Source organism: Drosophila takahashii, chromosome 2L (genome assembly GCF_030179915.1).
Source record: "Drosophila takahashii strain IR98-3 E-12201 chromosome 2L, DtakHiC1v2, whole genome shotgun sequence".
Lineage (NCBI taxonomy): Eukaryota > Metazoa > Arthropoda > Insecta > Diptera > Drosophilidae > Drosophila > Drosophila takahashii.
In genome coordinates this window covers 5,482,544-5,617,592 of record NC_091678.1, presented here as the reverse complement: position 1 = coordinate 5,617,592, position 135,049 = coordinate 5,482,544, and the positions used below count along the sequence as shown (strand labels likewise).

The following is a 135,049-nucleotide window of genomic DNA, read 5'->3' as shown; positions in this document are numbered from 1 at the left end:
GGAACAACAACTTCAGCTCGATTCCCGCATCGCACGTCTCAGTAATTAATTAAAGCATTAAGTGCTAATTTTACGACAACTCGATTTGTGCGTTGGCCCCCTTGCAATTCGCAATTTGCATGCTGCCATCTCACCATCGCCATCTCTCGACATCTCGCCATCGGAATTTGGCAGCCGCTAAAAAAAAAGAGGAGGGAAATTTGAAAAGGAAGCAAAAGTGTCGTCTGCCTGAAACTTGGGAATGGGAGCGTGAGTCACGCTAGAAATTGATTGACATATCGGAAGGATGAGGAAGACAGGTGATTAATGGGCTACCCGCAAAGCCATTTAGAGCTTATATATAGTGCGATGTGAAAACTAAAACATAGGATACCTTTTAGGTATTATATTTGTTTTTATCAAAGAAAAGTTAAATATTTTTAAACTATCCAAAGATTATTTTTAATCATGATTTCCAATTACCTATTTCCGTGATTAAAAAAGTGCTGATAATTATAGTGATTGCCTCTGATTCTGTCAGATATTTCTTAGTACTATTTATTTCAAATTAAAAAAAACTTTATTATGGAAATTTAATAAAGATTTTTATTTAAAGTTTTATTGGAAATCTGTACGAAAAGGTAATATTTAATCTCCTAATTCTTGAGGGACTATCTTAATACATTTTAAATTTCAAAACAATTATCTTTGAGTTTTTTCCATATATTTTCCATAATTTGAAAATCAATTTGGGTGTCACGTTTCCACCTCCAGAAAATCTCTGCACCTTGGCTCTTCCCCCTGAGATTTCCTGGACAGTGTCGACTGTCAAACGTGGAGTCGCCTGTCAGCCAGACAGTCGTCAGATGAAAATGAAGATGGAGACGAAGACGAGGACCAAGATGCGGCTGGAACAAGTTGGCCCATGCCAATGAGACGATCTCCCCAAAGGCAATAATAACAGAAACAACAACCAGGACAACTACAAAAACAACAACTGTTCAAGATTTCAACTGTCGCCAAGATTTTCATCAGAGTCTCTGGGTTTTCCACTCGCCACTTCCCAATTTTTGTTTTCCTCTTGCGGCTTGTGCATCCCCAAATCGCTTGCAGTTTGCAGTTCATATTTTCACTGGCCTTTGTTTGCTTTGATGATATTTTTAAATGGCCGGGGACGTCGAGGGGTTGAGCTAACATAAAAATGCTCATTTGTTGTTGCTGTCACAGGCAGAGACTCCCTTGTAATTAATCATATGCATTTGCTTTCATTAGCAAGTCAACAAGAAAAGATACTCTTCGGCGCATCTTACAGATGCGTTGATGGCTTATCGAAGAAAACAGCCACTTCGGATATGGGAAATGGGTTAAAGAATGCTTAGTAGACATGAGTGGGAACTCAAGATTGCTAAGGAAAAAGACTAACAATATTATATTATTAATTTTTATAATGAGAAATGATAGGCTGATATAAAAACCTATCTTATTTTAGAAGTGCTTTATTTATATCACGACTGTTAAAAGTTTCTTGGTTTTATCATCCCCGTTGTTGTGATATTTCCATACAATATTTACTCTTTGCTCTAAAGTTCATTTAGAGATATGAAGAAATCCCCTTGCATTTCAGCATAAAGCAGCGATTTATTTTCGTTCCTTATTTGGCTGCCACAACAAATGCGAGCTCTTAGTCATCGGAAAACACAATGGATTAAGAATAGAGAGGAAATAATGAGCGGAAATTTATCAGTTGGCCTCTAAGCTTTGTGCATTTATAGTGGGCCATTAAAGGATTACAAACGCTGAGCGTTTTTCTGGCCAAAGTTCTTCAATCTCCTCGTTTACTATGTGGTGCCCAAGTTGATCGGGGTATCAGGGGGATTACGATTGTTTGTCGGGGGAACGGAGGGTGGGAAAGATCGGAATCATTTGCTTGAATGATCACCGAAGTCGTCGGACAAAACCGCAAAAATCGGAAAAAGATTTCACAACCATAAATTTCGGTTTTTGCATACGCAATTCAGGTAGAGAAGCCATTAAATTTGTAGCAAAATTGCTGGCAAAAATGTCTGTAATTACGGCAATGGCCATGGAAACTGTGACAGAGGGTTGCACTCGCATTCTTGACTGCATTTCCGATTGTTCAGGATGTGCGAGGACACAAGAGTGTTGGTAAATAATTGGTTATGGCTCTCTGCCCGGCACAATATACTCTATATGCAGGCGATGCAGCCGGAAAAATTCGAAAAACAAATGAAATGAAACGAAATACCATCTATTATGGTTGGAGGGGGGTTTTCGGGAGTGGTTCGCTTTGATTTCTCAGTAGTTATCTACGCATTTCTCCATTCTGACGTCTGTCAGCCGCATTTTATATGGCCCGATGTGTGTGCGTGAGAGTTTTGTTCAATTAATGCTTGTAAATTTTGCCTAGAAATCACATAAATCCTGCCGTTGAAATAGAAACTCGCCTGAGTTATGAATTCAATAAATAATATGGGAGCTTCGTTTACTCAGAATAAATTTGTTGACAAAATTAAGGTGCAATAAATAATTATAACAATTTTTGGAGTTTTGAATAATTTTGTTGAGAGGAAATGTAGAAAAAATACATAAAGAGAATAATAATTTGTTAAAGAAAGCTGAATTTATTGATAGCTTTATTTACCGAGAAATTATTGGTTTTTGTTTCAACGTTTTAATGCACAATTTAGCTGTAATATTCCTATTCAAAAAGAAGTACAACATTTCGAATTTCCTAGAACTTAAGTATATTTACTATCCATCATCCGCTGAACTTTGTTCCTTTCCCCCATAACATCATCATCTCGACACTTCCTTCTTTTCAATTCGTCTCAATTGACGGTTATGCACTTCCTTATGCAAATGAACCTCAACTTCGGGTTGATTTTCGTGGCAGATCATTAATATTAATTCTGGATATGCCACACAAAGTCTTTGTATGTATAATTAACCGCCGATGCACTCAAAGCCAGCCAATCCCAAAAAACCATCAGCAAACACAAACTATTTGCAGTGACATCGACGAGCTACTTACTCGGATGAGTTCTACTTAAGCCGGTTTGCGCAATATATATACTTATGTGTTCTGTAAGACATTTTTGGCTGCAAAGGAATGTTAATGCTACAAATACAACAAAACATATTCCGAGTCATTAGGAGGAGTCCCCCGACTTTAAAGGAGGGTTGGCAAACATGGCAGAAGGTGAACATCAATTTTGAAACATTTTCCCCAACGCACGCAACAGTCCAAATCGATGTCGATGGGCACGCCCCCACAGGGAATATACACTGATAAAAAATGTAATTAATTTGTAATTTTTTAAATATTTAACCAGAGTTAATTAAAGTATTTTAATGCTTCTGTTTTTTGCAAGATGATAAATAGGTGTTTTCCCCATCAAAGCCTAAAAAAAATAAAATATCTGGAATTAATTTATTTCACAGTGTAGCAATCCAAATCTGAGGCCTTTGCTGATTTGTAGGTGTTGTCGTCTTCATCTCGCCCGTTTAGCTGGCCTCTCCGATTTACGCTGTGGCCACACAATTATGCTCATCAACATCCGTCAGTCGTAGTCGTCGACTTCTTCGTCGGTGGAAAAGTGTTAAGTAATGAGTTAATCTGCAACAAGACTCGCATGATTAAGTGCTCTGGGCCTGTTCGCACTCGGGAGGAGGTGGAGATTGTGGTGGGGGTTTCGCTTTGGGGTTGGGGTTGGGGTCGAGGTGGAAGTGGATGTGAATTCCGAATCGGAACGGCGGTGGGCGAGTCAAATGGGAGGTGGTTGCCGCCGAGAGTGGGTCTTTAAATAGATTCGTTCTGTCCAGGCTTTGAATTCACTGTGGTATGCACATTTATTCCGAAGAAATCCCTTTGGGAATTGTACTTTCTATACCTATTTTGGGTAATGATCCAAAAAAAGTAATATATCTTATTTAACCTTTTATGGGAATTTATTTGTATTTATTTTAATAAATATAATTTTTGTTTATTTATATTCAAAGTCTTTAAATCTTTACTTATTCATTTCTAAATAATATGATTTTTATTTTAATAATTCAAGCTGATTTTTATACCCTTGTAGAGGGTATTATAATTTCAGTCAGATGTTTGCAACGCAGTGAAGGAGACGTTTCCGACCACATAAAGTATATATATTCTTGATCAGCATCACTAGACGAGTCGATCTAGCCATGTCCGTCTGTCCGTCTGTCCGTCGGTCCGTCTGTCCGTCTGTCCGTCTGTCCGTTTCTATGCGAACTAGTCTCTCAGTTTTAAAGATATCGCGATGAAACTTTCCCGAAAGTCTTCTTTCTATTGCAGGTAGTACATATGTCGGAGCGAGCCGGATCGGACCACTATATCTCAAGGCTCCCATAGGAATATTGAAAGATATATAAGAAAATTCATTGTTACTTTGTAGGAAGTAGGCGTTTTAATTCTTGACTCTTTAAAAACAAAATTCAAAAATATAAACGCTAAATCTGGAATCCCTGGAACAGCACCGAGTGAGCATTACTTTATCTGCAAGGGTATATAAGCTTCGGCTGGCCGAAGGTAGCTTCCTTTCTTGTTTCAATTAAAATAAAATTTATTTTTATTTCATGCCGTTTTGTGCCCACTGTACGATGGGTAAAACTGATAAATTATGATTGTGGCTGTGCAGACGATTTGCTCGAATGCCGGGGCTCACATTTGCTGAGCTGCGCTTATTATTTATCACGCAAATTGAGTTAATGTGGCTGAGATTAAGGACTAGCAGCGATCATAGGGCAGCCATTGATCATTCCACCTCCAGACATCGCGTCTCGCGGACCTTATCAATTTGATAAATTACGATATAGATATAATGGTAGCCCCAGTATCTAAGTAGGTGAGTGCGAGGGGAAGGGGTTTCGCTGCGAGTGAAATGTGGTCAACGGAAAAAGTGTAGTAGCCCATAACTGTGATTGACATAATTGGGCGCACCATAAACGCACCAGTACAGTGGAACACATAGTTTATGATCGCCACAGACAATGATCAATTACAATGAGCAATCTGAATCATAAATATTGTCAGTTTGACGGCAGCAAAAAACCAAAAATAAAGAACAACAAAACCAAAATGCGTTGATTTTCCTTTATGCCGAAACTCCAATTAAAATTGTGATTATGATGAAGCACTGTAAAGCCGAAAGAGAAGCAACAAAACAAAATCAAATAAATAAGGAGAAGTAAATGAAGAAAAAAGTGAACTGCATCCAGACTTAGTTGGAGTATTTTTGAAGAAGGTGAACCCACAGCGAGCCATAAATTATAATTATCGACGAGATTAACTCTTTGCCGCGCCACTTAACTGCGATGACACACGCTCCCCAGACGTCGCAAAGGAGCGACAGAGAGGGGGCTACGGCGAGAAAAAGGGACGGGGAGCGAGGAAGACGGAAGACGCGTCTTCTGCTGGAAGAAAGCCACCGCAGATAAGCAACAAAGACGACACTAAATCGTATGTGATAGGAGCCAGAAAGATGGGGAAAATAAAAGGAGTCGACGGAAAAATACCTTAAAGTTAACCAAATAAATTATATAGTGAATAAAAAAAAATTATTATCCTGATAATATAATTTTGTATGCTGAAAAATATTAAACATAGAGTTATTTGGAAATTAATTATATATGGATGCATTTAATTTTATATTTATTTATTTTGATCTTATGATCTTACAAATTTTAATCAGAAAAATGTTGATTCTTTTTAAAATTTTAGTTAATCATGTAAATTTTAAATCAGCTTTTTTTTAAATAAATTTTCAATAATCTGGCCAATACCCTCATAATGTAAGGGCCCCAAAGCTTGCATATCTTATTTTAAGTCACTCTTGAGCTCAAGTTGTCATGTCATTACCCCCCTTCGGAAATACCCTTCACCGATAATTCCTCTCTTACATGACAAATACCAATATATAAAGAAAACCACGAGAGATCTGAAAAAAGGTTGCAGTGACCAAAAACAAAAAAATATAAAAGTTATATTGAAAGAAAGAACAGAACTTGTATCTCCCTGTGGAACATTCTTTATTTTTTGGCGATAACTTTAGCCGGACTGCCGGCGGCTACTTCAATTGATATTTTTCATGCAAACAAAACGCAAGAAGCTCGAAAAATTTATGACCCCCTGCGGTTTTATCGACGCCTCTGCGACAGAACCCTGCTCTTTCTCCTCCTCCGACGATTGAAATGCGAACGAAAGACACGGGAATCGAATCCGAAGATGTCACAGCTAAACAAAAACTATAATCATAATGGGGAGGAAGAAGAACATTGTTTTTTGTGTCTTTTGGCTCGAATTTGCCATGGCGATGAGTAGAGATCTGGGGGATTCTGATTCCCAGGCCAGACCCATTTCATTCAGTACGCATTTCATTCATGGCTGCGATTCGAGATGCCCTCAACCCTGCAGAAGAATCTGTATCTGTATCGGTGCATCTGTATCTGTATCTGTCGCTCTATCTCGTTGCGTTGGTAATTTTCAATTTTTATAGGCGTCTTGGGTCGCCAACGCTCTTGACCTCCAGATAACGATTCGTTCTCCGCTCTTCCTCGCCTCACTTCACTTTTTCTTTCCCGAGTTATGACACACCACAAAATGCTAATGCTTAATTATGGCAAATTGCAAATCGAGGCAGTAAAAAAATTAACACGAATTTCATTTGTGTGTGCATGCTCCGCCCAGTTCCGCTGCAACGTCTCCGGCTAAATATTTTAATTAGCTCCGACGATCATTAAAATGTGAACGTTTTACGATCTGCCAGAAGCAACAGCTCCACTCAGTAAGCTCAGTGTTCTCGCGTCGATAGAGTTTGCACAATGGCTGGGCCTTAAAACGAAAACGCATTAAAATTTAATCATGGAACTCGCTCGTCTAACTGGAACATAAACAGGGATCACGGATCAAGTTTGCCAATGAAATTCGAAACACATTCTTTCGGGCTACAAAGAGATTAGTCAACAAACTTTGAAGGTTTACAGCCTTTTGTAAGATATTTGCGCCCCGAGAGGATTATTATCCATGGAGGTATATAAAAGTCAGAAGAATCGAATGCAATGAAAGAGTCGTAACTTTTCTAGAGGTTTTTATAAGCATGCCGATCCTTAAGATTCTTCATTATGGGTATTTTCTATAATAACTGTAAAAATAATAAAATAAAACGGCGAATTAATTAATCCTCGTGATCTTTATGTTCCACTTTTTTTATTATTTTGCTTTGCGGATCGTGGGTGTCTTAAATGATAGATTATAAGCTTTATAACAGGCAACCCTTCCCTGAAGCCTTCCAAGAAAACATAGAGATCACCATCATTATCATCATCACCATCATCATTATCATCAAAATCAATGATGGTCGGAGCTTCCTGTCTGCGTTTGGGCTACTCAAGTCGATCAATCGCTCGAAACCCATAAGACCGCGATGTCTGCATCTTCCCTTTTTGTTTTATAAATTCTCAAATTATCAGTTTATGGCTGCTTTTAGTTTTATGAACCGATCACGTACTAACCATTCAGACGCGATCATTTCGCCAGCGCCTTTTGCCATTGCCAACGGCACTGCTCAAATCTGTCCCTCTTTCTCAGTTGGGTACGGTGTTCAATCGCTAAAAGAAACCTTATTTTTACTAAAAAAAATAAAACAATCTCCTATTATTAAATAACTTTTCTAAAAATTACACCTTAAATAAAAACGTTTAACTTTAAAGTTTTTTCTTGCTTGTATTTTTTTTTCCAGGTGATCACTGTATTTCTATTTCTGCTTTTTTTAGTACCCTGCACTCTCCTCTTTCTTCAACAACTCTGCGTGCGAATCTTTTGCAGGCTTAGTGATGTGATCTCCCCCCTCTCAATATCTATATCTATATATTGAACCCCCTTTCGCCGTCCCTGAACAGAGGCCTTTGTTATCGTTGTTAGCGGAGCCGATTCGCTTCATTTTCAGCGCATTTTTATCGACTGCAGAGCTAATTAAAAGTGAAAAAGAACGCCGGGAACGGCTAAACTGCGGTTCCCGAGGGTCTTCGTGGCGCTGTTAGTTTGGCAGAAATTTAACAAATTATTTAATGATAGATGGTTGTTAAATTGACTGGCCCGTCTGGATGCCTAACTATGGGTTATTGGCGGGTATTAAGTGATTAGAGGGATAGAGGGGATGGATCCAAGCGGCTTGTTATGGGATTAGCTACATCGAAGGCCCGATGAACTTTTCAATCGCAATTCAATGATTCAATGGTACTCGAAAAAGTCGAGAGATGTCAAACATACAGAAAAAAGGGCAAGCGAAAAAACAAGCAAACAAATGACAATTCGAACATTTCGTAATCCCCAGTGTCGCACAATTGAAATATGTAATTAATTATGCCCATAGGCGGTGGTCGCCTGCTGTTTATTTTCTGCTACCAGAAAACAACAAAAAACATTTTTTTCGATAGAAATCTACAAAACTATTTGCCACACACTGAAAATTCGGGGATGGGGATTCGATTGTTGTTGGCTTTTCGAGGGACCGCAAGCAGCTTCAAAAGCGTCGCTGGCTTTTTGTTTTTGTTGCTGCTCATATTTCGATTTTAATGAATCCACTCTATGATTATCTTGATTACGAAACGGTTCCCCAAACAAAATAGAAAAAAGCGCCACACAAATAAAGCATTCAAATGAAATACTCCCGCCCACTCAAACAAAAAGCTTGAATGCACGACCGAATGCATGAAGAGTTATCGCTATCGCTATCTCTGTCCCCCTATATTGCCGTCTCGCCTGGTGGTCTTTTTCGGCGGCGAACTACTGAAAATATTAATTAAAAGCCGTAAAAGCAACAAAATGTTAATAAGCAGTTATCATCCCGCACTCATCCAATTCAAAATTCGAATGAAAATTAAAGCAAATGCAAATTTTACGAAACATTTGCAAATAAATGTGCTCTAATTTTACAAAATACTGAGTAAATGGGGTCGTTACGTTGGCAGTTAATGTGGGAAATGTATAAATGAAATATTTAGTAAATAGGATCTAATTAATTTTTTTATGTATGCTGATCTATATTTAAATTCAAAGGTTTCCATCTTTATAAATTGTTGCGCTTTTCAAGTAACTAAATTACACCTATATCATTTTCAATACTTTCAATACCAAAGTAATTCCTGGTTCGAGGCCAACCTCGTTTAGCTTGTTTAATTTTGCAATTAAACGCAAAAACAATCATTATTTGTGTGCAATTATGCCGGCTTTATCCTTATAACTCATTCAATTGTTGCCATTTTAGAGATATTTTTGTTTTTTGTTACATGATTTATTTTATGACCATCGGAAGGCAGTCATTGATTTTTATTGTTCGAGTTAGTTAAACTTTTATTGACTTTTAATTTCATTTGTTGTATTTAGTTTATGCTAATGGGATTACCATTTTATGGGAAAGCTGCGGCTTTTTCATTTTGAGTGCCATCTGTGCATATTTTTAGGACCATCGGGATTAGAGTGTGTTTGTGATAGATGATGTGTGAAAGGGATGGACTTGCGTTTACACTTTCAACCCGACACCTTTAAAAGGCGTAATATTTTATCCACAAACTGGGGAAATTTTTTAATTACAATCATAAGTCATTGTGGAAATCATAGAACAGCACTCCTGCCCATAAATTTCACACTCAACTCATTTCCTGCTCATTATCATATATCCAGCAATTGTACAAAGCCTCAGACGCAATCTCAATGCGTTTTGGGTTGGGTTCTCGGTTTTCGGGGAGACTCAATCCTATCGATACACTCTGCAAAAGATAATAGTATATTTAAATAAACTATAATTTGTTAAAATTAAAATCTAAGTTCTGCTGAATTTAACAATTTATCAATTTCATTTCAACATTAAAATATTTTGTAAATTACACAATTTCTCATAAAATAGTGTGACTATTTTTGGGATTTTTGCCGAGTGTAGAGGATGGGAAATGGGAAGGCAGAAGCATCCACACTCGCGGCCTGTCCAAAAAACCCACTCAATAGGGGTTTGGCTCTTTGAGTGGGCGTTTGGAGTCTTCGGTGGTACGTGGTGCGTGTGTATCTGTATCTTTTGGCCGTACTCCCCGTATCTGTATCTCGCTTCCTCACCTCATATGTTTGTCCATGGGACTCGTGGTTTGGGCGGTTCCCTCGAGATGTTGGGGAAGGTAATCATGCTGTCACAGTCGCTAATTTCAATTATCTTGAGTGTGCACGTATACGTAATTTGTTTACTTTTGAGCGCACAAATGTCCCGAGAAACGGAAAAAAGAAGGCAGCGCATCCTTCCAATAAAGTTAAACACGTACATTAAAGTGCATTTATAAGTTTCGTGATTCCCTTTTTCCTCTCTTCTTTTTCGGCTTTGGCTTGACAATCAAAATGTCATTTCATTTCGTTTGGGAAGCTTGCAAATCCGCAATTGAGACGCAACTTACATGTCATTAACAAGGCTTAAAGCGGCCGACATGACAGACTGACAAACAGTCAGTCAGTAGATTGAGTGAGAGAGAGAGAGGGGTATAGGTGGTCGGAAAGAGAGGGCGAGATTGGGACAAACATGACAAAGGCAATGTCAACATTTCAGCCTAGATAATTCAGAATGCACTGCAATGTTGCCAAATTTCTTAAGCAGGCTGCTTGGTAAGGTCGTGGGTTCACCAGGTTTATTCAGGCCAGCTTAAGGTGTAAATATTTGGGGTGTGTTAGGTGCAGATCAGGAATCGGCAGTCGTGTTTCAATGAAAAACTAAGGCCTAACATTCAACTTTCATATTATTTAAGTAAATTAAGTGTCTTAGGAATCTTAAAAAAGTGTCAGAGGGGTCTATTATAACATACATACATTTTAAGTATTTTTAAGAACACATAAAACATGGTATACAATTACTAAGATTATTAATAGAAATCTAAAAATTATAAAATTAAATGTAGATCGGTTTAAATGTGTATTAAATTAAATAAAAACTCAGTTTCCTAGTTGCTTTCCACACTTGCTCTATATTAATTCCTAGATATTTATTTTGTAATACTATATATGACAAACACGAGCCTGCAGCGTTGCCCAACTTCACTGGAGTGCTAATGAAGCATGGCAACCGGGCACGGATATCTCGCCTTTCAAGCAGAGCAACTCGCCCTGGCTGTAAATTGGCCAATTATCAGCATTTGAAATATGGTTTACCTGCCACAAATTCTCTCTTTTCCTCTACCTGAATTCTTTGCCTCTATAAAAGGTGAGCGGCAATGGGAATCGGGATTCGAGAATCGGGACTCGAGACTCGAGAAGGCAACCTACAGACATACGCACTTTGACCTTTCTTTCTGGCAAAGACAATGCATATTGTGATGCATTTTGAGACGGGGAATGGAATGGGAATCCACACCTGCCCGCTCCTAAATGCACGCACAATTCCTTTATGGAAAAGATACACACCTTTATTTTACACTTCTTTCCTCGGCCAAAGGTATCTGTATCTTTTTTTTTTCCTCTGAGCACCGGCATTAATGAACCGACTTCACACTCAAAACTCTACCTGGGATGGAAAAGTTATTGATTATTTAACAAACGTTGGGAAATTAGGCAGCGATTTATAGAGGAAAGCCCTTTCGGATATGCACTTTGATAAATTAATACAATATCGCCTGGGCTGGCCATTCAATTGATTTCGAAATTCATTAGCACGCCGGTAACGGAGCAGAGGCGTCTATGATATAGGGACAGTGTCCAAGAACAAGAACAAGAACGGGTCTCCACTTTGATTTCCATTCTATTCTATTGCATTGTGAAACGACCAGATCGTCTGGCTTTATTGCAGTTTGGAAATAGATGAGCTAACAGCTGGAGAGTGAGTGCGGCACTCGAGCAGATTAGATAGCAAATGGTCGCCCCTTTGAAGGCGTTTTTCGACTGTCGCAGCCACTGGAGGGTTAAGCTGAGGGGGGAGGAGAGGGGCCGGACAATGGAGCCAAGGGGGCAATCAAATGCAACAAGTAGGGATTATCCAAGCTCGAAATGTTTTCGGATTTGGTTGGAAACTATCGAAGCTGAGCAGCACAAAGGTTGGCAATTTGTTGGCTTGACAACGTGAAAAAGAGTTTAAATGATCGAATGGGATGAAAAGAGTTTTTGGATAAACATTTCGAGACGAGAAATGGATGTGGCATCGTGTTAAAGTCCACTTGAATGTCGATAAGCTGCATTTTTGAATAAAGCTGAATATCTTGTGCATTTTTACTAATCCATTGAACTATGGGGACATTGTCAAAAAGTTGACAATAGGTAAAGTCACTTTTTATCTTTTCAACTATGGGGACATTGTCAAAAAGTTGACAATAGGTAAAGTCACTTTTTATCCTTTCAATTTATATGTGCTTACCAAAATGTGTTTACAAAAAATATTTAAGTTAAAAATTAAAATGCTGTTATTATTATGATTCTCTATAATTATAAGTACTTGACATATACCTTTCCGAATCGCAAATACCCCCACTATCCCTGCAAATAAACTCAAAGATACAATGAAATGTAAATGACTCGGCCTTATCAACATCATGATTCATCTTCAATCCAAACGTTCCCATCCAAAATGTTGCCCGACTAGCTCAACGTAGGAACGCTTCGAAACGAAACAAAACAAACCGAGTCTGCAGTCCAAGCAGTAAACAAAGATACAGATACAACGCGTTCCACAGCATGCAACAAGCGGCACAAAATGGCAAATGAAACGCCACACGAAGCTGCACACGAAGTGAGAGCCGAAGGGCACTTCGTGCCGCCATTCCGAGTACAAACGAGAAATGGCTCCGGTAGTCTAGTCGCATTTTGATTGTCGGACGGTTCGCATGTGCTGGGGGAAGTTTATCCGTATCCGTTCGATCCGTCGGGTTCCGCGCGTCGTTCCGGGAAACAACGGACTTAGTGGCGCCGCCATGGACTCAGAAGTCTAGTGAAGAACAGAACTCACAACGAACTCGAAATACAAAAATATATTGTGTGTGCCAAAAGAAAGCCAAGAAAAACCAAAAGAATATATCGAGAAATGAGTGCAAATCTATTTTAAATGGTGTGCAATTAAAGGAGCCGCAACGAGAATACTTGACAAAATGCATTTGTGCGAGATGCGTGGCATGCCGCGTCGGTTGCAGCCTCAGTGTTTAGCCAACGAGAGCGAGATTCAAATTAAAATTAAAATTGGGAATGAAAATGAAAATAAAAATAAAATCAGAAGTAGCAGCGAGATCAAACGCCGACACAGAAACAATCGAAATGCTCCCGAGGAGGACCGGCTAAAAATAATCAAAGTCGATCGGAGGCGACGGGTGATATTCCCACTGCTGCTGCTCCTCACGGGATTAAATGGATTAACTCAAGTTGGAGCGCTCAAGGGTAAGTGTCAACAGATGCAGATCCCGAGTTGCATTTGCGATCTATGTAGAAACACCATTTGAAGGGCAATATGACATAGTGTTACCTCTCCTTCAAAATCCAAAGCAAAATCCTTTGTGGCTTCATATGAGCTTCTCCCTCCTCTGACTTGCACTCCCCATTTATTTATTAGCGTCATTTGTTTCCATTTACGTTTTTTTTCGTCGACTCCATCTTTTTGGCTATTTTTGGTTGCAACACAGCACAACACACAGAGCAACAACAAAGTGAAATTAAGGCACTGCGGTTTATTTATGCCTGCAACGTTCGCTAATGGATTTTAAGGCCGCTTTATAGACAACGCGACATCGACTCTGCTCATAGACCCATTATTCATGCCTCTCTCCCTCTCGTTCTCATTAGAGATGCACATAATGGGAAGTCTTTTCGAATGGATATAGCTGAATGTTTGGTTTATCGTAATACCAAGGTGTTTCAGAAGTTCTACGCAGGTTAGGGAAGGTTAAGAAGTTGATATTGACGATAGCAATTGGTAAATGGGGTTGAATCATCAGGAGATATTTCCTAGTAACGTAATCTCATAGTCCAAAATCTCTTTCCTTTATCTTCACATTAACGAATAACCAAGAACCTAATGTTAACCCACTGAACCCACTTAGGGATCACATTTAGAAAAAACTAAATACAATTTCCCCAGAATACACAGATCATATTACAAACCAAAGTGAAGTGTAGAAAAAAAGGGAATAGATGAGGGTAAAACGAAACAAAAAATGTAAACCCCTAAGGGAGGATCACGGGAAAGATCACTCACCAGAGACCGAACTTTAGATAAATGAGTAATGAGTTCGAAAGACTAATCAACCGAGCGCAGTTTTCCCCGCACCAATACCAATCTTACAACTGATTACAGGAAAATCAAACAAAGAATCGAGTTTGTGGCTTTTGCGGTTGCGATGGCAAGTTCAAAAAGAAAACTAAAGCAAAATGCCTTTGAGGTTGGCGGGTTAAGTTGATTGGGGGTCTTTTGAATTAAGCCCTTTGGCGATTTCATGGCTCGGCAAATCCGCCGATAAAACATGTATCTAAATGAGCTTAGCCCGAGTCACACACCCCTTTTGAAAGAGCGCTGAGAATGTTGTAATCTAATGCTTATTAAACGCTTTTTAATGCCAAACCAACGACGCCCAGTCCACCGATATCGTCCATGGACACACGCAACTCGGATTGGGATTTTTGAATTCGGATCTCGCTAAACACTTGAACACGCAGCCTGAGGCTGCATAGAGTGCCATATAGCGAAGTATATGTATCTCAGCTCTTCCCATCCCAAAAATCCCGATGTGACGTGGCAAGTGTTGCACGCGACGTCGCTCGTTTGATATAATAAATTGTATAAAATTATCTGCACCGGCACACGACAGGATTTTCGTTCCATACTCACTTTATACCCGACTGGTGGTGTGTGACCATTCGGATTCAGCAGCTTTTGGGTGGTGGGTCAATCGCAGTCGGCTTGAGAATCTGTCGGGGTCATAAAAATTATCGCCCTCGACACAAAGTTGCAGGGTTGACAGACTTGGCAACCTTCTAATGCCACTCTGGGGAGCGTTTTTCCAGCTAACTGGACTCGCTGCATTTATTTCTCTGTTTTTTTTGTGACTCCGGGGGTGGCAGACTATACTATCCAATCCTTTGTCTTGGCCATTTCTGTTGGCATTTTTTTTTTGTGATCCGTGCCTTTCGGCTCTTGTGCAATTTTCTCATGTGCATTATGCGAAAATTGGGCTAAGTAGCGGTCTCTGGCTTACTTTCTTACTTTCCCGGGCGATGGAAATGGAGTCAAGTGCTGTGGCAGCTCCGTAGCATGTTATTTGTTCAATCACATGATTGCCCTACCAATCGCCCGGCACTCAACGAGATCTCCCATTTGCTCCCAGCTGCAGGCTAGATAATAAGGGGGTCTCTCCTAGGCAAGGTATCCATGGCCTGCACCAATATGTCGGCACAGAGTTTGGGGCAGGAATGTGATTGAAAGTCGGGCCAATGTGGGTGGAGGTGTTGCAAGTCGGCTGGCGAAAGGTCTTCTGGTATATAGATGTATGGCGAGAGATATTTGAAACTAGCTACTTACAATGCAATAAAGATCTTGGGTAGTTTATTTTTATTTTATGGTTGAATTAAATAAGATTTGGAAAGGGATTGAAATGTAAATTAGACTATCTTATATTAATAATTTAGTTACAGGTTCATATAAAGAACAAATTTTCAAATTCATCTGGTTTAAAATAAATAAAAAAAATAAAAAAATGCAAAAATATTTCAAGAAATAAAATCTTCTGAGTTTCACATGTTTGAATACTTTTCGTGGTGTATAGGAATATATTTAAAATACTACATTTAATAATAATACTAATATCTTTAAAATATGACAAACATAATTTGACAAAAAACAAAATATTAAAAAGAAAGAGCGTCACAATCATATTTAAAGAAGTAAGCAACATACATTTCCAAGATATATAATATAATATTATTAAGAAGAATGTTAAAAACCGTGATATATTTTTAATCGATCTAATCTTAAATACCTTTTATATAATCTTAAATACCTTTTACTGCAGTACAGAAATTACTGGGAATTTGCTTCACATTCTCCAGAAAATATATGGCCACTCCTTGGGGAAAAGCATTTTACGACTAATTGCAACTACCCATGGCTGTGGTTCTCCTCTCTAAGGCCGTTCGATCTTGAGTCGGCTATTTGCCAACCAAACAATAATTAATTATTTAAAACAACAGTCTTACAGGCAGAACCCAGAACTCGGGCCCAGTAATAGCGGCAGAAACATCGGGCTGAAAGGCGACTTGGACATGGTCAGCTGGGTAGTCGGAGCCAAGTTTTGCCTACGCAAAGATTTTTGTTATTTCTTGCTTCCTGGAGATCTGGGGGACCCAGCTTGACAGCCAGTCCAAATCGCCTCGGTGTACGAACGTATATATATATATATCTGTGTGTCGGCCTGGACGTACTTGATATAGCCGTGGGTTTTATGTACATTTTGTTGCCGTTGCTTTGGCTGTGATATTAAAAATAAAGGAAAATTAAGCCTGGCAGCCGCGTAAAATGCAAACTTGCATCCGAAATGTTGCAGTTATGCCAGTTGGCGTTTAAAGCCGTTGCTGTTGGCCACATTTTTGCATGCAATGCAATGCAATGCAGCGCCTGGAAAATGGTTATTTCGTTTTTTTGAGAAGGCGTTACTGCTGAATTTTCCGAAAAGTTTTTTCTGCCCGTTTATATTCGTTCGTGGTGGCTAGCTCGGAGCAAATCTGAGCTGAGCTGGAAAAGCTTGGTGAGAAAAAGGTTCGCAAATTGCATTGGAAATGCTATGTGTGAAGGAGTTGAAGAATCGGAGAGAAAGGCGGGAGAAAGGAGTGAAAAGGAGGGGTGTAACCGGAGGAGGATATGCAATTCTGGCGAGGTCAATCAACATGGAAATTTGATTCACAAGTTATGGGAAAAGGCAGTGAGCGAGGGAAAACAACTGAGTTTACGAGAGATTTATAAGATATCTTAATCGAAAAATGTAATAAAGTGGGGCATAACAATTTAAGATATTTATTAAAAAGTTTTTTATTGTAAAGAACATAGTAAATTTAACCACACAGTATTGTCCTTAATCTACAAAATATTTTTAAGAATTAAGGGCATCAAGATTTATTATATCGTTTTTAATTGTAAATACTAAATTAAACCATTAAACCAGGCAGTTAATTCTTTGTTTAAGAGCTAGAAAACTCCAACTATTTTCCTTAATCAGCAGGAAAAATAGTTTACAGTTAGGCTAAATGAGTTCACTGGGAGGATCAACAAGTTTCGCTCCGTTAATACGTATTTAATTACACAAATCTGAAATTTCCGGGTGCCCCCGAAAAGAGGTTTGTCTTTGTCTGAGTCTGTGTCGTTTATCCTTAAGCAAGTCGCCAGAGATTTGCATATTTGCACTTGATGATGTTGCTGCCGCAGTTGCAAGTTGGCGCTGTTGCAGACATGGCCCCCAGCAATAGCCATTTGGTTTGGCTTTGGCTTTGGGTTCGGGTTTGAGTTGGAGCTTAAGTTTCAGCTGCCTACGCGCGGCGAGGAAATTATGAAAAATTTTCAAAGAATCGCCTTGAGTCATCGTTTGCAGTCAGTTGCCAACAACGTTGGCGTTTTGGATTTTTCTCTCTTATTTTTCTATTTTTTTCTGTTTTGTTTTGAATGGGGCTAAAAAAGTTTTTATAATTTGTTAACAAGCCCAAAGAGATCGGCGCCGCAGAGTCCGCAGCTCGGAGTCTCCCGGCAATTATGACAAGTTGACAAACGGCTTAATCTCAATCGGCGACTTGCTGTGCGATCCTCGAATCACAGAAGATGCGCGGCATTTAAATCAATAAGAGTCTCGACTCGATTGTCCATCGTCGTCGATCGCTGGACGTTTATCGCATTGGGGATATCTAATATCTGAAAAGGGGACTACGGCTACAGTGACTCTCCTTCCAATGGGAACTCCAAGTCGCCGAGGCCCGTGTTTAAAGTCTTGCCAGCGAGTGCGACACATGCAAATTGGCCAATGTTGCTAAACAAGTTTCGCGGTTGTTGCATTTGTGGCTTGTACTCACCTGCGTACGACGACAACAACAGCAGAAACAACGACAACAAACATGCAAAAATTGGATTGCCGACTCTGCGTGCAAATAAGGCAACAGCAACAACAACCCAGGCCAAAAGCAAGTTGGCTATAAAAAGGCGCTGCCGTTGCAGACAATCAGCCATAAATCTAAATGACTGTCAACCCAGGCGAAACCTACAATGGAGTCTTGTTCTTGCAGCAGCAACATGTTGCCGATCCCCGCCGCTTACCTCACTGCACACTTCACCCCTTACTCGCACTCATTTGCCGCTGATAAGACACTAAAATATGCTAAAAAGCTAAAATAAACTTGATATTGATATTGCGGTGGCATTGCCAGTGCCATAAAGCAAAAAGCATTTAGTTAGGGATCATACTACTCGTAGGAATTCCGGCGAGGGGCCTACAAAGTGGGATGGAGGGGTCCTAACCATTAAAAAATGTCGTTGCTATAAAAACTGGGAAAATATGTAAGCAAGGCTTTAATGTTCATAAAAAGCCAATAGACAGAGACACCATATTTTACAAACTAATGGTAAAAGTAATGTAAAGATATATTTATTACTATTACTTACTTTAAGATAAAACACTAATGTTTCCCGTTTTAGATTTAAATACAAATTATTCCACTTAAAGCATCACTTAAATTAGATTAAACTATATAAGATATTCAACAACTTCATTTCACTCTGCACCCATAAGCCTCTCAAATAAATTACGCATAAATTTCCCATGAATTCTCTGGGGTAACCCAAGCCACTGGCCACTAAACTTAAACACTTTTAATTCAGGTATCGCCGCATCGGATTGTATTTTATAATTCCTTTTTTTTGTTCTCAGCAGTCAACTGAGGAGGAAGAAATCCAAAGAGTGGGCTGGCAACCTGCCCACGTCTGTCTGAAGATTTGGTAGCTTTTGCCATTCAACGAGTTTGTCATAAAATTAATTTGGTTTTTAGTTGGTTAGTTGATGATGAGGATGGTCCACAACCTGCTCTGTGGCTTAAGATTTTTACTGGTTTTTCCTTCTTCGTTCGCTTGAGGTTTTTCCTCTCTTTTTTACTCCGAGTTAATTTATTGCACTTTTGCGACGACGGCAAATGGGGAAATGCGATATGCCAATCACTCGAGAGTGCGGCGACACTTTTCCCGACCATTTCCCTACCCTTCCCATCTCCCCGCCATTTCTCTGCATGTGTCTCTGGCTTTCCGAGGGGCATGCGTTTAAGATAAGGCCTCACTTGTCGCCTCTCGGTATTTCGACTCGGTCCGATTCTTCTTTGTTTTTTATTTTAGCATTATTTACATTTTGAAGACTCTCGAAAGACATCATGCGGCGACCTGCATTCTGTCTCCTGGGATCTGGGATCGTTTCGAATTACAGAGCTCTTCCGACATTTGTGCCTGTGGAATTGTTTACGGGTTGGTAAATACCGAAGAGAACTTGGTAAACATTGCAATCAGAATTTAGAACTGGGTTAGACGGGTGTGTCCCTCTATTTTTCCGGGGGGCGTAAATATTTAATTAGCTGACGCACCTTGTGGGATATTGGATATTTGGTTTTGAATTTCTGGGAAGTGCTAAAAACAGACCTGGTGTATTTTTCCCTCAATTATTAACCCCTGAAGAAAGACCGGGAATGTGGCTGTAAAGGAAAAATTAATTAAAATTGCCGCAGCAATTAATCAAGCCAAGGAAGGGCAACTGAAAGATAAAGGAATTTGCATAGATCGACGATCGGCGAACGGCGATCTTAAAGACGATCGCCCGACAGCTGAGTGATCTTTCTTTATCTGAGATTGATGCGCATCGCGTGCAGGGCAGAAACATCCACATCCAGTCGCAGATCCACAGAGACTATATCTCGATCTCTGGGCAGCCGCAGCATGATCATTAATAAACCGCTGTGAGCTGTCAATGGGCATCAACGTCCAGCGATCTGCAATCTCTGGGAGATCTGGAGGATGGGGATCTCCGGGGAGAGACCTCTTGGAACTGAAACTGGCTGAAATCAACACGAGGATCAACTCAGCGAGGATTGACTGACAGTGTTTGGCACTCGGATTGGCTGTGATTCGGTTCCTGTGACAATTGCCAATTGCCTGGCCGGGTGATAACTTTATTTGATCGATCTCAACGGAAATCGTTGCGGGAGCCCCTCTTCCCCTCTCCGTTTGTAAACATTATTGCATTGCCTTTTCGTTTTGTAAACATTCTCAGGCTGAGCCAAAGTCATAATAATTGCCCGGCCGAGCAGACACCCAAACATGTCGTTGTCTTATAAACAAAAATTCAATAATGCATCAAAACCAACTTAAAAAAAAGGGAGAAGAATTGAAAAGAACATGGGAACGCAGGAGCCTTTGGGGCTGCCTTCTTCGCGATACTGCAACATAAAATAATGATGATGAAAATGTTGCACATGCCGGGGCTGCCAGGATGAGTCGGCTGACAATGATGAGGCATGATGACAGACCAACAAATCGAAGGTTTTGCAGGCTGCAGGCCAAAGTTGCCACCGTTGTTGGTTGTTGTTCTTGTTGTTTTGGTTGTTGCTGTTGCTCCTTGTCGGTTTCACAATCGACAGCAATCGTCATCGTTACCACAACACAGTGGAGCACATTGTAAAACATTCGCACAAAAGAGCAAGGGCACAGCAATTGCAACTAAGTGTGGGTAAAAAACGATGCCCATTTGGGAGATGGGAGAATTTGCGTTTGCGGAAAGTCTGAGAATCATGTTTATGCGTGTCAGGGAAATCAAGAAGAATTATCGCAGATTAACATATCGATATATAATTGATTTATCTTTATATAGCCATCGTTTAGATATTTTGTTAGTTAATAAATATATAATTAAACCGAATATTCATGATTTCGTGTTTATTTTTCAAATTCTATTTGAAGTAAAGAAGAGAAAATTCCACTCATAAAATAGGCAATCCAATCTGTTTCCCTATCACCAACAAATCCTACTCATCTCCTACTTTATCTCCATGCCATTCGTTTTTATTAGCAAATCCTTTATCAGCCAACGCATAACGCATAAACCCCATTGCAATATCCCTCCGAACCCCTCGAACCGGCATCAATTTTCTGTCTGTCTGCCCCCCACACACACACACACAGGACGGAAAAAAAAATCGCAATAAAAAACACGAAAAAAACGAAAATCTGCCGTCGGGCAGAAATTAATTTTTCATAATTTTTTTGCGCCCTTTTCTGCTGTTGTTATCGCAACTTGTTCGCCAAGCGACTTCTCTAACCCCCCTGAACCCGCCGCCACTGACTTTGGCCATGTTTTGTGAAAATATCTGCCGCTTTCGGGGGGTCAAGGTTGAGTAAGTAAAAGGGGGCATCGCATTTTGTGTTATTATTAAAGTTGATTGTCAAATGCGGCCCTTAAGTGATTTTTATAGGGCTTTAATTGGGCGAGGACCACGGCTCCGGCGGCTTGCCCTTTTTGAAGCTGGCCCAAAGGGACAAGGACTGGAAAAAGGCATGCGGCTTAATTACTCACAGTAGCCCGAAGGCAGGAAAATATCTTTTCTTTTTTTCCCCGCTTTTTTTCGCATCTCTCTTGCAAAGGAATTGCAGACTCCCCGTATCTCATTCAAGGTGCAAACTTGCGCGCGACATTTTCTGGTGCTGTTGCTGCTGTCGATGTTGCTGTTGCTGTTGGCTGACTGTTGACAGCATGACGTGACAACATGCAATGCAAATCGTGTGACACGATGCCCCAAAGGGTTAATGTATAAATTAAATTTCTGCGCTCGCAAGGCCGCACTTACGTATCTCTATTAGCTGCGGAGATACAGATACAGATGCAGCTACAAGACAGGTCAAGACCCGAAATGCGTAGGGGAGACCATAACAAGAATTGCCAATAAAGAAGTTGCCTTAACTTGGCTTAGCGAATTTTCACGCTCTCCCACACACTCACACGAAAGACTTGGAAAAGCAATAAGTAAGGAGGGAAAACAAAGACCAGACATAAAAGTTGTATAATTTCGCATTGGCAGGTCTAATCCCACCAGGTAGGAAAACCCACACACCTAAATCCCCCCGAAAAGTATTTATGATTATATATATTGTTTCTTCTTTTTTTGTTATTCCTTCGTCTTGGCCAAAACCAGCTGCTTTTGATGTTTGTTTTTTCTTTGGTTCTTTTTCAACAAATTAAATTTTTGGCTGGGCAAAAGTTTTGGCAATAAAATTTAACAATTCCCCGTCTACAATTTTTATGATTATCTCTCCTCTTCGGAGGATAGGACGATTGGAGGTCTGTGGCAACAATTTCCATTTACAATTTCGTTTAATGCGAGTCCAAGAAGTTGCCTAATTGTGGCGGGAAAATCTATTTCAATGTTCGACGGTCTGGAAAATGGCCGCAAAAGCAAAGGCAAGGTCAAAGGCAATTCGAGCCGCTCAAAAGGAGTGGAAAATCTGTTTTGTGGACTCAACTGCGTAGGTAGAGAATTCCAATGGTGCAGCGGCAGCAACAGCATCTCACAGCTCGGAGAAAAGAAAACCAAGTCAAACAATGGTGGAAAAACAAGAAACGCATTCCCCGCATGAGCAAGTCATAAATTTTCCCCGAAAAAAAAAGAATAAGAAAAACAATAAAAACGAAGCCAACACAAAAGGAGAACACGAATCGAAGCAGCATTGAAAAGCAAATAGTCCAAGAAAAGAGGCTGAAAAAAGGTTCTCCACAAAGTAGGTAGGCGACCCAGCCAGTCGATGGATAGATAACTGCACTCGTGGGCTGGCCAAGTATCTAAAGTATCTTAAGTAGGTTTCGGCTTAGGTAGATCTATGGATGCAGGTGTCATTTGGCCGCAGGGAAGCCTTAGATTGGCTCTTCTCTCTGGAGGCGAAAAGGAAATCTAAAGAAAACCATATGCCGAAGGAAATGGGAAAGGAAAACTGTATTAGGATAAGATATTTGAGGAGCTCATGCTGACAGGGTCTTAGATCTTTTGTAGAGATGCTAGAATGAAATGGTCTTCTCAAAAACCTGTCTGTTGAAAAAACAAAGCCATACACTTTGATACATTTTAGTAGATAGTTCATGGCTTCCTCGAGAGAACCCCATATTAACCCCAACCTCAGTGATCAACACATACTTCCTTCTTATAACTTTTGCCGTTCAGTCGGGACCGCTTGTATTCAGGCACTTAAGCGATCGCTAAACGAACGCATTCGACCAGCCCCGAATCGCATTAATTCGCCTGCTCTCAAAGAGATACTTCCTCTGCGAAATCGCCAAGTCGAAACTCCAAACTCCAGACTGCAGACTCCGCCACTTAGCCAAAGCGATCATTCAAATTTCAGTCTTTAGTCAAATTACAGACCGTTTGGGGTTCGTTCCTTGGCTCTCGTATCCGTATCTCTGCAATTTTGAGCTACAAATTTGGCGCCCACACAGATACACACACAAATAGCCGAAAATGGCAGCTAATTGGAAGTAAATCGAGTTAAACTTTCTTTCGCTTAGCTAAGCTAAGCTGAGCCGAAAAAAAAGAAAAGACCGCGAATTGCACGCATGAGCCCGAGGCATTTTTCGAGATACATGGTATCTCGTGTTGTGTATCTCATAGTTTGCATAGCTAATTAGCCAACTTTGGCTCCACAGTTCCCGTTGTCGGTCGCCGATCATTGATCAGCACCGGGGAGCCAAGGCTAACGAACCAAATGTATCTCATGGAACGTTCTCACATTAGTCACGCGTTTAACATATTTTCGTTTCGTTTCGAGGTCCGTTTTAAATTTAATATATTTCGTACCTGCGGAAAAAGAGAGAAAAAGAAGCGACTGCTGGAGAGTCAATGTATGCAAATATTTTAAGCTGCAAATCCAGCGTGCGTAACCGGGGAGAGACAACAAAATTATGCACTGAGCGGAAAGTGTAACTAGAATAAGGCATCGTTAAAAGAAATTGTATGTGAGGAATAACAGATTAATGTAGAATTTCTGTAAACTGAAATATCTTTACCAAAATCATGCAAACTATAAACTTATAATCCACTGATCATCTAGTTGATCATTCATTTGATTTTTATAACATTCTGGATAAGTGTAAGCTTTAATAAAATATTATAATAATTATTTTGATCTATTCATAATATTACCACAGATATTATTATATTTTTAATGATCATTTTTTTTAGAAATGTTTTGATAATTTGGAGCTTTTCTGGTTTTTATTAAACCCAGGGAATATTTTGTTCTCAGTGTTTAGATGGAGCTTGAAGCCCAGACCCGGACCCATCTGCATATGCTAAACACAGGGTCCAGCATTGTCTCTCCTGGTTCCCCGACTCCTCACTCCTCACCCCTTGGCGAGCACTTTTCTTGTATCTGATTTGCGACAGTCAAGTCAAGTCAAGTCGCGCTATCTGCTGCCTTAGCCTCCTTATCCCTTACTCCTCGCCCCTTTCCAGCTGAATATGGTAAAGAAGCTTTGGTAAAATGCTAGCGAATTAGGAACGCGGAATGCGATCGATACGTGCAACAGGGAGCAGGCAGCAACATGTTGCACATGCCGCAATGTTGCTGTTGCCGCTGCTGCTGCTGCGTTTTACCTGTGGTCAAGTCAAGAGCAACTCCAGCCCGATTCGTTTCCCATATTGCTAATGCGCGGAGTTCGGTCTGCAGAATCGTGCTCACGGCCACTTGGGCAGCTGGAGACTGGAACCCGGGCTTTTGGACTCCTTGGACTTCTTGGCCATGCCAAATGGAGTCTCCCAATGGCAATTAAGGAGCCCAAAACGTTCTGTGTTCTGCTGCCTGTCCGGGGCATGTCTCTTATTGTTGCTGCTGCTGCTGATGTTGCTCCTCGCAATTCTTAACGGTAATTATACCCGTTACTCGTAGAGTAAAAGGGTATATTAGATTCGTGCAAAAGTATGTAACAGGTAGAAGGAAGCGTTTCCGACCCTATAAACTATATATATTCTTGATCGGGATCACTAGCCGAGTCGATCTAGCCATGTCCGTCTGTCCGTCTGTCTGTCCGTCTGTCTGTCTGTCTGTCTGTCTGTCTGTCTGTCTGTCTGTCTGTCTGTCTGTCTGTATGAACGCTGAGATCTCGGAAACTATAAAAGCTAGAAGATTGACATTTTGCATGCAGATTCTAGGAGTTCCTACGCAGCGCAAGTTTGTTTCAAAAGGGTGCCACGCCCCCTCTAACGCCCACAATCGCTTATATACGATTTTAAAAACTTCAATATTTTGGAAAAGTAAAAATGCAGTTTTATTGTGTTTATCAATACCTATCGAAATGTAGAAGAAATTTTTTAAATCGGACCATTCGTTAAAAAGTTACGGCGGATCAAAGTTTTTCTCCATCTCTTTCGCACTCCCTTTAGCTGAGTAACGGGTATCTGATATTCGGGGCACCCGACTATAGCGTTCTCTCTTGTTATGTTGTTCGTTTTGGCAGGCCGCATTTTGCGTAGCCCTCTGAAATGGATTGAAATTCCCCCAGTGCCGCGGTTCTTGTGTTAAATTGGATTAATTTGACAGTAAAATGCAAATGAGCCAAATGCCAAATGCGAAATTAAACTTTTAGGCTGCCATTCGAGGGAAGTTTGGACATGTTGCTGGCAACAAATTATGTTGCTCCTCGCAAAGCCATTTTTCTTGTACTTCTCTCTGTGGCTGCCTTTTAAAATAATCAACATGCTTTTTGGGGAGGCGCACATGTTGCTGCCGTGCAACGAGCAACCAGCAACGTGCAACAAGCAACAGCCAACGAGCAACAAGCAAAGTGCAGCAATAATTTTTAAATTGAATTTTTTTCTTCCTACTGCCACTGCCGCCAAAGTAAAGCAAAAGCAAAAGCAAACAAATCTGCCGAAAGAGCAGACAAGTTTTCTTGGTCTCCCGGTTGTTCTGCCTTCTAGTTGCCGGGGGGCAAGTCTCGAAGTTGCTGCTGCCCTTTGGCAACATGCATCACCGGAGTCGGCGTCGTTTTTCATATTTCTGCACTCACATGAGTCGCAGTTTTACTGCCTTCTTTTTTGTGTAATTTTTAATTCATTTTCCTCTTTTTTTTGTTCCATAGCCGGAGATTGCTTAATCGATTTGCCATGACTCGGGCGCCAGCAGCAACTGATAAATTGTTTTGCCATGTGTTTATTAATTATAGCGAAAATGGAATGTCAGAAGTTGGTGGGGGGAGAGCAGGGGCAGGGGGAGTAGACCTCTAAGAACTCTATCAGTGGCTCCTCCAGGTGGTCCCAGCCAAGAGAACCTGACAACAAGACCAAACATTCGTTTGTTGCTGCTCATTTTGGTCATTTACAAATGGAAATTGCATTGATTTGATGTTGGTGCTGTTGTATCTTTTTTCCCTCTAGCTCGATGGCTCCTGATGATCCGTCGACTGGATATATCCACTTTGATGATATATTGCCGCCCAAGTAACATTCTTTTCCCCCTTTCGACTGGCCATATTTGATGCCCAGTTACAAGTTACAAGTTACATGACGTTGTCGTTGTCTCTGTGCCTCATGTTGCCGTTGTCTTTGGCGATGTTGCTGCTTTGTGTCTAGAGTGGCTGTTGCTGCTGCAAGTCGCTGAATTTTCTTTTTTTGTTTGCATTTATTAGCATTTTGCCCTTTGCTGCCGCTGTCGCCTGTCAGTGGTCGCTGTTGCTCCTGTGTGTGGCAACATTTTCATGTTCATGTTGCATCGATTTACATTATAATTTGTGTCTGTGGCGGAAGTCATTTGTGAGAGGGAAAAAACTGCCTCACAAACTGGCAATCAAAGAGCGACAGAGGCTAAAGATGCAGTTTAGATATGGGGGATATATACTACTCATTCCCTACCCAAATCATTCACGCTCCTTAGGCTTTATGGAGGCCCACATCTTAATCAAGCTCTCATTCTTCGAAGATTTTTCTAGCCCACTCATTAGACCCGATAGTTTTCTGTAGCAAATCGTCTCATAATTTTTTGATTAGTCAGGCAGGGAGCAGAATTTCCCCCTCATGCGCATTTCCCAGCCAATCCACAAGTGTCGCTTTTCATTAAGCGCATCGAATTTCCCGCGCGCGATGACAGCTGCTCAGAAAAATTAAACAAAAATATATCGAAAATGCTGGAAATATTTCAGCAAGTCAAATAAATATTTCATCTGTTTATTTAAAAGAAAAACGAAAACTTTCTTTGACACCTTTGACTCTGGCATATGGCCAGTCAATCACCCAATGCCCCGCATCAATCAATCAATTAGAGCAGTTTTCTTTTCTTTTTCGGGGGGAAAATCAAGTTAAAGTGCGTTAAAGTCTTGGCCGTCCAACGACGGACTCTTAATGTTTATCATAATAAGCTGAGCAAACAGTTGCTCCCGAGACTAATGAGGGACTAGAGTGGGAAAAATGGGCAGTTGTGGGCGGTGGTAGACCTTCATGATCTAATGTTATGACAGCTCATCAAGTGTCAGCGCAGAATGCTGCCAAGGGAGAAGGAAACGGAGAAGATGGCAACTCTGGCTGCTCTCTAATGACATTTACTTTTAACGCTTATTAAATGTTGTGTGTGCCAAAGAAGCTTAAATCAGTTTGCCCGAGGGCGAAAGGCAAAGGCTCTGGGGCTGGACATTAGTTGAGGATAATAAGGGTTCGTTTTAATGGCTTTTTGCGCCCCAAAAGCAGCTCGAAGGGTAGAAGAGTTTTCGGTTTCCCTTAACCAACTGGTTGGAAAGTTTTTAATATTTATTTTGGCTACTATATTCCATATTCAATCATTTTTAGTAATACCCTACCTACTATTTAATCTCTCTGAAATATATTCGCCCCCTGAAAGTATCTCATTTCATTTAAAAAGTATCTTCGCTTCTGCCCCACCACTTTGTATCTTCTTCCGCTCGCGCTTAATAACAGCAATTTGTATCATCATCAAGTCTGTTTTCTTGACTGCCATAATAACTCTTAGAATCTGTTGATTCGCTGGTGTTTTCTTCCCCGCTTGTTTTCTCTTTCGATGCGATTTCATGGCTCTTGATTAACGTTGTTTCGTTGTCGTTTTCGTTATTTTGTGTCGCTTAAGCTGCTGGTACTCGAGTTTTCGGACAATGGACCAGTGCCAAAAAGCCTATTAGCTTTTTGATTTCCTCTTTTCACGACCCTTGGGGCCTCCGTTTGAAAAGGAGGTTCAGTGAACGCTCCTCGGTTCGCCTTATAATTATGCGCTTTTGGCAATTAAACGACAGTTGCCCCGCCCCCTGCCCTTTTCGCCGGCGACTCCACCGGAATGACTGGCCTCCAAATATGGCTAGTGTCATAATTCTTGTCAAAAGCCAACCCCCAAGCGACTAAAGTCCACAGACGACAGTCCACGACAGAGAAAAAAGCGGCGAGGGGCTACAAAAAACTGCATAAACATTGCTGATTGAAATCAACTTTGGCATGAAATCAATCATCGCAAGAGACGGCAACCCTTCTTTCTTCTCCTGCTATATATATTTTTTTCTTCTCATTTTTTGGTTCAAGTCTCGCCGTTGTCCTGCCTTTGCTTATCCGAGTTGGAAATCTTTGCCCAGGGCCGATGAGGCTGTTTATTTTCTTTCTTTTTATTTCATCGCTAAATGGATACCCTAAATAAAGGGTATCGCATATTATACTATAGAATTTTAAAGAGGTCTTATATTAAATCCTGTAATTATTTTTATTTAACATTAATCGAGAACCATTTAAAGTCAATGGTGGAAAGTATGTTCATATATTTCATTGATCAAAACATTAGCTTATTGGTTCTGTAAATATTTGAAAGTGATTCCTTTTGTTCAGAAAGTATTACCAAAATCATTGAGTTGGAAATCACAATACACACTCCATTAGGAATTTCACTAACCTACCCATTTGAAGGGCATTTCCTCTTCGACTCCATTCAGTTTGTCATCCCTCCACCATCTTTTTCCAATCCAATCCCCTTGGTCAGTGTTGAGTTTCGCGCTTCGAGTGGCCCTGGATTGCCGACGATGGATTCCTTTCGACTGGCTGCAGGACATGCAACATGTGACATTGAGAGCTCCAGTCCGCTTTTATTAGTGGGCACTCAAGAAGGTCGGACCCTCGCCTCAGATCGCCGACTTTATTTATGATCATAGTCCGCCGGCTATTGCTGCTGCCGTTTTTCAGCTCATTTATTCATATTTACATTTAACATGCGTTTTTCTCTAACGAAGTCGGCGTAAATCGATATTCAATAAACGACATCTGTGAGCATTTTTTTCCTCTGTTTTTGTGCTGTCCCAAGTCGCGACCCTTACCCTGCTCGATAATGATCTCTTTGTTGGATTGGATGTGGATGGGATTGTATTGGATTGTGGAAGGCAGGCAGCTGGCCGTACGGATCCGGGGGTTATAACATAGATGCATATCTGTCAGGGATGTCAAAACGACAAAACATAATTTATGCTGCACATGCGACAGTCCGTCCCATAAACGGGGTTTATGTGCAATTGTTTTATGGCCCTGGTTTGAGTCTGGTTTTCAGTTTCGGTGGCTACTACTGGATTTTTTCCACGAAATCACTAGGGCTACCTCATTCTCCATGCTCCGCATGATTCACTAATAAATTTCCCTTCCTTTTTCTCTTTCTAGGTAAGCAAAAAGCGAGGAAACGAAATTCATAACGATCTGTTGGAGAGATCTACAAACGGAATTCCAATATTAAATGTGGAGCATTTCGGCTGCTGGAAACTGTGTCGCAGTCATAAATCAGACGAGCCATTGACACATTTCCTAGAGCTTTCGGGTTGTATTTTTAACCGTTCCAACATCTATCAAAAATAATTAATAGAAAACTTGTCGAAATGTCAATGGGCATGACAAATGTAATTAATTTGGAGCCACAAGAAAAATTGACAAATTATAAACTTTGGTGCTTTTACATCATCCGAGTGGATTTTAACTCGGTTTCGGGTTTCCTTTACCGCACAATGCGAACTGTGAAATTGTTCAAATCGGCTTATGAAATAAGCAAATTAAAATCTAAATAAAATACAATTAAGAGATTAGGCTGAATGATTAATTGGATTTCGGTTCAAAGCTCTTTTTTCCACGCAGCCATTTTTATACCCGTTACTCGTAGAGTAAAAGGGTATATTAGATTCGTGCAAAAGTATGTAACAGGTAGAAGGAAGCGTTTCCGACCCTATAAACTATATATATTCTTGATCGGGATCACTAGCCGAGTCGATCTAGCCATGTCCGTCTGTCCGTCTGTCTGTCCGTCTGTCTGTCTGTCTGTCTGTCTGTCTGTCTGTCTGTCTGTCTGTCTGTCTGTCTGTATGAACGCTGAGATCTCGGAAACTATAAAAGCTAGAAGATTGACATTTTGCATGCAGATTCTAGGAGTTCCTACGCAGCGCAAGTTTGTTTCAAAAGGGTGCCACGCCCCCTCTAACGCCCACAATCGCTTATATACGATTTTAAAAATTTCAATATTTTGGAAAAGTAAAAATGCAGTTTTATTGTGTTTATCAATACCTATCGAAATGTAGAAGAAATTTTTTAAATCGGACCATTCGTTAAAAAGTTACGAAGGATCAAAGTTTTTCTCCATCTCTTTCGCACTCCCTTTAGCTGAGTAACGGGTATCTGATAGTCGGGGCACCCGACTATAGCGTTCTCTCTTGTTTCATCTATTATTTAGTTGTCACAATACATATACTCTATTTTTGGGCGTTAAGCATATTGGTTTCGATATGAAATGAACTTTTGGCAGGTGATAATGACAGACTTGATGGGATTATTTTTCAATTTTTCGAGGGTGCGATGATTTGCAGTTTTCTTGGGGTTGGACTACACACTTTTGAGGGTAACAAACATGAAGGGAGTGGCAATTTATCCGCTTATCGATGTGTTATGAAAGTTTTTTTTGAAACAGATGTGGAAATAAAATACAGAAAGTAATTAAAACAAGACAAATATTTAATGTATATTCGGGATTATTTATTGTAATTAAAAAATAAATAATTCTCATATTCTATGATCTTCTCAACAAAATCAAAATGTCTTAACCATCCATAGAGTAACTTGAACTCCATCTCCTTCCATTCTCACCTTCATTATGCACAGTATTCACCGTACATCATCTTTATCACTTCATCTCTTGACAAATGATCTCACATTATAATGCAGATTTTGGATTAGCATAGCTCTTAGCTGACTTCATAAAAGATTTTATGTGTCGGATAAGCTCGAGTTAAATATTTTTCGGTTACATCACTAGTTGGCCGAACGTTCTCTTGGCCAATGCAATTTCTCAATAAAGCAAACGGTTGCCCACTCAGAAACAGAAACCCTTTTCCATTTTCGCACAAATGGAGCCGAAAAAGGAAGGCGAGATGGAAAACAAAGATATAAACTATAAAAGAGTTGATAAAAAAGCTGTGTAAAAAATATGACATTGATAGTCCCCTCTTTTTTCCCAGCAACACATGAGTCCCTTTTTTGCGTGCACCTCTCTCATATATATTTATGACTGGGGACTGGATTGTAAATATGCTGGTTGGAACCTTTAAAAGGATTTCAGTGTTTTTCATTTATGAAATTATTGATAAGAGCCGAGGCGAACTGGCGACGTTTTTGTGGCGGTTTCTTCTTTTTAGCAGAAATGCATATTTTGCTGATAAGCGAAGTGAGTGAGAGGAAACTTGGATCCCAAATTCCCTTTGGCGGAAAGTGGTTTCCCTCCCCCTTCCCATCGACCCACTCACATGAGACTTGAATGTCGAATTTAATTAACAGCGCAAAAGTCGCACAAAAATGGAGCAGAGAGGAAAAAACCCCCTGAAAACCCCTTCAGACAATGGAAAAGTTGTTCTAGCGAAAACGGGGAAAAGGGGTCGGTGGTCTGGGAATTTTGTACCCTGTGGCGCCAAATTAACAATATGCGTACAATGTGCGAAAAAAAATCTGCAGAGCCAAGACCAAAACCAAGATGGAACAGACAGAAAGACCGACTGTCTGGGTCTGGAGCATTTTCCCTGGCACCTTCGGGCGATTTGGCTCATTAGCGACTCCGCCAGACTCGAGTTGGCGTGCTCTGGCATAAATTTGACATTGAAAATGCGAGATGAAAATGCTCCAGACTAGACAAATGGCTGTAGAAAACAGTGGTTATAGTGGAAGTTTCAAGAAAAAGTTATTGAAAATATTATCTCCTCATACTTTGAATGAAAAACTGAAAATATATACTGTTTTCTAAAATAAGTTTATTTATTAATTTTTTAATACATTTTAAATACCATGTATTAAATCAAATTAAATTTTTATAATTCATTTAATTTTATTTTTTTAATGCAATATTATTAAAATATATTTTTCAAATATTTTTTCCGAAACTTTACAAATATTTACAATTTTTTCGACCCACTGTGGCCTTCTTATTTCTATAGCTCTCAGCAGGGGAGGCGCCTGCGGTTTCTCGTTTCTTGTTTTGCCTAATCAAATGCTGCGCCCAACGGGATTGACTCCAGATGGCAAGGGACGCAAAGGATCTGGAGGGTTCATCTGGGGCTAAGGATAAAGCAATATGTTCCTCTTCTATTAATATGCGTGTTTGGCCCAAACAACATTTTGAATAATTTATTTGATTTTTTGATTTCTTGTGCATTTTCTGTTTTTTTCTTGCTGTCGTTGTAATAACGAAAACAATAAAAGCCAAAGTCATCGAAGGGGCGAAGAGTAGGGAGAAAAGGATATCGTACCGTATGAGTTTCCCGAAGCTTGTTGAAAATCCTCACATTATGGTCCATAATCCCTGTTGGTTTATTGCGGTTTTTATTGCTGCCCTCGGGTTCCATTTTGGGCAAATATTTGGCTGCTCTCCTGCCTGTCGGTGCTGGATTTCTTCCCCAATCTCGTTCCTCCGAATGTTCTTGGCCCGTTGTGCATATTACATAAATGTGATAATGATTTATGCTGCCAGCAGTCAGAAGTCGGCTTTCCCACCCCGCCGCACTCTCTCACTTTTATTTCCCTCTGAGTTGGCCCACATCCGCCGTGTTGGTAGGTAAATACCAGCATTTAAATAATTGGCAACCGGGCAGCTTCCGCTCGAGGATGTTGTTGTTCCTCTGAATCCCCTTCGTCTTATTTTCCCCTACTGTTTTCCCTCCCGACCGTCTATGCAAACAAAAAACAACAATAACCAGGAGGCGAAGACGCAGAAAAGCAAACGCAAGGCGCGCAAATACAAAGGCAAACAAATAAAAACAAAAAACAATGCGTTTAAAATTTTCCTGAAACACATTGACTTTTGGAAGCAACACAAAATATCTGACTTAAAAATTCTCTAATTTTGAAGGTTCAGATTGAATCATTTTTAAATATATGTAAAAAATAGACATATAAAATCATTTTGATAAAGAAATAATCTCTGAGGTAAAACTTTGTTGTTAAACTTTTCAATTAAATACTTTTTTAGAAAAGATAGGGCAAAATTATAAGCGCATTTCATCTTTTCAAAATACCAGTCAGTAAACACAAATCTGAAATACCCATATACGGAAATACACAAACACCCACTCTTATTCCCCATTTACTTGTACAAAAGCTTAAGTGGCAAAAGTTGTGCAAAAGGCTTACGAACTACTCAAGCTCTCAGAAAACCCCAGCGCAAAGGATACCCCATTCCGAGTTTGTTGCCTGGGCGAGTTGCATGCCCATTAAAAATTAAACATTTCAGCATAAATAAATAAATGGTAGCAGAAAGTTGAAATAGCAACAACACAGCACAGCAACCTCCATCAGCTGGCGGCAAATCAAAAACTTTGCTGCTGCTCTCTTCATGTTGTTGTTGTCTGAGAAGTCGCGTTGCACTAAAAGCTTATAAATTATTGTTCAGTTTGTTGTTGAGCCAATGCAAAAACAATAACAAAAACGGAGTCAGTATTGGGGAAAGAAAAGCAGAGAGAAAAATATTGTATTGAAAAGGTAGATAAAATTTATACAAAATGCTAATACACAAAACTCTTGATTTTTCTGCTCCAATTTACATAATTTAAGTTATTAAAATGATTTAAATTTTTAAATATTTAGATAAGTATTTAATATGGAATTTATTTTCGGTGTTCAAATAAAAGGGAACAACGAAAATCAAAATGGCACTAAAACAGGAACAGGACTAGCTGGAGCTCAGTTAATTTTTTAACAGACCCTCCTCGCCTGACGTCACAGTTCACATCAAGGACTTTCCAACCTGTCGCTTTCCCCCATTTTTTAAAAATGGGGGGAAAAATAGAAGAGGCAAGCGCAAAAAAGGAAAATGGTTGCAGCAGTACTCAAGCTGCCACAGTTTGACATTCTGTGATTTGTGAGGCCAGCAGCGAAAAAAACTTTTACTTTCTGACGAGGGATGAAGAAAGTTAAGCTGTAGTAAACGCAAAAAATTAAATAATTTCAATAATGGACTTTTAAACATAACATCAATTTTTGGGATATGAATATTTATGAAGCAGTCTGAAAACTTATTTGTAGCATTTAAGTGGCAGCTTTTAATTAAGAAAATAATTATTAATAATATTTAGAAAATACAATGCCCAGGAAATATTTTTCTTGGATAACCCTAGCTAATTACTAAGACATTAATCACATGCATGATCACATATTCTGATATTGTAGCCTTGTCAAGAGCAGATTTAGTCAGAAAGCTCCTTTAAGTTAAGGCACATTAAATGCAGGCACTTTCAAAAATATATATGTACAAATATGTGCATCTTCAATTACCCGAACATATGTAGCTTTGATGATGGTTTTCCGGCAGGCTGCTCCCAACAACTTCACCTGTTTGCCGGCCACCTCGGCTCCCTTAAATTGCGGCTATTCGTTGTTTGATTACAAGTCTGTCTTGTGGGTGAAGATGGGGAGCCGGCCAACTTATTTGCATATGCATTTTGAGCAGCTGCTTGTATACACGTTTAATGTTGCCGTCAGTTGGGAAAGTTGTGATTTTTGTTGTCACCGTGTGTATCGTGTGTGTATGTGCTGTGTTGTTGACATGCTAATAATGATGCATATTGGCATGATGCTTGAGAACCCCCGGAGACTGGAGACTGAAGACTGGAGTCTCTTTTAGCACCTACTGGCCCAAAGTCAAACAACGGGGCAACAGCAAATTAGCAGAAATGCAACAGCATCAAGTTGTAGTTGCAGTTGTGAATGCTTCTTGTCTTTGGTACCCTGTCTCAGGGGATATTGTTTTTGGAAACTTCTTGATTTAATCATCATTTTTTCAGATACAACACACTCTAGAAGTCATAAAATATGGAATAATATATGTATTTTTAAAGATAAGGTCATGATTTTTGGTATGCAGTCTCATAAGATCATACTCTAATGGTATATTAAATTTCCCAACGATTCATAAGAACAGTCTTGGGAAATCAACAGCTATGCACAAGGTAAATCTCAGTCGAGTGATACCCACTTAATGTTCTCATGTTGCTCCCGGGCTACACAATTTCTTTTATGCTTATATTGGGCAAACAGACAAAAACGGCAGCAAACAAAAACAACAACGGGGAGAACAACAACGTAAGCTAAGATAACAGACAGCAGCCAGGCGATTTCTTAACAGCGACTATACGAAATGCATTTCCTGTTATTATTGTTGGTGTTTGCTGCTGCTGCAACCCGCAAAACTCCCCAACACGTTAGTGGCGCATTATGAGTTCTGCCGTCTCTTTCCCAGCTCCCTCTTTCCGTCTCTTTCGCCACCAAAGCGACTGTCTCTTTCTGGCCCCCGAAATGTGAACGCGATTGTTTGCTTAGGTGCATGCTTGCATGATTTCATCGCCGGCAGCACTTTTTGCCTCTGTTCCTGTTACTGTTTATTTACTCAAAACTTCTTTTACATTTCTCTGCGGAGTTCTTTGCTCACGGTGTATGCATGCATAAATTTCCATACCACCCACACACGCACAGTTACATACACTTTCACCCACATACACCGACACACTTGCACAACAAATGAAGAGCATATATGCCAAATGAGCGTAATTAAGTGCTGAGGAGAAATGGGTAATTGTGTGGTACAAACGGAGAAATTTCAGGAAATTTGGTTGCACAGATTTTCCAAATTGTATTAAGTTGAAAAGATAAAGAAAGGATTTAAATGTAACAAAGAAACTTAAATTTATAAACCAAAGCATGCTTGTAGCATGCTTTTCAGATTGAATTACCGATTTAAGTGCCTAAAATATTTATAAAAAATTTTTAATTTTTTTCAAATGAATTTCTCTTATATCTTTATGTTTTTAAAAGCAAATATTTTTTGGTATTATTTAACTCATATATTCACAGTGCATCTACGTTTTATTGTTCTCCACTGCTGTCAAAGTTTTTTGCTGCCATTTTCTCTCAGTTCTGCATTTTTACATATTATTATGAAAAACTTCAACTCTTTATTTAACAACTGCCACAGAGTTGGTGCGTGTGGAAAATTCTTGCAGGAAAGTTTACACATTTTACCTGATTTCCTTTCTTTTTAGCTTTTCCTCTGGCTAGCTTATCGAAGTCCTGTCTCCCTTTCGTTTTGCTTTTCTGTGTGGTTTCGTTTGCTTTCGGTGGGATAACAAAAAAAATGCTGAAATATTTATTCAGCACACCCAGAAAACAAAATGGACTAAAAAGGGGCCTAATTACCTAAAATTTTAGGAAACATGGCCAGAAAAATGCGCCAAGGCCATGCATTACCTTAAATGTTGTCCATGTGGACTATATTTTTTACGCAGTTTTGAATTTATTTCTGGTAATCGTTACCTAAAAAAATGGCTAGTGGACTAGATTTTTAGGTCAAAATTACCTAAATATTAGGTATTTTCAAAAAAAATTAACATTTTTACTATTGATAGTAACATATTTGTTTATTTTAATTGCTTATATTGTTTTATTCGGATAAGTAAATATTTTATCTTTCTGAAAAAATAATCATTTTATTTTGTCCTCGGTGGGAATCGATCCCCGGTCTTCTGCGCCAGAGTCCAATATGCTAGCCTCTGGTCTACGGAACTACTTAAAGGCCCTGCGGCAAAACCAAAGCCTGCTTCTAGGGGCACAGGCGAATTCTATTTTTAGAATAGGGCACTATTACCTTAAAAGTAGGAAAATAGTCCACGTTGGTATTGAGTTTATATATTGAAACTTTTATATCACTAGCTTTAAGATAAGTCTAATAAAAATTTTTAATAATAAACTTAAAAAACCGAATAAATTGTTTATTAATATTAAGGACCAATATTTTTATTAAATTGTGTGTAATAATCGACTTCAAACTATTCCTAAATTTTAGGTCTTATGGACCAATTTTAAGGTTACGATGGCCTATAAAAATCTCTTTAGCTTTACCTAAAAAGTAGGAACATAGTCCACATGCTAATATTTTAAGGTAACCCATTACCTAAATCTGAAATTTTAGTCTATGAAAATTTTTTAGGTCATACATTACCTAAAAAATAGTCCCACATTTCTCTGGGTGCAGCAGCAGATTTTTGCTTAATTAAATATTTTGTTTGTCGGCAAAGAAAGTTGTGGCAGGTGTTGGTTGCAAGAACTGAAAAAATATGTAGACTTTGTGGTGCTTTTTAATAAGGTGGCGCCTCGTTGGCATGACAGAACTATTTGAGTATATTTCATCATTTAAATTAGCACACAGACGTGTAGCCATGACGATGAGAGTTCAGGCAAACAAAAGGGGCAGGCACAATGCCTTTTGGACATGGCCAAAATCAGACAATGGCTCAAAGCTCACCACCCTTTATCCCTCCCCTTTGGAAAATACAACAAAAGGCTGCTGTCCGGGTGCCAATCACAACAACAGCAGCAACATCAAAAGCCAAGTACAACGGCAATTGACAAATGTCCAAGGTGCAGTCCTTCCATTTCCCCCAAAGTCTCTTTCCCCCTTTTTTTGCTGAAACACATTTGACAAATGTCATCGTTCATCTGCTGCTGGGCTGAAATAGAAATCACTGGATGCTGATTCAGTGATTTCTCATGGTGATAACAGTGTCACGATGCCATTCGATTTGCATATTGGCATTGCCAGGGGTTCAAAGGTCACGCCTTGGGTGTCGAATGGCGAGCAGATCTTGTTACTTCTCGAGGGGCTTAATGAAAGAGGAGAAGGGTTGGGATTAGAATAGAAATTAGTTGGCAAAGCTGAGGTCTTGAAAAATATTTTAAAAATATTTCTCCGGGTGCCATGATATATTTTATTAAATTTATTTCGTTGTAACTAATCTACCCACACATTACCTTGAAAAATCCCTGACCTCCGACATCCCGTGATTTATTTCCCATTTTCAAACAGTGATACTAGCCCATCTCCATTCCTGTTTGCTCTGGTTTTTCCGTACCTCTGCAGCGCTGCAAGCTCTCATTACTATCCGCTTTCAATAAATCTGGAAAACTTAATTTCCGGCTGAATGATGTTACTAACCAAAGGCATTCCACCTCAGTCCGGGGATTTCCATCGCTCTTTTCTGTCCCCATTCCCTGCGTTTGGCAAACATACACATTTTTCACCTTTAAGCGCTTTTCGTAATTACATTTCTGTTTCCCAACAGTTCGTTCGTTCTGCGTTCGGTTCCAACTGCTCTCGCTGGCCATCGTTACTTTCTGCTGCTTTTAATAAAGTTTATCTAGCGATGTCCTTTGTTTCATCCTCATCGACATGCACAAATTTATGTTTAGTCGTTCGGGCTCCCTGGGTCCTTTGTGCGCGAAGCCGTGGGCGGGCAAATATTTTCATGAAGTTAATTGAATTTGAGAGGAGCGGCAGCCTCAAGTGAAATTTCGTTGCTGCTTAACATAATTTCAGGCGGGATTTCTCAGTCTGCAGTCTCCTTAATGGCCTCTTAATTGCCGCTGCATTAAGTGACAAAACTTGTTTAGCCGTCAAAGATGGAAATTCGTCTAAGGGAAGGGGAAGTCCCCAGAGATGATCTCCCACATGTGAGATCCTTTTCCGCTCCTTTTCGAAATGAAATACAACACGCCACTTGAGTGGCCTACTCGGCGTAGGGTTACTTTGCACACAAGAGGAATATTATTAAAAAAAACGTTTCATTCTCCTTCCATTCCAGGTGAAAATCCACGCATCATCGAGCATCCCATGGACACGACGGTGCCAAAAAATGATCCATTTACGTTTAATTGCCAGGCCGAGGGCAATCCAACACCCAGCATTCAATGGTTTAAGGACGGTCGCGAACTGAAGTCGGATACGGGCTCGCATCGCATGATTCTGCCCGCCGGCGGATTATTCTTTCTCAAGGTACACATCATAACCAATCAACTCATTCCGAATCGGCTCTATCATTATGGGTTTTACAGCTGTCGAAGGGGGCGTGGAGTTCCTTTATTTGGGTTCCCAGGCCGTGCAGTTCTACGCCATCAGTCTCATGTGAAACGCAACATTTGTGCATAAGCAGTTCGTCTTTCCTTTTTTTCGGCCTGCCCATATTATTTTATGGGCTTCCGTCTGGTTGCATTTTAGTTGATAGGGAAAACAACCTGATGAACAAACAAAAGATGTTGTTTCGTTGGGGCTTGCGACCCCCAAGCAACCCCTATATCATTTCGTGCGTGCACATTGCGCAATTTCAGCTAACGAGACTCCTCGAAAGCCCCAAACTCTGAATAAAGAAAGGGTGTCGTCTGTCTGTCTCTGCCATCAGACATTGCAATTTCCTCGGACTCTGTTTATATTAAATTCCTACTCGTTTTTTCCTTCTTGCTCCTGTTATTTTCATTAAATGCAACAAATTTCACCGCTTTTGTTATTATTTTTCCGCAAATTATTAATGGCTCAGTGAGTCTTGAATTTGTGTTAAATTTTAAATTTAAATATTAAAAAAACAAATGCATTAAAAACTAAAAGGGAGACTAGGGATGCTCTCGTATGATTTCGCATAATATTTCAAGTTGAACCTCGGGGCAGAGCTCAAGTTCAGCAATTTACTTTTATTATTGTCCATAACAATTTGTTATTCTTTATTTTGGGGGTAAGTCAACCCCATCCAAGAGCGAGATTCGGTTTGTTGCCAATTAAAATTGAAGTGGCCAAGTGATTAAGGCCCAACAGACTCAGATGCTCATGGGGAGGATGCTACCCCTTGGGCTTCAATGTATTTTTTAATTAAATTAAATTGCGTATACGCAGACTGGACAACAACGAGCAGAAAGAGAAAGAGAGTGCGAGGCACAATGGGGCATGGCACGTTTCACTTTTATTTGATTTCGGATGAGCGATTTTGAGACTTTTTGATCTGACACGTGACCCGGCCTAAGCCGACCCGAGAAACTACTTAAATCTCTTAACTCGTGTATCTAATAATCTCTTTTTCCCCCGCAGGTTATCCACTCACGTCGAGAGAGCGATGCGGGCACTTATTGGTGCGAGGCCAAAAACGAGTTTGGCGTGGCCCGTTCCAGGAATGCAACGTTGCAAGTGGCATGTAAGTAAATATGTTGCTTTTTTGGCAACACTAATTGGTTCGGTGTTTTAAAGGCTATTAACCATGCATAATAATACATCAGTTTTTAGTTTTTTATGCAAATTTATAGAGGTTTTATGGTTGTAGTTCCATATGTTTGGCATTAACAAGCCAATTTTATATTTTACTAAGCTATTTCAACAGTCTGCATACAATTTTTTGACAACTTCCTTAGAGCATACCAAATACAATTCAGCTTTAAAAATTCTAAACCAGCTCAAAGGCAGCTATGCCAGTCAAACAATGCATCCAAACACGACACTGATTGATTGGACTTTAGAACAAGCCAACATTTTCAGCTAATTGGAGGGTTGCATTTCATGAAATTTACCCCAAATCGGGGCAGCTGCATTTCAGTTCTCGACTCTGCTTTCTAATTAATAAAATAAAATGAAGTGAAATAAAATAAAACAAGAGAGAACGCTATAGTCGGGTTGGTGTCCCGACTATCTAATACCCGTCACTCCGCTAAAGGGAGTGCGAACGCTGTGTCAGGTTGGTGTCCCGACTAATAATCGTAACTCAGCTAAAGGGAGTGCGAGGGAGATAGATATATGTTGACAATTTATAAATCGTATAACTTTTTAATGAATGGTCCGATTTGAAAAATGTCTTCTACATTTCGATAGGTATAAATATACACAACAAAATTGCATTTATACTTCTCGGAAATCTTTAAAGATGTGGGCGCAGGACCCATTTTAAAATCGTTAGTGGGCGATTGTGGGCGTTAGAGGGGGCGTGGCGCTCGGCTAAAATAAACTTGCGCTGCGTAGGAAGCCAAAGAATATGTGTGGGAAATCTCAACCTTCTAGCTTTTGTAGTTTCTGAGATCTCAGCGTTCATACAGACAGACAGACGGACAGACGGACAGACGGACAGACGGACATGGCTAGATCGACTCGGCTAGTGACCCTGATCAAGAATATATATACTTTATGGGGTCGGAAACGCTTCCTTCAAGCTGTTACATACTTTTGCACGAATCTAGTATACCCTTTTACTCTACGAGTAACGGGTATAATAAAATGAAATGGGGAAAATGGCCAACATCTTTTGGCCGCGTAATCGATAGCCAGCTCATGCGAACTGCAGAGATTTCAGGTAGATGGGGGGAAGTCGAGATTAATTAATCCGGTAAACCATAAAGGATTCCGATTTCAGCCGGGCTTAAAGCCATAAAAACTTGACCATCCGCCGGCATGCTATCGCTATCCTACTTATGTTGTCCGATAACCGAGTTGGCAAAGAGAAGCCATCACTGGTGTGCTTTTATTCCAGTGCCTTTGGCGTTCAGCGGAGCGCATTATGCGTTTATTGAAGTGCATTTTGCATTTCGCATTTTACATTTTGTACACTTCAACTCCGACCATTTTGCATTTTCGCTCAATAAAAATGCGAGCGCAGAAGATGCGAGAGGCAAGCGAATAAATAAAAATAAGCATTGCAAATGCCAAAGCTTATTAATATTTCCGTTGGCTGTTTGCTAGCGAGAGCGAGTTGTGTCCGTTCAAAGCCGTAAACCTGAAGTCCGGGCATCATTACCAAGCTTTTATTGGCATATTGAGGCGGGAGAAGGAGGGTCTGGCTTATAAAATATGGAGGAGTGTAGCTTAAGCCGGGCAAAGTGGACGTTGCCAGTACACCTGACAGTTATTAATATTGAATCAATCAAAGCTCTTACTCCGGGCCATTTTCCTCTCCCACCCCTTTTACATCCCAATCTCACTGGCATTTTCCCCATCTTTATCACCCTCACCCCCAGTTCTCCGCGACGAATTCCGTTTGGAGCCAGCAAATACCCGCGTGGCCCAGGGCGAAGTGGCCCTGATGGAATGCGGTGCCCCCCGAGGATCTCCGGAGCCGCAAATCTCGTGGCGCAAGAATGGCCAGACCCTGAATCTCGTCGGGAACAAGCGGATTCGCATTGTGGATGGCGGCAACCTGGCCATCCAGGAGGCACGGCAATCGGACGACGGACGGTATCAGTGTGTGGTCAAGAATGTGGTTGGCACCCGTGAGTCCGCCACCGCCTTCCTAAAAGTCCATGGTGAGTAAAAATAAATTTATTTATTTAAAAAAATTCAACTTAATATTTGTAAAAATGTTAAAATGGAAATCACGCGAATTCTTGAGGTACCAGATTTTGTACTTAGTTAAAGACTTTATAAATAATCTGATAAATCATATGATTTTTCATGACTGCTAAGTAATAGCATTTATCTTGTTTAGAAGCCTTCTGCTTCCTACTAATGACAACATTAAAAGTGAACTTTCAAAAGGAATTTCAAATCTGTCAAAGATATGCAATTAAAAAACCTTTTTATTTTTCTTAGGTTTTTAATTTCCTCTCTCAATATTTTCCCCGCTTAAACTACATATTATATTTTCTGTACTTTGCAGTTCGCCCGTTCCTCATCCGTGGACCCCAGAATCAGACGGCTGTGGTGGGCAGCTCGGTGGTCTTCCAGTGCCGCATTGGAGGCGATCCCCTGCCCGATGTTCTGTGGCGACGCACTGCCTCCGGCGGCAATATGCCACTGCGTAAGTTTCCTCTTTTTCGGCTTCGACTTTGGCTTCATTCAGCTTCAATTAACCGGAAATGCCTGGGCAGCCATGTTGCCGATGTTAGTGGCTCTCTCACTGGGGCAGTTATTCACACATGCACAGGCCGCAATTTCAAATGAAATTAAAGCTTTTTTGTTTACCCATGGCTCAAGTAGAGTCGAGGGTTCGTTACACACCCACACCCACACACACACACGCAACACTGTGGACAAAAAAAATAGAAAACAAAACAAAAAGTTAGTTTATGCGGTTGCTTTGGCCTGTGGCTTTTCGTGTTGCCAATTGGCTGTGTTTACGGAATGCACTGGGAATTATTTTAGGAGGCTCTACTTTTATTTGAAAAGTATTTAACTGTATTAAAAAAATGTTAATTAGTTAAAATATTTTAGCTTCCTAATGATAGCTTTCATTAACCAAGAAAAATATTTTTGAAAAATTTTCAACACCAAACTAAAATTATTTCAATAATCCTGCTTTTAAAAATCAGTTTAGAAGTTTATTTTTTAAATGTTTCAATTTCCACAGTGCAGAAAACACCTCTATAAAAACACTACTCCCCCGCACAATTCCGTTTGCTGTTGTTAGTTTGGGTTCACGGTTTGGGTGGTGGTGCGGTTTTGGCCACCAGGGTAGCCACCCCTTCGCAGCCCCCTTGCAACCCCCAGCCACGCCCCCTTTTTCGCCCTAGCTGGGCAAACACAACTGTAACTTTTAATTCCGTTAATTGCCAATCTCTGTTGGCAGCAATCAACAATTTTGCTTGCACAACACTCGACTGTTGCAATGTTGTCCTTCAGACGGAGTCAGTTGCCAACCCGAAGGGCAGTGCAACTAACCCCTCATTGGGGGGAGAGTATCCGCCCATTTGCCCGGCACTTTTCTCCAGCTAGTTTACGCTTCTTTAAAGACCTCAAAGAAAATAGTAGCAGAAGAGATTCCATATAGAGGGGGCTCTTCTCCTGGCTGCCTCGGTTGTTGTCCTAAACTTTTGTTAAGCAAACAATTGGCACAGGGGCCAGGATGAGGATGAGAATGGAGAAGGTGAGCCGGCAGCACCCACATTTAAAACCTATTTCGCAGTCAACCAACCAAAAAGAAAGCAGAGTCAGCTTTGCCTCCCCCCCGAGAAACCTTTGTCTTTTCTTTCTGTTTATTGTACGGGGGAAAAAACCACAAAAGGTGCTCCTCCTGGGAGAAAGAGGGCGGTCGTTGTCTATGTCGTATCTTGTCTTGGCTTACTTTGCTGCGGTTATTTGGCTCTCCGGCTGCGGAGAATACGACTTGGCCATTTTTCCGCCACTTGAACTACTAACGAAGTAGAAGTAGAAGCAGAGACAGACAGCCAGAAAGTTTGTTTTTCTTTCGAATGCTTCTGGACTGGACCCATTTCCACACCCCCTATCCCCACCCACATCCGCACACATGAGATTCATTTCCCCGATTTTCTCCATTCTTTCGACAGGTCGTGTGCACGTACTTGAGGACCGCAGTCTGAAGCTGGACGACGTCACGCTGGAGGACATGGGCGAGTACAGTTGCGAGGCGGACAATGCGGTGGGCGGCATCACGGCCACGGGCATCCTCACCGTTCACGGTAAGTTAATTGCCTGAAAGCAGCGGCAAATGCTCAAGGAGTGCACTGTGCGAAAAGCGTTGGGTGCCAAATTCCATTCAAATGTATAAAATCTCTTTTCAAGGTGTCTAAAAGTATGCTACAATACCTAACTAAAACATACCAATTTTACTTCATACTTTTCGACACCTTTTTAAGTGATTTGCTGCGTTTTTCCACAAACCGAATAAATTTTTACAGGATTTTCTCTTCTTCGACATTAGAACACAACAAATAAATTGATGAACGGTTTTAAAATTATTTTACAGGTGTCTAAAAGTATGCTACACTATATATTTACAACGAAGTACATCTTTCATTTTTTGCTGAATACTTTTCGACACCTTTTTAAAACCCAACCGAACTTTACAGGATTTTGTCGCTGTGTACTAACATTCCCCTTCTTCTCCCTTTTAGCACCCCCCAAATTCGTGATACGCCCCAAGAATCAGCTGGTGGAGATCGGTGATGAAGTGCTGTTCGAGTGCCAGGCGAATGGCCACCCCCGACCAACCCTCTACTGGTCGGTGGAGGGCAACAGCTCCCTCCTGCTGCCCGGTTACCGGGATGGTCGCATGGAGGTGACCCTGACGCCCGAGGGGCGCTCCGTGCTGTCGATAGCTCGATTTGCCCGCGAGGACTCCGGCAAGGTGGTCACCTGCAATGCCCTGAATGCCGTGGGCAGCGTCAGCAGCCGAACGGTGGTCAGTGTGGATACGCAATTCGAATTGCCGCCGCCGATTATCGAACAGGGTCCGGTGAATCAGACGCTGCCCGTGAAATCCATTGTGGTGCTGCCCTGTCGAACGCTGGGCACTCCGGTGCCGCAGGTCTCGTGGTATCTGGACGGGATACCCATCGATGTGCAGGAGCACGAGCGCAGGAATCTCTCCGAGGGAGGAGCTCTGACCATTTCGGATCTGCAGCGTCACGAGGATGAGGGCCTGTACACCTGCGTGGCCAGCAATCGCAATGGCAAATCCTCCTGGAGTGGCTACTTGCGTTTAGACACCCCCACCAATCCGAATATCAAGTTCTTCCGTGCGGCAGAACTCTCCACCTACCCGGGGCCACCGGGCAAACCGCAAATGGTGGAGAAGGGCGAGAGCTCGGTGACTTTGAGCTGGACGAGGAGCAACAAGGTGGGCGGCTCCAGCCTGGTGGGCTATGTAATCGAGATGTTTGGCAAAAACGAAACCGATGGCTGGGTGGCTGTGGCCAGCCGCCTCCAGAATACGACTTTTACCCAAACGGGTCTGCTGCCGGGTGTGAATTACTTCTTCCTAATTCGAGCGGAGAACTCTCATGGCCTATCACTGCCCAGTCCGATGTCGGAACCCATTACGGTGGGAACGGTGAGTTTTTCATCCTTGTATTTTCTTTATTAATACTTAATTTGGGTTTTCATTTCCTTCTTCCAGCGTTACTTCAATAGTGGTCTGGATCTGAGCGAGGCTCGTGCCAGTCTGCTGTCCGGAGATGTTGTGGAGCTGAGCAACGCCAGTGTGGTGGACTCCACCAGCATGAAGCTCACCTGGCAGGTATGTAGTCTACATTACAGAGGTCTCCCATTCCCTTACTCATCGTCACCTTCCTTACCCATGCAGATCATCAATGGCAAATATGTCGAGGGCTTCTATGTCTATGCTAGACAGTTGCCAAATCCAATAGTCAACAATCCGGTGCCCGTTACGACCAATACCAATCCGCTGCTGGGCTCCGCATCCGCATCTGCATCCGCCTCGGCATCCGCATTGATTTCGACAAAACCAAATATTGCCGCTGCCGGCAAACGTGATGGGGAGACCAGCCAGAATGGAGGAGGAACTCCAACCCCGCAGAGCACCAAGTATCGCATGCTGACGATTCTGAACGGAGGTGGCGCCTCATCCTGCACCATCACCGGGCTCGTCCAGTACACGCTGTATGAATTTTTCATCGTGCCATTTTACAAATCCGTCGAGGGCAAGCCGTCGAATTCGCGCATCGCCCGCACCCTTGAAGATGGTGAGTTGAAGAACTTTTGGGGGTTACAAATGGAGTTCTTTGAAATACTATTAGCTCCTTTGATATGGGATATTTTGAGTGCGTAAGCGTGAACAGTGTGCTTGGGTGGTTAGAAACGAGGAGATACTCTGATTTCTACGTTTGTTATAATTTACTCAAAAATCGTTTTATTTGTTTATCGATTATTTCTAAAAATTCGGCCAAAAATTACGAATTTTAAAAAAGATTAACTTATCGAAATAATCGCTTTCTGGGCTTATTGATGCTATCGATATATAATATTTTTAGCAGAGAAAAGAATCTATAACCCATCGATTGCTATCTTTGCCGTCGGACTTAGCCAATTTCCTTTCCAGCTTTTTCGAACGTTTTTTCATACTGTCAGTCAGGATTTGCAATCAATTGTATTCTCAGTACTTTCTCCCGCCCGATCTAATGAAGCATGTGCAACAAATCCAGCGAAATCCAGCAAACCGTATAAATACCTTTACAAGAAACAACCCCCGAAAGCAACCCCCATACCCAAAACCCCGAGCCGCATGTGACAAATGCAGAAGGCAAGTTACGGGGCACTTTTTGCATTGCAACAATAACCCAAATTCAATAAAAGGATATGAGCGGTAAAAGGAAAACGGCTGAGCGTACAAAGAGGGAGGTATCCTTTATCCTTGACGGACATCAGCTGCGCTCAATGCGGGTCGCATAATCGCAAATTATTTTTACCAGGGTCGCACGACCCAACAGAAAAAAAGGGCGTAGGCAGCTCGGTATGTTTATGGGTTACTTTTTTATCGGGGGCCATGTTATAGGGCGAATAATGGAAAGTATGTCAATCACCGAGCACCGACAAAAAGCAAATCATGCGTACGTAAATGCCAAACAATGTTAGAAGCGCCCAACCGGTGATATCCCAGCACGGTAGGGATGTCAAATCCACGTGGAAAACAATTGCTCAAGGGGAGGAGCATATCATTTCCAGTTGGGGAATCAAAAAGAGTCTCAAATCAAATGCGGTTTGTGTGCAGAATACTTGATGCCGGCGATTTACATGTGTTACAGCCAGGGGAGTACATTTTGGGGCTGCTCAAAGGATTGTCTGCCGTTGATCCAGGGGATTAGGCTAGCCAAAAATATCATTGACAGCGCGGGGAATATGTCAGATAAGACTCTTTCAAACTCGCTGGCCAAGAAAAATGCAAACTCAACGGGAAAAAGGAAACTTTCCAGACAGGTTTATCACTTCATTCCATCACCCGCTAAGCTGTTCGGATAAAAAAAACTTCCGGCAGCACCGAAAGTGCAACGAAAAGTGAACAATTCCCAATGAGCAAAGGATCTCGCCAAAGAGGGACAAAAATTAAAAAGAAAATAATTAAAAACAAAAGCCAGGCAAACAAAGTGAAGGGGCGAAAGACTCAGGGACCTCTCACAGTGCCGCAGATAAGTCAACAAACGGCTACGACTGAGATGCGGCAACCGCAGCAATATAAAATGCACAAACGTCGCGCACCCAAGCCGAATCTCTCATTCTGTCTCTCTGGAAGTCCTGGGATCCACCTGCTTAACCCTTTCCGCTCCCTGCTGTCATCAAATCAAAACTCATTTCGCATGCATCACATTTTCACTTGAGCTTCTCGTCTGACTCCTGCTGGCAACAACAACACCAGCAGCTCGACTCAAAGAAATTGCCAACGCAATTGTGTAAAGATAAACAACAATTATTGCTATATGCTATATGAAGCACTGAGTACCTACATAGAATCCTCAGCCACAAAATTGTGCAGTGCTGGCAATGCAAATTTGATGCGCGTTTGCTTAGGCGAGGTGAAAAGGCTGTGAGTCCTCGCTTTTCCGCACAGGAAACATTTTTACCCGCGTCGGAAGTTGGCAAATAAAGGTGTGCTCCGCTGGGTAAACGTTAGAGGGTAGCAAAAGGAGGTTAAAATGTAAGTTTAGACTGGGATTCAATGACTAGGGAATGCTCTGCAGAAAAATACCCAAGTAAATAAAAGGAAAAAATTAAAAATACGTCCTCTACTCACAGGACACTCTCCGATGGCTGTGCAAGCATGCTTTTATAATAAATTCACTTTTATTGGCCATTTCTCATGTACGTCCCCTCAAGAAGTTTCCGCCTGTTATGTTAGACACCGAATATGTGAAACAGGGAGTGGTCACTTTAACCATCAGTCACATGCAACCCAATCTGAGTCACATGTGCACTATCGAATTAACCCCCGAAACCAGATGAGTCATATATTCGCACAGACTATCGAATAAACCTCGAGACTGCAACATTTAGATAAGCTGCCTTCGGTTGCAGCAGCATTTCGCAGTGATCACCGTGCCAATTTGGAGTTTTTCAATTGCTTGCCAGTGTCTGAGACAATTGTCGAATCTCGTGTGCCCGGGGGTCATTTATGCCACACAATGGCAGATACGTGTTAAGCATCGCGGTGCCTCATCAGCGGAAGAAAAAGGCAAAAAAGCAGAAAGCACCGGGAAGAAAGCAAAGGGGTAAGGCACAAAAACGCCCGCATAGACAATAGCACGACAAGCACTTTAGCATGTCGCAATGTCCCCGAGGAAAAGGGGAAAATTCAGCGAGCTGGGTAACAACAAAGCCAAAAAAGACAGAAGAACAACTGCACTCCACTTCACACTCCGCTAGACGTTGCCTATTTAGAGATTTCACTCTTTCTCCGCTTTGTTTTCCCGGTCTCCCACTTTTGTCTCGTTGAGAATTTTGCACGTGTGTGTTTATTTAAAGAAATTGCTTCACTCAGCCGCACACACAAAAAGATACAAAACACGGGAGAAAGGGGCTGGAGAAAGTCTGTAGGGGATAAGGGTTGCACTCGGGGAAATAATTGTATAACTTCTGAATTTTAAAAAGTACTTACCCGTCAAGAAGATATATTAAAATTGGATCATTAAATTTAAATACTACGTTTTTTTATATAACTAATACAAAAATATAAGAAAATCCCACGTTGGGCTCCAAAATCTTTAAAATGAGGCGACATTGCTTACACACATTTTGCCCAGTGCATTCACTTGTAAAAAGCGACAGCAGGAAATAAATAAACAAATGAAGATGAGCTGTATGTGTGTGTTGTGAAGTGAGCTGCAACCGGGGGAAAAGGAAAGGATTCTTTTGCTGCTTTTCAACTGTTTCCTTTTCTGTACGCACTCGATGTGCAGGCAGGATGTGTCTGAGGAGTGCAATGGTCGGGAAACCCTTCAAGCCAACACCCGGAACTAGTTGCAACGGCAACTTCCCCTTCGGAACCCACACACACTAAATGCTAATTAATTACGGCCACCAAATCTCATTAGAGCGGACGTCAGCTGGGTGACATCACGCACCACAATCAAAAAGCCATTTAACTTTGCTCCTCAATCTCCAGCCAGACTAAAATTCAAATCTAACCCGAACGAAATTCGTTTTCCTTTCCAGTTCCCACTGAGGCACCATATGGAATGGAGGCTCTGCTGCTTAATTCCTCAGCGGTGTTCCTGAAATGGAAGGCTCCGGAACTCAAGGATCGTCATGGTAAGTAAATGATATATGCCATTATAGGACATATCTTGCTTATTTTTTAGTTAAGCCTCTTCAAAGTCTTGACTTCTCCTAACTAATTAACGTGTATTATGACATTTTCAGGCATTCTCCTAAACTATCATGTCATAGTCCGCGGCATTGACACTGCTCATAATTTCTCACGCATTTTGACAAATGTCACCATCGATGCCGCCTCGCCAACTTTGGTTTTGGCCAATCTCACCGAAGGCGTCATGTACACGGTGGGCGTGGCTGCCGGAAATAATGCCGGAATCGGTCCTTATTGCGTCCCAGCCACTTTGCGTTTGGATCCCATCACCAAACGGCTCGATCCGTTTATCAATCAGCGGTAAGTTGGAGTCCTTTAAGACTTGTCTTTCCTTTTTAGGTTTTAACTGTGAGTGGATAATTTCTATTTATAATTTTGGTTTTCTGCTTCCAGCTATCCCATCAATCAGGACCATGTTAACGATGTGCTGACGCAGCCCTGGTTCATAATACTCCTGGGCGCCATCCTTGCCATTCTTATGCTATCCTTTGGCGCAATGGTCTTTGTGAAGCGCAAGCACATGATGATGAAGCAGTCGGCCCTGAATACCATGCGTGGTAAGTACATTGAAAAAAAATTATATTTGGCGCCCAACGAGGGATATAACTAAAATGCCCCACGTTGGGCGCCAACTACTTGTGGCGAATAGTTGATTTTTAACAAAAGCATAAGGTTACCTATTTAGTTAGTTTGTTTATTTGGCGCAAAATAATTTTTTTTGTTTGTGTAAAGCCCCCATTATTTCAATATACATATAGGGCGCCAGTGAACATCCGACTCTGTCCCTCAAGCTCTGCATCCGTTGCTAGCTGCTAGTTTTCGTTTCCTTCCTCGCCAGACACGCCACACACACATTTGCATATATAAATAACGCTAATTCTCCATTGTTGGACACAATAACAACAACTAGAGCGCGGAGCGAAGCTGAAATAAAAAACCCAAATAGGTGCGAATAAATATTTTAGCAGGCTGAGCGTAGAGGCCCCGAGCACCAGGCACATCGACACACTCACATGCCACACATAATAGGAATTAACATTTTGCACGTGACGCCAACTTCCCCTAGTTCACTAGGAATTCCTCGACCCAACCCCCTAATGGCTGCCATTGCAATTATGCATTTAGTTTTGTGTGCATTATTAACCAACAAGTTGTGTGTGTGCCGGTCAGCCGGCCAACAGGAAGAAGCGAGATATAGGTATATATATATATCCTACGGATATGGAAAAGTAAGGGTAGAGGCGGCTCTTGTGGTCTAATTGAAATTAGCAGCATTACGAGCTGAGCGGAAAGGGAGGAAGGAATGGTGGTGGCCTGTTGACTAGGGAATTGGGCATTTTGGCTCAGACGGTTTTTCTAAATGGTTGTCACGGTCGAGATTTTTGTCCACGCTTTAAAAGGTAACTAGAATGTGTTTTGACTGGCTAAAAAATTTAATAACAAATCAAGGAATTAAATACGAATGTACTTTAATCTTTAAAACCGTGCAATGCGCATTTCGCTGTCAAAACTCAGCACTCAACAATAGCGTAGACAAGCCAAAGCCAAAAAATCCAAATGGTCTGAAACAGAGCGACAGAACACAAAAAAAAATGTTGCATATTCATGGGCGCCATTTACCATAAACTAAGCTGCAGAGGAGGAGATCAGAATATTCACCTGCAGCCAGCTGAAAAAAAGCACAAAAATATGAGGGAACGCCAGGCGGGAGGTGGCGGGCTATAAAACACTCCGCTGATGCTCAGTTATAACCCGGGGACAGTTTAATTGGTTGCATTTTTTATGCCGCACCCGTTGTTGCAGTTGTTGTGCTTTGTGAGCAGGCAATGCAAGTGGAAAATTGACAATAATTTATTTGATTTTGTAGCTGGCAGTCGAAGGGAAAACACCACTGGATGGGTTTAATATTATTTTAATGCGTTCAATTTATTGCAGTGGCTTTAAACGTTCCGGGAATTAAATTCGCTAAAAAAATTAACATTTTAAAGATTTTTAAAATTTTTAGAGTCTGTTTAATTCAATCATTGGGTTCATCATTAGGGTTCCTTTTCAAATACTCCCCAGATTCTCTTTGGCATAATCCCATCGAAATCCTTTGCGGGAACACACAATTGTCTAGGCGGCCCTTTTATATGTTTTTGTTTAATTTCCGGAAAGCAATTTATTCGGCTCACAATTTGTTGCACCACATTTAATTGCTCTGACTGACTGTCCCCGTTTTCCCCCAACCTTCCTCTCACCTGCAGGCAATCACACGAGCGACGTGCTCAAAATGCCGAGTCTATCGACTCGCAACGGCAATGGCTACTGGCTGGACTCCTCCACCGGCGGAATGGTGTGGCGTCCCTCGCCCGGCGGCGATTCGCTGGAGATGCAAAAGGATCACATCGCCGACTATGCGCCGGTCTGTGGTGCCCCCGGTTCTCCGGCCGGCGGTGGTGCCGGTTCCGGTGGGTCCGGCGGTGCGGGCAGCGGTGCCAGCGGCGGCGATGACATTCATGGAGGACACGGCACCGAACGCAATCAGCAGCGGTAAGTTTCACCACGAAAAAACCAATCCAACAATAAAGAGGGCAGATAAAGACGGGGCTTGATAAAAACAACAACGAGCTGGGGATGCTCTTTTATCAAAAAGTGAATATAACTTGAGTAGAAAAGGGTTAGAGAGGTTTTGTGCTCATCGATTAAAAATATTGCAGTTGAAAAAAGTGTTTAAATCATTAATATATCAAAGTAAATTAATAAAAATATAAAGATCATTTTTTAAATATGGGTATTGAACAGGCCTCCGCTTTTTTAAAGTTAGGTCCTATTTTTCCTCAAAAACAATTATTTTCTGTAGTTAACTAGGCCCTATAAAGGTTACACCAACTCTAAGTCCAATCCAAAATACCTTTTACAAGGATAGAGTGTTTCGTCGACCTGGCAGCTCAAAACAACGACAATAAAAATTCACCAAACTGTGAAATTGCATTTTTCTGCAGCGGCGACTACCAAAAAAACAGGAGCATCCACAAAAAAAGGGAAAACAAACCGAAAAAGCTCACTTTTCGGTAGAGTTTTTCTTTCATTCTCCCGTGGGCCATAGGGAAAATCAAGTTAGGAATAGAAATGTTGGCCACGCTATTTATGTTGATTTTTCACCAAAGCCCAGTTGAGTTCGCGCCCGAAAAAAGAGAGCAATGTAATTATCAGAGGCCTCGGAGGGTCGGCTTTAAATCGACTTTAAGGTTATCGGTTTCTGGGTGGGAATAAAATATGCTATGCATAATTTGGCCGCGAATTTTCAATTAGTTTTGCGGTAGATGGCAAATCAAAGTTGAGTCCATGTAGCGGGCTTTTCCGCCGAGGGCGATCTAATTTATTTGTCTGGCCCCTGGCAAATGCAGGAAAATAGCCAAATGGGCCAGTGAAAATATTGTTTCGGCTCGAAAGTGTTTTGGCGCAATGTTTCTGGCATCGAATTGTAATTGTTATTTATTTGCGGCTGATTTTATACTGGCCGCAAATTAAACAAAAATTATTTCGAGTGGTGAACATATGAACTAAATACTCCAGATTTAAACAACTTTAATAAATTGAATTTAATTGAGAAGAAAAAGTTAAAAAATGACTTCAGGACCACTTAATTATTAAAATACCATTTTGTTTTCATAAAACTTAGCACATAATCGCTTTAGCATTGCCGGCGAACCAAGGAAAAACTCTACTTAATGAAAAATATATATTTATTTTTGTGCGAGCCCAGCTGCTGTCCAGCAAACGGCAATTAAATGCCAATCAGCCATCAAAAGCCGAAGAGTCACACTAAAAATAAAGGAATAAAATATCACGAAACCAAAGCAAAAATGTGGAAATTAAAAATGCGCTGTCTGCTGGTTTTTTTAAGCGACTACTGTAAATAAATACGCAGCCTAGATAATTATAATTATTTTTGCACACTTAATTAGCCATTAAAACGCAAATTGAAAATGAGTCTCACCTTCCGGGCAGCAGAGTCCAATTCCGCAGAAATATTATTAATAATGGCAACAAAATAATAACCATAACAATAAAAGTAATCACACAATAATGAGAGTCATATGTGTCGGGAAAATGTGCTGACCAGGGGGAAAATACCCTACGGAATAAGAAGCGAAAACTATATTTTAAAGAGATTTCCCAGCTCAAGTTCTCTTCACAAAATGGCCTTATGATAATTAATTCGTTTAAAAATAATTTCAATGTTTTTTGCCCCGTTGAGCCAGACATTTGACAAGCTCATTACTATTCCGTGTACAGGACCAACTTTCATTCCTCGGCGCCACTCATTAAGGGCATTAAAAGCCTTCTATGTGGAGTGGACGCGCTTTATCCCCTTCGCCATGGCAACTCCATCAATGCGCCATATATTTTTACAAGCTTTTCAGAGTTTTAAAATCGTTTTTTCCCCTTTTCGGGGATGGGCTCTCTGAGTGGGTTGCGCGATGATGGCCCCCGCCGGGTTAATCCGCTTTCAGTATTTAAATACGAAAATAATGCTAAAAATGCGAGAATGAAAGGGGGTCGACTGGTGGCATGGAAAACTGGGGCTGCCTTTCGGGAAAGTCCAGCATTTGCACCTTTTGTTTTAAGCTGGTAATTTATTTAATGGATGTAAGGATAACCGTCTCTCTAGCACTATTTTGCCACCTGATCTCGTGTGTGCTTCTGGAATATATGTATGGGAAATCCCAACTAAATTCACATATTTGCCGCTTGGAAAAGCACGCAGCAGCAGCAGCCGCAGTCGTTCGCCGACTGAAAATGCAAATTTCCGCCGAGCCATAAATTGCACAAATTTATAACCAAAGTGGGAGGACAGGGCCACAGAGCCAGTGGGTCAGAGGAATATTGTAATAAACAAGCCAAGTAATAACCGAGTATTTTCTGGTGTTTCAACTCTGTTTGTTTTTATCTGTTCATTTGCAGGTACGTGGGCGAGTACTCCAACATACCGACCGACTACGCAGAAGTGTCCAGTTTTGGCAAGGCGCCCAGTGAATATGGGCGGCATGGCAATGCCTCCCCGGCCCCCTATGCCACCTCCTCGATCCTGAGTCCCCACCAACAGCAGCAGCAGCAGCAGCAACCTCGTTATCAACAGCGACCAGTTCCCGGTTATGGTCTTCAGCGTCCCATGCATCCGCACTACCAACAGCAGCAACAGCAACATCAGCAGCAACAGGCGAACCTGCAACATCAGCAACACCAGCAACTGCCCCCCAGCAACATCTATCAGCAGATGTCCACCACCAGCGAGATTTACCCCACGAATACGGGACCGCCGCGCTCCGTTTACTCCGAGCAGTACTACTATCCCAAGGACAAGCAGCGGCACATCCACATCACCGAGAACAAGCTGAGCAACTGCCACACCTACGAGGCGGCTCCGGGTGCCAAGCAATCCCAATCGCCCATCACCCCGCAGTTTGCGAGTGTGCGTCGTCAGCAGATGCCCCCGAATTGCAGTATTGGTAGGGATAGTGCCCGCTTCAAGGTGCTGAACACGGATCAGGGCAAGAATCAGCAGAATCTCCTCGATCTCGATGGTTCCTCGTTGTGCTACAACGGACTGGCGGACTCCGGCTGCGGTGGTTCCCCCTCTCCGATGGCCATGCTGATGTCGCACGAGGACGAGCACGCCCTGTACCACACGGCGGATGGGGATCTGGATGACATGGAGCGACTGTATGTCAAGGTGGACGAGCAACAGCCGGTGCAGCAGCAGCAGCAGCTGATTCCCCTGGTGCCACAGCATCCGGCGGAGACGCATCTGCAGTCCTGGCGAAACCAGAGCACACGGGGCAGTCGCAAGAATGGAATGCAGGAATCCAGCAAGGAGCCCAACGAGTTGATCTACGCCCCCGGAAGTGTGGCCAGCGAAAGGAGCCTGCTGAGCAACTCGGGCAGCGGCACCAGCAGCCAGCCGGCTGGCCATAATGTCTGACCTTTGCCCTCTGGTTCGTCCCTGGGCCAGCCTCAATCCAAATCGAAGTCCCAGTCGCAGTCCCAGAGCGATTTGCAGTCGCAGGAGCGACTCTATGCCAGGGAAGTGCGGGAACTGCTCGCCTGGTGCGAACGCTTCAACAACGGAGGAGTGGAGAACTTTGAGTAGGTTGGGAAAGGGTATTTGGAAGGGGAAGTGCTTAGGGAAGGGGTAATCGAAGGGAAAAGAGTGCTGATTTAAAAGCTAGGAAGGAGCGCCAGAGGAACGAACGAAATCGATGTAGTAAGGTATATTACTTAAATGAATATATTAAAAATTATTTCTTATTTTTTGGAGTACATTTTGGAGATAATGAAATCTTCTTAGTCCCAGAAATTCATTTGATTTTATATTCAACGAAAATAGAGCAATAATATATTTTTTTGTAATCCAAAATCCATCTAAAAATAATCCCCTTACTATAAAATCGATTCTCGGCTTGTTCCCCTTGCTGCATTTGTCACAAACGAAAAAGTGACCAAGACTGAGACTGACAGAGTGCGAGAATCGTTTGAGAATTACACTTAATTTGATTAGTATTACAAGGTTTCGTTTCTAAAGAAAAGCCGGGCTCTCCGAACTTTGGAGCCACCGGCCCTATGCTAGTGATAGACATATTACCCTACTTCTCCAGCTCTCCTGCTCTATCTATCTCTAACTCGCGCTAAATCTCTGACTAAGAAACCGCTTTCGTTACACTGTAGGCTAAGCTTAGATATAGCAAAGATCACTGTAAATTAAACAAAAAAAGTATGATAAGTTCCTCCAAGTATGCAGACGATGATAGCCAAAACGCTGCGTTAGCTTTAGAATACACATATATATATGTAAACCCAATTTAGATAGATCGATGGGCAGCATTTTGTTTGTTACTTAAGGGGTTCGTAATTAGGCTTAGCGTCCAGACAGATATCGATTCAATACCCATGAATGTTTATCCACTAAGTGTACATATTGTAATGCACTAGCCGTAGTTAATCGTACGTATATGTATCCCTATAAATATCAAATGAATTATTCAATCTAATTATGCAAATGTGAACACAAATGAGTAGACATAACAAATAATATTTAAACATAAAGAGTTACGGACAAGTGAATAAATTGTGCATATATATATAATTTAAATTGTAATAATTATAGCGCCCCAGCCCACACGCCCCATTAATTAGTTGTTGTTTAAATACCATATACCATATACATGCATACACACTTATATAACCCATTTAGTAATAGAAACCGCATTAAAAACAAAATACCACCAAGGCATATATGAAATCAATCCTTCAATTCTGAGCCAAGAAAAGCAAGAAAATCCTTTTTGTTCCCTTCTTTGGTTCGCACTAATGAACTGTACGAAAAGGCAGGCAATTATTTATATACATACAGATATATCCATCGATTTGCGCCGAAATCTCGGTTGAGAACTGTCGGCAAACACAAGTTCATTTAGCATGTTGTTTATCGCACCCCAAATGATGGAAATTAAGTGCATTTTGTATGTGTGTCTATGCGTAATTGTAATTATTGATATTGAATACGTATTTACAATGTAGCAATTACAAAAGCAAAATAAAAAAATGCCATAATTATGAAATTAAAACCAACAAAAACGTGAGTGTGTTTACTATTGGGTTTCTGTTGACTTTGCGTTGGGCAAATAATCAAAAGCTGAAATCATGGTGAGTATGGATATGAAGGCTTTTAAATTACCTGGTGAAGTGTTCTAAAAAAAGGATTAACAAAGACTAAGAGACTTTATTCATTTTTAAATTTTTAAAAATAGTAACATATTTTTAGGATCCAAGCGAAACCCACAAAATCCGCTTTTCCTCCAGGTTTGCTAATTGAAAAGTCACAACTTGCCACCTGTGACTGTTTTCCCCTCATATCGTTTTTCCCTTTCTAAAATTTCCACCAATTTCCTCACCCTTTTTATGGCGCGACTAATTTCAGCAGCCAACGCGCTTTTAATTAGCTGCAAACTCCGGGACCCAAATTATGCATGACTCCCAATGCAACAGTGTGGGTATTTTGTGAGGTTGTGTGGGTGTGGCGACCGCGCCCATTTTAACTACAAAATAATTACGTGCTAGGCAATTAATGGCCCAAAGGGGTTAGAGTTACAAAAATCCGGTAATTTTTTGCCCTCGAAGCATCCACGTGCGCCATGTGGCAACATCCGGAGGCCATTTGTTGCAAATCGACAACCATTTCCGGTGCACGAAATTCCGGACGGAGAGTGAGTGCGGCAAGCGGAACAACATTTGTGAGTTGCGGTTTTTTAATGGGAAAAAGAAGCCAACGCATTGTGTAATGATAATTTAATCAGCTAAAGCTGAGGGAAAAAATAAGTTGAATAAGAAAGCTTGTAATTAAATGGAAATTATAGAAAAAATATCTTTTCATGTGCTTCAATAAATGTAATGTAATTAATAAGGGATGTAAATAGCATCTCATCATCTGCCTGATAAATGATTCCCCCAGTTCGACAATCCAAATCCTGTCTAATAAATGTATTATCATTTAATAGCTTGTGTAGCAATACAAAAAGTCATTGTTTATCTTGTGCTCAGGGCAAAGCAAATCAGCCAGTCAGCCAACTTCCAACACATCCTCTTAAAGGACTCTCCGGCAGCCGGGATTCCAATAGACAGATGGGACTTTGGTGGGGCAACAGATGCGTTCGGCTTCAACTTGTCACCTAACGTTTAACGATAAATTTGCTGACAGCGACAACGGATAATTAGTTTCACTAACGAGAAAACTTCCACTGGCCCGAACCTCCCACGCACATCGCACACATCGCAGATGATTGGAGACCGAGGGCCCTAATGCAACATGTTAACCCAGCGAGCAGGATCGTAAGTAACTCGCTTCGCTGGGTCGAGTTGATTCCACTGAATCGACGATATAGCAACAGGATGGACCATTCCCATGCTTCAGTGCATCGTTCTCCTTGAGCTAATAAAATGATTATGTGTTATTTTTATGCTGACAGAACAGGGGAATGGAATGGATAGAGGGGTATGAAAGAGGATAAGGACGAGTAAAGGACTTTCAGGGACAGACTCCTGTCGGCAATTGCCCATGATTGTTTACATATTAATCGCAACTTTTAATGGGCAGTAAAACCATTTTTGTTCGAGCGTTCACATAATTGAATTGGCTTATATTAAGCTCAAGGGAATATTTAAACGGTCATGTAATATGCGATGATGGAAAGTTTGGTTTCAAGAGTTAACTGAAAATTTAATTGAGATTGTGGAAAATAAAATATGTTTTAAAAATATCTTTGAAGCTTAAATTAAATTAAAAATTCTATGATGAATAAGGTTTTGTGTTTCTTAGAATTCTCAATGCAATTGTTTGGACTCCAAGATTAATTCCCCATTCAATCAACTGGAAAATGCATTACCTTTAACTCGATGAGCAACTTGAGAACTGTTTAACTAAATTAACAATTCCAGGCATGGCAACTTTTCAAGTTGACCCCCACCCGGGGGAACCCCCCATTGAGTTGAAATTTTTTATTGTTAGGTGAATGGCAAACAAACAAACAAACAAATAAAGAGGCGAACAAAACGCACGACAGGCGGAGGACAACAACGGAAGCTGGCAAACAAGCGGAAGGCTCTTCTGGCACTCAACTAATGGCAACATAATGCGTTTATTGTGGGGGACACAACGGCCGCCGGGGGATGGGAACCAGCTGGGGAATCCCCCAAAGAAGTGATAACCCAGCGCAAATGTCAACGCAAAAGTCAATCAATGCATTGATGCTGAGCAGATGAGAGGAGGATGGGGGCGTAACGGGGCGAAGTGGGCCGGACTCCATCCCCAGGGGGTGGTGGGCGTGGCAGACACAACCAGACAAGAAAATGGGGAGTTTACAGTTAAAACAAATAATTATTCTCATTTAAAGATAAAATTATTCTATTACAAAATACAAGTATTTTATAAAAATGCTTCATAAAAAGATAAAAAAATTTCGAAAATTTCTTAAGCGATTAAAATTTGTATATAGTTTAAATTAAATTTTAAAAATTGTATTCTTTTAGAACAACATTTTCGGTGAAAATTACAAAATGTAAACTTTTTCTTTATATACTTAATATTATTTTTCAGTGTAATGGGTACTGGTTTGGGTACGTTTGGTTGTACTAAAGTACGCACTTTTCAATGGACCAAACACAGACACAAGTCAGACAGAGCGCATTCAAAATCAATTCAATTGAAAAACATTTTCCTCCTCCTGTTTTCCTTTTTTGTTGTTCCTTTCTCTTCCTTTTTTGGAGGGTTGACTTTTCACTCTATGTTTTCCTCCCTCTCTTTTTTTTTTTTTGGTTTTTTTGCGGATAGTCTGCGATGTCATCGGCGCTTTTTTGTTAGCTGAAAAATCACTTTGAGAGCTTACAAAGTTCAACCAAAATTGTGTTCATTTTCGTTTTCGGGTGGAAATGAATGATTTCCGCGATGCATTCAAAACGTTAATGAGACGTAATGTGATGGCCGTGACGGGAATGAATCCCATTTCTCAGTGGGCCACTCGTGGATCGAGTTCTCTATGCTGTCTCATCAAGTTGGACAATTAATTGCCAGAGACGCCCCCGTCGACAATCGTCGTCGTTTGTCAAAAACTTTGTTGCATACTTAGTGGCAGCCAGATATAGTGTATTCGAGGGGCCAGAGATTGCCACATCATCATGCAAATGCCTCGACAGTTTTCAGATACTTATAGCTCATTAGCCATAGCGCTCTGGCAGCGGGCCCAAAGTATTTGCCCAGTCATGCCACGCCCACATAATGACTAAGCCCCCATGGACCGACTGACTGACAAATTTTCACAGCTCAACGCTTATTAAACTCGCCTGAAAAGTTCAATTAGCCTGGGGGATATTATGGCTTAGAGGAGGAAAAGTGGCAGAGATTCAAAGTCACCATACAGAAATATATTTTGAAATTATTTAATTAAAACTAAATGCAACAAAGATGAAAGACCATCGCTTATTTCAGAATAATTTATTTTCTTTTTAAAGAAAATAATATGATGATCAAAAAGCCAAATGTTAACTACTTTCTATATAAAACTTGTGACCCCAAGGTACTTTCTCCAATAATTCCATTTAACTTCAAAGAAACTATCCGCGTGGAGTTCAATTAATTACCCCCACCCTACTGAATAAACAGACCCAAACCAAAATGTTTTGTTAGAATTTGGAAAATTTTTTTCGGACAGGCAGCAGGACATTTGTCACACGCTCGCTTTCACCAGCTCCATCATCATCTTGATTCGGTTGGCCATTCATTCATCCATTCGTTACCCTTATCCCGATCCTTATGTTGATGCTGGTGCCTTGAGCTTTTCAATATTAATTGCGCAGCTTCGGAGGTCCGACGAAGACGGATAAGATGGTGTGGTATGGGGGTGTATGGGTCGGCGACTGGGGGTCAGGTCAAGTCGAGACCAGCACAAAGGACACGCCGACTGACCCGTGTCCTTCCCCTGCGTTTGACTTTTGATGAATGGCCAAGAATTCGGCATGACATGAATGAGCATTTTAAATAAATTAGTTGTATTTCAGACGCATTTCTTTTGGCCTGATTGAGTCCTTTGATTAGCTAGCTATAAATCAAAGGAAGATTTCGGAAAATGTGACGCATTAATTTGAGGGATATACCATTCAATTTAAAGATAACTAATAAATTATTTTCTCTCACATTTTAAAGCAGCTCTCAAAATCAAGAACATAAATGTCACTAAACCACACTTTACTTTAATACCGCTCAAGATTTATGCCCGGGGGTTATTAATTAAGACAATAAACCGGCATAAAAATTGTTATAAGTTAATTAAGCTAAATGAAAAGCTCTTAAGCATCGAGCTCTAGACGTTCAAGGTGAAGATAGAGCATAAAAGTGCCGGGAGATAAATTTGATATAAGCAGAGGACGCAGACAGGAGACCAAGAGACTCAGAGGAAGACAAATGTCTGGCAATTTGGCTAAATGGCAAACTTGGCCAAGTAAAACATGCACGGGAGCATAATCAAGACAATAATTATTATTGTCATGTGTGTATTTTTGGAGCCCACACAGTCGCAGGACGGAGGACCAGGGAGCTTCTCCCCCGAAACTTTGGTTTGCCGTCTGTCTGGCACTCATCTTTCCAGATCTCCAGATCCCTCTGTTTTTCCACCGCCCGACTGACTGACAACGTGTGTTAATTATGGCCATCTGTGCGAGGAGACTACAGTTTGAGTTTGAGTTCGAGTTTCGTTTCGTTTCGGTTCGTTCTGTTTCTGGTCCTGGGCCCAAATCGCATTAGGGAAATTACCCTGAATGGCGAATACCTGGGCAGACATAAATAGTTCTGTTGTTTTGGCCATTGTGTGTCTGGGAGCCGCTTAAAGGCTTTCCAGCTTATTTCCACAAGGCATGGAGCTATCTTTAGTTTTTGCCTAATTAAGCGTTGAAATTGGCATTCTCATGTTAAAGGAATCAATGGAATCCCCCTCCTTCAGTCAGTCGTGCTTAAATACATACACAAAGCCAGTAAGAACACTGAAGCAAAATTCTTTAAATTTAATATTAAACATTTTTAAAAGTTTATTTTCTAAACACCAATTGTTGAAGAAAAATATAAATAGAATAGAATAAATATAAAGAAAAGTATTTATAAAATGAATAACAATCCTTTTAAAATTATAAAATAAAAATATATTAAAATATACTTTTTTTTGTTATAGAATGCCTTCTTATTTTTGTAAATATTATTTTTCCTGTGTATTCAGCTCGATAACTAATCTTTAACCGCTTTAGTTAGCTCGAAAAGCTCAATAGTATAGATACTCGGTTAAAAGCCAGCTGAGGAGTTATAATTAAATTGATGTACGCACGGTCACGCCTGCGGCATAATTGACTTGTCTTGACCTCAAAGTCCTGACCAAGCATCCACAGGACCAGGCCCAAACACTTTGCCCAAGTTGTGGGGATACAAATTCATTTTGGTCCTACCCCCCACTAATTGCTATTGACAGTTATGGTTAGGCTACAAACAACAGGATGATTAAAAATTTAATGAGTCTGAGTGGCGTGGAGTGTTGGGAAAGGGATAGGATAGGAAATATCCTGAGGCTAACCGCAATCCATCAGTTTGTACTTCGACTCACTTTCGGGGAAAAATCAAAGATTTTGGACAGACCAAAATAAAAATTAAAAAAAGCTGCCAGCAGGCATTTTCACTAGACCCTTGTCGTAGATTTGTTTGATTTTCCCAACCTTTGGGCTACTATGGAAATTTGTTGTTCAACTTGTTGCTAAATACACAGATATAATTTGATTACAAACTTCTTGGAACGCCATTTGAACGTATTTTGTGCGGAAAATTTGCAGAAATTGAAAATATCTCAAGGTGTTGAGTAAGTTCAGCCGCAGGGCATCGAAAATCACAAGCTGACAGATGCTCGAGTGCTCTTCGCAGCTTAATGAAAAGTGAAATGATATTTGGAGGGCCTTGAGGAGGAGGAGTCTAGAAATGGTCGGTATATTTCGGAAAAGCCACTGCCATTGTGATATATTTCATATTTTGTGTGCTCAACGCAGCTTGAAATAAGATTTGCGATACTCTTCAAAAAAGTAACACAAATGTCGTGTAAAATATGATCTTAGTTTAAAAATTTTGCACAGTATATAGCACAGAAAATAGAACAAAATTTATGAAAATATTATTTTCTTAAAAAAAACAACAACAAAATACAGAATATAGTCTGCGATTTTCCCATTAAGATATTTACCCAAAACACCCGTCGTTTGTGCTGTACCCATTGCTGATGTTTGTAATTCGAGCTTAGTGTAATGGAATTTTTAAGCGAATGTCACAGAAATGCACAAAGTACAATGAGACGACGAGCTGCTCAAATATGCAAAGACTTTTACCCTGAACACATGCAGACTTACAGGACACCTAACAGCTTATTACGTTCGCCCAGCCAAGGAAAACCCCCTCCCCTTCAAGGACTCCCCGCTGAACTTGCAACATGGGGAGCTGGAAGAAAAAATGGAACTTATTTTCGTAGACAAGAGCGAATCTTGTGTTTATTTGCGCTTATATGCACATCATCTATCATCTATCATCAGGTGGTGTGTGGGCGAAATGGCTCCACTTTTCCTTTTCCCTCGCCCATTTCCTTCCTTTCCCTCCCTTCTCTTAGTTCACCAAGCTGCATCAATTTTCCCGTTGCCATTATTATGATTGTTATTAACTTAAATAGAAAATACTTGACTGTTTCATAAATCTCACCCACTCGGTTGGGTGTTTCCCGCTGCGAAGGGAAGTTGGGGAGTCTGAAGTTGGGGTCTCGCTGCGTCAAGTAGATTTATGTTGCTGCTGCTGTTTTGTCGTGTGGTGATGAGTTCCCTTTTGATTTATTTGGGCGAGGAAAACTGGTACAAAGGAAGTTAAGTTAACCCACCCACGCAAAAAAGCAACATCTGGTGGGATAATATTTAAATCATCTATTGAGATAAGCAAAAAATAAAGTTAGAGGATCTTAAAGGTTATCGTGCTATATTTAGTTCATTTAAAAATATTTCTATTATTTAGAATATCATTTAAAATGTTTTATTAAATAATTTAAAATGTTATTATATTTGCTATTCAGTTAGCTGATCTCGAAAACCAAAAGCTCCCGACTTCCTTAACTGATTAAATATCTCTCAACTGTTTGCGCCCTCCGCCAAGCCAGACCGCAGAATTCAATTAAAGCGTTTTGCGTTTCACCTCAGGAATTAGGCAAACTAATTGGCCGCAGTCTCTCGAAAGAAAAGCAGCCTTTTCCAGTTTTCCAACTCTCCGACAAAGAGTGCGTCTGAAGGCGCTAAAAACTTTTAATAAATCCGCAAATTACTTTATAAGCAACTCGTTTTCGGGCTGCTTATTTTGTTTGCTCGGTGGGTTGACAATGAGCGCGATAAGAACTTGGCATAAACAAGCCCAAAGACCCAAAGCCGTATAAACTGCAGAGGGCAGAGCAAAGAAAGGCGGCTGAAATTAAGGCAGATGGCCAGAGGATGAAAGGAAAATGCTTCCAGTCAGGATATACCCCATATATACCCCACCCATTCACACAACACGTTGACTGCCGCGTTGGCAATTTTTATTTAGCTTTTGTAAGTTAATTTGTGCACTATTGTCCTGCAGGACCCGCCGACTGAAACGTTTGCCTTTTGCACTTTGCTCCTCGGCTTCCTTTATATTTTTTTTTCCTCCTCTTTTTTAATGTAATTCAATTTCAATGAAATTTAATCGTCCGTACATGGCAGTGACCATTCCACCCACCCTTTTAACATTATTTGCGTCATTTTGTGGTGGTTAATTTCAGTGCAACGCTTTTACTATTCAATTATGTTGCCGCTTGTCGCCTCATTCGCGGCATTTTTTATGCACTCTTGTTTATGAGGAGCGCAGTTCCCTTCGCTTTCGAAACTTCCTGCTCTATTGTCCTGCTAATGCCGGCCTGTCCTGTTTGTCATCCCGCGTGTCCTGCGCGTCCTTGTTGTGCTCTTTTCATTGTTATGAAAAATTAAATGGGCATAAATCATGCTAATGGCGCATTCAAAATTTATTATGCTTTAAAGCCCCGGCAAACACACAATCCACCATCAATTTATTTATGTATTTGCAATTATTTCTGCCTGGGGTGGAATTGGTTCCAAGTCTAGTATTGAATGGGATTTTTTCGGGCTGAGCTCGGTGTGGGCTAGTACGGTTGATCTCATCTCGGTTTCAATTAGATGATTGTTAGAATGTGAGGAAATTTTTATGGGGGGACACATTAGAAAAGCTGATGATGTCAGCAGGCTGCGGGGTGGGGAATGAATTGTTTTAAGCTGAATTTTACGCTCACTCTTGGAACAGATGAAAGAATTTATATATTTTGTGGAGTTGGTGTGGAAATACCCCATCGGGAAAATTACACAAGTGGAAATTACCTGCCTGTAGGTAGGAACAGTTTTTAAGTTGGTACTTTCATTTTTCCCACTATGAATACGAACGAAGAGCAAACTTTAATTTTTGAGGACGCACGGGTTTGCCTAATATAAATTGAAAATGAGATTTAGCTTCTTCGATTATACAATCGATGGAAATGTCATGGCATATCTCAGTCGTTTAGCCACCTGCTCTCGTGATATATAAAAAGGGGAAAATATTTCATATCAACCCACTACAATCTCAAGATGCAGCCAGTGCTATTTCTCCTACTCGTCCTCGCTTGCTTGGCTGGAATGGTCCTCTCTATTGACCGGGATTCTCCTGAATTCAAAAAGGGAGAAGAGGACAGTAAGTTTCTGCAATTAGAGCACCCAGTAGTTTTTTAATGATGGCATTTTCAGGGAAAAAATGGTGCATGCTTAACTTCGGCCCTGCTTGGGGCGGCCGAGGATGTTAAATAACCGTTAAATAACCGTTAATTTTCAAAAAATAAATAAGTTAAAAAGATGCTACCCAGAGACGGATTCAGATCTTGCTGAATCCGTTTGTGGTTCTAGGCAATTTTGAAAGCAACAAAGCTTTGAGTGTTTTTAGTTATTTCTTACCAACATTGTATATAATTCTCTTACTAGCGGTTACCATGTTGGTTCTCATATGCTATTTACAGGGTCCAAGCATTGGCGGAACTAGGATTTTGTTGTGGGGGGTGATATCAGAACAATGGAGGCGGGGCGTGATATGGATCCGCGCATGGGTCCAAGACATCTACTTGATACTTGACGCGCCCTTGCAACTCTTTTACTATCCTACTCTCCTACCTCATTGAACTTAAATTGAAACTGATAAAATACAATCCTAAGCACTTTCTCCCCTGCCAGGGAAACATGTTTATAGCTTATAGATGCTAGATCCATAACTCAGTATTGAAAAAGCTTACTTTGACTGTATACACATTTAATATTTACAAATTTAATCTAATTTTAGAAAAAAAAATTTAATTCATCACAAAACTGTAAGTTTACGGAAATGTGAATAAAAATCCTCATTATGAGAATGACATTATTCACAGAATCTTTATAAAATGCAGGCCTAAGGAGTGAATGACTTTGACCATCAACTATTGGATAGTCCCGGTCAAAAAGTTAATCCCCATACCGGTAAAGGCGTACATCTTTTTCTTTTGTTTTTCTACGTTTTATTTCTAATTTTAAATACTTTTATAATCTTATTACACGGAGATGGTTTAACTCATAATGTTAACTTGAATCATAGTTCTTCTGAAAACCCCACCTCCCCCACAACCAAGTCCTATATCACACACTTTCTAGACCTGTTTTGTGTGTTGAGTTTTCTAGGAGTTTCGGAGTAAATTGGCTCTGATTTTAGGAAGATTTGCTTTTAAGCCTACTATTCGGTTTGTTTAAAATCGTTTCTGTAATTCCCCTATACAATGTTAACAGGAATAAATAAAAACACTCAAAGCTATAATGCTCTCGAAATTGGCTAGAACCACAGACGGATTCAATAAGATTTGAATCCGCCTCCGGGTAGCATCAATTCAACTCATTTATTTTTTGGAAATAAACGGTTATTTAACGGCATCCTCGTCCGCCCCAAGCAGGGCCGAAGTTAAGTTGGCACCATTTTTTCCCTGAAAATGCAATCATTAAAAAACTACTGGGTGCTCTAATTGCAGAAACTTACTGTCCTCTTCTCCCTTTTTGAATTCAGGAGAATCCCGGTCAATAGAGAGGACCATTCCAGCCAAGCAAGCGAGGACGAGTAGGAGAAATAGCACTGGCTGCATCTTGGGATTGTAGAGTGTTGATATGAAATATTTTCTCCTTTTTATATATCCCCAGAGCAGGTGGCTAAACGACTGATATATGCCATGACATGTCCATCGATTGTATAATCGAAGAAGCTAACTCTCATTTTCAATTTCTATTAGGCAAAGCCGTGCGACCTTAAAAAAGTATAATATAAAAATATATAACTAACTTTTAATTTATAACAAGTTTTCAGGTCACGTTCGAAAAACTGGTGATCACTATGAACTCTATGAATATTGACGAAAGCAAAGCTCTAAGAGCTCTACTAAAATTTAAAATAAGTTATGTTTTCTGCGATTATATGCTCCCTCAGAATGAGATTGAACCTGCTTCTTAAAAGCCCGTATGGATGGTAACGTCAATTCTTTAACATTGAATGTTGCACAAATCCCAAAGAACTTCCCAGTGATTAACCCACCGGCAGTCGAATACATTCGCCCACTTAACCGCCATAACTAACTCGGCAATCTAAAATTTCATTCGCCACGCAGCTGGTAACAATGTGCCCCGCTTAATCCGCCTCATAAAAGGAGGGCGAGGTTTGGGGGTTTTTGTGGGGAGGGGCGCCAAGGGCGAACTACACCGACCACCCACATAATGCAAATTGCTATTATAATTTGCACAGCAGCGGCGTCATTCATCAGCCTTAAAGGGGGGTGGGTGGGGAAGTTAGACAAATTTCCCAGGGATTATCTGGGAAGGATGCGCTGGCTGCATTTTGTTGGTGCCACGCCGCTGTTGCAACATTCTCTTGCAGCTCAACGCGTTGGCGCTTCATTCCATTTATTATAACAAGTTTTTTAGACTTTTTTCCGGCGTTGTGGGGGTTATTTTCATTGCCAAAAATATATATTTCAAGTGGGTTCAACGGCAGGGCGCATTTTATTTGGTTTTAGGATTTTTCGCCCCGAAAATGCCCGAGTTTGTTGCAAACTGTTTCGTATCCAGACACATTGGCACTCTGCAGATACAGATACATTTTGGCCATTGCAGTTCGCAGATATATATACTCCGCTTGACCTCCCGCGGAGCGGTTTTCATTTGGTTTTAGCCCTGTATCACATCGGGGAAAGCTTTTTTTTTTGGCTCGAGGGGGATATTGGGATAAAGATAAAAAGTGATAAGAAAAATAGAAAAATTGTGCTTCAAGTTATGAAATCAAAATAATGAATTAAAAAAATTTAAATTATTTAATATAATTATTAAAAAATAGTTTGCTACATTAAAAAAACATTCAAAACAATAAAATGTTTTTTTTAATCAGCATAAAACATTTATAAAGCTTAATTTAAATTATATTTTTAAACTAAAATATTTAAATATGTTAACCAGAGACATTTATTTAGTTACGCTAAATCAAGACAGGTATTTCTTTATTCGAATAGCGTTCTTACTTGATTTTTCTTTGCATTTCGTGGTTTTTCTTTTGTTTTTCCTGCCTGCTCCTCTTGGCTGCCAGTTTCCCCCTTTCCCTTTTGGGCTTTCATTGGTCCACCTAGTGTGTTGTTTACATGTTCATTCGACGTCGGCACAAAGAGTTAAGTCCTTGCATGTGCAGAAAAGGAATCCTGGGGGAAATGGAATCGCTTATTGTTCTGACCCACACATTGTTGCCTTGAATGAAGGATTTTTCTTCTTTTTTTCGCCTGATACTCTCTTTTGCGGTTGTCTTTGCATTAAGCTTGTTATGGCTTTAATTTAGAGGCATCCTCGGCGAAAATCGCATCAACGCAGCTGGAGATCGTTAAATAATTCATGTCAGGCCGCTCCGAAATCGGAAAATGGAGGGAAAAAACGGCAAGAAACGAACCGAATCCGAGGCAATGAAAGCCAAATTAAGCAGTGGAAAACGTTTAGCCAGATGGGGGAGGGATAATCGGTGGAGGAGTTGGACAGCTGGATAACCAGGAGCCAGACTCTCCCAGGATATTCCCAGCTGGGCGCCTCAGGAGCGCCTGATTTACGTTGCAATAATTTTCATCTCATTTTCATTACGTTTTCGGGCTTATCCTGGCAGCCTTTCCTGCTACTTCTTCTGCAGGATCTTCCCCGTCTTTCGCCTTTTGCATAAGGCTAAAAGGTGAGAAGCTCGTTTAGCCTGCAGGTCGCTTTATGCCGGGGAGGCCACTTGAGCCCGGCTATTTATCATTCCCCCGGAGCTTATACATAAGTTTCAGCCTGTCCATAGGCTTTTGCATCCCGTAGTCCTCGGTTACCAGGGCACAAACCCCCTCATCCTTCGTCCAACAGCTGCGAAGTTTCCATGGTGTTGTTCTTTTCTTTTTTTTGTTTCCTGCAAGAGCCATCAAAAGTTGTGAACAAGTTGCAGGTTTGAAACAACAACGGCAACAGGAATAAAAAGGATCAACAAGGTACTCAACACCGGCAGGAGAAATTGGAATGGCAACGAGTGTGGCACTTCACAGTGGTGACAGATTTACATCAATTATTGAACAGGTGCGGGGTAACAGGTTGCTCTAGGATGGAAGAGGAAATTGCGAATGAAATGGGTAAGTCTTCAAGAGCAGTGACAACTATTTCCCCAAAATCTGAAAAAAGGAAAGCTAGTATTTGTATTCGATTTGTTTTGACAAATAGGTAGATTGATAAGTTTGGCAAAAGAAGAACAAATCATAAACTTACCGGGCTTAAAGTAGGAGGAAAACAAATTAAATAATTTTAAACAAACTTATTTTTTTTTTTAATTTTTTTTTAAATGTTTATTAAAGAAATATTTGTATATATATATAAAAAATCATGTATTTTTAAAGGAACTAATGACATTTTATAAAGAAAAATAAAATTTTTTTTCATTTAAGACACCCCACCATTTCTCAACCCACTCTCGCTGAAAACTTTTACCCCGGAATGCTTAACTTTTTGATTTGCGTACAATTTGTTTGTGCCTTCTACAAAATCCTCACATCCGCTTCATTAAGTACTGAGACCTTTCGAAATGCTCGGCCAATGGCCAAACGATTTAGCTCTGGGAAAAGGATTTGCAAATTCAAGAAGGAAAAGCGAAATCCTTTAGCTGGCAACTCAATTAGTTGCACGCATCCATTAGATATTCCAGGCACAAAACAAAAGAGTAAAGCGATTGCAAAGCCATCGAATAGCCGAAGGCCGAAGGATCCCAAAAAGAGGGGAATCTGGAAACCCAGAAAGGAGGGAGATTACTTTTTGGCCGTGCAGGAGGTCAGACCACAAACAAAGATGTCACGCAGTGCGTTGCCCAAGGGATTTGGCCATTGGTACGCCCAAAAATATAATATATGACATTTTGTTATGAATACTAATGCGAGCTGGAGGGCCGAAGTGGGGGCGACTTAAAAGTTTATGCCAAGGACTGCTTTGCATAGTCCAAAAATATATTTGTTGACAACCGGACAGGGCTACTACACCCACTTAGGATGATTTAATGGGGTATTAGGAAAGTGTAGTAGTTTAATCTTTACTGGGTGATGGCATGGGTCTGGGTCATAAAATAAATTCATGATTCCATTGAATATTTAAATAATAATTCTAGAAGCACACAAAACACTTCATAAATATTTTTAAAAATTACCTAAATTACCCTATTTTAAACCTGCTGAATAATCCAGCCACTCCTGCACCAGCTCAAAATCTCCTCCAGATTTCCACTTCCTCTCCAGCTAGATAATAATCAAATCAATTGGCAGACAGGAAAAGCGCAGACAGTTGGCCCAACCAACTGCGACTAATGCGTCGCCATCAGATATGCAAACAATCGGCGAGCTAGACGAATCTTCTGGAGTCACAAAGTTTATTAAACCGGACTATAATGCTCGGGTGCGGAGAGGGAGCTGCTCAGTGGTGCTCCTTGGACTTCTGGGCTGGTTTTCTGCAGACACTGCGCAGGACATCGGGCAGAGGACTCCCCGAAAGGCTCAGCACGGCACCCGGCTGGATGTTTCTGAGCAAATTGTACAGACGCTGATGGTGATAGCTGGTGGGCGGCCCAGTATGGTAGATCGTATCGTCCACATAGACCACATCGATGCCCTCGTCCATGATCCTGGCATGATAGTGATGATTGTGCGGGAAGAAGTCCAGCATGGTGCCCAGTTCCTTTGTGATGAGAGTGTTCCTCTCCTCGGCCGGCTGCTTGACCAGAAACACCACGATTTCCTTATCGCTGTAGAGACTTTGACCGGCCGGCAGGGCAGTCAGCTCCACCACAGCCCTCTCGCAGCAGATGAACTCGGGCTCGTAGGGCTGCAGGGCATGGAAGGTCAGCAGAGTGGGGTCCGGCTGGTAATCACTCGGGTAATATATATGGAATTCCAAATCCCTAAAATATCACTCACGTTGAATCGCTTTCTATAGGTATGCAGCAGCTCCTCGGTACTGTAAATGGTGCCATGCCATTTCGGCGGTAGATAAAACTCCGAGTCCGCCGATGTCAGCAGCTTAGTTCCATGCTATCAGGAAGCAGGATTATTTATGTCCCAGTTTTATAACCTCAGACTTACCAGATCGTAGGAATAGGTGTTCAGGTTTTCCGGAGTCACCTCCTTGGGGAATCCAAAAGCATCCAGAAACATGATCTTTTATAGCTCAACCTTCAAAACCAATGAGAATTTTGCACAGTGATTTTAAGTGTTTCAACTTGGATTTAAAAACCGACTTTTTGACAAGCTTATTATGCGAAATTTTCTGTGGATAAAAGTTTTTGACAGCTCCCTAGAGTGAACGCAGTCCACTTCTTTTGAAATCCATAAAATACGGTCACACTGTTCGCTTATTAGTGTTGGAGAACTGTAAAAATAAATTCATTTCTTAAATTTACTACAACCCTTTTTCCAATTTAAAATAAATACTCCCAAAAAATATCACAAGTTGATTAAATACGATTTAGATGCACCTTCAGTCTATAAATTGTCCCCTCCTCACAATTGGAACTTGCAAATTCAAGGTTGCATTTCACAAGTGATTTCCGGTGCCCAGAGCTGCATTTTAAGCCACAAAGAGATGCCAAGGAGAGGTGTCACCACCCGTTTCCAAGGCGATTATCTGGGCTTGCTTGGCCCCATAAATTTGTCCACGCCCATAACTGGGCTGACAACTTAAGTGCGGTCATGTTTTTGGGGTCTGGCTCTCCCCTCCATTAGGAAAACAATTACAGACGACACTGACAGGCCCGAAATGCCGGGCGAAACTGAAACTGAGATCCTGGGAGCAGTGAATGGGAGGAGCGAACTGGGGCAGGAAGAGATACCATTCGGCGTCTGGCCGGGATGTGGCCATAAATTATGAGTTTGTCGTCACATGCTGGCGGTCTTAGCCGGTGGTCATGTCTATTAAGTAGCCATTGGAAGCCCCAACTGTTCATCTGTCCGATTTCTGACACTGCTCGGGGTTTATATTTTGCCAATCCTTTGGTTTTGCATTTTTTGGGCCCGCCTTCGTTGACCGTTTTGTAAACTTTTCCTAGGTGCTCTCGGTGGTTTAGCCCCCCAAAGAATTCAAATCCCCAAGACATGAATTATAGCCCCGGAATTCCTTCGGTCTGTGCCTCATTTTCATGCTCACGAACTAGGAGAGCGTCACATGTGTGTCTAAGTGATTTTCAATAAGTTGCGAGTTCCTGGGGTTGGGTCAAAGTTTTTGGGGCACGATTTTTCACGGCTCCAGATGTCTATATACATATCTATATATATGGATGTATGTATGGGAAGTAACATAATTTATGGCGCCTTGGCATGTGGGTCTGTGTCTGAGCTGGCGGATTTTCGCAGGCGTCGATAATGACGAGCGATTTCTCATAGCCAAAAGTGAGTTTTGGTCGGGTGGGGGACTCGCATTGGGAGTGGGACTGGGAGTTCTCATTTCGGCAAAGCACCAGCCATTTGCAGCAGCTGCGACCGACCTTTGACATCCCCAGGCCCAATCCTCCACGTCCTCCGGCCCAAACTACATGGCACGTAAAAACAAACTTGATTCTCGGCCATCAAAAAGCGCCATTCGTCTTCTAGCCAAACGTTCGCTTTGACTGCCAGGCTGCCAAGTACGCGACGTGATTCAATATTTTTGCGAAATTATTTTTTAATCATAGTTGAACAGAAGTCAAGCAAATACAGAATGTAAGGAGGCGATATGATCGAATACAAAGTGTGCAGCTGGAAAAATCTATAAAACATAATGCAGAGAATGAATTTTTAAAGGTATATTTATGTATTTCTTTCTTTGTTTCCCGTTATTAAATAAATACTTTAATAAATTTGATAAATATTTTATTAAATTAAATAACTATTCTTATCAGTTACAATTATTATTGTGAAGTTTTACATAAAAGATAATATTTTTTAAAAATGAAATACAAGGTCCAATACTTTCCCAAAAACCACCACAAAGTGTCAAAACTTTCAAACAAAAGATGACAAAAACATATGTATAAACCTCGGAAGCACACACATAAACCACAAAAGCATCTAAGAAAAAAGGAAAAAAAATGCAAAGAAAACTTTAGCAATTTGCAAGATTTGCAGCTGGCATTGGTCGCCACTCTCGGCTATTAACGCAATCGAATGACGTTCTTGGCTCGGGTTCGGATCTGGATTCGCATTCGCCCTGCTCTTTATGGTAAATGCCCGCAAAATGTTTGAAACGCTCAAATAGCGAAATGGTGAAATGGCAACCAAATCAGCGGATCCCATGCCATCCTAAAAATTGCAATTGTGACAATGCTGACAATCTGCAGGCGACAGCCAACACCAGAGTTCCAAGCGGAAGTCTGAGGATGAGGGAAAACAGACGGCAATGGCAGTTCCGTCTGCATCTCTCGCAGCTCCCCTCTGCACTTAGGGAAAATTTATAAATTTGTTAGTATTTTCATAGATTAAAATCTTAAATAAGAGGTTCTTGTCATAATTTATATTTTAATCATTTTATGGTTATTTGCAAAACCAATTTACGTTATTATATTATATTATTATTATATATATTATTTAATTAAATTCTACAGTTAAGTCGTTGTATTTACTTATTGATTATTTTTAATAAAATATTTTTTTTGTCTACATATTTGGAATTTTTAACAAATATTTCTGTTATAATCTAGTAATCTAATTTAAGTAACTTACAACTTTTTGTGCCGTGTACTGTCCATCTAGCTTCTCGCTTCATGGCAACGTCAAGAAAACGGCGACACTTACAATCAGTATGAAATTTACGCGATTTTCATTGCGGCAAATGGTTCGCTTTTTTTGGTATTAACATTTCTCGCCAGGCATTTGGGGGGAATAAAGAAAGTGAGGTGTAGCTCTCAGCGAGTGTGGGAGGAGAAGACTTCGGAGCCCAGCTGAAGTCGTGCCAATTTCATAGGTCCTTTCCATTTTTGGCATGGCATATGGAAAAGATGATGAATCTAATAGTAAAATAAAATATAAATAAATTAGTTAATATAATATTATGCAATAAATAACATGTCTTTAAAACTGAGGTTCCTAACTATGTCTTTACTTTTATACTTTCCTTCAAAAGTAATGTATAGTATCCCAGAGGTCTTTAGTCTGGGCGATCTCCCCGTGGAGTGTAGAGAGTATTCGTTGTTTGCCCGAAGGAATATGATTTTGTTCGCCGGCTGGCTCCTTGGCTCCAGCCATAACCAGGATAACAACAAACAGGCAAACAGCTCGCGGCTGCCACGAGCCAAAAGTGGCATCAGCTGCGGCAGTTGGCGCGGATATATCTTCCTGAACACTCGGTGGGGAGACCCCCATCCCCACCCCAGATCGGCCGACATCTATCCCGGGCTGACTGACTCTAGCCGAGGATAATGCAATAAGCGTTGCCAACAAGCGCCCAACGTCTTCGTCCTGCGAACTGCGTTTGTTTGTGGGTGGGTTTGCGTTGGGTTTTCACGAAGGGATTTTCCAGGGGGGAAAAGGGGGGTCGGCTTGCACATGTGTGCCAGACAGGTTATGCGCTATAAAAAATTTAAGAAATTGCTACCAGCGCCAGCGCCAAAAACGACAATACTTACGAGCATTTCACAAATCAAAATACTTTCGAGAGTTGGTCCTTTTTGGCCTCCATTTCCCCCAGCCCTTTTCTTTGTTGTCTGCCACCAGTGGTTATTGTTATTGTTCTTAGTGTTAGCTTTCTTGTGTGCCAGACTTTTCCGCGTTTTCTCAGTTTTCCAAGTCTGGGGGAGAGCAACTGATGCCCCAAGGAGCGATGCGAAAAACAATGTGCTAAATAAATAAATTTGTCCAAGATTGCAACATCAAAATAAGGTGGAAAAACTTGGGATATGGCTGTGTGAATGGCGGGGTTTTATGGCGTGGCAGGTGATCAGGTGTTGGATATGTATGTTGGATATAAAGATTATGGAAGATCAAACAGGAACAGATAAAAATTGGATTATTAAATTTTATTTCAGGACTAAGAACCAAGAAAAGAATCCTTACGGATTAAGCTTTTTCCTCAGAAATCAATTATTCCCTTTGAGCTGTTTCTTGTTTTGGCTAGCAGTGTTTTTTCTTGGCCATATCTCTGGTTAATGGCAGCACTTTCCAAGTACCAAGCACCTCTCAGCCCCCTGGAAGCAACCTAATCTATGGCCCATTGCGTGTGTGGGAGAACACGAGCAGTTGGTAATATCCTGCGAGAATGGCATGCAAAAGGGACAGGCTACAAAAGCGAGCACAAATTGCGTCATGTTTTGCAATTCCCACGCATTCTGGGTAGAGCTTCCTCCCCCTCCCACTTTTCGCAACTCCCACGCTCGGGTTAAAGGTCGCCGGAGTGTGTCTCCACCCACTTGATGTTGCTGCTCCAGCTGTCCTCGCCTCGATGTTATTTAGCCGGCAATTTAGTGCGACTCCTTTTTTATGTCAACTGTTGATTGCAGCAGTCGCAGGAGCAGGAGCCCCAAACAAAATCCGAACCCAGCTGAACTGCAGCAATAATCAAAATTAATTCAATTTTGGCGGCTGGCTTTAAAGGTAGCCACTTAATTAAATGGCCACACGCGTGCTCTATATATGTATTTATAGCTATATCCGCATATCCTGTGGCACTGCACTGATTTTTAAATATCCCGACAAAATTCTGTTTAAATCAAATTACATTCAGCAAAATGCCCATAAAGCGAATGAATAACCACAAAATATTCGAGCACTTAAAATGGCAAAGTGATTGAATTGTGGGCAGGGATTTTAAAGAGGGCAACGTGATGCGATATTGTCCCTGTGAAAATCTTTTATATAATTTTATAAAAAAGTTCTATCGAACCCAGAATTTAACAGATTTTTTTCTAAGCTAATTTTTAGTTTTTTTGTTTTCAGTTACTTTTGTATAACAACGTCTTGTATTGGTTATCACGCACTCATCTCCAACTGTCAATGCACTTTGAACCGCACATATTCACCACAGTGACAGCTCCAAATGGGGACCAACCGCAGGAAATATTAAGCACTATTCCCCAAAGTGAAATAATTTCATAATTTAATTATTTAAAAATTTAATTAAATTAACCATCAAAATAATAGTCCGACGAGCTGTACCCCTTCGGGATTATTTTCCAAAGACGCCCCTGGCTTCGGCTTTGGTTATATCCAGAAAACTGCACTTATGGCCTGTAATAACCAGCTCTCATCTGTCCGCTTCCAGCTGCAGGCTTACGGTTGCCTTTGATCAAATTATCCCTGGAACCCTGAAAACCCGGATCCCCACTCCAACGGCCAACCCTCAAGGATTGCACCTGTTTTTAAGCTCAGATGTCCGGCAAATGTGTACATATTTTAAATTTAATTACTACACGCTGCATGCAACAAACAGTGGCAGCCACAGCAAATCCGAGCAGAGGCCATCCGTCCATCCGAATGGGGCAAGCCCAATCCTTTCAGGGGGAATGCGCTATAAGTTCCCATACCCAAATAGTTGGCTGGCCATTCAAAATCTGCGCTAGCCGCATATGTATAAAAATATGAATGTTTCAGAGAGGGTAAATCGTAAAGTGGAACAGAAAAAGTCATTTAAAAATGCTGTAAGAAAATCTTTTAACATAAAAAGGAAAATGTTTTTTTAAGTTTATATTTATACCCGTTACTCGTAGAGTAAAAGGGTATATTAGATTCGTGCAAAAGTATGTAACAGGTAGAAGGAAGCGTTTCCGACCCTATAAACTATATATATTCTTGATCGGGATCAGTAGCCGAGTCGATCTAGCCATGTCCGTCTGTCCGTCTGTCTGTCCGTCTGTCTGTCTGTCTGTCTGTCTGTCTGTCTGTCTGTCTGTCTGTCTGTATGAACGCTGAGATCTCGGAAACTATAAAAGCTAGAAGATTGACATTTTGCATGCAGATTCTAGGAGTTCCTACGCAGCGCAAGTTTGTTTCAAAAGGGTGCCACGCCCCCTCTAACGCCCACAATCGCTTGTATACGATTTTAAAAATTTCAATATTTTGGAAAAGTAAAAATGCAGTTTTATTGTGTTTATCAATACCTATCGAAATGTAGAAGAAATTTTTTAAATCGGACCATTCGTTAAAAGGTTACGGCGGATCAAAGTTTTTCTCCATCTCTTTCGCACTCCCTTTAGCTGAGTAACGGGTATCTGATAGTCGGGGCACCCGACTATAGCGTTCTCTCTTGTTTTTTTTAATTTTTAGGAAATTTAAAGATATAGTTCCAACTTATCAATCTGCCCTAGTCGAAACATATATCACCTGGGATACCCTTCTTTCTCCCATTTTTGCACATTTAACTCAATTTGTGGTTTACATTTAATTAATTTAATAATATATGGGGGGATATGTAATTTCTCCTTTCCTCACCAGCAAAAGGAGACCGCAGAAATCTCGCCACTGTCAACAATTTTATTCTGACCAGGTTGAGCACGAGATAAAGGTTAAATGCTGAAGGACCTCAAAAATTCGAAAATTTTCCTTATTTTGCCCAGCGAAAGGCAAAGCGCTCAACAGATGGCGCTAATAATATTGTGAAAAGATGGCGCTACAAATACAATCCACATAGTGGGAAAAGCTTTTCTGTAGGTGGATGCTAAGAAATACTTATTCTTTATTTAATTTTTATTTTAATAATAAACTAAAAAATATTTATTGCTAAAGGAAATTTTTTTTAAAAGAGCAACACATTGTTTTCAAAAATTTAAAAATAATTTTAAAAATTTTGTGTTTGGATTGTTTTTTAATGATAATTTAAAATTCGTTTAAACTAATTACTAACTAACAAAATTAAAAACTGTATTTATTTCTTTAAAAAAATATATATTTTTACCATTAAATTAATTAATAAATTAATAATGAATTTATATTTTTATTTTAAAGAATTTTGGATTGAGACGATGACACTCTATGCGTACTTAATTAAATATTCCCGCCTCGTACTATCTGTTTATGCACGCTGCATTTCACTTTGCCATTTTCAGGACATTGAACTAATTCACGCAGTAATCTCTCTTAATTGCAATGATAATGCAAAATCGTTCCGCTTAGCATGCGGAAGCCCTTATCGATAGAGAATTATCGCGAAGTGCATACAAAAGTTATGTGAGCATGCCATCATATCGTTCTGGGTTTCTATATTTGCTTAGTGGGTGTAACGAGAGCACTGGATCCCCCCAGCCCCCACTTTCATCCAGATCGTCTGCATTTCACTTTTGTTTACACTACTTTGCGTCGGCGCACTGATATAAAGCTCGGCCGCCAAAACAAAGCTCTCTCATTTCGCATATAAAGTAACGATGCAGCTGCAGTCGAACCTCAGTTCTAAGCCAGAAGTAGAACAGAAATTAGGTTCAGCGGAGAGCGATTATATCACTAATTTATATTCCAGAATGAATCACCACGGGTCGGGTTACGCGTTACTTAATAAATAGAGCTCTTAAATATTTACATTTCACTCTATTATCGTTACAGTTCACACTTATGGCTGCTTATCTCGATGGTCGTTAGTGGAGTTTGCCTGGGAAATGCTCAGGTTCCCTTCCCCGGAAAGTGCCCAGAAGTCAAACTATTGGACGCCTTCGATGCGGAAGCGGTGAGTGCTTACCTTAAAGGATCCATCAATCATCTCATATCAGTCTGCTTAAATTTTAAAAATATCTAGTCAAGAAATATGAGCTAGAACGATGAACTTTAATTGATCCCGTCAATCAGAAAAAATAAAAACATTATAGAATATAGTAAAATATCAGGAACATCAGAAACCTTAGAAATATTTTAATAATATAATATAATAACAATAACAATATCGCCAAAATAATAATTAAGTTTTATGGCTTATTAGTTTATCAGTATATCGAACGATCACAATAGGCAAAAAAATATTATGATAAGATAGGAAAATAAAATTTATTTTCATGAATACGCAATTCTTGTTACAGATATGTAAGTAAATATTTCTATCTAATAAATCCAATTAATTTTTTAATTAGCGGAGCTTTTATATCTTATCAAATATTTTTATTTAAGCTCTCTAAATTAATTAGTAAGCACTTCAAGCTTACTATTTGTTGATTTGTTTGCATGTTATATGAACAACAGACGTAATATTGTTACATTGTTTTTGAAGAGGAAATTATTTAATTAGTAATACAATTTTTTGTAGTACATGGGCGTCTGGTACGAGTACGCCGCTTATCCGTTTGCTTTTGAGATCGGAAAGAAATGCATCTACGCCAACTACAGTATCATTGACAACAGCACCATTTCTGTAGTGAATGCGGCCATCAATCGATTGTAAGTGCGAAACCAATTAAATTTTAAGCAATTAACTCTATCTGAAACAATCAAAATAGCACCGGACAGCCCTCGAATGTGACTGGAAAGGCCAAGGTCCTCGGACCTGGTCAGTTGGCAGTAGCTTTTTTCCCAGGCCGTGAGTAATGCCAAACTTCAAGTGGTCTTCGGTGCTAATCTTTGTTTATTTACCTAACTAATTTCAGAGCCACTAACGAAGGCCAACTATTTGGTATTGGGCACAGATTATGAGTCATATGCCGTCGTCTATAGCTGCACCAGTGTTACACCCTGGGCCAATTTGAGTAAGTTAATGATGAGGAAGTGTCTACTCACAATGTTGAAATGCAAATTGCGTCTTAACTTGACATTAGCATGACAACCAAATATGACAAAATGATAATTTATTTCCCACTTTCAGAAATCGTTTGGATCCTAACTCGTCAGCGGGAACCTTCGGCGGAGACTATAGCTAAGGCCAAAAATATCTTGGATGACAATGAGCTATCGCAGGCATTCCTCAGCCAGACGGTTCAGAAGAAATGCCCCCAATTGGAGGGCAATGGCACCGAGTTATCCGCAGAAGACGACCTCGATGTGGATGACTTTGTAACTACCGTGGTGCCAAATGCCATCGAAAAGGCATGAGAATGGCTTCGACGCTTCTACGAGCGTCTCTACGACATTTTTATGAACTTCTTAAGTTACTAAATGTTCTGTTATTCAAGTGTACATATATCGATTGTTGAATCTTCTTTAATGTATCAATTATAAATAGTTGTTATTGCAGGGAATTAAAACGAAGAAATCGATCGAGCTATAATATTTTTAGTTATATGTATATTTTTTAAAAATGATTATTTTTTACGTGTATTTTCTAAAGCATTTGGTTCAACTTTCTTTCCCGTAAAATCTTGATTAGTCTTTCTTAAGCCATTTGCACTATATTTAAATAGGCCAGACCAAAATGATTTCGTTCTCAGTTTTACCTAGACCTTTTCAGCATGATCAAGTGGAAGTTATTCGCGTGAGTATTTATCTTAAAGGTATTTAGATCTTTAGTAACTTATTTAATTCTATAAAAGCCTTGCCGTTCTTCATTTTCAACTCTCGTGGGCCATTAGGGCATTCCATGGTCACTGTCCCGATAATATGACTGCTGTTGCTGATTTGGATATGAATCGCTTCAAGGGAAAGTGGTACACCCACTCAATATATCCTCCCCTCTCGTTGAAAGTGGCCAAATGCCAATCGACGGAGTTCGTAGAGCTGCCCGGGCGTAAATTTCTTGTTAAGAATCGCGAACTGAGCGGCCAGTAAGTAAATTACATTTTTTCTTTAGCCATTTTTAATGATTTCCCTTTCATAGAACTGGTACAGTAAGAAAAAGGAAAGCCGCCATTTTAAAAATAGAGCCCAAATATGGAAGGTATATTTTGGACACAAAGAATCCAGGTAACTTAATTAGCAATCTTAACTAATTGATGTGGAAAATTAATAATATTTTGTAGCATTTCCTGAGGGCGTTCTGCTTTACGTACTGGATACCGACTATAGCAACTTTGCCATACGCTTCATGTGCTTCGATTCCAGTAACATTTTCAGTTTTCGTGAGTTGCACTAAATTTTATATTTATTAATATTATATTAACAATGTTAATTTTTTCTTTTCAGATTGGGCTGTTATCCAGACCCGAAAACGTTTGCCGAGTGCGGATATTATCTATATGGCTCAGTACTATGCACAAAAAGCAGGTCTGGTCATAAGCGATTTGGGTAAAGTTCCCCAGGAGTCGTGTCCTTCAGATACTTAAAAATGTTTAACTTTGTTAAAAAAAAGTAAAATATTATATTCTAATTTATTAACACCATATCCAATTGATTCAAGATCATAAAAGTCTCACAGTCATGCCTTGATTACCATTTATAAGTGGATAATAGTTTTTCATTTTATTCTATGCCTCCAATATTAAAAGCAAAAATAGTTGTGGTGTTTTTTTATCAAGTTCAATTAAAAAACAAGAGAGAACGCTATAGTCGGGTTCGTGTCCCGACTATCTAATACCCGTCACTCGGCTAAAGGGAGTGCGAGGGAGATGGATATATATTTTTGGATTGCATATAACTTTTTAATGAATGGTCCGATTTAAAAAATGTCTTCTACATTTCGATAGGTATAAATATACACAACAAAATTGCATTTATACTTCTCGGAAATCTTTAAAGGTGTGACCGCCAGGCACATTTTAAAATCGTGGCGCTCGTCTGAAATAAACTTGCGCTGCGTAGGAAGCCCAAGAATATGTGTGGGAAATCTCAACCTTCTAGCTTTTGTAGTTTCTGAGATCTCAGCGTTCATACGGACAGACAGACAGACAGACAGACGGACAGACAGACGGACAGACGGACATGGCTAGATCGACTCGGCTAGTGACCCTGATCAAGAATATATATACTTTATGGGGTCGGAAACGCTTCCTTCTAGCTGTTACATACTTTTGCACGAATACAATATACCCTTTTACTCTACGAGTAACGGGTATAAAAAGTACCTATATGTTACAAATAAAATAATGAATATAAATACCCCGTATTGGGCTAGTTTCTCCCCTTTATTTCCTCGGCCTTGGTGAGAAAAACAAATGTTGGCCAACAGAAGCGAGCATAAATCACAAAACCGCACTTGGAACGGATGCGCATAGATAAACCTGACCCCCATCCACCCACCACCACCCACTCGTCCCGTTCCCTGGGCAGGAATAAAGAAAAAGGACAATTGTAAAATTAAACAGCGAAAAGGCAGCACGGACAGTCCTTGCGAACCGAAAACTCTGAGCGTCCATTGGGGAAATTTTATGGTACAACGATTTTTAGAAGCTGCACAAATATATACAATGTATATATCTATGTCTATATTTTATTTGCCCGCCTTTCTATTTTTGTTTTCGAGTTTCCCCAGACTGCGACAGCACCCGCGGCATTTCGAGTTGGGTTTTGCAGCGTTTGTTGCAAGGGTCGAGGAATCGGAATAGGAATCGTAGGATCGGTGTCCCCAGTCCCCAACTCACCTCTTTTCGCCCAACGACGACTACTCGCTATGCATACAAAATTTGTTTTGTAAACAAAGTAATGCCATTACAAATAAATTGGACTTTGTGCCCATTTTTTATCCCCATCGCCCCTCTTCCTCGACATTGTTGCACTGGAGACCCTTTGGGAAATCGGTCTGGAGAGCGTCGTGATGATGGAAGGAATATGTGACTGACATTTGAGCCGCTCTGCACATAGATGGATAACATTTATTGAGTGCCAAAGGATGATGCCGGCTTGCAGTTTTTGCGGCCTGCCCGCCAGCTATTGGGTTACTCTTTGGAGATTATATCGTATACTATTTATTCAATTTGGTATTCCTTGCGGTGGCCCAAGGGTTTGGATTTGGACAGTCTGTGTTTTGGGTTTTCTATGGGAGGGGGTTTTTGGAGTTGTTAAAGCTTGAAAGATTTTCATTGAAGAAGAAATACATACTTGTTTTTAAAGACATTTTAAAAAATAATTACAGATAATTACAATTTACTATGTATATTTCTAAGCTTATTTTACTTAACTGACTTAAATGACTTAAAACATTATAAGATTTGTATTTTGCCACGATTTACGATATTCAGTTTAAGCACACTATATTCTCCATCAAAAATTCCCTAAAGTTCACTTTACTTTGTTACTATATTATATATATCTAAATAACTTACTTTAAAACTTATAATGACTTAATTCACTTAACTATTATTGTAACATTTTTATTATGCCACGATTTACGATATTCAGTTCAGTCACTTTATTGTCTCTATTAAAAATTGCCTTAAATTCACTTTACTTTGTTCTTACTCCGTTCAGTGCCCTTCCCCTGATCCACGTTTATTCAATCGCATTTCATTTCTCATCGACTCAATGGAAAATGCCAAATCAGCTAAAGCAATTTGCTGTCAGCAAGGTACTGGCGATAAAAGTGGCCCATTCCACACACATCGCCCATTTGGCCACCTCAGCTTCCCGTCCTCCCAGTCAATAAAATGCCTTTTAATTAATCGGACGGTTGGCCAGAGGGACGGACAACTTTCCGGACGCTGTGCGTCAGCTGTTGTGGCAACCAAATGAGAACAGGACTTCAGCACAGGACATTCGAATGCAGCGACGAATTGTGTGCATAAATTATGCAGCTAGCCATTTTGGGTAGCCCAGCATTTATGGTATTTAACCACTTTTTATGCTCAGGGTATGAGTTAACAAAATTTAATTTGGGTCTTTACCAAATTTTAAAATAATAAAAAGCATTTGTTTTAGATCTTACGGGCTCCTCGTGTTGTTTTAGCTTGCAAAAATAAAAATTGGCGCCCAACAGTATGCAAATCTCTGTACGAAGTAACTTATGGTCTCGACCCCTGGAGTTAACTTATTTATTTGTTCTTTTTTTGGCGCTTGGCAAGGGAAATTCCCACTTGGCTGACCAGCAACAATATGTTGTAAACGTTTAATTTGAACGCGTCTCTAATCGCTGTCGTGGCAACGCTGTACTTCAACTGCCACCTGAAATCTGGGCGCTGTAATTGCGTTCATTGAATTGTTAACTGGTCTGCTTGTCTGTGCTGCCTGCCTGCATTTCACTCCCCGAAACCCAGAACCCAAAGCCCGAAACCCAAAAACCGCAAACTTGCAGCGACGTCGGCCAAAAGCCGTTGTTATCCTTGCGGTCCTCGTGGCTTTGTGTGAACGTGAATGCGAATGTGAATGTGTCCCCTTGAGCTGATTTCCACCGCTGCGGACTGCCATTTGGTTTTGGTCGGTAGGTTTGCGTTCGGTTCGGTTTCGCTGGGTCCTTCGATATCCCGGTCAATGCACATCAAACTTTTTGGCTCTCGCCCCGCGGGCCATCTGCATTTGGCATTTATTGGTATTGTTCCAATTAAAGTTGGACTTGGTCATAAAATATGCAAGGTCAGCGAACCAGTTAGCCATTCAGCCATCGCACCAACTTCTGCTTCGATTTTGGCGGCCACAGGACATTAATGCGTTACGGTCATTGCTTTTGACTGCAACTGAAGCAACGTTGCCAATAAAAGGTAATAAAATTGCCCACTTCGTTGGTCAGGCAATGGGGTTATATGGATGAGGTATCTGAATGGTGGGGTTTCTGAGGAAATCGGGTAGCTTTCATCGTTCAATTGTAATTAAAATTGTCTAAAGGCTAGAAGGTTAGGGTGAAATTAAGTTAAGTTAGATAATGTATACGGAATCCCTAAGATTAGGAAAAATAAATATGAAAGTAGTGAGTTTTACGTTTAAAAATATTTAAATATAGGGTTTTATTATTTTATAAAATATATACAAAATAAAATTCTAGCTTAAATAAAGAGATTCCTCCTTGTTTTATTATTTTTCTTATGTTTTATCGTTTTCTAACCAGATCTAACCATATAGCAAAACTTGCCGAATATCGTAAATATCCATTGTGAACTCAAAGTCGTCAAATGCGCAAACATTTTGGTTAACTCGTTTTATACAGCCCAGGTGCGCTTGGCTATTAAACGCGCACCAAAATCAAGCATCGCGACGCGTTCACCTTTGACCCGCCCGCCCAACTACCCACTCAACCCACCGCAGAAAGTTTCCTGCCACATGCTGCATGCACCACCCCCGAATTTTGTGGCACGTATTGGCCAATGCCAAAGTTTCGGCGACGCGTTGCTGAAAACGTCTCTTGCGGCTTGGCTGCCAACTGCTTAATCAATTACGCAACTTTGTAACAACATGCGAACGGCAGCGGGATCTTGGCCAAAAAGCGTGCGCCGCATGCATTAGACTTGGTTAAATATATAAAAGTGCAACTATCCCCAACAGGCGCCAAGAAAATGGCAGCTTGACACGAAACCGCGAACTTAGAGAAATTTGAAATACTGCAACAGCTGCAAGTTTCAAGCTGAGCTTATTTATGAAAAAACTTATGTTAAAATTTTTTTAATTAAAAAATTAATAATATTTAAATCGGAAATAAAGAAATCAATCAAGATATCCTTTATTTTGCAGTCAAAACTTAATAAATTGATCTTTTAAATGTAGTAGCAAAATTTGTATTACATTTTCGGATAAGTAAATCTTAATCTTGGCCCAACTTAAGCATTAAAATTTAAGAGGATGTTGTGAAAGAAAAGAGCTGCCCAGAGACCCACTAAATAGACCATCTTAATAATGGCTCCCAAGAAATGTTTATGCCCAGTCACGCATGTCATCTTTGATTGCGATGGAACCTTGATAGGTATTTTATTATCCTACAACCGAAATGCTTATTTTTGTATTCCCCTTTTCAGACAGTGAACTCGTATACCTTAAAACGGTTCAAGAACTATTAGCTCCTTATGGCATCAGTTACACCAAAGAGGATCAGGCTCTTCATATGGGAATGCCAGCAAATGCATTTTGTCAGATGGTCGTCAGGGACTTTAAACTGCCGACTACGCCTGAGAAATTCCTCAAACAATTCGAAATAATTGCTGAGAAGTATATGGGTACCGTAAAGCTGTTGCCAGGAGTAAGGGATTTTATTCTCCACTTGCACGAATACCGCATACCCTTTTGCATAGCAACCAGTTCGTTTAGGGAAATATTCAAGGTGAAGGCAAGGGCATTTAGCGATATTTTTCTGGCCTTCCATCACGTCGTCTGTGGCGATGATCCGGAAATCGGAGCGGGAAGAGGGAAACCCAATCCGGATATCTTCCTCCTCGCAGCCTCGCGATTCAATCCACCGGCGGATCCCAAAAAGTGTCTTATCTTTGAGGATGCACCGGTTGGTTTGAGAGGAGGGATAGCAGCGGGCAGCCAGGTGATCATGATTCCACCGGCTCATGTGACCAAGGAGCAAAAGAAGGGCGCGTCTCAGGTGCTCAAGTCGATGGCGGAATTTCAGCCCGAGTTATTCGGCCTCCCAGCCATTTGCAACGTCCCCAAATTTGAGTTTGGCTAACCACCTAGCACTCAAAATTTATCTCTCAAAATTGGTAAATATAATATATCTAAATAAAATACGAAATAAATCTAAATTAAAGAGTTTTAAAATGTCAGAGGAAGATCAGGGTACCAAAATGGGTTCGAGGCGCTGTTCTTTTCAGCCAGTTACCCATTGCATTTTCGAGTTGGATGGCCTGCTGATCGATAGCGAAAGGTTGAGAACTGAATCCGTTCAGAAGATTCTCGATCCCTATGGTCACACCTATAGCTTTGATCTCAAGATGCGTTGCATGGGCAAGCCGAACTCCGAACAGGCCGCCCTCATTGTGAACACCTTCAACCTGCCCTTTAGTTTAAGCGAGTTTGAAACCCAGCAGGAACTTCAGTGGCGCAGCAAATTGGGTTTCATTCGTTTGATGCCCGGGGTGGAGCGTCTCTTGAATCATCTTAATGAGTTTAACATACCAATGGCCATTGGAAGTGGCAGCTGTCGGGATTCGTTTAGGATAAAGACACGTCGCCATTCCAGGCTCTTCGATGTTTTCCATCACGTGGTCTTGAGTGGCTCGGACGAAGAGGTCAAGAGGGGAAAGCCGGCTCCAGATATTTTCCTCACCACAGCCTCGCGATTCGGGGACTCCCCGGAGCCCAGTAAATGCCTGGTCTTCGAGTCTTCCCTGGTGGGAATGGAGGCTGCTCTGGCCGCCGGAATGCAAGTGGTTCTCGTTCCTGATCCTCTGGTCTCCATTCGAGCCAGTGCTCCGGCAACCTTGAGACTGCGATCGCTGGAGGGCTTCAAGCCACAGTACTTTGGTCTGCCGCCTTTGTAGAAAAATAAATGTGATTTGTCAATTAGTTTAGAATTACTATTAAATTTACAATAAATAAAAACCACTAAAAGTTAGCTGCATTGCGATGCAATTAAGATGATAATAGCTTATAGTTTATAGGAATTTTTTAATAAAATTCGAACATGATTTTTAAAATATTTCTTAAAAAAGTTTTTAATGTCAAAATCCCATTATTAGGCCTCCTTTCGGAGAATGTAGACGTAAATTTCCGCAAAATTCAGATTACTCCTCCAGTCGCAGAGTCCTTCCGATCCAGAAGTAAGATGTGCAGTCCTTGCTGTAAAACTCCGGCGGAATGTGCAGGCTGTTCGCCCATGTGCTGCAGTCCGGGTATTAGCTACTGCATTTTCGACCTGGAGAGTGCAGTCTTCGGTGAGATGATGTCTTTAACAAAAGGGTTTTTTAATTAATCCTAGCTTTAACCCACAGATACCCGGCACATCTACCGGAAGGCTCTGAAGGACCTGGTTCGTTGTTACGACAAGAGGATACCAGACATTTTACATGTCCAAAGTGGGGCTATGACCGTATCAGAGATGTCTGAGCTGTTTTGCCGCAAGCTGGATATTCCCATGAGTTGGGAGTCGTTTCGGCGCGATCTTAACGAGCGGACGGCCCAGTTGATTGCGAATCCACCCTTTATGGATGGCGTAGAGCGACTGGTGACGCACTTCCGCAGCTGCTGCATGGAATTGGGCCTGGTCACCTCCTGTTCGGAGGCCAACTACTGCTCCAAGATCCGTGGTCGCGAGGAGTTCTTCGAGAACTTCTCCACCGTCGTCTGTGCCGATGATCCCGAGTTGAGGGCTCTAAAACCGGAACCTGATGTCTACCTGATTGCCATGTCGCGACTCGGAGATGCTGGACCCGATTGCACCCTGGTTTTCGATGGCACCACCAAGGGAGTTCAGGCCGCCAGCGATGCTCGACTGCCCGTCGTCATGTTGGCCGAAAAGGAACTCCCCTGCTGTTGGTCCGAATTGGCCGCCCTGCGCTTCGAGTACCTGGATGATTTCGAGCCGGAGATGTTCAATATGCCGCCTTTTAAGGATCCCGAACCCAAAAGGCGATCGAGTCGTCGTCGCACCAGATACAGTCGGCGCTTGACCGTAATTCGCAGGAGAGCAGAAGCCGCTGCTGAAGAGGAGGAGGAGGAGGCAGAAGAGGAAGAGGAACCACCGGAAGAACCTGTAGTGCCAATCGGAGAACCATCTATTTTAAATTTAAGAGAATAAGCACTTCATTTGTGCGCAGATCACTGAAAGCATTTAAAATTCTCATGTAATAAATATGATATTAAGTAGTAAATTGATTCTTAAAATTCTTTTATTTAATCTAACTAGTCGTAGTAAATATGATCGTAAAAATATTTATCCTTTAATTTCTTCACCTAGCTGTTTTCAGTGCGACAAACGTCAGTGTTGGGCCTAAATTCGTAGAATACAAATATAATTTTTTGGAAACTATTCCGGTAAAATCCCTGTAGTCCAGCCCAAAAATGTGCAGTCCCTGCTGTAAGGCTTGCAAAGCTCCGCCAGAATGTTCGCGTTGTCCACCGATGTGCTGCAGTCCGGGTATTAGCTATTGCATTTTCGATCTGGAGAGTGCCGTTTTTGGTAACAGATATTTTTAGTAATTTTTATAGATTTAAAAGTAACCATATTTTCGCCTGCAGACACCCGTCATGTCTATCAGAGGGCTCTTGTAGAGCTGGTTTCGAGCTACAATAGGACCGTTTCTGAACTGGTTCTCATCCAATGTGGACCCATGGAGACGGCTGAGATGGCCGAGTTGATTTGTAGAAAGTGCGATCTTCCCGTGAGTTGGGAGACCTTTCGCTTTCAACTGAATGAACGCACTTCCGACTTGATTGCGAATCCAACTTTGATGCCTGGAGTTCAACGATTGGTTACTCATCTGCGTAAATGTTGCATGGGTCTGGGATTGGTCACCTCGTGCTCCGAATCAATGTACTGCACCAAGATTCGTGATCGGGAGGATTTCTTCGACAACTTCTCATCGGTGATCTGTGCCGATGATGCGGAGTTGAAGGCCTCGAAACCGGAACCAGATGTCTACCTGATTGCCATGTCGCGACTCGGAGATGCTGGACCCGATTGCACCCTGGTCTTTGATGGCACCACCAAGGGAGTCCAGGCTGCGAGGGATGCCCGACTGCCGGTGGTAATGTTGGCCGAAAAGGAGCTTCCCTGCTGCTGGTCCGAGTTGGCCTCTTTGCGGCTGGAAACCCTGGATGAATTCGATCCGGAGCAGTTTAATATGCCACCGTACAGTTGCACTGAACCGCCACCTCGAAAATCCAAGGTAACAAGTCGTCGTAGCTCACAAAATTCTGGAGGAAGTCGGCGGAGCTCTGCAGCTAGAAGAAAAGCTGCCGAGGATGCGGAGGCCGATGAGGGAGAGGAGGAAGAAGACGAGGGCGAGGAAGTGGCCTAAAGAAAAATATATCAAATTATTGTAGTTCAATAAAAGTCGGTGGATTTTATTTTGTTAAATTAAGTATGAAATTTAAGAATATTTTATATAATAAATATAAGCAAACAAAATGTTCCTATATTCCAATGCATACGTAGTTAACTCAGCAGATTTGCGGTTTAATATTCCCCCCAGCCAACTGCAAATCCAGGCAATCTGCCTAAAAGCTTTTGCAATTCGCACTTGAATTGAACCCGATGAAAAGGGGTAAATAAACCGAGAAGAATCCAACTTAAGCTGCTAAGAAATCATTATTATATGCCCGAGCTCATTGCTTAATTTATTAAACGATATTTATTTCAAATAAAATATCATTTAATTGAAGCCTATTCTGTGACACATGCTTTTAAACCGAAATTGATCCCTAAAACTTTGAACAGCGATAAGCCGACTTGGCATTATTAACTATTGAAAAGGGAATTGTTTGCTTTATCTGCTGAATAATAAATACAGTTTAATTGAAAACGTTTTCATGATGACAAGGAAATTGAATCCTATCAGCGAGCAAATGATTTTGCCAGCACACACTCATAGAAAAAAGAGGCAAAATGCAAATTCAGATGGAGATTAAAAAGCATTATAAATAATTCCGATTGTGTGAATCCCTCCATTGTTCACTGCTCGTTGTTCACTGGCATTTGACTAGCTCATCAAGTGCTTTCAATTAAAGATGATTAAGCGTTTTCCATTCGGATTCGGATTCGCACTGCAAGACAATAAATCCCATTTTCTTGTCGTCATCTCCGTCCTCTGACTCTCTGCCAAAAGCCAATTGTTTGACAATTTAATTATTCAACACATTACGCATACGCAGTGTGCGCCGGTGACTGCCTGTCTACCAGGGTGTAGACATGCAATATGTTTGCCTAGCTGCAGATGCCAACTTGCAACTTTTAGCCAACTCCCGGGCAACTTATAATTACTTAATGCTCGACTCGGAAAATGTGTCTCCAGCCCCAGAAAGTCGTCGGTTTTAGCCTCACAGACGGCGCAAAGTGAATAAACCTTTTAACTCTTTAGACACATTTTTTAGCCCCATTTTTTTCGTAACTTTTCGCCTGGCTTTTCTTCCGCTTTTGCCTAATGAACAAACGCCACAGGAAGCACTCAAGGGCGAAAAGCTCAGCAGAACTGCAAATGCAGAAAAATATAGTGAAAAGAAAATCATATAAAAAGGAAAGTGCCACGAGGACCAAAAAAATAATAATAATCGCGGGCGTCAAAAGTATGATGCTCAAACAAGATCTGCAAGTTTTTTATATCTTAATTTAATTAAGCTAACAAAAGGCTGCAGGGAATCTCAGATGCAAAGAAATATGGACTTTGCCATGGGGAACTAAAATCATCAAAAGAAAAGGAATGGGAAGTAAGGCTAAAAATTAGGAAATCTTCTCAGTTACTTAAAATATTCTTCAATTGAAATATTCTGAAAAATTCTTATGTAAATATTTTATTTATAATATTTTATTATTTTTTGGAAATATTTTCCAATCGTATTCGAACCCTACAAAATCCTCATTATCGAACAGCTTTAAGTGTTATGGGGATTTTGGGTAGACCAATCATGGCAATTCCAACAACACGGATTAACATGTGTCGACAAATGCTGAAAAGCTTTTCAAAGTCTTCAGCAGCATTCCGCTAAATTAATGTTAAAATGCAAGGACCCAGGAGGTGGGTGGTTGGGCGTCGGGCCGTTCGAGGGTGGTGGACCGCCATCCAGTGGTTTGTGTGGGCGTGGCGGGTGGGCATTCAGAGCGTGCTTTGTGCGAGCCTTGTTATAAAGCATTAATCAAGCATACCTGCTGGGCACCCCCAATCCCAACCCCTTCTCCCCGCCACTGCGGCTTTTGCCTTTGCTTGTTTGTGGTGGCGACAACGACGCACGACGCACCACCCAACCACCCACTCGTCCAGTGGCTCAACCCCACATCCACCACCATTCAAAAGGGCACTAAATTGCCGCTCATTATGATGGGCTGACAAAACACGCATGGGTTAGTGGTGACAGTGTGATTTTAGGAGAAGTATTATAGAAAAACTTGACTTCGAAACATTTTTAGGGATCTTAGAAAGGTACCTAAAAATATATATTGCCAAGATATTAATTCCGAAATTATTGTAGTGCAAATGAAAAATAGAAAAACTTGACTTCGAAACATTTTTAGGGATCTTAGAAAGGTACCTAAAAATATATAATGCCAAGATATTAATTCCGAAATTATTGTAGTGCAAATGAAAAATACAATTTAAATACATGTTGTTATTTTCACTATTGATAAGCTTGAATAAATATTTGAAATTATAAAATATACTTAGTAATAATAAATAGTTATTACATTTTTGTTTAACTATTTAAAAAATATTTTTTTTATTTTAATAATTTATTTAAATCCCATTACAATTTCACGCTCTCATCTCTGACCCTTAAACCAATTTGTGTACGTGAGTGTGTGTCCCTTTTGCAATTTTCCAGCTAAATGGCATACATTAATTAACGGTTTTGTGCGACAGACGACTCGGGTCCAGATCCAGGTTCAGATTCAGTTTCAGGTCCAGACCCCGGAATGGCATTCATTCTGAGCCTGAGCCCTGAGCCCCATGCCCTCGGCTCACGAAAAAGATTAATGGTGCGCTATTAATGTGTAATGACAAATGTTAGTGCCCCCCAAAGCCACGCCCCTCGGCCTTCAACTCCCGCCTCCTCTTTTATATGGAGGTCTCACTTCGGCGATGAATGGATTTTCGTACCTCTGCCCCGTGGTGTCCATCCATTTGCCGAAAATGATTGAAATAAATATTTAATTACGGTGCCAAAGTGCAGCGGCAGCAAAAGCTTCAACGGCAGGCAAACAAAGCAAAAAGCAACTTTGCTCTAAATTTTCATAAAAAATTCAATGCCACGCTCCGACAACAGCCGACAACGATATGCAATAAAGTGCGGGCAGCAAAATGTGTCACCGTGTTACAAATAAAACCAAATGGGGGTCTCTCAAGGAAGCTCGAAGCGAATGGAGGATACACTTGAAGGGGAAAATTAAAGGATAAGAAAAATCTTTAAATTACTGGAATATTATCAGAAAGTTCCTCATCTAAAAAAGCAACATTAATATTTTTAAAAAAAATTAAAAACTGGAATTATAGGCAAAAAGACATAGCTTATAGAACCAGTTGCAGTTGTGAGGGTATAAAAATATCTAATAAATAATTATCAAAGATAACACATTTTGAAAATTGCTACTCTAATGGCAAATAAATAGAAGGCTTTGAATAGATATCCATGCTGAATTAAGTTATTCCATAAAGCTATGCAAATGTGTTTATATCTTTATATTTATTTAGATTCTTAGAGCTCAAATACACTGTTTTAATTCCATTATCAAGCCAACGTGATCCCTATTCCGAAATACCCCATGAAATGGGAATAAAACCAAACAGCTACATCAGAGACCTTAGCAACAACATCAACGTCAGCGTCAAAGTGACAACAACAGAACTCTGGCCAGATCGTTCCGAGAACTAGAGATATGGCCCCGGAATCGGAGGTGGGACTGCAAGGTGGGACCCGTGAGGTGGACACTTTGACCAACTGTTGTGCTGTTGCGGCAAACAAGTAAATAAATGACAAACTAAAGCCAAATTAAGTAAATAAAATTGTTGCCGCTGTCAGGGGCATAAAGTGACGCCTGACACGGACACGAGAACATGGACTCAGGACATGGGACACGGAATACAGGGTAGAGGACTCCAGGACTCCGGACCTGGAGACTGACAGGACACAGGTTCGGGATCTCAGACGCAGGACTTCAGTGTCGTGTGACAGGCCTGAAAATGTCAACAAGTTGACTGCAAACGACAAAAACACACACTCACACATGACTAAAATGTTACAAAAACTATAGTCAAGTCAAAGATCAGGCCGAGGTTAAAGGTTACGGATATGCTTTAATGTTGAAAAAAGCTAAGAAAAATTAAACTGAAAAAAAGGACGATAACCTCGGAGGATTTTCAGTCCAGCCTAGACAAACCCAAAAGACTTCGGACTCGCAATGGGCAGACAAACGCTGACATCTGTCAAAACGAAAAGCGCACAATTTATCACAGGCAACAATGACGAAAATAAAACCTACAAGAGCACTGGGGAAATCCAAAGAGGAGACAATGGGAGCTCGATAAGAACGGAAGCTATGGAGTACCAAAACTTTATTTCTTATTCATAACTTAATATGTATACATATGTCGCCTAAATATTTCAAATTAATATTTTTTTAGTTACAAAATTCATACACTAAATTTTTTTTTTAAATATGATACAATATTAATTTTTTTTTAATTTAATAAAAAAAACCTCATATAAACTAAAATACCCTTATATCATTACCTACGGGTATAGATCCCTACAATTACTATTTACACTTTCACAAAAGAAAAGCAAGAAAAGCCTAAAGCCTTAAAGCGACAAATGATAACGAAGAAGTTTTTAGATGGACACCCAAATCCTGGTTCAAGCCGAGAAACGAGCTTAGAAGTGGTAAAAGAAGGCAAAAGTGGCAGGATAGAGGAAGGAGCCTCCTTGACGACAATGGAATTGGTCAGGCAGAGATAGTGGCCAAAAGGAAAGGGGAAAACGACACGAGACAAGCTCGGGTTGATGATACATAAGCCAAATGAAAAATCGACTCCCCAAGTGGGTGACTTCTGCATGTGTCCTTGCGGATCCTTGCAGCCTCATTCATCACACTACCCCGAAAAAAAAGGGGAAAAAACTCTGAAGGAGAATGCAACTTCCGCCATCTCTTCATCTTTTGTTTTCGCTTTTTTTCCTGAGATTATTTTGTTTTATGTGGGCGATTATCAAGCGAAAAGGGCTTATGGAAATTCACTGACCACGCCTAAGACATTTTCATATGTGGAAGGTTCTTAAAACGTTATTTTTAATCATATATATTTATCTGATTTATTTTACAGAGTACAAGCTCTTCGCTGCCGGGCAGAAAAGTAATTTTGCCATTTTAATTTTTGGTACAAATTCGGAACATTTATTTTTGTTAAATGAAAATTTGCTGTGACTTTTTATACAGTGCGGTTTTTATAGTTTGTTGGCTGTACGTTGGGCTACCTCCCCCCACCTCCGCCTCCTGTCTTGTTTGTGTTTCATTAAGATTTTTTGTCATTGTCGAGAGTCCTCTCGACTCCGGTCTGCGATAAAACTAATGTTGACTTTGGACTGACCCGCTTTGCTGGCTCATATATGAATATACATTCGTGCACTCGGGCAGCAGCAAAAAATGGCAATAATTATAGCTGCTGAGGTCACAAAAAGTTAACATATCCATGTGCGTATGTTTCTGTGGTCGGTTTGGTTTCATTTCGTTCGGTTTGGTTTGGTTGGGTTTTCGTATGGTTTTTCTAGCTCGGCGTCCAAGTAAAATGCAATTACACTCGTATCCATTGCACTCGCAATTGTTCCACTGTCTGTGTGCATCGGTGTGTGTTCAAGTTATGTTGTGCAATTTTATATTGAGGTCACTGCTACTGACAGTAATTTATAAAAGTTTTGTTCATTTTTTCAACCGGGTGCCCGGGGCACAAAAAAAGGTCAAGAGATTTGCTCATTTGTAGTCACTTGATGTTGGCTGCGAAGGGCGAAAGGGACTGTGGGAGATTAAATTGGAATTATGTGGGAACAAAACAAAGCGGTGAGTAGGCAAAAAGTAAATTTACTAGTTGATTTTTTATCATTTCTATAGGGGAAAAAATCAATGTATATGTAAGGTTCTTCTTTTGTCATATTATCCCTTTATAATAATTTATTTAAAAGTTTATGAATTAAATGCGATTTTTTTTATATTTTTGTAAATTAAACTTGTTGGTAAATATATAAAATGTTATCCTATTTTTTTTTATTTCAGATTTTTCAAGCAACACAAAAATTAATTTTTTTAACAATAGAAAATATATTTTAGAATATCTATTTTAAAAAAATTTTTAATTACAAACCAATATGTTTTTAAAAACGCTTTTTAAGGCATCCGCCAAATCAACGAGAACAACTAGTTACTAGTCAACACCAGCGCCATCTATCTTCTCGTTAGTTCGAAAATCCCAGTCTCCTTTTTCTAATGCGCAGACTCAACATATCCTGGAGCACAAAATACTATTACTCATTCAGCCCAGTGAAAGCAGAGGCTCGGCAGGAAAACACAGGAACAGCTGGCCGGAGTTCGAACTTCACTTCAAAAATGAAATAAGTGGGAAATGGATGTGCAGGAAGTCAAAGGATGGGCGGCAATATTTAAGTAAAGCCCAGACATTTGTAGGAGCTTTACTTTTAATAACGCAATGCATAAAAAATATATCTTACTCGTATTACAGAAAGGTAAAAAATATTAATAAGGGCTTTGTCTGGGAGAGCGTAAAACTGATTGCGTGGCACTTAAATTTTTACGACCCGCCTTGGCCTTCAAGTGCGGCATTACATTTCGGCCCGGTTTTTGTATCCCGCTGCCGTATTTAAGCGAGCCATGAAATATGCATGAGAATCTGTCTGACCGACCGATCCCCATCGAAATGCGGATGCAGGAGTTCGAAAAACAGAAAATCGGGCGCCAGCTGGCGGAAAATCGGGGGGACAAGGCCAAAAGTCGCCGAACTGTGAAAGCGGCTCAAACCAACTATAAACACCCACTCGGCAAAAAAAACATTTTCATATGTTGCGCCTGCCGGCCAAGTGCAAAAGTATTTCGCAAAATATATTTTCTCACCCGTTGCGAACTTTATTAATATTATTTTTATGATTATTATTGCGGCCCTGGACGTGAGCTGGCATAATTACCCGAACGACGTCCTGTCCGAAATTGGCCAATCGCAGTGATAATAAAAACGCATAAATGCCACCGCCGCCAGCACATGGAAGCACAACGGACAGCGACAATATTTTAATTAACTTAATTAAGCAATTTTTATTTGCCCACAGCCAGGTGAGGCATCCCGAATTTCCCATTTCCCTGGGAAAATCGTGCTCCCTTTGTTTGCCTTCTGATGAACTCGAAGGACATTATGAATGCAGGAATTAACCCAAAAAGCATTATCAGATGTGTCCAGGTCCGGCTGAATCAGCAAGGAATATGCAGGGTGAAACGTGGGATAAAATTTGGGCGATTGTAAACTTTAAACTTTAATCGGCATTCGTAGAACTACCAATGTGGCGCCCACATATTTAAAGTATTTGTAAAAGTTTAAATGTCATTTTGTTGTGTTTAATAATACTATCGAAATGTAGAAAAAAATTTTTAAAATCGAAAACAAGATGGAGCCAGTAGCTTAAAGGGAATCTGATAGTTGAAGTACTCGACTATAGCGTTCTCTCTTGATTTAAATAATAAAAAATAAAAACCAATAATTAAGCAAGCATTCAGTTTAATTAATTTCAGAATGAGTCAGCACTGGCAGGGCATTTAGAATTTGGGCAAACAATATTAACGAGTAAGTTGAGTAACCCTCGGCCGAGGTTACAATTCAAGGAAAGTGTAGTACTTGGCATGCTCCTCCGGTAAACAACGTTGGGCGCCAATTGCTTTTTGTGGGATGGGTTGTGTATGGGGCAGTTAACCGCTCTTGAAGAGCAGAATGGCCACTTGGCCCAAGTAGAAGTAAATGAAGTGGCGAGTCTCATGGGTCACATAGGATCCGAAGTTGCGGCCGACGATGCAGTGCCAGGTGGGATTGTACTTCTTGTCGAACTCCTTCTTAATGTAGGCGGCAATGTCCTTCTCGATGTTGTACTTCTCCAAAGCCTGGGTGGCGCAGTCGACAGCGTCCTGCTGCATCTCCTCGCTCATGTCTGCATTCTTGATCACCGCCTTGCGATCAGACATCGTGAATGGTTTTATGCGTATTCCTCTTGCTGGTTATCTTGGGGGAATATTATTAGTTTTGTCGCAGCACTTCGTTTATTTTCTTACACTCAATGCTCCCTGGGGATCTTTTGGCTTTTGGTCTTGCTCTGTTCAATTTTACTTTTCAGTGAAGTGAAATTTTTACTTTCGGAAGCTAAAGTCACAATTACACCTACTAAGTTTTTTGGCAATGTCGTTAATTGTCAAAAATTCCAGCAAATCAACAACCACGTTTCTTTGGAAAACAGAGTTGCCACCCTATTTAATTGAAAAGAGGTGCATTTTTCCCGGGCACGGTCACACTGCTCCGTTTTTGTTCAACTTTACTTCTCACTGAAAAGTTTTCAGTGAAGTAAAATGTTTACTTCCTGAAGGCGGAGTCCCAAGTACACCTACTACATTTTCGCAAAGTAAGCATTTGTCGGAAACTCCAGCAATTCAACAACCTCGTTTCTCTGGAAAACAGAGTTGCCACCCTATTTTATTGAAAAGTTCTTAGTTTTTTAGGCACGGTCACACTGCTGCACTTCTGCTTGCTCTGTTCAATTTTACTTTTTAGCGAAGTGAAATTTGTACTTTATGAAGGTAGAGCTATTAAGTTTTTGTCAAGTTATCAATTGTCAGAAATTCCAGCAAGTCAACAACCTCGTTTCTTTGGAAAACAGAGTTGCCACCCTATTTCATGAAAAAGATATGCATTTTGTTGCTCATCCAGGCACGGTCACACTGAACCATTTTAATTGCAGATATTTAAGAAATAGCGTGTACAAAAACAAGGGCAAAATGATTAAAATCAGGTTGCGAACCTCGGACGGGGAGACCTTCGAGACGGACACCCAGGTCGTCAAGTGCTCCGGTCTGATCATGACCTTGCTGAAGGACAGCGGCGAGGAGGTCGAAGAGAACGCCCTTGTGCTGCTGCCCTGTGTGACCTCGACCGCTCTTCGCAGAGTGCTCACCTGGGCGCAATTCCACAAGGACGATGATGAGGGTAAGGACAAGCGCACCATCAGCTCCTGGGATGCCCGATTCCTGGAAGTCGACAAGGACACCCTGTTTCAGCTCGTCCTGGCGGCTGACTATCTGAAAATCCAGGACCTGCTGGACCTCACGTGTGATGTGGTGTCCACTATGGTTCACGGCAAGACTCCGGAGCAGATGCGCAAGTTCTTCAATATCAACATAGACTTTAAGCCCGCCGAGTGGGAATAGGTGCTCCGGGAGAAGAAAGAGATGGCCCAAAATCAAGTTAAGAAGATTAAAAAGCGAGCTACATATAAATGAATAAGAACCTTTTGATTTTACTTTTATAAACATGTAAACATATTTTCAAAGATCCAGTTCCCTATGAAAGAAAGGGCTAAAATCTTTAACGAGCTCCAATTTACTAAGAATTGTCAAACATAATTTTGGAGAAATAAAAATCTTTTCGTTTACCACACATAAATGAATGAATGGTATGGCATACCGGAAACCAAACGTAAAACCGATCGGAAAGTTATACGCTTTTATGCCTGGTGGCTCATAGTATGGGGAATTCTTCTGGCACTTTTTATGTGCTTTTCGGTTTATCAGGTATTTCAGTTTGGTAAGTGATTGAAAAAATATAAGGATATTATATTATCAATCTACCATTTCAGAACATGACCGTAGAAAATATCGTTCCTTTAAATTTATATCCATGGTGATATGGGTGATATTTTTGGGACTTTGCTCAGTATTGATGGTAATCTCTGGTCTCTTCCTGATTGGCGGCGTTAAAAAGGTAAAATATTAATCATGTGATTAAGAATTACTGGAATTTATATTAACTTTTAACAGGATGGAAGGAAAAATCTGCATAGGGGGAAAATTATCAGTTTTATTTATCCTATTGCATATTGGTATCTTATCTACCCAATCAGTAAGTGTATTTGACCATCCTTACGACTTTTATTCTGTCCCTTTTCCTTATTAGTTATACATATCCTGTGCATAATATACCTAAACAGATATGTGAAGAAAACATGGGAAGATGATGTAAACAATATTCAATCATGATTAAGAATTAAATAACATAATCCATATGTCAAGCATATTTTTTTAGTAACGCCTTAATATAGGGATTATTACATCCCTATGGTCACGTGATCAACATGCAAATGGCATTAGAGTGGAAGGAAAAGCTTAACGACTCTGGGCTTCGAGCAACTTCAAATCACAATCGCATGACACGAGTTGCAGGCCGGAATTTGCACTTAATATGAAATTCGTTAATTTCCTCGCTGCTCCTTTCCCCATTTTCCCATTTCCACACTGCAAAAAGGTTGTTAAATTCGATTGGACATGCAATCAGCTCACGAGACTCCAACTGCCGGGGGGGGTAAAATTTTAGATTGAATTTTAATAACAGCATTGCGCGGACACTAATCAAGTAATGCAACCAATTTGGAACAGGTTCGAGGCAAACGAGTGTGCTTATCCTTGTGTCCCAAAGAACGACAACATTGTGAACAAATTTCACTTGTTTTTCCTAATGAAAACGCTAATTTATTGGACACACGCCATGCTTATGGTCACGGTTCCTTCGCCCAGGTACTTTTCTGAGCTTTTGTAATCTAATTTATAGTGGGTTTACCTGGGCTTGAAAGCCGCCTTTTGGCCACTTCCGCTGGGTTCCCATCATTCACATTCAACCAAATCATTTATCATACGTAATTTGGGTTATTAAATGGGGAATCCGGATATTAGAACTGATTTTTGAAGCGCAGTGCAGAAGGATTTTGGGCGTATTATAAGAGGAAAGAGTTTTTAAAAATGCTATAAATCTCTAGAAATGTTTAAATATATTAAGATAATAAATGTATTATTTAATACAATTTTGTTAAGAAAGTCTAGTCAGTCGTTCAGGTTTAAACGTTGAATATTTTCATAGCTCCTTATCTTTAGTTTAAGTACCCAATAAGTTGTTTCTCTGACTTGAAGCTCCTTGTGCCTGCACTGGATTTTCTGACAGGACTCAATTGAGAATATGAAAAGTAACTTCATAACCGCATGTTAAATCCTTGCTGCCCTGCCACGCCCCCTTTTATCCTGCTCGAGCTTTTTGTGCCACATCCTGTGCAGCGCAAGAGCAACACAATTGCACAATATTTCCGGGCGAAGGTAATAAATAAATTGCATACGTAATTAAAATCGACGACTCTGCACAGGACTCTGAACTTGGGCACCTCCTTCTCAGCAGCAATTACAGCAACAGCAAAAGCAACACAGTGGCAGCACCAACAACAAAAGGAACAATAAGGACAAAAGTTTTCTGACTTGACTTGTGTGTGCTTCCCCTTTAACGTCAACTGTATTTCTTTTTCCCATTTTCCCGCTCCTCGGTGGCTTTTGTTGCCTGTTGGCAGCTCTTTTGTTTTTTACTCAAGTTGCATGCGAACAACATGAAAATGGTTAATGGAGGTAATGGGGAAATGGGCTGGAAGGTAAGCCACGCCGCCTTAAGTTCTTCCCCGATTCGGGGAATATCCCCTATTTGGCTGAAAAGGTGTAATAACAGCGGATTAGGGAAGCGATTCTGCTCCCCATAACAGAAATTACATTGCTCGTGAGGCTTGTCTACTGGATTTATGGAAGATTTAAATGATGTCTTCAAAGATGCGTATATGATATAAAAATTCATTAACTTACGTAAGAACTATTAACTACAAATATTTATTTAATTAGTAAGAATATATTTCGAAACTAATATTATTTTTGTTAAGTTTTCTTCTTATCCCTTAGCCGTTTATAGAGTATTTAGAGGCACGCCTCACGGATCCTGGGATTGTTTGCTTTTAATTTTACTTCATGAGCAATCAACGTCACCGTCGACATCCCGCCTTGCTTGTTGAACAATTTGCATGACAAAAGCCCAGACTCAGACCTACACCACGTCAAATGCCGAGTATCTTTCACGATTCTGTTGTTCCCTTTATTTGACAAAAGTCAGCCAGAGATTTCTGAAAAAATATATATTCCTTTTTTGCACAACTAGAGGGCATATTCGAGAGTTTCATGCGAAATTCTCGCCTCTCCAGCGTCCTGTTTAAGTTTCTGGCTTTAAGATAAGAGTTATGAAGGCTTAAATGCTCTGCTGGCTGTCGTCAGGCGAGCCATTAAAAAATCAAAACAAGTTAACGGCAACGGTAACCGAACTAGCCGAGGCGATGGCGATGGCGAAAGGCGAACCGGAAACCGGAAGTGAGAACAGGGCTCAGTGCCGCAAGTTTGCGGTGGCGGCGTGCGGCGTGTGCAGGAAGTATACCCGTATATAAGTATAGAACATATAGGGAAAAACACAGTGCGGTACCCAGTCGATGCTAACAACTAATGTTGTTGTGGTTATACAGGCAAACAAAAAGATAAAACACTTTAAACGAATAAAAATATTTTTTAAATAAAAATGGAATAGTATTGTGTTCTATTTAAAATAATTTAAAGTTTAAGAATATATTTAAAGTTTATTTAAGAACATGATTGTAAAAATAATCAGATTTTCTTGGTGTAGCCTTAAATCCATGTCCTGTTACTCCAGACTCGCGATAAAAAAGAAAGATTATGGGTAAAAAGCAGAGGGTCTGGGACTAAGAGGTGTTTGTCTGAGTCTGCCATGTCCATGTGTGAGTTTGTGTGAACGATGCTTACAAGGGTGACCCATGTACGCGACAGAGGACAACAAACGAGGGTCATTTGCCCACTCCTTGCGCTTCCGCCTTTGGGCCAACAAGTCATCGCAAACAGCGGTAGCCATCGCCTGCCATCTTTGTGCTTTAAAAACGTTCGAAATTGCAACGGCATTACGACACACTTGCCCTTGGCCAACTGGAAATTTCTGGGGATAGCACTATCCACTTGGCTCGGGCAGATGTCAGCGTTTTGGCATTATAATGCCATTAACTTTGTCATAATTCAGTGCACCAGCGCAGTTTCGCAGCGACAATTTATGCATAATGAGCACGGTCTTGTCCTGCTTCATACTCCATGCACATGCAACTGGCAACCCAGGGAACAAAATAAAGAAAATATAAATAAATTTGGGAAAATAAAAATATTTCTGTGTAATAATTTTAATTTTTTCTTAACACATTACATTACATACGTACTACATTTTAAATATGGTTTACATTTACAAATTAATACCACATAATATCAAATTGATCATCGTTTCATACTGGTAAAGTAAGTAAAACCTTTTTTCAATACAAGATATTTTATCCAAAGTGTATTTGTTTTTCCAGTTTTATTTTACCTGTTGAAGCACATCTGACTAAAACTGTTTGCTGGGTGGCCCTGGGTCCTCGAAAATGAGCTTCTTGTTTGCCATGTCGCCCGCTGGGTAACTAACTGCAGTCAGCAGTAGTTGGCAGAGTCATATAGCTGGCAAGAGCCCGACATGGCCGAAACCCAGCTATATTAGCGGTGCATATGGAAGCTGCAGCAGTTGTGGGTATAAGGAAGTATCCGAAGGTAGGTGAAATTTCTTGGAAGCTGCCAACAGAAAGCAGAGTTTCACTGGCTTTGCTTAACTCATGACTTGCATTTCAATTGTGGGTGCGTTTGTACAGGGCTTAAACTCGCCTCTCTAAAACGTCAGCGAAAAATTTTTAGGTTATTTGCCTTCATGGTTTTTCGGGGTTTTCCTCTCGGCTCCAGGAATTTATGACACCGCACAAACAGAAAGTAAGGGAAAGGGGGGACGAAGGGGGAAAACATTTTCACATTCTGCATATTTGCATTGGGCAAATTAATTTTGCTTGCCGTATTTACATATTCCACGCTTTATTTTGGTACTTGTGTTTGAGCACAAGTGTAATTGTGTGCCAGCTTCCGTACAAACATATTTGGTTAATTAAAAATGGCTGCGAAATTATATGAGTTTTATCGTAAAATAAAAGGTGTTTCGGGTCTATAAACTAGATTGGATAAAATAGCTAAGTTACTAAAGGTTACAAATATTTTCAATGGTCTTTTCTAAACAATATATTAGTGTAAAGTAGGTTACTTTCGTATATCTCTGTATTTATTTAGCAATATTTAGCAATATACTTTGCCCAAACAGAAAAATCTAAAAAACGTCACTTTTTATGCACCATGTAAATGGATTTTACGGCAAATAAAAAATGAAATCCGCATTCATTTCAATAACCAAAAAACAAACATGTATTTGCCTTCCATTAGGAATATTTATTGTTTTCATTACTCGGCCTGAACAAACTTAACAAGTTCAAGTGGCGAAAATGCACCGCCCTCCAAATAAAATAGAGGGAAATGCCATCACAAGCCATTGTTTGCATGCCCTTTGCATACTTTACAAACAGCTTTTCCTGCTACTTTCGAGTGCATTGGGAAAACTTTCACATTTGTCTCTGTCACAGCGGCAGGCGATCAAAGTTTTCGGCTTAAATTTCTGCATGCACTTCAAACACGCAATTGGCATGTGACGACAAAACATACGAATCGAATTTTTCTTATCTGCCTCCTCTGCTTTCAGTTCCCTTTTTATACCCTTGCAGAGGGTATTATGATTTCAGTCAGAAGTTTGCAACGCAGTGAAGGAGACGTTTCCGACCCCATAAAGTATATATATTCTTGATCAGCATCAATAGCCGAGTCGATCTAGCCATGTCCGTCTGTCCGTCTGTCCGTCTGTCCGACTGTCTGTCCGTCTGTCTGTTTCTACGCAAACTAGTCTCTCAGTTTTTGAGCTATCGGGATGAAACTTTCCCAAAAGTCTTCTTTCTATTGCAGGTAGTATATATGTCGGAACCAACCGGATCGGACAACTATATTTTATAGTTCCCATAGGAAGGATCGGAAAAGAAAACGTTAAAAAAATTCTAGCTTCGGTGTTTTTTGAAATATTACCTTCTACTTTTGGGGATGTTATTTTTTAAATATTTCTGAATTTCGAATTAAATATTTAAAAAATCGGACTACTATATCATATAGCTGTCATAGGAACGATCGGTAAATTAATAGAAAAGTAATAGGAAATAAATTCTAGCTTCTTTGGTTTTTATTGTATTATCTTCTACTCTAGGATATGACTCTTTTTAAATATTTTCGAATTTCAATTTTAATTTGATCAAAATCGGACGACTATATCATATAGCTGCCATAGGAACGATCGGAAAATTAATGAGAAATATAAGAAAATTGAACATTTTTGCGATTTGTTAATTAATAGGAATGATCTGCAAGGGTATATAAGCTTCGGCTGGCCGAAGCTAGCTTCCTTTCTTGTTTTTGTTGATATTTCAATTTGAAAAGTTTGACTTAGTTTCCTCAGTGCTGGCAGCTTTTCGATTAAAGTTTTGCATGCGGCAGATTAAAAACTTTCCTATCCCAAGTTGGAGCAACTTTTGTTCCTCAGTCTTTTTTTTTTGCTTTCTGTGGCATTTTTAACATTTCTTGGCTACATCTGGAGTTCACATTCGATTGCCAAGTGGAACAGCATCAAGCCAAAGTGATTTTAATGGGTTACCAGAGGAATTTACTACAACTATGGATGAGTGACACAGAAAAAGTCATCAATAGCTATGGAATAAAATATTTTAAAAAGAAAATTTTGATTTTGGATATTTTTTAAAAAACTTTACTTCAATTTTCTTTCAACCGTTTAATTCCTTTTGAAAATATCTCAAGAAAGCTAAAATTTCTCCAGACCAGCAAAATAATTTTTTTACACGCACCCACAAACACCCGGAGAAAAACGCTTTCTTTTTAATGTCATTAAGGACTCGTTGGCGTTTTCGCTTTTGACGGTCCACAAAACGAAATAAAAGAGCAGGATGGGAAAAAATTTAAATTTTTAATGCTATTTCAGCGTAATTTGGCAGTTCGTTAGGCTTGTTAGGGGGGCCACTCACACACGTAGCCTCATAAATATGAATAGCAACAAAGAGCCGAGGAGAAAGCAGACGGAGAAAGCTGCAAAACCAAGTGCGATATTTGCGGTATTCTTGTGTGTGTTTGCCACATGACACATCGTTATGCTTTGTTAATGGACTTTGGACCCGGTCTAAATAATGCGAAACGGAAGGGCGGAACAAAATGCGTGGAAAGTCTGTCTCGGCCGGAAAAGCACATCAAATTATATTTAATTATTTAGATCATGTTAATTTGCACTCATTTAAAAGGATGCTCGACGAAATTATCGTCAATTACACTTAACTGCAAAATGATATCGTTAAGAAATCAATTGTATTATATAAAAAAGAAAATATTTTCTTTCAGCTGATTTTGATATACTTTAATTGGGAATTTTTAACTACTTTTAAAATAATTATTAAATTATTAAATTTATTAGGAATTTGACTCTTTTTATTTAGTATTCAAAATTATTTCAACGTTGTTATGTAGTGCTATAGCTAAAATTATCAAATACGAACACCTTTCGCTCAATTTAATTCTAGATTTTGTTTGGCTTAAAGCCTCGTCCTTCTTCCTATCTCTTCCAGACCAAACATACTCACCTAAGCAAATACGCCGAACATTTCGGAATGTCTGGGTGCCACACCCACCGGACTACCCGCCCCCTCCTCCATTTCCAGATAGCAGATCCTAAATGTAACTTTAAACTGCCCGAGGAAAGGCAACAACATCAAACACTTTGCTCCCGGCTTCAGCTCGAAAGCTCGAAAACTGCATGCGTGTGTTTACTCTGCGTTAATGAAGTTGTGTGACGGCTGAGAGGAGGGCGGGGGATGGGGTGGGAAAATTGGGGCTGGAAAATGGTGGGGAGGGGGAGAAATGAGGGGGTGGCTCTGTCTACGCATGCAGACAGCTTAGCGTCATCAGCGCCCTCGTTGGCAAAGGTAAATGGCAACTGTAACGTTAATACCGCTGCACATGAAGCGCAAATGAAATGAAATTGCAGGCAGCCAGACAGAGATATCCCTATAGCTGCCCCTCTCGCTCGCACTTAGGGACATCAGACATCAATGTCAGAGCGTGTCTTCTATGCAATTAGTGCTTTTGTTGATTACGCTGCAAATGTGTGTTGGGGATTTTCGCAGCCGCCACTTAGAGGGTAGCAGGGGTATCTTGATTTCATTTAAGCATGGGAGTCTATCAAAGGAGAAATTTTAAAAAACCCTACGGAATAGTATGAGTTTTCTCTTTAATATTTTCGCCCAAAAATGCAGAAGCTCGGGATTGATTTGCAGATAGATTACTAAGTTTGAAAAGGATTAACAATATTTGAAAAAAGTCGTAGGACTTAAAAAAAACATCCTTATTTGGTTTAAGATTTAGTTTTATTACTTTTTAATTTATTTTTATTTCTTTAATATTGTTAGAGCTCTGAAATTATTTTCTGGATTTTTTTAAAAGGTATTTCATATTCCAAACCTTTTCATTTAGTATGAAATTTGACTTCGCTTACCCTGTTTTAAGATGAAAACTTCATCGTTTGCTCATTGGGTATTCTTAATTAAAGAGAATTTTGAAATGATAAGTGAAAAATGTTGATTAAATATTAATGAGGATTACTAGGGGTTGTGTTTTAGCTACAAGGATACAAAGAGTTGAATACCCTTTTTTCTCTTAAAACATATTCAAGCGCTAAATGCTAGGATTTTTTTTCTTTAACCGATTTCCAAATATGCTGTCCATAATTCTAACGAATAGCTCAACTTATCACAGCCAACCAGAAGCACACACCCTCATCAAAATGATCTATGCGGCCAATCACGAGCATAGCTGAAAAAAATAAAACAATTTTAACAAATTGTTTGAAGAAAAAGCATATTTATAAATATTACAAAAATAGGAGAAAATCGAAGCGGAAGCGGAGGAAACCGGTTAAGGGTGGCACAATAAATGGGAAAACATTAAACAGATTTAAGCAAATTTGTTTTGGTGCGTGTGCCATCAATAACTTTGGCAGCATATTTGACTTGTTAGCCCCGGTTTTTCAGTGCGCCAAAAGGGGTTGTTTGCCAAAAAGGGGTAACCCATCGGAAAAAATAAAAGAGCGGTAAAAGAATTTTGTTTGGCTTTCGGTGGCTCCGTACTCCACGTTCCCACCCTCGCAAAGCTTTCGCTATCTGACTTGGGCTAATGTTTGTCCTTCTCCAACTTCAGCTTCATGCAAATGTGCTCCACTTGGCTGTTGTTTTTCCGAGGAATACCCGTTTGGTTTAAGCCCTCTCAAATGGCCCGAAAAAGTATGCAACACTTGACAGTTTCTGGCAGCAACGTAGCCTGTGCTAATTTCGTGTTTCCTTAGCCCGAACTTTTCTCCATGTAATTTTCAAATCGATAAGCAACAGAGTAGAGCACCTACTTCCTTTGCCCTAGCAAAATATATATTTTCGCATGGAAATCACGAAGTTGATGTCAAAAAAACATTTTCATTCTCTATCGAATTTTTGTGTTGGCCCTGGCGAAAATTCGTTGGCAACGCCATCGGTCGGCCACTCAGAAGTATTACCACAATGGGCGTAGAGGTGTGTGGGCGTGGCTCCCCACTTGCGGCATGAACAATTTCCAAAGTTGTCAATAAGAAAATGAAAAAAAAAGCACCAAGTTTCTCGACAAAAATATACCTTTTATTTATAGCGCATTTTCAATGAGGTGTCAGTTTATTTTTGGAATTTAACATTATTAACGCAATGAATAAAATTAAAAAACAAATGGCAAACACCTAAAACAACTTAACATCTTTTGTATAATTCGGATCGGTTGATGTTGCTGTTTCGTGGAAAAGACCATGGCCTACTTCTAATTTATCGGATGTAAATTTATGTTTTTGGTAAATCCTTACAAGATCTGCCCATCTAATCCATTTTTGCAAACCTAAATAATTGTTCCCTTATTTTTAGATTATGTATTTTTTATGTGAATTTCCAATAGACTCGCCTTTTAGTCCAGAGACGTGCCTTCTTATCATGTTCCTGGCGATTCTTCACATATTCCTTGCCAATGCTGGCCACCAGCGGATCGGCGGGATTACAGTCGGTGAGTAGGGAGCAAATGGACAGCAAAATCTTCGAAATAGTGAGTGCCGGCGACCAGCGTTCCTTCAGAATGTCCAGGCAAATGATGCCCAGTCGGTGGATGTTGCAGTGATAGATGGGCGTGCGAAACACGATCTTTGGCGGTGCAAAGGGATACTCCAGCGGGAAGTATATGTCGAGTTTGAACATTCCGCCCTCGTAAACGGAGTCCGTAGGTCCAATAATCGTGGACGTCCACTCGTACAGATTGTCTTCCTTGGGACCGGCACTGCAGTTGGGCGGCGGATCCCTGGAGATCTCCTCCAGCTCCCTCTGAATGCGCCTGGCCGAAGTCCTGTTGATTTTCCTATTGACGGAAGCATCGCTCTTGCTCTCTGCTGAAGGAGATAACATTGTCAGTTCGAAATAATTCTTCCGTTTATGTAAGTTAAAAAGTTAGTTTTTCTTTTTTGTAAATTTCTGATATGATGACAATGATGCCTTTGTTTGTAGGTTTAAAAACCTAGATTGATTTGAAGTTTTTCACACGGAATATGTGTTTAATTTGTCGGAAAGTTATTTACGAACGAAGCAAGATCATTCAATAATACCAATGGCTAAGATATGATATTTTAAATACTTGTTTGCTCAAAATCAATATACCTTTTATCCTATTTAATACTCTGTAAAAAAATGAGAGGCGTTTTCATACTTCTTGAATACCCAAGCAGGTTGACTAGAGGCAGAACCCTCATCGAGATTGCCGGCAAAATATTTGTTGTTCCCCCTCTCGACTTGTCACTTGCAGTGAGGTGAGCCACAGAAACGACAAAGGATTGACATATTTCAGGTGCCAGAAACTTGAAAATGACGAAATCACATTTCATATTCATGACGTCGCCAGCTCAAAACCAAATTTGTGGGGAAGACTTTCTTTAAGTTTTCTATTACTAATGGAATCAACTTAATAACGGGCTTACAACATCTTTTTGAAGAGTTTGGATTTGCATCAAAAAAATATTTATAATTATTACTGAGAATATTTTTTTTTATTATTCTTTTTTATGTTAAATAATGTTTAAAATAAAACGTATCCACATAGCTAAAAAGCTAAACAGCAAATTAACTATTTATCCGTAGTAACTGAAATTAAAACTTTTTTACCAGTCAGCGAAACTTAGTGGCATTTGCGGTCAAAGTTTGCATTAAAGTTTCTTGCGATTTAAAATGTAAATAGCCGGCAATTAGCTGGAAAACGGCGGCATATGCAGGCTGAAAATTGCACACACAGTGGCTCACAGAAGGACGCGCCTGCATTTTGCCGTCTGTCACCTGGCATCAATGCCCCAGATGCCGCTGGCGTTGTTTCCTCCCCCGCTTTTCCGGTACCCCGCTCTTCCGCCGCCCCCTCCCCCCTTTAAACTGAAAATCAACAATGCAGGCAGCCAAGTGGGAGAGCTCAACAGTGGGCGACGGTGGGTCCTGGGTCCTGGGTCCCATTGTGCCTTTGTTAGCCACTTTTTTTTCGCCCTCACTGTGTGTGAGTGCGTGTGCAGGGGGCATTGTTGAAAGTGATGCCCGACTCCGACTTGTTGCCACATCATCATCATCGTCATTAACATCATCGTCGTCGCAGTCCAGCAAGCAGTCGGCCTGTAATGAGTTTGCCATTTTATTTTATTTATTTGTCCGCGCTTTGTTTCCAGACGACAAACAGCGACAGCCGTGGAAAATTCCTTGCTGCATTTTAAATTCAAATTAAATAATGATTTAAGTGCCCCAAGAGGCTTTGTCAGCACACAAGTGCAGCCGGGCTGGGCTTTTTTATGGGAAGTGGGAGAGCAGAGGGTTCTGATACCCTGATGGAGCGAGTCAGGTGCAGGAATTTCCTCAGGTGTGCTGTACTCAGATAAGCCCGTTTTACCAGCTATTGTTTCTGCGCAAATTGTGTTTAAGAGCTTTTAAATAATATATTTTTTAGTAAAACTTTCTACACAAAAATATATATAATATATTTCTATAAAAAAATTGAGAGTGCTGATGCACTCATAGAAAAGAAAAAAGATTTTAGTTTTCCACATAAAAATCGTTTTTGATGGAAAAATTTAAATAAATATTTTATATTTTCAAAATCGACTTTAAGAAACTTATATTTATACCCAATGCAAAATTTCTGTCCTACTAAACAACCATACATTGCAGTCCTTTTTAATTGCTCTTCCCCTTTTTTGGCTTGACCCAGTTTTGGCCCTTAAGCTCCAATGGCGTTTATTCAGTTGCAAAATACGCAACCGTCAGGACTAGGGGCAAGGACCTCTGGGGCATGCAAACTGGTATAGAAAAACCACTCAATCGGGGGAATATAAATTTAGAAGGAGGGGGAGGGAGAGAGGAATACAACAGCTGGAAAACGGATGGAAAGTTGGACAGTTGGTGGCAAAAGGCAGAAATCAAATTACAATTTCAATATGCGATGCGTACTAAATGTCTGCTGGTGTCAGTTTTGGCTTTCAATGTGCAACATGCAACATTCAACTTGATGTTTACAGTCTATGGATGAGTTTGTATGGGTAGACAGGCCAGAGAGTGTGTGCTTCTGTTGCTGGCTGGTACATTTTGATTTGGCGCCACACACCAAATGGATTTCTTGCCTGTCCATTTAAAACATTTCTATGCAAAAGCACTACAATCTAGAGATGAAAAATATTTTGTTACATTTTTTTCACATTTTGTTGCTAAAAAATAATTACAGAAATAATTTTAAAAAACTATGTTAAATATACTAAACATTATTAAAATTAATTTAAATTCAGACAAATCGTTCCATATTCTGAAATTGTATAATCACAATTTAATTTAATAAAGTAAGATCTACAAAACTGTTTTTGATTTATTATTTGAAAAAAACATTCATTAAAATCACAAAATAAAACAATGAATCACCTTTGAGTGGTTCGTTATTAAAGCACCCGTATGAATCGCAATAATTTATGGCCTAATGTCGACCGTTTTGCCCATCTCTAAACCCAAATACCGTTTACGTTTGCATTTCGTGTGCGTTTCTCTGTCACTTAATGGAATTTATCACATTTTAACTGTGTGACAGGAGCCAGGCTGCCGGTTGCAGGTTCGGACATTTGGAAATTTGGTCCTCCCAACTACCCAACTTTCCTCGTCCTGGCTCATCCTGACTGGTCCTGTGCGTCCAGGTCCTGCTCATCTGCATCAGTCATTGCCATGCATGCGAAATGCTAGCCAAAGTGTCACAGTTATTGATTCGGGGCATAAATAATGCATGGCCAACAAGTGTGCCGGCTTGTTTATTTATTACATGATTTATTCAGGCAAACAACGCTCCAATTAAAAGCATTTTTGAGCGATTAAGTGTAATGTCAAATCCGGTAAACTAGCCGGAAAAACTTTGCCCCAACTTAACGACTCCAGACAGCGATTATTAAATTAAAACGTGAACGGAAAACTTTCATATCCCGCCGAACGATGGCGAACTTTCAACTCTTGCATTTTCCCTCATCTTCTTCCTCCTATAATTTAATTTTAGTGATTTTTTTCTTTTCTTCGCAACTGCAAGGCATAATTTATTATGCGAGGCAAAAATCTTGTGCACCAAATTTGTCACATGGGATAAATAATAAGAAGAAAAGTTTTTCCGCAAAAAATCGAGGATAGCGAAGAGCCGGCAAAAGATGGGGCTTTTGGGAGTTGGGATTTGGCCTGGCCAGATTACTCATACGCCCGTTGGCAGCTTGGTGGAAAAAACTGGTTCTTATATAATAGTGAGATCAGGCGAGCGTGAAATTAGAGCAAAGCTCTCGGTAAGATGAAGCGTGGGAAATTTATGATAGGTTTATAAGCAGCAATGATGCTGTATTTTCAAAGAAAATTTGTGTCATCAAGAGTTTTGAGAGGTACTATTATACAACTGACAAAAATATTTATTAAAATATTATTAGGTTTTTTGTATTTATAAATATTTGGTTTATTAAAGGAGAAAAACGTATATTAATAAAATAAATTTTGAATTAATAATACAGTTTCAAAAGTTGTTGTCAAAAGTAGGCTGTGACTTCACCCTTTGCCCATTACCCTAGGCTGTGAATGTTTCAGACACATCGACCAAAAATCATTAGTTCAATACAGTTCGTTTCTGCTAAATTAGTGTAATATTTTTAAGCAGTAAAATTTGTGCACTACCAAAATACTGAAAAATTCTTTTGATCTCAAAATTTATTTAAAAAAAACGCTTTCTTTACGGTCATGGATACATCGGGGTGCAGTATGTCGGGCTCGATGCGAACGCGTACTTCCATGGGCTCGGAGTCGAGTGTCGGCGACTCTCCCAGTGGCAACAGCACTTCCTCGGGAGTCAGTGTATCGGACTCGGATCGATGTCCGCCCAACTGTGATCGCGATTGCTGCCAAGGGGGCATAAACCGACCTCCGTACGCCAAAGTTCATCCGGAGGACAGGAGGTATGGAATCGTGGTGAGCAACGAAGAGGATCCGCTCAACTGCGTTTACAGCTGTGTCCTGAAGTTCCTGCTAAAACGCTTCGAGCAGTCTGAGGACGAAGTAAGCTCGCTGGGCTTCAGCGAATGCACTGCGGTGGAGAACTCCGACTGCAGTCTGCTGATCTTTTGCACGGACGAACACTCAAAGGAGTGGATCATCAAGGAAACTCAAGCGATTTGTCCGCCCTTCAAATGCACATCCTTCATTCGCCACTTCGTATTGGTGAGGGTGTCCTTTGTCATACCAATAATGACGGAGGAGAGGCGACTCTGCAAGATCTTTCTTCAGTTTGAACGATACAACGGTTTGAACACCGGCAAGTGGTGTGTCGTGAATCAAATACCACTGGATCCTTGCAGCCCTGATTACGAGTCTAAAGTGATTTTCCCCGAAGCGGAGCACGTTGAAATCGTGGCCTACATAGACCCAGATAGTGTTAAAATTATAAAGGAGAATTGCTCCCAGATACGTTACCTAGTCCACCACCTGCACGTGGACTTTTGCCCAAAAATGTAGACCGTCTCAAAGAACTGGAACTAGAAGGCATATCTTATTCTATAGTTATTTGTATAGTTTTGTAAAATTATGTACGCACATCCAGAAAAGAACTGATGAGTATTAATGGCTGATTTCCCTACTGCGAAGCCAAAATAAAGCGAATTTTAGAAAACGTATTTAGTCGAAATTACAAAATATTATATTGGGCTTATCGTCACGACTTCTTCTTCCCTCGCTATGAGATTTTTTATTATTTATTCACATGACAATAATACACTTCCATTTCCAACTAAATCCAATTATTCGGCTCTGATATTGTGGCCACTTTTGCCTTATTGTATGCCGTTTTAATGGAGTAACGACCAAATCGGAGCCAGATCTCTGTGCTTTTTATCGGCGATACAATTGTCTTGGAACCGCCACTAAATATGTCAAAATAAAGGCAAATTTATACACCAGCTGATAAACAGAAATACCAACAAAAAGAAAGCCGGAAAGGCACAGAAAAAGAATTCATTGAAAGAAGGGGCGACTTTTTGGCTGGAGGGGTGCAAAAGCAAAGCTGCAACAATTCCTATCTTGACACTGTCATCTATCCGACTGAAACTGGGGAAATTGGCCCGACACCGGGCTTTCACCCCCCCTGCTTTCCACTTCCCTGCTTGGAAAACCGTCTTCATCTCCGTTTCCATCTTGGGCCGTTTGTTGTTGCCTTGGCACGCCTATCACTCGAATTGAATCAAATTACCTTGTAATCTTAACCTTAAGGTTATTTGCCATTGCCCACAAAAAGCGCTTTGTGCTCGACTGCGTTTAGTTACTATTTGAGTGGAAACTGGAGGAGGAATCTCCACTCCCCCGGGCGGCTTTTCTTTCCTTTCCTTTTCTCCAGCCCCCCGTGAAAGTTGCACCTTTCACACTTGCTCGAGTTTATATAAATGGAAATCTAACGTTACGTCCTATCATGATTGCAAAGTTTAAGTGAGTTTTGTGCCAAGTGCAAAACTGGCTTGGGGTTTCTGATTCTGTTTTTCTTTTTGTTTTCGTTTTTACTTGGGGGATTTAGAAAATGTAGCCAGTCAATCAAATCGTTGGAGGGAAATTTAGGTAGAGTGTATCATTGCAGTTGGCTAATCCCTCAAGTGGACCAGTTTTGCAGTCAGTAGAGCGATTGGGGGGAATACTTAAAAAAAAGTATAATAATAATCCTTTATTTAAATTCAAAATCCTCATTTGGAATGCTCATGACTAACTAAATCACTTTATTTAACAAAAACAGGGAACATAAAACTTAAGAACTCAACCAAGGAACAAAACAACCGCTCGAGAACCACTTAATTTTCGATCTTCACTCGCTGACACCATAGAGTGTCTTCATCAATTCCGGCACATATTCATCCCACCGGGATTGGAATATATTTCCCGCCACGGGCGATCCCATTTCATATTTCTGCGCGAATTTCTTGACATCAAAATTGCTATGACCATCGGCATTGCTTAGCTCGATTTTCTTCTCATCGAAGTCCAGTTTATCCGACTGCTGATACACGAGAAGGAGATACCGCTGGACTCCACTGTCCTTTGGCGGAAGAGGACCAAAGTATTCCGAAATCGGTTGACCCTTCATTATATCCAAGCCGGGAATATTGACCACCAACCAGTGGAGCCAGGAGCGATACATGGGATTATCCCGATTCGGAGCATCGGGACAAATCATAACCACGGTGTAAAAGGACTCGGGATCCGCATTCCAATCGAGCCTGGGCTGGAACTTGAGCTCTGTAGGAGTGTAGGACTTTCCCTCCTCAATGTCAAAGGTGTTGTCATATTTTATCTAGGACTCCAAAGAAATCAAAATAATTTTGACATTATTAAATAAATATATTACTCACCCTAAGTAATTCCCTGGGAGGCTCGTCTAAAATTTCCGGGATCACCTCCATTTCCTTCATTATCCTTCTGACATTCTCGCTATCGTCCTGACTGCGACCTAGGCAAATAAAGCCCAGGAATAGCAAATGACAGACCAGCAATTTCATTGCTCGTTTAATACTTTTAAACTGAAAACTCTAGTCCGCACCGCACTTATATAGTCGATATGTCAATAGTAAATATTATTACAATAATTGAGCGGGTATTAGGGGCAATTTTCTATTGAGCTCTAGAACGTTTGCACAAAAGCTAGACAAATATTTACAACACATTTTTCGTTGATTGGGGAAACTGAAATTGGTCCAATTGATATTCATTCATTCCGATAAGTAGCAGAAAATTAGAGTCACGCAGTGTAGAATATTTGCTGACTGCATTATTTGTGATATTTCAGTTGGTATAAGGTCTTCACGTATAAAGTGTATATTTTATTAAAAAAATTATGTTTTTTTCTCAATTAAAAACCATAAGCTTAAACGAATTCCGTAATTTAATGAGTTCATTCATGTTAAAACAATTAGTTCAAACTTAATCTTAATGACTTTTAGCCTTGCACACATGACTTCATTCAGCCACAGGCCAGGGCAAAGCGGAATAAAAATATAAAAATATTTCATTATAGCCGGGAAAGGATTACATAAGCTGATGCATTTACATGCCAATTATAAAATATTCCAGCTGCTTTACATGATTTCCCCTCTTTTTTCGTAGGAGAAAAAATGAGAGGAGAGTGAAAAAGCAAACACAATTCAGGAGTTGGCAGCATGTGCGTCTAATGTGCGCACATTAGCAACACAAATGCAGCCCAGGACGAAGGATAAAGGACGCAGGACGAGGGACGTGGGAGCCTTCAAGCCAGAGCCCAGAAATACTGGAGCGGAGGACTCGAGCCAGAACCAAAGCCACTCGAGCAGACGAACGCACTTAATTTATGCAATTTGGTTAACAACGTTAAAATAGTAGACGAGGCCAAGAGGAGCCCAAGGATGCCAGACATAAATCAAAATGGAAACAATAACCCGCCAGCGCAGACTGAGATAGCTGCACAGCAAAAAAAATATTAAGTGTATATTTATGAAATCATAATTCGATTATGTTGCAAATGACAGCTGTCAGTGACTTTTCACATATCATTTTGATTAAATTTTTTTCCAAATAAATAAATAAGTATTTTGTACTATAATAATAATATTAAATAAAAAAAAACATAATGATATCCTTTTATGTAAAAAATATATCTGTCATTGTAGACAGGATGCTGGCAGGTATTTTTTTCCCAGTGCACACACACATGTGCGGCCAGATTGGGGAACTGTTGCGAAAGGAGTAATAAGGATAATGAAGCGGCAGCGTTTGCGGCATGCAACCATGAGGCACTTGCCATGTAAACGATGATGAGCACGATAATGATGGCATTTCAATGAGCTCACACACAGAGACCCTCGCACACAAATTTTCCTCTTTTCCGCTTTCCTGTCGCTTTTCTCGTCGCAATTTTCCTCCGCCAATATTTGCTCAAATATTGGCTCATTATTTGACATTATTATAGATTAATTAGCTTATTAATTATTTTAACGCATGGCATGGGGCTCTCCACCGATGTTTGTGACAAGCGACTGAGATTTGGGAAAAGTTATTAATATTCAAGCAATTAGTTGGGAAAAAAGTAGTTTAATCTTTCATAAAGTAATTGGGACATATAAGTAAGATTGGATTCGTAGTCTGATTAAACTGTAAGTAAATTAGTATACAAGTTTGTTTTAATATTTATAAATTATTAATTTACTCATAGGAGGCTATAAAAAACCATAATTAATCCATTTTAATTATAATGGTTTTTTAATATTCTAATGGTTTTTATTATTGTTCAATTATTTTGTTATTATTCTCTAATAAATATATTTTATTTAATATCTTTATTATGGTTTAACCAATCAGCTAATCAAAAGAGGTTTGAATCGAACACTAAGTGAGGTCATTGAACCCCTTTTTCAGCTGGTTCCGTCTAATTTTCAGGAATATCCTTTGAGGTTTTATTGGGATTCCCCCCGCATTTCCCCCCTTTGTAAAACTACTTAGTTTGTTGGTTGCTGCGTTATCTAGTTACTTTTACAAGTTTTCGCCAGCCAGGATTACAACCAGCATCGAGATGGAGTCTGCTGTTCAGGAAACTTTTCCGTTGCTCCGAGTTTTTGTTGTTGCACTAATTTGCGTGACCTTTTGGGGAGTGGCCAAGTGGGAGGTGGATATTGAGGGTGGACTGCTAACCAGGTAACCCAGCTAACCAGACAAGAGCAGCCGAACCGAACTGAGAAGGCAAACGCAGAAGCAAAAGCCTTTTGAATGGCATTTCATTTGCGACGCCTTTCAACGTTAATGCCATGGAAAATGCATAAATTGTGGCAACCAAGTGCTGAACTTGCAGCCAGAACAAAGCCAATTTCAAGGAGAGCGGTGCTGCTGAGGGGGTAGTGCCAAGATATCAGCTCGTTTAATTTCCCAGCTTATCTGTGCAAGGGCTTCTCTCGAATGCAGTCTGGAAAATGCTTTCAAAGAGTTGAAAATAACAGGAAGGAAAATATCCGGAGGGTGGCATCCATTTTCGGGTTTCTATGAACTTACAAAATATTCATAGTTTTACTTTAAACAGGAAAATGGGATTATAACATTATTATTTACATTAAAGAAAGATTAATAATACATTTTCTTTTATTCACCCTAAAACAGTAATATATCTTAAAAATTCTGAAAAATGTAAATAAAAGTACACTTCTGCAACAGTTGAGTGCAGTTCGATTTACACTCAAATAGTTTGCTAAAATATGATTGTAAATACAAATTCCTCTTTTATTACTTCATCAACAGCTATCGTAACTTCACTTCTTGAATCAAAATGATGAAGCCAATAAAAGAAAACCAAAGGAGACACAATTCAAGTGGAAACTCGGATAAGTGAAGCCAAGAAAACAGCCAATCAAAGAGCGCCCACACTTTTGTAACGAAATTAGGCGACTTTATAGTCGGGAGATATCCCAGCGGATGAACCCTTTGGAGGACACTGGGCGATTTGCATATATAAATAAATCAAGATGTTCAAAAATATATTCATAGTGCACGCACACGAGCGCCGGCATTTACAACAAAACGATTTTCCACTTGACATAAGCTCAAGTGGCCCACGCCCCTCGACGGGAGGAAATTCAATCTGTTCTTTCCATTTAAACAATTTTCAAAAAACTTGTTTATAACTCAATTTACGCAGACACACACTCACATGCCCAGAAAGTAAAACGAAATAACACTTAAATAAATAAACACAAAAAGTGCTTACCCGATGCCAAAGTTGGAAAATGAACAATTCCATTTTGCGATTGTGAATGTGTTTGATTGTGAATGGAAATGTTTGGTGGGCCGGGGGAAAGTGGAAATGGGAAATCCTCTTGTCTGAGTTTTGGTTCACACGCATGTAATACACAATGGCTGTTGCTGTTGCTATTGTTGCTGCAGCTCTTAACATGGCACGCGAAGAATCCTCCAAAAAGCGAAATGGATATACGAGTGTATGTAGATATCCAGGCGCTTTTAGTGCTCCGTCTCCCTCGGACTCCGTGTGTTTGCCAAAGGATACAACATTGAAATTGCCAAATGGCATTTCATGCATCTATGTGTGCGGGCTTTTTGGGGGCTGGCAGTCAACGGGCGTGGCAGGCGCATTTTTGAGTGCTGCCAAAACCTTTTGAGTACTTCTTTTTGGCACTATACATTTTTATTTAATTTATTAAAGGCTTCATACTATAAATGTATGAAAACAATCGAGGGTGCCACTGAAATTACTAACTTTTTGAAAATATTTATTGAGATTTTAGATCGCTTCTTTTTTAATTGCATAAGTGATTTCAAACCCAATTGATTTATGTGTTCCAAAATACCAATATAATTATAAAGAAATATCTTAACAAAATTCGTTTTATTTAAATAATAGGTGTACCAAACTTTAAAACCAAGCCAAAAATAGTAGAACACCCTAAAATATATTTCCTTAATTCCTCTTTTCGCTTTCAATCATTCGTATTCATATCTGTTATTGACATTTTATGCATGACATTCCCTACTCATCCCCGTTTTTGTGCCATCCTTTCAGCATCCTTATCCCATGTCAAGAGAGCAGCGGGCAAAAAAGTTGGCCTGAAAATGACGCGAGTTGTCATCGTGAATTAAAATAATTGATTTATTTTAACGCAAGTTGAGCGAATAAACAAACTGATGGAATGGCAAATGGGTGGAGCAGCTGGTTTGTTTTTGAAAAAAAAGGGAAAATCGTGAAAAGGGCAACCGCACTTGAAGTTGTCAGCCGCAGAGGAAAATCAAAGGAAAAAAAGAAAAGCGTCCTCACTTTTTGCGCAGTTAAAAACAAATATAAATTTAAAGACAAAGAGAGCGTACTGTTGATGAAATTATTAGAGAAATGGACAAATTACTAAAGGGTTTTGCACCCGCGGGGGCCTTCATATCTTATCTTAACCGATGCGCAATGTTGTGTAAATTGTCAAAAATTATTAATTGCCTCGTTATTCCTTGACTTGATAGCCGGGGGCTGGTTTTTGGAACTGGCTGGCTATTTCCCATCCACCCACTTTAATTAGCCAATAAATGCCTCCGCGAATGGGAATTAATGCCGCTTGTTAACCGTCGGCGATTTGTTATCGTTAACAGCAAGTATTTTCTTGTTATTTTCGTTGCATATTTCTTGGTTTTAGACTCTTTTCGGGAGCAGTTGTTAAGACCCTTCTGGGTTAATCGTTTTGTTGCCTGCTGGCTGGCGGATATTATACTCACTCTTTTTATTAGTCGTCATTAATATTTTTATTGGATCTGCTTGGCAACTTTCGGTTGCGGTTCGTTAATAAAGACATAAACGCGAGTTATGCGCTTCAGGGGAGTGGGAAAGACATATTTTTCACAATTATGAAGCAGCCATTGAGTTTTAAAGCAGAAGAACCTTTGCTAGCATATTTAATTAAAAGATTTGTAAGACCTTGACGTTAATAAAGATTTGAAATAAAGGTGTCTAAAAGTATGCAGCAAAATATTTTCAACGGATTGATTTGAAAACTCTTCCTTTTTTTTCACAGCATATTTTTAGCCATCGTTAAAAGTGATTTCAAAACCCTGGTGTTTCTCTATAACCATATTATTCTCAGATTTTCAAAGTTCTTCGTTTATTGTGAATCCAACTTAAAATGGCCTGAGTACAATTTCCGCAAAACCACTCTAAAAGTTTTTAAGGCTTATTCGGTTCCATTGTCATACATTTATCCAGACATTTCATTTGGGCCATAAGCCTTGCCTATTGCCTTAGTTTTTATCTCGGCTTTTGCCACAAATTGCATTCAAATGCAAACCGCAGGAGTCACATTAGGATGCAAGGAGTCGTAACCCGATGCGGCCATACTTTGTCTTCCGAAACCTCCCCACAAAATCGCTTTTCGCCCAACTTCACCCCCGAATCTTGGCCAAAAATTGGAGCAGCATCAGTGGAGAAACGAGACGGCAGTCCTGTGCCAGAGCGAGAGAGGAGATAGAATAGAGCGAAATTTCTATTTTATTGCGGTTTATGAAACGGTTCATAAATAAGCATATGTGTGTGAGTGCACATGCATTTACCATAAGTTTGTGTTCGTGGACAGTGCGTTTCAGAACCATAAGGCTTATAATATTTAAAAAAATAACTTGTTTATAAAATGTTTTCTATTTTTAAAATATCTGAAAATATTTTATATTTAATTTGCTTTCCTGGCTTGGCAACTTTCCATTTATTTAAATTTCTTTCACTGCCCTTACATCCCCGAAACGCTGCTTACATGGTTAGGTATGTAAACCCAATTTACGTCAGAATAACTGAATTTCTGCGGATGAAGCAAACCGAGGAGCAGAAGAAGGAATTGTGGAGAAGGAGTTTCAGCTGGAGGACAAGTATAATTTTACTACTGACTGAGTTTTTGGTTTGGCACATTTCCTGCAACCAAAATTCACATGGGTCTCGTTTGAAGACCTCTCTTTAAATTTCCCCATCACAAATCGTGTTAATGCATTAAAAATTAACCACCAATTTGAAATACTTTGTTATCGAAGTACACTCCTTTTCGGCTGCCTTCCAGCGCTGCAAAAGTTTACGCCAATAAATAATGAAGAAAAATTTAATAATACCTTCGCCGAGACAAAACTTGGCCATTATCAAACATTACCGAAAGTTTGCTGTTCAAATTTTACAACAAATTTAACATTAATTTGACAATTTACATCGCAGCAGCCAAATGGCCCGAGGACTGAGACACAAGGCAAATGAATGGCTAAGTGAGTGGACGGGAAAGTGCGAGGCCAAATGAATATTCAATTTCAAGTTGATTCGTAGCCAGTTTAAAAGTTGCCAAATTATCCAAAGTAAATATTGTTTTTTTATTTGGAATTTGCCAGGGGCGGTTTTTGATTGGAAATTTGTAATTTAAGTTAAATTGCAGTTGTTTTAATGTTTGTCTAGAACTTTGGCTTAAAATATGCGTTAAACATAGACCAATGAAATGAAAATATCTCCACAATAACTCTAAAAATTTCTCAATCGAACTATTCATCCACTATTCATCAACAGCCCTTCATTTGAGGCACTCAAAATATTTATCACTGCGTTGCGAAAACCAAAAAAATAGCGAAATATGTGTGCACTTTCATTGATTGAACGCTGGCGGACCCGAAAGGACCTCTATTAGGGTTCCATTCACAGAGTTCTATATCAAATTTCACATCTATATTTTACCCAGCTCTCGCATGCACAATTCCCAAAGTGAAAAATCCCTCGAAAAAAAGGGAAATTGGAACAAACGAAAAAGAAAAAATAGGTAACAACTGCAGACCATAGAGAGACCATAAATTTTCCACTCTGCCTACGCTCATTTGCACAGCGGATTAAAGGGTCTCGTCGGGGTTTTGCACTCCCCAGCTCACTTTGTCTCGCCCGCCATTTATTATGCCTTTGCGTAGGGATTTTCTTGGTTCTCGTTTCGCCATTTCTTTATTTTTTTTGTCCATAGTCCTCGCAGCGGAAAGCTTGCAAAAGTGATTAATGCAAAAGTTGGCACACCGGACTGGGCACTGGACTCCTCCTGTCGAATTCGTACCCCAATCCCAGTCTGAATCCGAATCCGGGTTCCCTGTCCAAAGAACCAAACAAATTTGCCAGCGCGAATAGAAAACGCCGCACAACTCTGGCATTTTTATTGAATTGCGAGCTCTGGAATGCGTCTGCCTCTATGGGCAGTCCATTTACCTGAAATGGCGAAAGGACCAAGGACGAAGGGTTGACAGGGGCGGAATGGCGGAGTTTTGACTACAACTGTGCGGATTAAAGCATGAAATACTCTGAAAATCGGCTTTTGGCAGCAAAGAGTACTCGGGACAGGTGGCAGCTTCCACAACTGAATGTTAAAGCTGAGACACGAAAGGCAAAAATAGAACAAAAGATGGTGGAAAGCGAAAATGGAATACCCTTTCAATAAAATATCAGGAGAAAGTATTACATATTTAAATGATTTATAGGTTACAAAAATTTATGAAATAGTTAATCACTATGATATAAAAATATAACATAAATTTTTGAAAGTTTCCTTAATTGTATAGTAAATAATATAATGATTGTTCTCCTCTCAAGTTAAAAATTGTATTAAATAATTACAGCTTTAAATCAATTTCCCAGCTTTTCCAGTAACAAGTTTCCCCGAATAGCCGGAATGCCAACGTTTTAAGACCAAAGCAAACACATTTTCAATAAATACGAAACGAGCTGGAGACAATAAAATGTCAACCAAATCAGGAATCAAAGATTCCAGTCCTACGGCCCCCAGGAAAATGTTAGAGGTGGGGAGGGTCTGATGCCTATCAAGCCATCAAACTGGCAAACTGGCGAACGAGTCCCTGTCGCTGGGACTTAAACAAAAGTCAAAGGACCGGGGCCAAGTGTCACTGACATCGACTGGGGAAAAGCGGAAGGAACGGAAAGGCAAGGTGGAAGTGGAACCACCACCCTGCCAGGGATTTTCCTTGTTCGGGCTGATTTTAGCCTGCATTATTGATGGTAATTTTAAAACGTGCCCTACAATATTTTACACATTTGCCGGATTTACAGTTTTCGCTCCATCTAAAAAATGCCGAACCACCCCTTGGATATCCACACACCTCTCCCTTTTGTTTCGGTTCGTTTCGATTGACGCTTATCTTAATGGACCAAACATATGGCAATGGCGACCCTGTGGAGCTGAGTGTCGAACGTGTTGATAATTTAAATAAGCTACTTTCCAGCTCCAATCTCCCGCGCATTGCGCATACGCAGCGTTGGCCCGCCAGACTGCCTGTCGTCGTTGCGATAAGCGACGGTAAATGATTTTTCGATTTCATATTAATTTTCGCTCGTCAAATCCCAGAGAGATTTGTGTGCCAGGCGTGTGCCGGGCTTCATTAAAAAAATCTTTAGCATTTTTGCATGTTCTACTTTTTTTTGCGTGGGGGAGGAACAACATATTATGGGGGAATTTACACAAATTCCTTGGATACTTGGTTAGAACAAGGGATGTGTTGGGATTTTTAATAGAGCTTTGAGAGGGTTACATTTAATTGATTGCTTTTTGGGGGGATCATGTGGGAATGTGGGTAAGGGGTAATGGGACATTGAAGCCTTAAATATATATTAAATTTTTTAATATCATAAATTTTATAAATCATATTTCCTTAAGTCAAATCAAAGTACAATATTTTTATAATACCAAAATCCAATCAAACCGCATGCTTTCCTTCCATTTCAAATTAAAATTCCTTGTTCCCCTTATTAACGAAAATTCCAAGGATGCCCCAAAAGGACAAACCGGCCAGCACATGTGCAATTTAAGCGTATTAGCAAAAGCCCAGAAACCAAGGAGGGCGCACACAAAAATCAAATCAATTTTAATTTGGGGGGAAAACAAGTGGCCAGAAAAGCGGGGAAAATGCCAGGGCAGGCGAAAGGAAAAGCAAAGGAAGGCAAACTAAACAGAAGTCGGAAAACTCAGACGGCCAAGAGTCGGCAGACAACCCCTCGAATGCCTGTGCTTAGCATATGTGCATAAATCTCAGGACAGGCGAGCCAAGGGGCGATATCCTGGCGTTGGTCTTTAGAACAATCTAATAAAATGTCTAAACGCTTCAATGACAATTCGAGCATGTAAAGTATATACGTGGGGGGTGTGTACGGTACAGTGTGCACTCTGCATGTAGGAAAAGGACGGAAGTCGCAGGCATACATGTTGCATGTGGCGCGTAAGCCGTGTTGTACACTCGCAATCAGCTCGGACCGCCTTTATTTCCCGTTCCGCCACCCTGAAAAGTAGGCAATAATCGTAAGTGAAACTCCGGCTGGGGGGCGGAAAAGCCGGGTGGGAGTGAGAGTTCAGTGGCTGACCCCTCAAGACCTTTGTCTGCTTTAAGTTGTGGCGCTTTGTAATTGAATTAAATGAGATTTCAATATGCGGGCACATGCTTCAATGGATTTAATCTGCGACGGCTGGGGAAAGTAATATCGATGGCAGGAGCTCGATTTGGTCTTAAGGCTTCGTTCGGTTGATTGGGGTATTTTAAGGCGAAATATTTCCCTTTAATTTTAATTCTTTACTTGCTTGAAATATTTCTGTAACACACTAATTTTAATCAAGTGAAAGTTTGTGGGTTTTCTGTATACGATTTTTGTAGTTTTAATATATTAACCCATTAAGATTATGTTTTCCTTATATTTTTTTTAGTAATTCTATACAAGTTGCAATCAGTTTTTATCCTTCTCCCTCTATTACTTTTTCAAGATCACCTCGTCTGGACATTTCGATTCGGGCACTCAATCGCCATCTTTAGGGTGAATTTTAAAAGTTTTTATTTGTGTTACTTTGCGTCCCTCTTCCTGGCTGATAGTCAACATGCAAACTTCAATCAACACCAGCAAATATCAACCGGCCAAATAGAGAATGGCCAAAAAGCTCAAGTCTCCAAACTGTCCCGCATTGTGTAATTTTTCAACTTGAGACTGACAAAAAAGTAGGAGACCCAAGGAAATGAAGAAGAACGGCAGGAGCAAAAGAAAAGTTTTTGTGACTTCTTATCGTTTTTCCTACTGTGGTAAGGGTTTTTCCCTCTTTTGGTGGGAGATTCAGGGGCGAAGGGGCGCTGACTTTGACCATTGTTTTATTTACCTGGCCGCCAACTTTTCTGTCTCAGTGTGTGTGTTTGCTTATTTATATCGCATGATTGAATCTTGGCCAACAGCAACTTTTTCTATTAACTTTAATGCCAGGCAACCAGCAGCTCTAAAAAAAAAGCCAAACTAACCAGGTGAGTGTGTGTAGGGTATCTGTCTGTGTCTCCACCTGTTTGTGGTCCCCTTCTCCCCGCCCTTTTCTGTTCGCCAAATGAACTTGATTTTTATCGTTTTCGTCTTGCATTTCCACTTTTCCATTTTCTTCTTTCCGATTTTGTGTGTGTGCCTGTGTATATTGATTTGCAACGTCTTCCACTTGGCTTGACTTGACTTGTTCAAGTGGCTTCCATTATTTATACCCTTAACTAGGGGTAATTACTGTGAGTTTCTCTGGGGTAAGGTTAAAAAACGGGCATTAATTGGGATAGTTCCTTAAAACATGAAAATGGTAAATAAAATGGTTCCAATATTTAATTTGTTTTGCAGTGAAATCAATTATAAAGTATCAAATTTAAAAGAAATAAAATATACTTTAAAATATTTTAATGATCTATTGTATTATTTTCTCCAGTTAGAGTATATAAAATGTGTAAAATACCTGAAAAACCCAATTGAATTGTTTTTATGCCACAATTTGAAACCGAGAGCTAATGAAAAGTAACCAAAAGTCAAAGCTTTTTTGCTGCCTCAACGGTTCTTTGTTTTTTTTGCGGGGTTTTCCCTCTTTTCGACAATTTTCAATGAATTTCAGAGGTTTCGGGCAGCTCAATTATTGATGACTTGTCAAGTTTCGCCAAGTTAAGGACCGCAAATAACACAGGTAAGAGTTAATTAACACTGAAATGTCGCTACCGAATGGCTTTATAAGAAGCGGGACTTTGCCCAGAAGATTTTGTGGATGTTGCCTGGGAATTGAAAGCAATTATCTCAATTTAATTGCATGGCTTGGAGCAGGATTTCGAGTGCATTATGTAATTTACTCATTAAAACCATTACACATTTGCCTCAAGTACACAATGCACATGTCAAACATGTCTCCCTCGGTGTGAGTGTGTGTGTGCTTAATGTAAAATATTGGCATTGTATGACAAGCTCATTAATTATGCTGCATATCGCAGTTTATCAACACAATCGTCTACTTTGAGGAGCCTAACCGTTCCCGCCCAACCACATCGCCCCTCCCATTTGGGGCCTCTTGGCATAGTCTCGTATTTAATTTATAACCCGAAAACCCAAAGTTATACATTTTAACAGGATATGAATAAAGTTGAAGACAATAAAAGCAAATAAAGCAGACAGACAACTCAACAGAAACAGCCACACAGAGATAGAGAATCTGGTGAATGAATAGGGGGGACTATGAAGTTGAGGGGATCGGAGAATCGGAAGATTCATTATCTAGCACAACATATATCCAAGTGTGTGCGTGTCCTTAAGGTATCAGAGGCATAGGAAGTTATGGAAGGGGTCTTTAAACTGGGAAATTAAATGTTATAGTAGGAGAGAGAATTTGGTAATATTTATGATCTACCATATTTATATGAAAATTATTACTTTTGTATTGGACAGAAAACCTAACTTAAATTGCCTAAAGATTTTTAATGGCTTTGTTTATGTATGTATTTGAAGTATTTACCCAAAAATATGAACAAAGCTTATGCTCTAGAATTTTATTATATATGTTTCTACTTTTCCCTGACCCCTTTTAAAGTTCAACCTGCGCCCCTGGTTGCCCAGCATCTATTCATTTCAGTTTTGTTTCTATGCGTATTTAATGAGCAGACGTGCGTGCAAATTCGAGCTCAGACCATCTGGAGTCCCGCTTATGTCCTTAAAGAAATCCTGCCGGCAAGTGTTACATGCACATGCGAATGGTTTGAGTGTGTGCGGGTGCAAATACGTGAACGGCCAAAATGAAACCAAAACTTTTCATGCTCGATCGCTGGGGCAACAAAATAAGCAGCAGAAAACGTGCATTCTTCTACTTGGCCACTTAGAAAACGAGGGAATACGTGCAAAAGTTTTCCATTTCCGCTTTGGCAAACATTAAAGCTGCCAGAACGAATTTACAACGAGCTGTGAGATACAAAGATACAAAGCTTCTGGGATCCACGGACACACACGCACGCCCGAAGGACCAAAAGAAGCTGCCTTTTCCAGAGATAATCAATGGCCAGAAAGGAAATGAGAAGCGCTGATAAATCAAATGCGAAAACGAGAATTCAGCAAATAAAACCAAGCGGAATAAATGAAATGCCAGAAAAGTTTAATTGCAAAAAGAAGAGAAAACAATGAGTTACGAAGATTGCAAAGAATTTGGGGAAGTGGAAACCACTGCAAAAACTTGGAAAATTCCTAAACTCCACTGCAGTATGCACACAAGTATAATTATTATGTTTAGGTTAGAAAAATGTAATAAAGGGGAATACAAACACGATAAAAACATAATTTTTATGCTTTAAAAAAATTAGCGAAAATTATCAATAAAATCGATTCGACCTATTTACGTATTTTATAACTGATATTTTAATATTTTTAAGCTTTAATTAAACTGCAACGCTTAAATGATATTTCTTAAAAAAATATTTAAATAAATCCAACCTGTTGCCCCAGCTTTTGCTTCAGGATCTCAAATCCCTTCTGGTTTTTCCTTAGCCCTTGGCTAATCCTTCGAATAAACTTTGCCCACTCTCAATTAGCGCATTTTATTTCGGGGCGCCCCCAATTAAAGTCTTAGGGCGCCAACAAAAATCCAACGCCTTCTCCTTTGCGCGATTGTAAACAGTTTTACCGCTGGCCCATAACTCTAAGCCAATAGTCAACATGGGAAAATAAAACAAAACAGCGACCAGACGACACACTTGACGTTGGGGCTTGTTTTCCGGGGTTTTCCGGGGTTTCGGTTCGAGATTGTTAGGAGGGGGCAACTTGAAATTTTCAACAATAGCAAAATGAAGCAAACGAAGCAGGGAAGCCACTTTAAGCCCCGCAAATCCATAAGGCAAACAAAATGGATTTCAAATAGAGAAGCGCGACCAGGATTGGGAGGAGATGCCCGTCAGAACGCCCCCCCTTTTGCCCTGCCCATGTGCTTCACTGTAGTACAGGCCAAATCGACTGAGGCGGAGCTGGGACCATGGCATCCATCCCTTCGCTGTTGCTATTGTTACCCAGTCACAGTGGTTTTATTCATGAAAAAAATGTTAATAAAAATAGTTTTTAGTTTTTAACAAAAAAATATAAGATAAAAAAAATAATATTTCCGAATTTTGAATAAAATTAATAATGTAATATTATTGGGATAATTAAGAAAAAAAGTCTTAAACCTTTGGATTATTATTTTGCATTAATTATCTTTTATTCTTCACAATATTTCATTTAAATAAACACTTTTGTTAGTTTACCTTCTGTTTCGCTTATTTCTTAGTTCAATCCACTGTTCAGTGTCGATAATGCCACACAATATTTTCACAGTGGTTACACCAAGAAGGCAAATTGCCACCGAGTGTGGGCGGGGGGAGTCTAAAATATAGGAGGGGGCTAGAGGAAAAAGCCGCCATCGGGTGTCAACATCGCTCGGAGCGCAAAACCAAAAGTTTGTTTTTCAGCGATTTTTTGTAAATTCTTTCTGCTGCCGCTCCATTTCTTTGTTCTTTTCCGTATTTTTGTGTACAGAGCTTGAGGCTGTTTTTCGCCAGACTGACATTTCTGCCAAGGAAAATTGAAAATTTTCTACTAATCGCAATCGATATGCCTTGCCAAATGTCACTCAGCCAGGGAAAATGGGAAGTGGGGTGGCACTCTGGAGAGGGCTTCACTCGGCTGGATCTGTCTGCGATTCGGTTTTGTGCAAACAAATAAATTGAAGAATACTCGAAAATTAAATAAATATTTGGCATTTTTCAGCTGCAAATAAATTACAATAATGAATGAGTCGCAAACGGAAGAATGAGGATTTTAAGAGTCTCGAAGGGAGACAGATAAATTACAGTTGAGTTGACAAATTAAGTTGCCACCAGCTGAGGCGCTTATAAATGGCTAGCTAATAAGATTTCTCATTTTGGCAAGTTTTTAGTTCCCAGTTGATTAAGATGGCTTTCGTAGTGAGCTGTTATTTTAAAAGAATTCTAATTTAAAGCTTTAAATTAAATTGCATAAATTATTCTATACAACTTTAATGGGTTTTTGTCGTAATTCTTTTATTACAAAAAATTAAAAATTACCCTAGGAATTATTATATTAAATACAAATTAATATAAACAAATACTCAATTTAAATGTAATTCTTGTAGCAAAAATATCACCCATTTCAGAAAAAAGAGTTTGTCCCTTTTAAAGACTCAATCGCTTCGATTCCCCGACATCCGTTGGGTGGCCAAAAGTCACACACTCGACTGGATCCTCAACGGGGGCAAATTAAAATCCACGCCCAATAACGAGGCCATGCAACGCCCACCATCAGCGTCACATGCGTCCATTCGTGGCTGCCGCTGCCACTGAATTCATTCACAAGGACCCTCTAAAACAGAGGCGCAGGTCGGCAAGAAAAGGATTTATATAATAAATTATTTATAATAATTAATTTCAACAATTTACAGATTTTTAACAGATATAAATTCATAGACAATTTTTTGCTCAATAAAACTGATTAAATTCAGACCAGTTACATCTTTATAGGCCCCCCTTAAGCACGTCTCTGCTTTAAATTCACCTCCCAGCCGACTCGCCTTGGAACAAGAACAGCACTCCGCGTCGTGAGCATAATTCACAGCTGAGTGAATTTTAAGTGGTTATTGCAAAAGTTGGCAAAAAGGCGGCATCAAGTAGCGAAAGTGTTGGGCCCTCCCACTTTCACTCCCCTTTACACATAGGGCATACTTTTTATTGAGTTACAGGAAGGAGCCGAAAGGGGGATACTGCAAGGACTGACGTTCGTCTAGGAGAAATTAGGTTAAGCATTATAAATAATTTGATTAGCCTTAATTGGCATGAACTTGCAGCAAATGCCAACGCAGCTTCCCTCGATAAGATTGGCATGGCTCGATATCGTCAGAGATGGCAGCTTGATAACAGTTTGAAAAAAATAAAATAAATATTTTTATTTGTATTTAAATTGAAGTTTTAGAGAGAATGTTTTTGTAAACCATTTATTTTCATATCTTAATTATTAAACATTCTTAATTAGTTTATGGTATTACCTTCCTAAATAAAACTTGGAAATGTTTTTTGTTTACGAAATTAATAGTTTTAGTTTAACTGATTTAAATTAACCTAATTCAATTATAATAATTTTAGTGAAAATAAATGTGATAAGATTTTAATTCGTCCTATCGCAATTGCCTTTTTTGAAGTACAATTTCTCCCATCACGTGACCATCTCTACATCTTGCTTCAGTTTGGAACTTGGCATTTATGATTGACAGACACGCGCTCCCCGGGAAATTCGACGGGAAAGCATTCGAACCCGAGACGCCAGACGGAAATGATTATTATATAATTGAAATTGATAGAGGGAGGGAGCTTATCGGTTAAGTTGCTTGGCCCACTTCAATTATTCATAAAAGCGAAAGAGTCCATATTGATTCCAATTAAAGATGCAAAACCATCTGGGCTCCTGTGCTTAATGGATAAAATAAGCCAAAGGCCAACTGAAGTCCTCGAATGAGGAGCCTTTCACTTGTTTGCCTCACGATTTCGAAGCCCAAAGAAGTTCAGACAGGAAAAACGTGCTCAAGTCGATTTGGAAATTCGCCAGATGAGAGGGAAACCCAGAGGTCGAAGGAATAATGGGGATGGGATTGTAAAATAAGGGGGCAAAGGTGAAATTGTAATGAGAGCTGAGAAGAAGAACAATAAGAAGTAACAGTCCTTAAAGTCCTTAGGTATGCCTCCTTAATGTTAATTATAATTTTCTAGGGGCTGGCATTATCCCTATAGTTCAGCCTCCTTTAATCTTCTATCTCGTTCTTAAAGCTGCCCAAACGTATTCCATTTTTGACTAACTGCCGCATTTGCTCGGCTCTCAAACTCATCCGATAAGTAGTACGAATCGGTTATTGCATTTCAGTTGTCTAACCCATCAATAAGAAAGGCCACAGCAGCTGCCTGAATCCAAAATACCCAATCCCCAAACCCCAATACCCAATACCCAAGTCCTGATCCTACCGAAAAATAAACCTGGCCACTGGACAGACCGAATTGATGATGCATACGGCAAACACGAGAAGCAACTACAAACAGGGAGATGTTCGATGTTCGGGGGGAAAGACAATGACAATTGCATTGACATTTCGACAGAGGGAACTACTCGTCCTCGAACCACTCGTCCTCCCCCGTGGAGCCCCGAATCCCCCGTAGGATTCGTCCTGGCTGCCAGACCGAAACATGACCATTTACTGTGGAAGCTATCGATTGCCATTGCTTGATTTTGTCATTGGGATTTGTTGTCAGTTTGATTTTTGTGGGGTCCATTTCGAGTGAACAGACGGGAGGTGCACTGAAGAAAAAGTTCTCAGTGTTGTAAAAGGGTTTACTAAAATGAAAGGCTCCTTTTTGCGGTAGCTATTATTAGAAATATACAATTCTTCTTAAGTATTATTTTCAATAATCCAATATTTCCAATAACTCCATAACTTTCTCTCAGTGCACCATTGAGTATATTTGTATTGGTTTGCACACTAACTCTATCTCTCTCAGTTTTTGCCGAGTTTATTTAGTTGTCATTGCGAAAATGTTTGCTTATTGTTAGTGCGTTTTTGAGCCAACATTTCTTCGGTATATTGAGCTGCTGGGCATTTAATTTCATCACTATAAATTTTCACAATTTCCCCCGAAAATTCTCTCTTCACTTCATATTCAATTTGCTGGGGCTTCACAAAAAAGAGCCTGCAGGCGGACAGAATTTTCCGTGCACTTTCCTCTGTAATTGGCAACTGCAATTGGAAATTTTACAAAGGCCTTGGACCACGCCCCCCGCTGCCACTCCCCCATTCACGCCCCATTTCCCATGGAGTTCAATACATTGATCAGTTCATTTAATTTCCGATTCGGCAACTCGTGGGCCATTTTAAAGCTGAATTTCGTTTTAATTGTCTGTATTTGTCTATTCGGTTTTATTTCCCATTTAATGCTAATTGCATTGCGTTTTAGTTGTGGAACTGCGATAATTAAAACGAAAATCCAAAATGCTTTTGGTGTTTCGGAATTGGCATGAAATTGATTTGAATGTAATCCAGTTAAATTAAATAAATACGTCAAAGTTTAAACTGAAGGTAAAATTCAAATTTTAAACTAGAAATCATGAGTTAAATTTGATAAATAGTTGTAGGTAGTCTTAATTATTTCAATATTTCTTTGGCTAAAAACCATTCAAAATGGGTAGTATTTCTCTAATATTTTTCTAAATAAACTTTAAAATTTTTTATTATTAAGTTGTTTTCAATTTAAAGCACTTTACCTCCGTTATGGGAGGTCTGGCTTCAAAATGAGACACCTGCCACTTGAAAAGCTCTCGCCGCTGCAGTTCGGCATCCGATGGTTAAGGGATTTCGGTGTCCGCAATGAAAACGAAAATAATTTCACCGAAATTCCCGACTGGTGACCATGGCAGCCAAAAATGACGGAATTGCTCGGCCAGACGCAGGTCA

The 135,049-nt window shown here is 40.2% G+C and overlaps 14 protein-coding genes, 2 long non-coding RNA genes and 1 pseudogene across 19 annotated transcripts; 11 read left to right on the top strand and 6 right to left on the bottom strand.

Annotated features, from left to right (window-relative positions):
* Positions 1–3,023: 3,023 nt before the first annotated feature.
* Positions 3,024–3,207, bottom strand: LOC108063129 (uncharacterized). Its single transcript, XM_017150113.2, is given in 2 exon segments — positions 3,024–3,086; positions 3,088–3,207. Coding segments are annotated over 2 exon segments (183 nt in total).
* Positions 3,208–12,838: 9,631 nt separating this feature from the next.
* On the top strand, positions 12,839–58,026 carry robo2 (roundabout 2). Its single transcript, XM_017150124.3, has 14 exons — positions 12,839–13,408; positions 39,193–39,383; positions 40,464–40,566; positions 42,371–42,655; positions 43,009–43,149; positions 44,636–44,767; positions 45,203–46,140; positions 46,207–46,326; positions 46,393–46,792; positions 50,253–50,348; positions 50,460–50,706; positions 50,800–50,963; positions 52,653–52,938; positions 55,357–58,026. The coding sequence occupies exons 1-14, from the start codon at positions 13,126–13,128 to the stop codon at positions 56,372–56,374; spliced, it is 4,404 nt and encodes a 1,467-aa protein (XP_017005613.3). The 5' UTR covers positions 12,839–13,125; the 3' UTR covers positions 56,375–58,026.
* An 8,560-nt stretch (positions 58,027–66,586) lies between these two features.
* On the top strand, positions 66,587–66,983 carry LOC138911887 (uncharacterized). Its single transcript, XR_011417521.1, has 2 exons — positions 66,587–66,754; positions 66,808–66,983. It is a non-coding gene; the product is annotated as an uncharacterized lncRNA (long non-coding RNA).
* Positions 66,984–67,889: 906 nt separating this feature from the next.
* LOC108063118 (uncharacterized) lies at positions 67,890–68,250 on the bottom strand. Its single transcript, XR_001770189.3, has 2 exons — positions 68,111–68,250; positions 67,890–68,057 (listed from the first exon to the last, which is right to left on the bottom strand). It is a non-coding gene; the product is annotated as an uncharacterized lncRNA (long non-coding RNA).
* Positions 68,251–72,002: 3,752 nt separating this feature from the next.
* LOC108063107 (uncharacterized) lies at positions 72,003–72,956 on the bottom strand. Of its 2 annotated transcripts, none has more exons than XM_070211657.1 (3): positions 72,735–72,956; positions 72,570–72,683; positions 72,003–72,477 (listed from the first exon to the last, which is right to left on the bottom strand). In XM_070211657.1, the coding sequence occupies exons 1-3, from the start codon at positions 72,804–72,806 to the stop codon at positions 72,070–72,072; spliced, it is 594 nt and encodes a 197-aa protein (XP_070067758.1). In that variant the 5' UTR covers positions 72,807–72,956; the 3' UTR covers positions 72,003–72,069. The 2 variants fall into 2 exon arrangements, with proteins under 2 accessions (XP_070067758.1, XP_017005563.1); XM_017150074.3 differs by having other exon boundaries at positions 72,011–72,513; positions 72,735–72,950.
* A 7,038-nt stretch (positions 72,957–79,994) lies between these two features.
* Positions 79,995–81,792, top strand: NLaz (Neural Lazarillo). Of its 2 annotated transcripts, none has more exons than XM_070219230.1 (6): positions 79,995–80,079; positions 80,148–80,268; positions 80,839–80,969; positions 81,029–81,108; positions 81,176–81,274; positions 81,391–81,792. In XM_070219230.1, the coding sequence occupies exons 1-6, from the start codon at positions 80,066–80,068 to the stop codon at positions 81,615–81,617; spliced, it is 672 nt and encodes a 223-aa protein (XP_070075331.1). In that variant the 5' UTR covers positions 79,995–80,065; the 3' UTR covers positions 81,618–81,792. The 2 variants fall into 2 exon arrangements, with proteins under 2 accessions (XP_070075331.1, XP_044251024.1); XM_044395089.2 differs by having other exon boundaries at positions 79,995–80,083; positions 80,146–80,268.
* Positions 81,793–81,854: 62 nt separating this feature from the next.
* Positions 81,855–82,842, top strand: LOC108063039 (insecticyanin-A). Its single transcript, XM_017149970.3, has 5 exons — positions 81,855–81,996; positions 82,055–82,285; positions 82,339–82,424; positions 82,481–82,579; positions 82,644–82,842. Exons 1-5 carry the CDS (start codon positions 81,974–81,976, stop codon positions 82,781–82,783), a joined length of 579 nt encoding a protein of 192 aa, XP_017005459.1. The 5' UTR covers positions 81,855–81,973; the 3' UTR covers positions 82,784–82,842.
* A 4,199-nt stretch (positions 82,843–87,041) lies between these two features.
* On the top strand, positions 87,042–88,068 carry LOC108063070 (pseudouridine-5'-phosphatase). The gene is made up of 2 exons (XM_017150016.3): positions 87,042–87,279; positions 87,332–88,068. Exons 1-2 carry the CDS (start codon positions 87,213–87,215, stop codon positions 87,985–87,987), a joined length of 723 nt encoding a protein of 240 aa, XP_017005505.2. The 5' UTR covers positions 87,042–87,212; the 3' UTR covers positions 87,988–88,068.
* Positions 87,880–88,896, top strand: LOC108063076 (probable pseudouridine-5'-phosphatase). Its single transcript, XM_017150029.3, has 2 exons — positions 87,880–88,021; positions 88,086–88,896. The coding sequence occupies exon 2, from the start codon at positions 88,106–88,108 to the stop codon at positions 88,799–88,801; it is 696 nt and encodes a 231-aa protein (XP_017005518.3). The 5' UTR covers positions 87,880–88,021; positions 88,086–88,105; the 3' UTR covers positions 88,802–88,896.
* Positions 88,897–88,995: 99 nt separating this feature from the next.
* LOC108063096 (pseudouridine-5'-phosphatase) lies at positions 88,996–90,134 on the top strand. The gene is made up of 2 exons (XM_017150062.3): positions 88,996–89,194; positions 89,252–90,134. Exons 1-2 carry the CDS (start codon positions 89,086–89,088, stop codon positions 90,055–90,057), a joined length of 915 nt encoding a protein of 304 aa, XP_017005551.2. The 5' UTR covers positions 88,996–89,085; the 3' UTR covers positions 90,058–90,134.
* A 96-nt stretch (positions 90,135–90,230) lies between these two features.
* LOC108063090 (probable pseudouridine-5'-phosphatase) lies at positions 90,231–91,342 on the top strand. Its single transcript, XM_017150051.3, has 2 exons — positions 90,231–90,438; positions 90,498–91,342. The coding sequence occupies exons 1-2, from the start codon at positions 90,321–90,323 to the stop codon at positions 91,277–91,279; spliced, it is 900 nt and encodes a 299-aa protein (XP_017005540.2). The 5' UTR covers positions 90,231–90,320; the 3' UTR covers positions 91,280–91,342.
* Positions 91,343–98,720: 7,378 nt separating this feature from the next.
* On the bottom strand, positions 98,721–99,441 carry Cdlc2 (Cytoplasmic dynein light chain 2). The gene is made up of 2 exons (XM_070211644.1): positions 99,283–99,441; positions 98,721–99,232 (listed from the first exon to the last, which is right to left on the bottom strand). Exon 2 carries the CDS (start codon positions 99,193–99,195, stop codon positions 98,926–98,928), a length of 270 nt encoding a protein of 89 aa, XP_070067745.1. The 5' UTR covers positions 99,196–99,232; positions 99,283–99,441; the 3' UTR covers positions 98,721–98,925.
* A 484-nt stretch (positions 99,442–99,925) lies between these two features.
* On the top strand, positions 99,926–100,590 carry LOC138911798 (S-phase kinase-associated protein 1 pseudogene; annotated as a pseudogene).
* LOC108063056 (uncharacterized) lies at positions 100,459–101,282 on the top strand. Of its 2 annotated transcripts, none has more exons than XM_017150003.3 (4): positions 100,459–100,804; positions 100,857–100,981; positions 101,038–101,119; positions 101,174–101,282. In XM_017150003.3, the coding sequence occupies exons 1-4, from the start codon at positions 100,663–100,665 to the stop codon at positions 101,254–101,256; spliced, it is 432 nt and encodes a 143-aa protein (XP_017005492.3). In that variant the 5' UTR covers positions 100,459–100,662; the 3' UTR covers positions 101,257–101,282. The 2 variants fall into 2 exon arrangements, with proteins under 2 accessions (XP_017005492.3, XP_070067693.1); XM_070211592.1 differs by having other exon boundaries at positions 100,650–100,791.
* Positions 101,283–109,801: 8,519 nt separating this feature from the next.
* On the bottom strand, positions 109,802–110,713 carry LOC108057791 (ubiquitin-conjugating enzyme E2-24 kDa). The gene is made up of 2 exons (XM_017142225.3): positions 110,104–110,713; positions 109,802–110,040 (listed from the first exon to the last, which is right to left on the bottom strand). Exons 1-2 carry the CDS (start codon positions 110,592–110,594, stop codon positions 110,022–110,024), a joined length of 510 nt encoding a protein of 169 aa, XP_016997714.1. The 5' UTR covers positions 110,595–110,713; the 3' UTR covers positions 109,802–110,021.
* A 3,763-nt stretch (positions 110,714–114,476) lies between these two features.
* On the top strand, positions 114,477–115,226 carry LOC108057782 (uncharacterized). The gene has a single exon (XM_070213551.1). The coding sequence runs from the start codon at positions 114,477–114,479 to the stop codon at positions 115,224–115,226; it is 750 nt and encodes a 249-aa protein (XP_070069652.1).
* Positions 115,227–116,440: 1,214 nt separating this feature from the next.
* Positions 116,441–117,249, bottom strand: a5 (antennal protein 5). Its single transcript, XM_017142222.3, has 2 exons — positions 117,101–117,249; positions 116,441–117,042 (listed from the first exon to the last, which is right to left on the bottom strand). Exons 1-2 carry the CDS (start codon positions 117,245–117,247, stop codon positions 116,557–116,559), a joined length of 633 nt encoding a protein of 210 aa, XP_016997711.2. The 5' UTR covers positions 117,248–117,249; the 3' UTR covers positions 116,441–116,556.
* Between the last annotated feature and the right edge of the window lie 17,800 nt (positions 117,250–135,049).

Coding starts and splice junctions, on each gene's coding strand:
- robo2 (XM_017150124.3), top strand. CDS start 13,126: ATGCATTTGTGCGAGATGCGTGGCATGCCGCGTCGGTTGCAGCCTCAG. Junction 46,327..46,392: donor GCATGAAGCTCACCTGGCAG/GTATGTAGTCTA, acceptor TTACCCATGCAG/ATCATCAATGGCAAATATGT. Junction 50,707..50,799: donor GATCCGTTTATCAATCAGCG/GTAAGTTGGAGT, acceptor TTCTGCTTCCAG/CTATCCCATCAATCAGGACC.
- LOC108063076 (XM_017150029.3), top strand. CDS start 88,106: ATGGGTTCGAGGCGCTGTTCTTTTCAGCCAGTTACCCATTGCATTTTC.
- LOC108057791 (XM_017142225.3), bottom strand. CDS start 110,594: ATGTTATCTCCTTCAGCAGAGAGCAAGAGCGATGCTTCCGTCAATAGG.
- LOC108063056 (XM_017150003.3), top strand. CDS start 100,663: ATGAATGAATGGTATGGCATACCGGAAACCAAACGTAAAACCGATCGG. Junction 100,805..100,856: donor TTATCAGGTATTTCAGTTTG/GTAAGTGATTGA, acceptor CTACCATTTCAG/AACATGACCGTAGAAAATAT. Junction 101,120..101,173: donor GTATCTTATCTACCCAATCA/GTAAGTGTATTT, acceptor TTTCCTTATTAG/TTATACATATCCTGTGCATA.
- LOC108063107 (XM_017150074.3), bottom strand. CDS start 72,806: ATGTTTCTGGATGCTTTTGGATTCCCCAAGGAGGTGACTCCGGAAAAC. Junction 72,684..72,734: donor ACACCTATTCCTACGATCTG/GTAAGTCTGAGG, acceptor GCTTCCTGATAG/CATGGAACTAAGCTGCTGAC. Junction 72,514..72,569: donor CCTATAGAAAGCGATTCAAC/GTGAGTGATATT, acceptor AGTGATTACCAG/CCGGACCCCACTCTGCTGAC.
- LOC108063096 (XM_017150062.3), top strand. CDS start 89,086: ATGTGCAGTCCTTGCTGTAAAACTCCGGCGGAATGTGCAGGCTGTTCG. Junction 89,195..89,251: donor CCTGGAGAGTGCAGTCTTCG/GTGAGATGATGT, acceptor TTTAACCCACAG/ATACCCGGCACATCTACCGG.
- LOC108063090 (XM_017150051.3), top strand. CDS start 90,321: ATGTGCAGTCCCTGCTGTAAGGCTTGCAAAGCTCCGCCAGAATGTTCG. Junction 90,439..90,497: donor TCTGGAGAGTGCCGTTTTTG/GTAACAGATATT, acceptor TTTCGCCTGCAG/ACACCCGTCATGTCTATCAG.
- LOC108057782 (XM_070213551.1), top strand. CDS start 114,477: ATGTCGGGCTCGATGCGAACGCGTACTTCCATGGGCTCGGAGTCGAGT.
- Cdlc2 (XM_070211644.1), bottom strand. CDS start 99,195: ATGTCTGATCGCAAGGCGGTGATCAAGAATGCAGACATGAGCGAGGAG.
- LOC108063039 (XM_017149970.3), top strand. CDS start 81,974: ATGATCAAGTGGAAGTTATTCGC. Junction 81,997..82,054: donor ATCAAGTGGAAGTTATTCGC/GTGAGTATTTAT, acceptor ATTCTATAAAAG/CCTTGCCGTTCTTCATTTTC. Junction 82,580..82,643: donor CAGTAACATTTTCAGTTTTC/GTGAGTTGCACT, acceptor TTTTCTTTTCAG/ATTGGGCTGTTATCCAGACC.
- a5 (XM_017142222.3), bottom strand. CDS start 117,247: ATGAAATTGCTGGTCTGTCATTTGCTATTCCTGGGCTTTATTTGCCTA. Junction 117,043..117,100: donor CTCCCAGGGAATTACTTAGG/GTGAGTAATATA, acceptor TTGGAGTCCTAG/ATAAAATATGACAACACCTT.
- LOC108063070 (XM_017150016.3), top strand. CDS start 87,213: ATGGCTCCCAAGAAATGTTTATGCCCAGTCACGCATGTCATCTTTGAT. Junction 87,280..87,331: donor TTGCGATGGAACCTTGATAG/GTATTTTATTAT, acceptor TCCCCTTTTCAG/ACAGTGAACTCGTATACCTT.
- NLaz (XM_044395089.2), top strand. Junction 80,269..80,838: donor ACGCCTTCGATGCGGAAGCG/GTGAGTGCTTAC, acceptor AATTTTTTGTAG/TACATGGGCGTCTGGTACGA. Junction 81,109..81,175: donor AGTAGCTTTTTTCCCAGGCC/GTGAGTAATGCC, acceptor AACTAATTTCAG/AGCCACTAACGAAGGCCAAC.